The sequence below is a fragment of the Leptinotarsa decemlineata genome, unplaced genomic scaffold, assembly GCF_025532065.1.
Source record: "Leptinotarsa decemlineata unplaced genomic scaffold, Ldec_3_MD MMD2_tig00000505_RagTag_RagTag, whole genome shotgun sequence".
NCBI classification, from domain to species: Eukaryota; Metazoa; Arthropoda; class Insecta; order Coleoptera; family Chrysomelidae; genus Leptinotarsa; species Leptinotarsa decemlineata.
In genome coordinates this window covers 18,363,881-18,483,952 of record NW_027412549.1, presented here as the reverse complement: position 1 = coordinate 18,483,952, position 120,072 = coordinate 18,363,881, and the positions used below count along the sequence as shown (strand labels likewise).

The 120,072-nt window shown below is 34.5% G+C and overlaps 5 protein-coding genes across 10 annotated transcripts; 2 read left to right on the top strand and 3 right to left on the bottom strand.

Moving 5' to 3' along the window:
* The first annotated feature begins 389 nt into the window (after positions 1-389).
* On the top strand, positions 390-9,824 carry LOC111501917 (rhomboid-related protein 2). Its single transcript, XM_023155845.2, has 5 exons — positions 390-684; positions 736-947; positions 1,151-1,420; positions 4,446-4,659; positions 7,911-9,824. The coding sequence occupies exons 1-5, from the start codon at positions 628-630 to the stop codon at positions 8,220-8,222; spliced, it is 1,065 nt and encodes a 354-aa protein (XP_023011613.1). The 5' UTR covers positions 390-627; the 3' UTR covers positions 8,223-9,824.
* Positions 9,825-11,003: 1,179 nt separating this feature from the next.
* Positions 11,004-40,688, bottom strand: LOC111501896 (rhomboid-related protein 1). 3 transcript variants are annotated; one of them, XM_023155815.2, is made up of 5 exons: positions 40,301-40,688; positions 30,158-30,366; positions 25,694-25,966; positions 21,790-22,004; positions 11,004-15,017 (listed from the first exon to the last, which is right to left on the bottom strand). In XM_023155815.2, exons 1-5 carry the CDS (start codon positions 40,436-40,438, stop codon positions 14,941-14,943), a joined length of 912 nt encoding a protein of 303 aa, XP_023011583.1. In that variant the 5' UTR covers positions 40,439-40,688; the 3' UTR covers positions 11,004-14,940. The 3 variants fall into 3 exon arrangements, with proteins under 3 accessions (XP_023011583.1, XP_023011582.1, XP_023011584.1); XM_023155814.2 differs by having other exon boundaries at positions 21,794-22,004; positions 40,301-40,687; XM_023155816.2 differs by lacking the exon at positions 21,790-22,004.
* A 2,921-nt stretch (positions 40,689-43,609) lies between these two features.
* On the bottom strand, positions 43,610-69,089 carry LOC111501920 (rhomboid-related protein 1). 4 transcript variants are annotated; one of them, XM_023155850.2, is made up of 5 exons: positions 68,954-69,089; positions 60,843-61,051; positions 54,442-54,717; positions 51,563-51,773; positions 43,610-43,962 (listed from the first exon to the last, which is right to left on the bottom strand). In XM_023155850.2, the coding sequence occupies exons 2-5, from the start codon at positions 60,890-60,892 to the stop codon at positions 43,633-43,635; spliced, it is 867 nt and encodes a 288-aa protein (XP_023011618.1). In that variant the 5' UTR covers positions 60,893-61,051; positions 68,954-69,089; the 3' UTR covers positions 43,610-43,632. The 4 variants fall into 4 exon arrangements, with proteins under 4 accessions (XP_023011618.1, XP_023011616.1, XP_023011615.1 ...); XM_023155848.2 differs by lacking the exon at positions 68,954-69,089 and adding an exon at positions 66,579-66,599; XM_023155847.2 differs by lacking the exon at positions 68,954-69,089 and adding an exon at positions 66,028-66,233.
* Positions 68,380-92,019, top strand: LOC111501919 (uncharacterized). The gene is made up of 7 exons (XM_074174119.1): positions 68,380-68,606; positions 68,667-69,650; positions 77,789-77,897; positions 80,338-80,545; positions 80,887-81,027; positions 83,621-83,903; positions 91,806-92,019. The coding sequence occupies exons 2-7, from the start codon at positions 68,683-68,685 to the stop codon at positions 91,825-91,827; spliced, it is 1,731 nt and encodes a 576-aa protein (XP_074030220.1). The 5' UTR covers positions 68,380-68,606; positions 68,667-68,682; the 3' UTR covers positions 91,828-92,019.
* A 304-nt stretch (positions 92,020-92,323) lies between these two features.
* On the bottom strand, positions 92,324-114,467 carry LOC111501937 (putative fatty acyl-CoA reductase CG5065). The gene is made up of 10 exons (XM_074174120.1): positions 114,186-114,467; positions 111,227-111,384; positions 111,058-111,148; positions 108,113-108,265; positions 104,976-105,078; positions 101,014-101,206; positions 100,605-100,844; positions 96,903-97,172; positions 94,528-94,664; positions 92,324-92,615 (listed from the first exon to the last, which is right to left on the bottom strand). Exons 1-9 carry the CDS (start codon positions 114,465-114,467, stop codon positions 94,577-94,579), a joined length of 1,578 nt encoding a protein of 525 aa, XP_074030221.1. The 3' UTR covers positions 92,324-92,615; positions 94,528-94,576.
* Positions 114,468-120,072: the final 5,605 nt, after the last annotated feature.

Genomic DNA, 120,072 nt, shown 5'->3' with positions numbered 1-120,072 from the left:
ACATCTGAATTCTTATTTTTGCTCATTTGTCTGAGCAAATTATTTCTTGTTTCTAATAATTCATTTATCTTCTTTCTAATTTATAACTTTTCTTTTTCCAATTTTTACATTTCTTCTATTTTGAATTTTTCCATTTTGACCAAGCCGATGACTATTCAAGCCAATTCAATATGTTCATTTTTATCGGTTTTCACCTTCACTTTTCGCTGCACAAAATATAAATTTCCAACTAATAAGTCAGTTTAAATGACAATTTGACAATTGACATTTATCAACACAAATAAGCGTTCTAGCAGGACATGAATCCTAAACTATTTTTAACCAGTCTCACGACATACATGCGCAGTTGGCCAGTCCATAACACCAGCTTCAAACCATCCGAAATTTCTTGCTAGAACAAACCTAATAATGACATGACACACAAATTGAAAACAAACTTACCTACTGATAATTATTCCTAACTGTAAATAACTAAAATTGAAGATAACGTAACTGCTTCGAAAGTTTTGTTTTGTCTAATCAGCAACCTAAACATACCATTGTTTTGACTATAATGTAAAAAGTAATGAGTTTTCCTTACTCACTTTAAAAAGCTGCTAATTCACAGTTGAGACTGATAAACATACAATGTCTGTTCAAATTCCCCTTAAGACCAAAGATTTTTATAAAAGCATCTTCAATAAGGTAGTATAACTTTATATTGTTGACTGATAACCTTAATAATTTATTTTGAAGTATGATAGAAACAGAGATGGCTTTATTAGCATAAATGAGCTGAATGATATCATTGAAAGTCGTGAGTATGAAGAAGATATACCTCCTTATTGTGTGAAGAAAATCCTTGAGCTGCATGATCTTGATGGAGATCGAAAATTGAACTTTGAGGAATTCTATGAAATGATAAATAATCCTGATTTGCAGTATGTTTTTGGACACTACTTAAATAGGTGAGAGCTTGGTATGTTACATGCACATTTTGCTTTGTATATTGAAGGATCACACCTTGTCAATGGCTTTGTTCATGTCGACAGTTTCAATCTTTTTAAGTACGAATTGAAACTACTCTTATCATTAGACCGAAATTACTTTTATAATTCGATTGAAATGTTGATTAAACAATTGAACTAAACGTTGAATGGATATATTGCAGATATATTAGTTGGATCATCCCTCGTAAACAACACCCAACAACAAGAACTGTAACTGATGGATTATATGAAGAAGAGTATTCGTGTTACCCTCCGGCAGTTGGCATGGTTATCCTTTCTCTAGTACAAATTATATTATTCTGCATTGACGAAGCTACTGAGTACAATTCTACTAAAAGTGCATCAGGTCCTTGTGCAACTATATTTATTTATGAACCTCGTCGTAGAAGAGAAATTTGGAGATATGTTACTTACATGTTTGTTCACATCGGGTAAGTATTTTGTTTTATAATTTGAATTTTGATTTGAAAATATTCAAGGCTATGCAAATTCAAAGTTGCCAATTTATGGGTTCTATTGAATGATGCCAAAAATCGCTTCTTCATTTTCGAAAATATTAGAAATTTATTGACACTTTGCCATAACAACTTTCACCTTACTGTCAGTATGTGATTACAAATTTTTTATAAGAATGGTCATCTTCAACTTTGAAATTTTGAACACGAAATGTATTTTTTGTGGATATATTTTGATTACTCAAGTTCATATAATATTCTTAAATTGAAGTGCTTGTGTTTTGTCCTTAAAAATAGATGATAAGTTTTTTAATTAATTCCTAATGGAAGCATCCATGTCTTTATGCTGTACAGCTAATTATCAAAAACTTCTAGAGATTATGGCATTTTCTATTTTTATAAAATAATTGAAAAATTTACATATATGATATATGTACTATAACTATCAGCTAGATGTAAGGAAAAAATATTAAAAAAGGCAAAAATAAGCCAATCAATTACAATCTTATCACAGTCTTTTCAAATGATTCCAAAAAAACATTGAAAAGTTCTAAATCCACATGGTAAGTGTTTTTAAGTCTCAGAATTCTACCTATAGACTCATTCTGACCATAGTTGTTATGATGAAAGGGTACTTTGAAGATTTGTCTATTTAATAATTGATAATTTTGTGAATTAGTGTAAGATCTGATTCTAATCTTCTATGAGCCAGAGTATTCAAGTTGAGAATGTCCACTATACTTTTATAGTCATATTCACTAATATGATATCCCAGTTTATATTAGCAGAGTACCTTTAAAACTTGTTTTGAACACTTACAAGCACATCAATATCTTCATTATATGAGGGGCACCAAATTGTATTCGATAATTTATCTAAAAAATGGAACAATATATGATGTTTAAAGAAGAGAGATATTCCTCTGCAGATCTAAGAGTGAAACCTAACATTTTGGTGCTTTAAAAGTAACATTTGCAATATGGGGTTTGAATGGTATTTTTGGGTCAAGATTTATTCCTAATTTTTTGATTGAATTTGTTGTTTCCAGTTTCGATTGTTTGATGCTACATGGACTATTTATGAGATTTTTGACATGGAAAAAGGGAAATTTATGACATCTATATTTGATTGCAGTAAGGTTATATCCCACCAGCATACAAAGTTAGATAAATCGTACTATAATGATTCAGTATCAGATGAGTAATGAATAACTTTGAACATCTTCAGATCAACAGCAAACAGAAGAAATTCACTCTAAATAATAACATCATTCAAGTTATTTACAAACAGTTTGAAAAGTAATGGTCCTAGCTGAGGTCCCTGCGGTACACCAGATGGAAGTGTGATTGAGAAAGATATTAAGTTACCATATTTCACATATTGGACTCGGCAGACAAGATAATTTTCAATCTATATCAGAATGGGGTCCTGAATACCCAAAGCGTTTAGTTTATGCAATAATAGATTGTGATTAACTCAGTAGAATGCCTTTGAAAAAATCTGTGTAAATAGAATCAACCTGGTGTCCATTTTTGAAGGCATTTATTATAAAATGTTCATAAATGAGCATATTTGTACTGGTAGATCTATCACGACTGAATCCATGTTTTTGATTTATGATAGATAGATAGATAGATAATTTTTATTCATCCATGAAGCTTCACACAGTGCAGTACAGTATTGAAACTTATCAGACTAGTCAATTACATATAACATGAACAAACACATAACATAAATGCATGGTTAATAGATTTACATATCAGAATTATCGATAGGAAAATTTAAAAACTCATCTACAGAATAAAACGCATGATTATTTAAAAAGTCATGGAATGTTGCTTTGAAAACTCCAAAATTTTTTATTTCACCAATTAATTTTACGCATTGGTTATAACACTTGATACCCAAATATGTCAAAGAGTTTTATGCTAGGCCTAGACAGGAAAACGGTGAACGTATTTCACTTGCATTGCGAGTGGTATACTCATGTAGAGTATTTCCTCTCACATGACTATGTTTTTCTTTTTTGATGTTGCTGGTTATTAAATATATATACATACAAGGCAAGGTCAGAATGGACAGTCTTTTAAATATTTGGATCAAATATTTGATTATATGTCTACAATCCAATGATAGCTTTTTTGTTATTGGACTATCTAATAATTTGGGCAATTCAGATTGATTGCAAACTGCTTGATACTTTTTAATGACATTGCGTGATCCACTTTTATAAATAGGTTTCAAAAAACTGTTTTTCCAATAATATGGAAAGATGAAAGATTTCAAAGAAAAGTTGAATATCATGTGAACGAGTTTCGTTTTATGATCACATTCTAATAGTACAATAAAAATTTCAATTACAACAGATTTCTAATATTTCTCTCTGACTGAAAATTTTAATTTTTTGTGGCTAGAGTTTTTTCAATAAGTATTTTTACCTGGGTATTTATGGCCTTTTGCAACTCCCTGTAATACATGTTTTGACGTACACCTTCAACATTTCTTTCCAATCTTCAAATTATGTCAGCAAAACAATGTATCAGAATACTGGTATATTAATAATATCGAGTTTCCCCTCTAAGAGTATTTTATAAGACAGAAACCGATGCCTGAATGCACTGGACTTTTAACTTCTGATTTGTTGATTTGTTGATAAGTTCAAACCATAGAGAGCTATGATTAAAACTTGTGATTTAAAATGTGATTAATATTTAAATTTATTAGATGTTATGGCTCTTGTTTGATTGTATGTGACAATATTGTTATTTTGATATTTTTACCTTAAGTATCAATAATATATGTAAGTTTAAACTAGTTTCTTTTTCGTTTGACCACAGATTGTTTTGAATAATAATTATCAAATAATAAAAGATACAGCAAAAAATTGAATTTTGAAAAATAGACAGCTTTCTCACAATTTAACATACTCTCTATCCCCTTCCATTTATGAGATACCTATACATAGACTCAAATTTGAATAGTATTATTTTGTTTGTTTCAGGGCATTCCATTTGGTTGTCAACTTATTAGTTCAAATTTTGCTTGGAATACCATTGGAGATGGTACATCAGTGGTGGCGAGTGTTAATAGTCTATTTGGCTGGTGTACTTGCTGGTTCCTTAGGAACATCTGTTGTTGATCCTACTGTCAAACTTGCTGGAGCAAGTGGTGGAGTTTACTCATTGGTGACAGCACATGTTGCCTCCATTATAATGGTAAGCGAAACTTATACGTGTGTTTGTTTGGAAGGTTTCCGCGGTCAGCAGTCTGATAATATGAAGTCCGAGTTGAACTGCCTCTGATGTTTCATAGTAGTTCAACGTTTTGGCTTCCAAGCCATTTTCAAGAAGCTATCACTATACTCAGGTAGTGACAAGCTGTTAGGGTTTTGTGACTTATCACCGTGGTCTCAATCTGCCTACTCCCCAGGTATGACTTGCTGGTCTTTGTAAGGACCCCAATCTGGACCCCAGTAGTGGCCCCATATAGAAGGAAACACAATTAAATTCACTCCTGGTCAGCATCTTTGATGTATCGGGTCGAGATTTTATTTTTTGCTGGCATGTGACAGGAAGTAGGGCTAAGAGCTATCGTGCACCTCTGCAAGAGCTTCGATCAAAAAATATGTGACCACGATCTGACTTCATCATTGCTACGAGGAGCTCACAATAAATATCTCATATGATTGTGAACTGTTTAGGAATTGATAAAAAATAAGACAAGGTGGTGAAATAAACGTATATTTTGTAAAGTAATATTATACAATTTAGGTCAAAAACTTATGCTAGTCTATTCTGAAGATTTTTCAGAATGTTGAGTTTTTGATTTTTTTAACATTTGTTTTCAAATTTCTTTCGTCAAATTTCAAAGTATAGTAAATTCTTACCCTTGTGAACAATGAAAATAAATAATCCTAAGGAAAATTATCACAAGGGTGAGAAATGTTGATTTTTGTGCAATCATATGGCACATAAATTATGAAAATGAGGAAATTCTGTCTCTAGATGAATGATACTTTGTGAAAATGGATCTGGAGGCATATGTACATTTTCAAACTGTTTGGCTTCTGTATCACTGTATCCTTGAAATAATAATAATCTCTTTATTTACTCAGATTGATTTGTATAACCATAGGAGCAGAAGTACAAATGAAAAAGGGGAAAACGTCAATGTACAATATTGAAAAGAAATAAAACTATACGAAATAGATAATGTCACAAAGTTATAAATAAAAAAATGTGTAAAATATATATATATATATATATATATATATATATATATATATATATATATATATATATATCATACACATATATACAACGTTCACAGATGTATACCACATAAATATAATAATAAATAATTGTTTCCTATACACACATATAGTATTGGATTACAAATAAAAGTCATTAATACTGTAGCAGTTCTTTGACAGGAGAAGTTGCTTCAGTCTCGATTTAAAAATGTGTACATTTCAGAATTTCTGATATTGTCAGGAAGTGGTATTTCCACAAGTAATTCTCTGTTGACCAAAATAATTTTCCACACAGTCCTGATTTATATTCCTCGTCAATATGTAGGAGTGTCCTTCACTATGTAGGTTTTCTCAGAAATGCCGAAATTGTTATCTGCCACCCATCAATGAATCTTATTTATCCAGTCGTGTTTTTTTCCTTTTTTTGATATTACAGTTAATCTGGTGAAAAATATTTTCATTTCTTTCAGAAAATAAATTTGTTTTGATGTTCCAAAAAAGGTTTATTGAAATGTTTGACATCGACAAATTGATTTGAATTATAAATATCAAACACTCTATCCATTTTTTCTATGAATGTAGCCGTCCCTATTGCTGTTGATGGCATTTGATTGAAACTGGCATAAGTGTTCATTGCTGTAGCTACCGAATGACTGAAAACTTGAGTGGCTAATTTAACCTTCGTCCTTTGAAAGTTAGTTGAGAATGAATGAGAATCAGTAAGTTTGGGGGCTAGTTTACATTGCGTTTCCTTATCCAAGTTCTAAAGTTGCCCAAGATGACTTTTGTTCGTTTTGAATTCATCAAATTTCAAAAATCACTTTAATGAAATGAATAAAAATACTTTTGTCTAATTACTACTAGTTGATTTTATTTATACGACTGGCTTCAAGTTTGACCCCATTATCAAGTATAAAACTCTTGATCTAATTTTTGATAATTGCCTAACAGCTTCAAACAGAATACTTTTTATATCCAATATTGATGTGGATGAATTGGTAAAAAAGTATGCAGCAGTAGGCTCCAAAAACCGTTATTTGAATATACAATTGATACTTTGGTTTCGCAGAGATTTTAGTGGAAGTAATATTTTTCCTACAGATACATACCTACTAGCCAAATCAAAAAATGTGATCCAACAATTATTTTCCTTTGTGGATTTCCAGTGGAACTCCGATTGTTTTGTCATTTTATATCATTACTTGTGTGACATATTATTCGGAAAGTTCAATTTCATCAAACATAAATTTTTTCGTCAATTGGAAAAAAAAAAAATAATGCCGACACCCTGCAAAAAGCTCGACACTTGTTCATTTTGAAACTAGACAAGAATTTTTCACAAATACAAAACCACCACTTACGACTCACTCTGTAATAATATTCCATGCCTCAACTTGGCTCGCTTGGTAAACCCATCAGATTCAATCGGTTGCACTGTAGGTTGGCTGAGCATAAAATTCGAGATGGAGAATCTTGACCCAAATATGGCGGAAAGTGAACTTACTTGTGTTTACTTCTATACGGTGGTCGTGGGAAGGGGATTGTGACTTCCAGAAGCGAGGTGTGCAATGTTGTGAGATGTACATCAGCCAAACCAACAGATGAGTATCCAACAGAGCTTACGAACATGAGCTTGTTGTCCCCAAATCAGATCCATCCCTCTTCAAACATAATCGTGAAACAGGCCACACAATAAGCTTCAAACTCTGCGACTCTGAATTATTTGATTATTTTTTAACTATTGTTGCATTGATCCTTGAAATTGTAAAGAGAACATCTTGACAATGAATATACGAGGTCTGTAAATTCTTTGATTCGTTTTATTTCTATAGCAGAAAATCGCCGAGGAACACTTGTAACTTTTTTGCCTTTCACCAACAAACCAAACGTGCTATACAGCTGAAACTGTGAACATATGTTCGAGACAAGTATACCAACATTAAAAATCCCTAATCAAATTTACGTGGCTTGCAAAATTTGAACATTCATCTTAATTTTTAGACAGACCTTGTGCCATAGTTGGATATGTTATCTTTGAAGGTATTTAATATTACAACTAGGTGTTGGAAGTTTTTGAATGATATGAATAAAAGAAAACAATCAATAGGTATTGGCTATCTACTATGTGAAAGTTCAAATCAAATAATTTGGTTATTTAAATATATTCATCTGAACGAATTGAAGATATCTCATTTAGCTGTTCATGTATTTCAGAACTGGAAAGAGATGTCATATCCAATAGCCCAGATGCTTGTTTTTATCATAGTAGCTGGCACAGATATTGGAACAGCTGTTTACAACCGATACGTCCTAGATATTGATGAACATATTGGATATGCTGCTCATATTGCAGGTGCTCTAGCAGGATTACTTGTAGGAATTAATGTTTTGAGGAATCTCAGTGTGACTAGAACTGAGCGGGTTATTTGGTGGTGTTCCATAGTGACATTTAGCCTTTTGATGGGAGCTTGTTTAGTTTGGAATTTAGCTGGGAAGAGCTATTTTCCGGAGGAAATATGGAATTAGCCAGAAACCTATGTATTCAGGCAATGTGAAGGCAGCGTATTCATATTTTTATAGGATCTTTAAATAATTATAACACTTTTCTATTTTAGGCTATAAAATTTCATTGACAATTTGATTTTATAAATTCAACAAAAATATTCAGCTAGAAGTAGACTGCAGAAAGTTCATTTTTGAAGGAAACTTCAATAAGTATTCCAAGTAAAACAGAGAAAAACAAGTAATTAATACTTGTTTGAGTTAGATGAATTCAATTAACAAACTATGAAAAATTATTATTATTATAGTATCGAAGTTTTTTAATATTATGAAAGTTAATGTCGAACATTTTATACCAGGACGAGTATATCCTTTGAATTTAGTTTATTTGGCAGCGAATCTCTAAAATTTTCTCAGGAACATTCAGAAAACTTAGTATCCAAGTATATTTTCACAGTAAACCTTGAACTTTTTTCAAGTTTTATAATAAAAAACTGCAGGGGTTATATTTTGGTTGTTTTTCGGGTTTTGCTGTGGTCTTTGGTTACAATCTCAAAACACTTCGACTGCAACAGTCATCTTCAGTAACATGGTAATCTTCAAAGTACTCTTCTTGACGTATCAAATGAAAGTCAGATGAAACTGAAGATGACTATCGCAGTTGCAGTTGAAACAATTGGAGATTGTAACCAAAGACCACGGCAAAACCTGAAAACCCACCAAAACACTGACGCCAGCCGTGAAAGCCTACATTTGTATGCAGGAGTTATTCTTGTTTCACCCATCAGTAATATACTAACTCAAATTGATTACTGTAATAGCTATTCATAACCTAGATACAAATTCAACATTTTGAGAAGTCATACCCTGAGAAGCATGTCAACATGTTTTGCAGTATTTATGAAAAAGAATAATTTAGAATAGTAATAACAGTCCTAAAGAAACTTGTTATTTTCTCGTGATTAACATAATGTATTCAATTTTTCCATTTTCATTACTATGAAGGTGAATATGAAGCCATTTTTTCAAAATTCAATTTTTTTTTGTTCAACATAACATATTTTAATCACTAACAGTATTTTTATAGTTATTGATAAGAAAATATTCTATTATTTATAGTATCTGACCAGAGCTATAGTTTTGATAATATGTCTATGTTTATTTCTTCTACAGGTAATACTTCCAAATTATTAGTTTAGTGGTTGACAATTTTGTGATATATTTTTTCATATTTGTACTGTTATATCTGATAGATTTTTACATTTCTTCAAAATGATGTGAAGATATACCCATAAGTTATACTTTATATGATGTTTTATAGGGAAATAAGTAAGGAATTCCATATTCATTCACCACCACTTAAGTGCAAAATATAAAAATTTAATAGTTAATTCGAAAGTTAATATTTTTATTAGAATAGTGAAGTGACTTTCATAATGAATCTCCTGTATAAAACACATTCTCACGAAAAGTTCTGTTTTTTGTATCGAGAGGTGAAAGAAACTTTAAAGTGTATTATTTTTTTGGTTGTGGTAGGAGTTAAAATTTTTTGTCCTATATTTATAAAAGTGTGTTAATGTTTTGTATGTTGTATATTTTAAGCAAATATATATTTTTGTACTCAAATGTTTTTCAATAACTTGAATTGTTGATTGAAACATAATTTTCTTTTGACCCTCTAACGGTTAGCGTTACCCACCTTTAATCTGTTTAAAAAAATTAATTTTTCCTGTAACCAGCTATCGCACCCCTACGAACGACCCTCAGAAGTCGAAACTTGTGCGGGCTAAGGATTAACGAGGTCTTACCTTTTAACGTGTGATTCCTACCACGGGTTGGACGATAGCAAGTGAAAATCGATCGTTCAGACTGGGGCTTGAACCACCGACCAACACGGCGGTCACTTCGAGTGAGTGAACAAAGCACCCACATCTAACCGCCTGGCTACCGACCAATGAAAATTCCAACTGGAATTTTTATCAAAGTGTATCAACATCTACAGATAATTTTAGTAAAACAGTTTGGCAGATCATTAATACTGAAACTGGTAGAAAAAATAAAATCTCAAACAATCTTGAAAACCTAACTGCAGATCAAATAATATGAATTCCACTTTGGAAAATGTATCTGAAACTGAGTCAGTTAATGTACTATATATAATGAAGCGAGCGTTTTCGACAGCTGGTAGTACTGTTATCTTCTAGGCACTCCTCAAACTGAACTTGTCATCCCGCCGTCTGCCTGTTTATACGGTCAGAGCGTCTTAACTCAGGTATTTCAGGTACTTTAGGTAAATTTGCCTGTATTTGTACTGCATCAGGTAATCTTCTTTGTGTTAGATCTCTAGGAATGTGTATGGTTTTGTTTAATATATATTCATACACATTCCTAGAGAAGATCTAACACAAAGAAGAGTACCTGATGCAGTACAAATACAGGCAAATTTACCTAAAGTACCTGAAATACCTGAGTCGAGACGCTCTGACCATATAAAGAGGCAGACGACGTGATGACAAGTTCATTTTGAGGAGTGCCTAGAAGATGATAGTACTACCAATGTCGAAAGCGCTCGCAGATAATTAATAGAAGATATAAAGCTTCAAATCTTTTTTGTAGAATTTAATATTGAAATACTCAAAATAAAGGAAAATTAGTTGCATCATTCAAAAAAATATATAAATAAATAAATAAATATATATATATATATATATATATATATATATATATATATATATATATATATATATATATATATATATATATATATATATATATATAAATATAAAGAAAACTATGTTCTTCCGACCTTCAACATCAGACGATATTAGAATTATTTTGAACAAATTGAAAAAAAAACCGAAGATATAAAAGGTGTAAATATGTTTGTTATCAAAAGCTGTGCTCAATACATAACTGATCCCTTGGCGGACATAGTCAATGCATACTTCACTGAGGGTTATTTTCCACTAGAGCTGAAAATCGGAAAAGTACTTCCCATTCACAAACAAGAGGATTGCTCAGAAGCAAAAAACTTCCGACAAATTTCCATTTTACCATCTTTCTCGAAGATAATTGAATATGCCATTTACACACAACTTGTTGAATTTTTAGAAGTCAATGATATTTTGAGTCCACATCAATTTGGCTTCAGAAGGGGAACATCAACCTCTGATGCAATCAACTCTCTCACAAATTACATAAAAGATGCATTTGACAATAAAGATAATAAATTGGTGTATTCACTGATCTCTCTTCGGCGTTTAATTGTGTGAATGATAATCTCCTCTTAGACAAATTATACTGTTATGGTATTAGACGGGTGTGTCTAAAGATAATAGAATCATACTTGACTGAGAAATTTCAAGTGGTAGAATGCGGAGAATCTCGTAGTCAAAAAATAAAATTGATAAGAGGAGTTTCTCAGGGCTCCATATTAGGACCACTTCTCTTTCTTATATATATTAATGATCTACCACATTTCTTGAATTCATCAGATATTAAGACTACCATGTATGCAGATGATGCAACCTTGAGCAGAGCAGTGGACGAACTTAAAACTCCTCAACATACCCTAATTAATATCGTGGATTTTACACCAGGACAACACACATGCCCATAACGCGTCTGTGAAGCGGTATTTGGCCGATAAACGCACTCCGTACTCGCCATATTTGGCACCGTGCGACTTTTTTTGTTTCCGAAGATAAAATCTGCTTTGAAAGGAACCTGATTTGAGTCGATTGAAGCGGTGAAGCTCCTAAAGGCCCTCACTAAAGAAGACTTCCAGCACGGCTTCGATCAATGGAAAAAACCTATGAAAAGGTGGATGGGGAGTATATTGAAGGGGAGCAGTTGAATGTAGAATAATTTTTATTATAAAAGCCTTTTTCATAACCAGTCTCGTTATTTAATAGCCGGACCTCATCTTTTATGACGTCCATTACAGTACAAAGTATAAACTGATTTAATAAAATGGTTAAGGCTTTCGAAGCCGAGATTTACAGTGTCACTATTTTCCGGGTTTGAAGGCCGTGTAGTTTTTATTTAATTAGTTCGGACTTCCATTGGCTAATATAATATAAATTGATTTGAAATCCCTGAAAAAAAATGTAAAAGATTAACCGAAAATTTAAAAATATTATTTACAAAAAATGAAAAATTAAAAGCGATTCCACCAAGTTACGTCATGACGTTTCAATTGTTAGCATCCACAATCGTCTTCGGGTGATAACTGGACTTATTCCTCCAAGATGTGACCATTTATAGGTCATTCGAGTGCTTTCACCTATCCCCTCTTCCCTTTCTCCGCTTCATTGGCCTCTTAGTTTCACCGGTGTATGATTCTCCGCACTCGCAGGATATCCGGTAAATACAATTCTTGGAATCGGAGTCCGCGTTTGGTGGACTTTCGATGAAATAATTCTGAAATTTTCGTTAACAAACTATTTTTGATAAGTGAGAAATTTGATATTTTGTGAATGAGTCTTTCCTGGGCATTCGGTGTTGTTTAACGCAGGATATTTCAAATGACATACTATTTACAAGTCATAAAATTTTTACCGAGAAACTATTTTTCCAGTTCTCATTCGCTACCTGTTTCGGTACAAATGAATTTTTCCTGAATAATATTTTACTCTTATTTTACATTTTTTTCGGTATTACTGCTTGTATACGGACAGTTAGCTGATATAATGAGTTCATGTATGATGCTGACTCATTTATTCGACATGTTTCAATAATATATCGTGTTTTTAAAATGATAACATCGAAATACAGGTAAAATTCTCAATATTTGCAATCTGGCAACACTGTTCACAAATCTCATTCTGAACCCTGTTCGATTGTCCTTCGTCATAAACTGTGGATGAAAAGTTGTGGGTAACTTCACACTAATAGAAATACATATAAAGTAAGTTCGAATTATATCAAGGAGGTTACTTACAGCGCCATCGAATAGATCAAGCAATAATGTCGATATATCAAAGAGGCTACGTACAGCGTCATCTGCTCGCTAATAGATCAAGCAATAATGTCGATGCATCAAGGAGGTTACCTACAGGGCCATCTGTCCGCGAATAGATCAAGCAATAATGTCAATAATTCTGTCAAATACAGATTCAGAGCTTGAGAGTTACAAACAAACATACATACATACAGGTGAAGCTAATAAAAGCGTGTTAATTAATAATTTAAAATGCCATATTTGAGAGTCGGAAGATATTCAATTATCTACCATTTGAAATGAAAAGTATTACAGACTCAAAAACATTCCGTAAACGTGTGAAGGAACTTTTACTCACGAAAGCCTACTATAGTTTGAAAGACTATCTTGAAAACAGATTTTGGCTACCTAAACCTTTGAGGTTAAATGAACTGATTTATTTTATTTATACATGTAAATCAATTCTTAACTGCTTTATAGAATCCTGTCTATATGTAAGCGTTAGGCCCTTTACTTCCATTGATTTACTGTAACTTGACTGTAAATTGTCAATAGGAATTTTTTTCTTTTACAATACAGTATTTTCACTTGAAGGTGAATCATTTTTTGGGTGCACACGTCGAGTCAGTGCAGTTTCTAACAAGTTCACTTTACAACTCCGAAAGAATGAAGACAGACCGAAACAAAAAGTATTTTTGTTAAGGACAAAACATAAGCACTACAAGAAAATCCTCAAATCGATCTAAGAGCGGTGCCTGTGCGAAAGTAGCGATTCACCTTGGATTTGAATCGCTGGAGATTAAATCTATTTGGGAAAACGTTCTCAGGAAATTTATTCCACACTAGTACTATGTTGCTGTATTGCTGCTGTTCCAATGTTTTGACACATGACAGAATCAACGAACCTAAGCGTGCGCAGCGTTATAGAACAGTGCTTTCAAAAAATTGTTCTACAGCGCCACCTTGTGTTGCCACCGCCACCGCTGTTGGTGGAATCAAATGTGCCAACTCACATAAACACCTCCCATGAAAGTATTTATAAAAGAGAGACAAATCTCCAACCTTTTTTCGAAACAAGTGATATTTGTGTCGCCAATCTGGCGGATAGCTCTTTTCCGGATGGAATCTATAGCAACTTCAGGGTACGCTTAGGGACGGAACTCCATACATGAGAATGATACTCAAGCAACTTTGTTATTCCCCGACAGTTTTGATCGCCAGATCAGTTGGAGTTTTTGTTGATACTTGCCTAAGAAAGACCGCGTTTTGGGCATTCTGATGTTGCAGTTCCTTTGTCGGGTATCGCAAAACATTTGAACAGCTCATACGATATATGGTGTCAAATACCGATTATCAAACCAGGCCATAGAAAGGTGGTAATCTTGAAAATAACACCGAAATACATGCCATTAACTTGTAGTTGTTGTTCGAATATTTACTATCAATTTACAGGATAAGGACGTGGAGTGTCTACTTCTAATTATACTTACTTCTAAGACATGAATCAAGTTGGTGAAATAAATGTTAAATGCTATGTTGAAACTGATTTCAATTCAATAGTTATAAAGATACGTGCAGTTTCCTGAAAGGTTTTCACAGCTGCTGTGTGGTAGAACGACATCTAAAATTACAAGAACGCTTGCATATAACACCAAACCCACCCAGCAAATATGCCAAACGATTATTTCCAGTTTAGTTCTCTTCAAATTTCTCAAAATGTTCACCCCAAACAAAAGTCCAGTTACCGCACCCCCCGCGTGAGCGGCGTAACTTATATTTTCCGATGTTCCATTTAACAGATTACATACCACATCCACAATGGTTATGATGCCAAATAATAACAGATGAAATGTAGGATGGCTCATTTCTCTCCAGTTCTGGAAATAAAAAAAAATAATTGAAATGACTGCAATGATGATTCTGATTAAGTAGTTTCTGTCGGGTTCATTTGGCAGAACTGCAACTAACTTTATCGAGATTGATTATTTAATTATTTATCAACTAAGTAACAGTAAGTGTAGTGTTAGACACTGATCTTCGAAAGTTTTTCAGCTTTCTACTTCTTCATCAATAAACAATATAAATGTGAGACTTCTAAAGAAACGAAGCTGACCAACTCTCTATTAGATTAGATTGTCGGGGAGCTAGCCCATGGCCTAATTCACTGCGACCTTTTCAGATCTATTGTGATGCTCCTTAGTTGTTAGAGGTGATCTCTTTGATACGACTCCACAGCCTTGACACTGACCCCTTCATATAGCTGGCAGCCTCTGTCCTTAACTATATTTCTAGACTAGTATAGTCGCAAAGTGCGTGAACTAAGCAAACTTACGCTTTGCATTTCAATTATTATTGTGTATTGTGACACTTAACGACATCTAATGGCGAGTAGTGGTACTATGTACTATCTTTTTCAGCTACCCGTTAGGTGGCATTAAGCGTAATTAAATATTTGGAATTACCTCGTTGGTTCGAGAACGTTCTGGTTCTAGCTAGTGCATTCCGATCATCTCGACATGGCAGTCATAATTGCATATAAAAAGGCTAGCGGCGCAACTGCGAGTTAGTCTGCGTAGGAAAGGTGAAGGAAGCGAAACTGTCTATTGTGAAATAAAGTAACACCCGTCAATAAAACAATAAGTCAAGGGTTGACTTATTGTTTTTATGTGTGATTTGTTAGTATGAAAAAGAAGCGAAAAATTGACAGTGAATACAGAACGTTCCAAGAAAAATGGAACTTTCAGTATTTTGTGATTGAGTCCAGTAATAAGGCGCTATGTTAATTTGTAATGAAACCGTAGCTGTTCTCAAAGACTATAACATTAAACGACACTATGAATCGAAACATCTTCAAAGTTACTCCAAGTATACAGGAAGTGTGGGAAAGGAAAAATTTGAAGCTTGAAACTCGGACTCAAATCGCAGCAATCTTTGTGTACCAAAGCGAATACTGAACAAGAGTCTGCAACTCGCGCCAGCTTTCGTGTGGCTCTTGAAATCGGAAAACGTGGCAAACCATTCACCGATGGAGAAATGATAAAAGAATGCTTGATTGCAGTAGCCGAAGAAATATGCCCCGAAAAGGTAAATTTATTCAAAAGTGCCAGTTTGTCAGCAAACACCGTGGGTCGGAGGGTGCAAGACATCGCAGAAAATATATCATCTCAACTGTCTGACAAAAATTGACATCATGAGTGGTTTTCTATAGCATTGGATGATTTAACGGATGCGTCAGATACTGCTCAGGTGTTGATTTTTATTCGCGGAGTATATAAAAGCTATGAAGTGTATGAAGAACTTCTTGATATTGATAGTATTCACGGCACGACAACTAGGGCAGATATTTTTGAGGGAGTTGAAAATGCCATTAATAAAAAGAACCTTCGATTGAGAAATTTGAAATCTATAACAACTGATGGAGGCAAAAATATGTATGGTAAAAATAAAGGAGTGGTTGCACTTGTGTCAAAGGCTGTAGAAAATGATGGTGGTTCAAAAACATTAGTCTTACATTGTATCATTCATTAACGGTACATATCAGTTGTTAACTTCATCAGATCCACTGGGCTGAATCACCGACAATTCCGCGAGTTTATTCAACAGATTGGAGAAAATTATTTACCATATCATACTGCCGTACGCTGGCTTAGTTGTGAAAAAGTCCTTAAGCGCTTTTTTGAACTTCGAGCAGAGATCGAATTTTTTTTAAAAGAGAAGCAGCGCCCTTTTGCCGATTTAGAAAATAGTGAATAGATGTGGAAGTTAGCCTTCTATGTCGATTTCACAAATCATATGAACGAACTGAATTTGGGATTGCAAGGAGAAAATCAGCTTCTCCCTGATTTATACACCAATATCAAATCCCTCAGGCAGAAAATAATACTATTTCAATACGCATACGCATACGCAATTACGTAAAAAATGTTTCACACATTTTGAAATTTGTGAAATATTCAGTCACACTACAGAGACTGAATTTCCCGTCAATTTTGCAATCGAAACTTTGAGTGCTTTGAAGATAACATTTGATACTCGTTTTTCAGATTTTGATGTCATTGCGAATGAAATTGAGCTTTTTCAAAATCCTTTTGATTCTGACATTGAAACTCTGGCTCCGGAAGTCCAAATGGAAATTATTGATTTACGGTGCAGTGATATGCTTAAGAACAAATATCAAAATTCATCTTTGTTGGAATTTTATAAGAGTCTTCCACTGGAACGATTTAATAATTTGCATAAAATTGCTCGTGGGTTGTTTTCTGTTTTTGGTACTACTTACTTGTATGAGAAAACGTTTTCCAAGATGAAGTACACAAAGAATGTTTACAGATCTCAATCAACTGATGAGCATCTTAAATCTCTTTTGATAATTGGTACAAGTAAAATTGATCCACAACTACAAAGTATTGTTGGTGGAAAATCACAATTACATAAATCTCATTAGTGTTTTTGTTTTACTGTGATTCAGTTCAATTATTTGTTAGTTATCAATATGCTTAAACTTAGATACTTAAGTTAAATTTTCTTTGTCATCATTTCTGTCGTTAAGTTTTACCTAGCATGTAAATAAAACCGAGTAATTATCATTCTGTATTTTCTTCTTCAACTTATCACAGCATTAGTAACAACAATTAGGTAATCATTGGCTGTGGCGGGCCGGATTGATGACACTGGCGGGCCGGATTTGGCCCGCGGGCCGTAGTTTGGAGACCCCTGGGCTAGAACATCGACGTCCTCATTGCCCTTGTGACCCTCATGTCCGGGTACCCAAGCTAGAGTGGCCCTATTTTGGGTACTTAGCTTCTTGAGTGCGCTCAGACAGCTTCCCACCAGTCTTGAGAAGACTTGAAATGAGCTGAGCGCCTTAATTGCCACCTGGCTGTCAGAAAAAATGGCAATGGTTTTATTTGTGACCTTCTGCCTGTTTATTTCCCCTATACAATCGACTCTCTATACAGAATTTATCCATTAAAACTTAATGGTAGTTTGTCATATTTTATAAAAAAGTTCATATAAACGTGTGTGCTAACTTGTTTCGTTTCCGAGTATCGGGGTTTCATAGTTTTAGTGAAAAAATTGTTCTTTTATCAATAGCTCACAATTATTTTTGCCGATTTTGATTAAACTACGGATGTTTGTTATCAGTAACAAGGGGCTTCTTTTCATGAAATAAGATTACGGATAATAATTCAAGTGGCGTCACAGATTTATATTTAGGGTACGCCACTGTTTTTAGCTCTGTTTGATATCAATCAAGATAGCTAAACTTTATTGAATCAGAGTCAGTGGCGTAGAAATGGGAATTATGCATAATTTAGGTTCAAAAATATGTTTTGATATTCGCACCATTTGAACAAACTTTGAAATGCAAATCTGTTTGGATAGTAAATGAAAGACGTATTCAAGCTGCTTTTTTTTCGGAAAACAGCATAGGTGATAATGAAAAATAATTAAAACATATGCTCAAAATGAGCATCCTTGACTTGACTCCTCATCGAGTGCTGCACGCGTTGAAAAAATACTGGGATGCTAAGTATGACTTCAGAAATATGCATAATTATGAATCTCCAAGTCATTTTTATCGACAACTGGTATCGCATAAGCAACCGATTTAAGATATCTTCAAAATATTTAATACAGAGGGTTCGAGTCTGAAGATCTAGGTGACCATGGTTGAGGTCCCCCACGACCTCTCCACTAATTAGCAAAAGTATCACTCAGATATTCACGAGCGGTTACAATGAAATTAGCAGGTGCTGCATCGTACATTAACCACAAATTTCGTTTCACCAGCAAAGGTACATCCTCTAACAATTGTGGTAACGTGTCTTCTAGAAATTGAGTCGAAGTGTAAGAAAATGCGGCCCAGACGTTCACCAAAAATTACTATTCGTATCCACTTTCTACAATAGCACGCTCGTGGTATGGATACAATGAATTTGCGAAACCTTCCAAACACTTCGATGACTGACACTGAACTGTGTAGCTAATTTTCGGGTACTTGTTGAAGAATTGCCGTCAACTTCTGGAAGAATTGCTTCCTTTAATTTTGGTGTCATTATTGTCATCGGTCTACCAGTACCGTCCCGTGTAATGCTGGAATATCTCTGTTAGTATATCTTTCTTGATAGTCGACGGGCTTCTACAGTATATCCTTCTATTAGTCCATAAACCAAATGCATTTCAGCTGATTCAGAGTTGTTCATATTTACTTGATAGTATATACTAAGACAACCGTATTTGCACCCTGAAACAATTTGCCGATACTGTTGTAATTCATCCCCTGAAAAAATAATGCCGCCGCCACTGGTCGGCATAAATCAGTTGTGACGTGGCCAAGACTTGCACTTCGCGAGTATTGTAGATTTTGCGTCGCTTCGAGATACTTCCAGCGACTTCCCTATTGGCTTCGAGAATAATTCTATCGGCTTCCTAAGTCTTTCATTGGCATTTATAAACATTTGAAAATATTAGTTTGAAGTTTTAGTTGAAGTGTTTGGGTGTATTGTCAGTGTAGCAGCGAAATACAGTTTAATTGTACAGCGTAGTCAATTGTTGTCAAACCCACGGGGAAAACAGAACAAGATTACTTGTCATCTACTGTCAAAACGGAAACGAAAGACTGCTTCAAGAAACTGAGGAATGGCTCAAAATAGAATGGCCCACTGGACATTGTCCTCCGAAAAGAAGTCCCACAGGTCGTCATGTTCCTTGCAAATGTGAAGCATTCAGAGCCTTACAGTTTGTGAAGATCAAATCGTTGAGTGCAGTTTATTGAATAGGAAATTTGAATCTTATTCATAAAAATATATCCTTAGTGTAGGAGTTCACAGTCCACTCTACATTATTCATTTCAATAACATGAAATACTTACATAAACCTATTTAGGAAAACATTCATTTTTGGAAAAGTTCATAACTTCTATATGAAAGGTGATTTAATTCCTCTATGGCTTTCATGAATTAACTTTTTATGTAAAAATCGGTAATTCATTCGGTCATTTGGTACAAGAATAAACTATTTTGAACCCTAATACTGGATTGAATTCATGTTCATCGTCCCATGAACCCAGGACATGCCAAAATGACCCTTTTCAATATACAGTGCATTTCTTTAATGTCCCCCCTCCCATTTTGTTTTTTGAACGGGTCAACTAAAAAAAAAGAAATCTGGGATAATGCAATTAATGCATGAATACTTTATTTTGAAGTGAAATTGACAGATGAAACATTCAAGATTACGACTGGGCGCCATCTGGGTAAAAAAAAACAAATGGAAAGGGGGGTCTTGTGACACATCATTTTGAAGCTCCCGACGAATGCTTCACAACCCTAGAATATGAAGTCAATATCTTCACCTACTACAAAATGGCGGAACATTTAATAATTTCCTGAAGACAAACACATTAATATCAATATTTCTAGAAATATTCCTTTTTATCTGCTATATGGCAATTCCAACAACCCGATAAGGTTTGTTTTTGTTCATAAAAACGACAAAAAATGTCAGTACGACCATGAATATCATTGTTCAGTTACAATATTCTCATTTAGTTTTTGGTTTTACTAGTAGAAAGGTACCACGTCAACAATCTCTAAAATGGTCAATTCTTGTCCATTGAAAAAAAAATTGAAGCGATTTTTATTTACGGTGCGACGCATAACTTTCACGAGACCGAAAGGATTTTCAATTAACGTTTTCCGATTAGTCCTGTCTGTAGAAAATAGTTGAGGGAACTTGTATCCAAATTGACTATTTATAGGTCGTTCGAGTACTTTCACTTATCCCCTCTTTCCATTTTCCGCTTCACTGGTTCCGTGGGAGATGACCGTTTTGGCGGGAGTTGGCCATTTTTCGCTTGAAGATGGGTTTCCATATGTTCCGTATTTCTACGCTGGCTTGGCTGAATACGTTGTTGGACAACATGCATGCGGCTTCCTTGAATTATCTCCTAAACCAATGTTCCTTTCTGTGCAAGATCTCAGCTTGGGACCACTCGATGTTGTGTTGATGGGTCCAAACATGGTCTGCTATTCCTGATTTGCTGGTTTCCCCTCGCTGTGTGTGTTTCTTGTGCTCGGCAATGCGAACAACAACAGGTTTATTTTGGTTAATATAATTGTTATTTTCAGCTACTCATTTTCAATTCTTCTTTTTTAGTTATTTCAGGGATTTCAAATCATTTTATATAGTAGACAATGGAAGTCCAAACTAGTGAAATTCATCATGAAATATTGTCAATCACCTTCAAACAAAGGGGAACTGTATTTGAATATGCTGGAAACTACTGTTGACCCTCTCATCACTGAAATCGTCGAAGCGAATCCTAATGAATTCTATACGGATATTATATTCCAACAAGATGAAGCACCACCACATTACTCCAGACAAGTAGAAAACTATTTGGATACTACTTTTTCCGGTCGTTGGATTGGCCGTCGAGGTCCTACAGAATGGTCAGCCCGCTCGCCAGATTTGACACCTTTGGAATAAAAGGGGGGACATTAAAGACGCCCGAGGATGCTATCGTATACCGAAACACGTCCCAAATGGAAATTTCACATTAAAATATATTTTTTTGAATACGTTGAAACCATTCAATCTCATTGAGAAAAAATGCAAGCAAAACAGTTTTTGGTTAGTACATACTTACTAGTATGACCGCCGCTATAGGTATAGTAATAAAGGAAGTAACTCCTCCGCTAGCACCTGCCAGTGATATGTCGCGATGCACTACTGAATGTGTCATGGATCCTCCCAAAACGCCAATGAAATATGCAGGAATTATTCTCCATGTATGTATGCATTCCATTGGAAAACCCAGTAAGAGTTGAACGAATACGTTTCCAAACAGATGTCCCTCACTGGAAAATTCATTTTTCGAGTTATTCAATTCAAGAAATAACTATGGCGACTCTTCTTATAAAGACGCCATCGACTGGAATACAGAAAACTTAAACTGCGAATATCAAAATTAAATGACAGTCCCATTAATTATGAATGGACTAACCCGTTACTTGATGAAAATTATCAATACTATCCATGATAATGATTGAACAATTTCCACAACCATTCCTTGATAGAAGTGAATATTACACACTGGGCTACGTCAGGAGTGCCACAAGGAAGCCACCTAGGCCCCTTCATCAATGATATTGAAGAAATAATCGAACATTCAAAACTTTTGTTCTTTGTAGGTGATCTTGAAATCTTTATCCGTGTCATCAACAAACAAACGCTGTGAGAATGTTCAAAGGGACCTCACCTCAATTGTCAAAAGTTTATTCGAAAACTACATGTAGCTGAATGTAAATAAATGTAATGCTATGTTTTTTTATCGATCACTTTAACATATTGAGTTTGGTTATAAATAACATCGATGGTAAACTTCTCACAAGGGCAAACATTGTTCGGGACCTCGGTGTTTTTGACACCAAGGTTTATGAGAAGGTTGTCAATAGGGCGACAAAAATGCTGGGCTTTGTGTGCAGGACCACAAGAGAATTCACTTATAAAAACCCTTTATTATTATTTGGTTTGATCGATATTGGAGTATTGCTCATGTGTATGGTCACAAACATATGAGATCCGTGTTAGGACTCACACGTTAAAAGGTTAGACCTCATTAGTCCTTAGCTCGCACAAGTTTCTCAACTTCTGAGAGTTGTCGTTCGTACGGGGGCGACAGCTGATTAACGGAAAAAGAGATTTTTAAAACAGATTTTTCAACAAATAAATAACAAATTTCTAAAATACTCGTATGTATATTATAAATTGAAGATATTTCCAACTGAAAAGACACACAATATTCATACTGTAACAGAAATACTGAAACTGAGTACTCGTAGAGTTTATGCAGATTTTTCTCTATTTTCCACGAATGTTTTATATTTGTTGACTAGTTACGGTCATTCACCATTTTCAAAACTAACTAAAGTCTATCCAAATCCAAGATAGAGTAAAACAAAACAAAACCGAAGCGTGATGTTCACGTGATCGCCCAGTGTCAGATGGAAAGGGCAGCGTTCATTGGTGAATTCGCCTTCTTGGTACGAGTTCGGTACCAGCACAGGGTTGTAATCAGTCGTTGACGTGTTTGTGTGGCGTGCGTTATAGTATATTGTTTAAAATTGTTTTCCAAGATGTCCAGTACAGACACTACTGATGACACTGTGAGCTATCCAGCCAGGAAACGATCCAAAAAAAGACATTTGAGTGTTGAGCTGAAAGAAGTGATTTCAAATGTGTTTAAGAAAGAGATGGAAGAAATTGAGACATCGACTGTCAACGAAGTCGTATCGAAAGTTTCCGATAAAATTGGAGTGTATTGCGCTTCGATTTACAATGTTTTACAGGAATATAAACAAAATCATACATTTTCCAAACCGAATACCAATCAGAATCGTCAAACCATTATAAAATCAATAGATGATGCTGATAAACATGCAATCAGGAGGAAAGTGCAAGAGTAGGTACTTTTTCAGAAATGAAATACCCACGATAGACAAAGTACTAACAGAAATAAATGAAGATGTTTTATTGCCAAGTTTTAAGCGGTCAACATTCCATAAATTATTGAAACATTTGAATTTTGTATGGAAAAAACGAGGGTACAATAGTTTATTATTGGATAGAGAGAGAATTGTGTTATGGAGGATAGAGTATTTGATCAAAATTAAATATTATAGGGAACAACAGAGAATAATTTATTATTTGGATAAAACCTGGGTTAATGCAAGTGATACTACCCCTAAAGTATGGGTCGATGAAACTGTGACCTCATCTAGGAGGGCTTTTCTAGATGGACTATCCACCGGATTAACAAATCAATCAGGTAAACTTATATTTATTTCAAGACCTGCCTCAATCTCAATATATAAAAAGTAACCCTCGTATTTATTTTATTTACTTACATACCTCTTCATAATTTCAGATAAAGGAAAACGGCAATGAGAATGGGTTTGTTGCTGAAGGGCTGTGGTGTTTCGAGTCGAAGAAAACTGGAGATTATCACGAAGAAATGAACGGTGAATCTTTCGAAGAGTGGTTTTCCAAAGTTCTACCCCATCTGGAGGATAATGCTATGATTGTAATGGACAATGCACCTTATCATTCGCGACGGTTAGAGAAGATTCCGACAACGTCTTCAAAGAAGGTTGAAATCCAAAATTGGCTGCGATCAAAGAATATTAGCTTTGAAGACTCAATGCTAAGAGTACAGCTACTAAAAATTGTCAAGGAGCGCAAGCTTGAATACCAAAAATATATAGTCGATGAGATGGCAGCAGGCCAAAACAAAATTGTCCTTCGCCTGCCTCCATACCACTGCGAGCTCAATCCCATCGAGTTAATATGGGCGGATGTGAAGAATTTCGTAGCTCAGCATAACACCATGTTCAAATTTGCAGATCTCAAAGTACTTTTTGATGAGGCTTTGAAAAAAGTCACAGCGGAGAAATGGGAAAAGTGTGTTCGGCATGTGATATCGGAAGTCGAGACAAAGATGTGGAAGCTTGATAACATAATAGAGGCACAAATCGAGCCACTGATAATTCAGATTGGTGAGGATGACACTACTGATGAAGAGACAAATTCATCCAGTTGAATAATTTTGATTAATATCCCTTTTGATTTTACATAAAATAAAAATTATCAATAGAGAAATAATTACGTCTCTTTTCATATACTGCTTGAGTGCGCTGTGAAAAATCCAATGAAAAGCTTTTTATATTACACATATTATCTGCATTTTCCCCGTTAAACTGCAATACTTGTGCATTTCGCTCGTTATCATAAAAAAGTTTTCCTAAGTATGATATAGCATTTGCGATCAACAAGATGTTGGTTCTGAATACGACCCCGGCCAATTCTTGGGATTTTCAATATCATGTACGTAGTGAATGTCAATGTTTACATCCACTCTATCTTAGATTTGAATTTGCTTTAGATTACATTCAAATCTGAGTAATTTATACCTACATTGCCTATACTATCACAGATAATTTGGTACCTACATTGTCTATACCTGGGATAACCTCAATTAGTAGCAGTATATCGATAAACATAACAAAAACAGAAATTTTTGATAAAATATAGGTTTTGGGAACTGGATTATAGGTTCAGGAGAGATCTGGTATATATCGAGTAGAATGTGGTGAATGCCCTACCATATATACAGGCCAAACTGGTAGAAATTTTGATATAAGGGTACCATGAACATGTCATTTCGGATAAAAAATTATTAATGTACGAACATCTTGAAAATTCATAACATAAAATAAATAAAGATAATTTAAAAATCCTCCACACATGCGAAAAAGGGAAAATGATGAATCTGTTGGAATCTATGGAAATAAACAAGTCAAAGAAAAATCCCAATTATATTATCCTCAAGGGACGATTTGATACCCTGACGTTTTATTTTTTGATGAGCAGTTTTCAAAAAATAACGTTCTAAACTTACATAAGTATTTAGAATTTACCTGTTCTGTTACGTAGGTAAGTAAATTCACTTTATTTGATTGAATTAACAATTTCGAAAATATGTACTCACCTTGAGTGTACGAAAGAATAAGTTAGATAACGGTACATTTCATATTTCCTGCAAGGATGGAAACTCAGTGTACAATAGTAGGGGCCATGTTTTATATCGGTTTTGTATGACTTATTGACGTAGAAGAATATTATCTGAATAACCGATAATACCAACATCCGAACATTGGTTTTTTTCCATGTGAACTTCTTTTCGTAAATTCCAGTTTGTGTCAAAGTTCGTCGCAGTTCAAATCTCCCGTTTTTGTTTGGCATGGCAATGAACTTCAAAATCCTAGAACCGAAGAAGGTAACAAAATAAGTCAAAGTTTGTTTGTTTCGAAAAACTACTCAACTACCCTCTTCATTTCGATCAAACTTATATTTAAAAAATAGGAAGAGTGACTGTATATAACTTGGATAGTCGTACTCAGTGGACATTATATACACCGACTTTGAACCCTAGAATATGATTTTGGTTTACATCCCAACCTGATGAAATTTTTCAGTTCATACCTATCTAATCAAAAACAAAGTGTTATTGTGAAAGGGCATAAGTCCAGTGCATTTATTGCATCGTCGGGAGTTCCCCAGGGTTCCAACTTGGGTCCTTTGTTATTTATTTTATTCATCAACAGTCTTGTAAAAAATATCACATCATCTTGCTACTTGTTGTTTGCAGATGACATATTCAGAAGAATATCAACAGTCGAAGATTGTGTACATCTACAAAACGATATAAATAACATCGTTGAATGGTCAAAAAAGAACAAATTGTTATTCAACGTTCAAAAGTGTAATACTGTGACCTTCTCCCGAAAAAAAGTCAGTATAACATACAGCTACGAGATGGACTGTATGAAACTGAACAGAACTCGAGAAATAACAGACCTTGGTACTACTTTTGATTATGAATTATCATTTAGATCTTATATACTGAATGTAACAAGGCCTCAAAGATGTATGGGTCTGTAGTTCGCAACTCTAGGCAATTCAACAATATTACCTTCATCAAACATTTTTATATCACTCTTATCAGAAGCATTTTGGAATATGCTTCCATTATCTGGTGTCCTCAATATAACTGCCACAAGTATATCATTGAAAGAGTTCAAAACAAATTCCTAAGATATCTTCACTTCAAAGAAACAGATAACTGTGACCTTGATATTTCCAAATTAGTGCTACTTGAAAAGTACAACATACAAACTCTCGAGAAAAGAAGAGTATTTGCATACTCAATATACTTGTACAAGATGATACATGGTGAAGTGGATGATCCCTGTCTTCTATCAAAAATCAATTTCAATGTACTTGCTTATGAAACTAGATCGTTACACTCATTTTATATTGAATCGGTAAGAACAAATTATTATCAAAATGCCCCATTAATGATTAAAATAAAAACTACCTAACCGAATCCAATTGTTTAGGAATATATTACGAAATGATATCTACCTATACCGTAGGTTCTGATAAATGCCTGCCGGAAAACAACTTCTTTCCCGGATAATACCACGCTGGACAGACATTTATGCAAGATACCTCACAGAGGTTAGTCTCGCAGATGTTTTTGTTAATCCAGTAACAGGTTCATGCTGAAATTATTCGTCTAGATAACCTACAGACCGGTTTCGAGGTATTACCTGCTGGAAAAATCCAACCCAAACAACAGTGTGCCTAGGATTCAATTAATTTCAACGCGGCTAGACTCCATGTATCTGTGACTTACAATTTTCTCTATATATATATATATATATATATATATATATATATATATATATATATATATATCTACAGAATGGTTGGTTTAGGTTAGGTCGAAGTGAGTTGGTCTATTCTACCCTCCACCGCAACCCGTGAGGGTTGATTGTGGCTTTGCCAAACTGTGAAAACTTGATTCGGTCCACGGCGGGGCAGGCACAAAGTATGTGCTCTGCTGTTTCATCATTTTTCCAAACAGAGGCGACACACACTGTCTTCTGACCGTCCGAGTCTCTGTATACGACAGTGACCTGTGAGAAGGCCTGTTAGAAATCTTAGTTCATCCTCACTGTAGTCCAACAACTGGTTGGTTTCAAGCTCAGAAGGGTAAATGAACGCTTTGGAGAGAGACAATCCTGAAAGATTTCACAAGAAGTCCATAAATCTTCTTGCCATCTAGATGTTCAATGTTTGTTTGGCAAAACCAATGACAGGTTCTGGTCCGATGGAGCTACTTGCAGCACCCTCCTTTGCAAGGGAGTCAGCAGCCTCATTGCCTTCCAGGGCAGTATGGCCAGGCATCCTGACCAGAAACAATTTGTTAAGTCTTCCTATCGAGGAGAGTTTTTGTCAATTTTCGACCAATTTAGATGTTGCTCGGTAGGAGCCAAGAGCTTCCAACGCTGTTTGACTTTCCGAGAATATTTTATTGACTTGTGTATGAAGTTGGATTCTACCAATCTCTCCGCACACAATTCAGAATGGTTTTCACTATCTGCCTGAAAATTATTCAAAATTATGTCCAATGTACTCTAAACAGTAACAAAATCTGTTCTTGAACTTGAACTCAATAGTGATTGAGACATGCTACGTTAATTCACCTTTCATAAGCATAGGATGTCTGTCTCCAAAGGAAAACTTCAAGGAAGTTGAATGCTTTTTTCATTCTCTTTTAAAAATAAAAAATATGTGTAATTGCGTTACTCCAACAGGAGATTTCGTTTATTTATATTAATACTAGCTTTTACTCGCGGCTTCGCTCGCATTTATGCCATTAAATAAGTGTCAGTACAATATAAATTAATCAATATTTCAATGCTTGGCTGGGATTATCAATTTTTTAAAATTATTACCTAGCCTAACCTAATCTTACCTAACCTAACCTACTCTACTCTACTCTAACCTCGCCTTACCTAATCTAACGTATCCTAACCTAACCTATCATAACCTAACCTATCCTAACCTAACATAACCTAACCAACAAAGTAGCTGGATTTTGAGATTTTTTCGACAAACAATTTTTGTATCTTACATAAAAAATAGTTTTGTTAATGTTACTTCTAATACCTCCAAGAACATGTTTACAAAATTTCATGATGATCGGTTGAGTAGTAAAAACGCGTGAAACCGTAACAAACAATATTACATTCTCATTTATATTAGTGGGGATTCAGAAAAAATGAACAAATATTCAATAGAAAATTAGGGTTGGTGTTGACTAGGAAGAATTAGGTTTCACGCAACTGTACCTATTCATTTATTGAAATAATTTTCATACAGCATTTTATAGGAATGAAATGTCCTGGAAACTTACACGTGACTTTTGACATCTTCTCCAATACGGCTAATTGGCGAAGTATTCCTAGCAGATATAACCACCCTCTTCGCTCATTGTTCAACATCAACTCTTTTCCAGAGGGATGGTGTTTTTTACGAACAAGCGGATGGTACCGCAATGAACAGCTCATTTAAGTCAGGCGGTGGCAAACTTTTTTATGGAAAATTTCGAACAACGGGCCTTAGAGCAAGCGACCATAAAAGAAGGTTTCCTGCAAGTGGCCGTTGATGGATATCTCTTGAATACTTTTACCATCAACGCTGGGGTTCCTCAGGGATCCATATTGCCTCCAACCCTCTTTTTATTGTATATCAACGATTCATTGGAAAAAACCAAGAATTCTATGTATTGCTTTGCTGACGACAGCACACTTGTCTCGTCATTCCATTTGGATTCCAGGACATCGGCTACGAAGGCACATCTTCACCGGCAGCAGGAGGTTGCATATCTTGCAAGTGATTTCGAATTGGGGTGAAAGTAACCAGGTTCAATTCAATGCCACGAAAACCCAGACATGGGTTTTCTCCAAAAAGATAAATGTCTCCGAACCGGATATAATAATGTCAGGATAGACAATCATGACGCTGGAATTGCAAAGGCCATTTCAGAAAAGCTTGCAACACTGTTCCGAAAATCAGAAATCGGCCCACACCTCAACAAAGGAACCGCTCTTAGATAGCCTAAAGGATTTCCCTGTAGTGCTTGTGTTTGGCCCTTAAGGACGTACCAGAAAGTGCATATCAAAACTGCTTCAAGGATTGGAAAATAACGCGGGTATGAGAGTATTATATCTGAGGGGGGATTACTTTGAAGGGGACAGAGTAGAAATTGATGAATGCATAAATATTCTTCTTTATTTTTCGAACAAACCCCATATCTACAATCTAACTCCCAAGCTCACAGATTCAGCATTTCTATCATCCCAATTGTTGAAGTTAATATATTTTATGTAAATCAATGCGTTGCCAAAAACTTCTGCAGGCCTGTTCTGATAAATTCTAAGCACCGATGGAAGCTGTTATTTGAACTAAATAATAATAGTTTTCGTCAAAATGCACGTTGGTTCCGACTGGGTTTCAATAAAGAGTTAGACATCAAAAGTTTTTCAAAAATATCCAAGTGTTTGTATTAACCTAGTTGTTATATCTATTGAAAAAACTATACCTAGTTGCAGTGTTTCGAAAAGAACCTATGAACAAAGGACTATTGACCATCTCCAGGAATTCTCTGAAATCGAGTTGTTTGTCTTCGTTTGTATCAAAATATAGGCAAATGTTTTCAGATAACTCTTTGGATATTTTGGTGTTTTCTTCTCTTTCTATGAAAGCCTTGAGTTCTGATATGCTAATGAACCCATCGTTGTTAGAGTCACACTGAAAACCAAAAAACGTATTTTGAAAAACAATACTATTATCAATAAATTTTGATAATGGGTGGATATATCGAAGGAAGCTGGTGGGAAGTCATGAAGATCAATCAATAAATGCATCGAACTATTTGCAAATATCATTAGGTTGTTTCAAAAGTTTTTTCCGATTTCATGAGTCCACTTTAATCTGTAATATATCAGTGAATACGTATTCAATTCAATCGAAATCAACGCATTTCGAATCAGTTCACTTTAGTCAACGTGACAACGTGCTCGGTATTCGATGAAGTCAACGACGACCGTTTTCGCCTGGTCCTGTTTGGGAAAGATTCTAAGGTTGAGAAAGGTATCGAAGTGCTTGAAAAAATGGTAGTCGGTTGGTGAGAGGTCTGGAGAGTATGGTGACAGAGGCAAAACTTCGACGCTCAATTCATTCAATTTTCGGACAATGATTTGTAAAACGTGGCCTCCTCTGTTGACCAGTACCGGCTGCTGCTGACGCTATTTTTGATATAATTCGATGATTCTCTCACAACAGCGGCTGACCACCATAAAATAATAATGTTTTTCTTTGTGGGTTTTCGCCTTCGGCAAGTGCCTGGGTGGCTCATCGGTGTCCAACCACTGCCCATAGGTGAACACGTTAAGGTACTCTGCACACAAATTCACAAAATAACCAATGGTAGCAATAATTCTTATTGATCTTATAACTTTAAAGCCACCTCATATAGTCCAGTTCACATGTACTTTTTTTTGTAACATTTTTCAGCCCTGTCCAAAAATTACGACCAAGGTGTCATTCGATTCGTATTTTTGCCTAGAAAGTTTAAGGAAAGGTCCGAAAACGCGCTGATAAAAATTACAAAAGTTATAAACAATTGAGTGGAAAAAAAAATGGGGCTTTAGTTTTTTCTCAATATCTCGGAAAATTTCAAAAATTTTGGAAACTGTATCTCGATTATTTATAATTTTTACAGGGTCCTGAAAATAGAACCAAAAGCGGGCTTCCGCGCGCTTTTCGTCACTCTGACATAAAAACAAAAAAATTATTTAAACATATTAAATGTAAATATTAAGGAGTGAAAAAATTCATGTAATGTTGGGATACATCAATAAACAATAATCTGCAGTCAAAAAAATGTTATCCCAATTTTAACGTTAATTATAAATTTGTTAATTAATAACTTTTTCTGAATTGAAAGTTAATATAAAAATCCCTATAATTAATAAACTAAAACCCTGGCATTTTTTTCCTTTGGTGAAGTTATCCTTAATAGGCAAATAAATAGATTACCGTTGCCAAAATAAAAAAAAATTATTTTCTATATTTTTATTGACAATTGAAAACTATAATTTTATAAAAAATGCATTACAATTTTTTTTTCTAATTTTTCATTGTTTCAATGTCTCATGGCTAAAAACTAATTAATAATTTTTTTTTTATTTTTTACAGCTATTGTTAATAAATTTATTATAAAAAATACATTGTTTATAAGCAATTCGAAATTTTTTTTGCATTATGTTAATTGAAAAAAATCATGATTTTTAGAAAAAAAAATGGTTTTTAAAAAAAAGTTATTTGTTGCTAAAAAATGCGTTCGTTAATTAACAAATGCATTTGTTTCTTAAAAAAATTTCTTTGTTGCTAAAAAATGTGTTTGTTAATTAACAAATGCATTTTTGAGCAACAAAGAAATTTTTTCAAATGTGTTTGTTAAGTAACAAATGCATTTTTGAGCAAGAAAGAAATTTTTTTAAGAAACCATTTTTTTTCCTAAAAACCATGATTTTTTTCAATTAACATAATTCAAAAAAAAATTCGCATTGCTTATGAACAATGTATTTGTTTATAATAAATTTATTAACAATAGCTGTAAAAAATTTGAAAAAAAATATTAATCAGTTTTTAGCTATGAGACATTGAAACACTAAAAAAAATAAATAAATTTTGAAATGTATTTTTTATAAAATTATAATTTTCAATTGTTAATAAAAAAATAGAAAATAACAATTTTTTTATTTTGGCAACGCTAATCTATTAATAATTATAGGGATTTTTATATTGACTTTCAATTCAGAAAAAGTTGTTAATTAACAAATTTATAATTAACGTTAAAACTGGGATAAATTTTTTTTGACTGCGGATTATTGTTTATTGATGTATCCCAACATTACATGCATTTTTTCATCCCTTATATTTACATTTAATATATTTAACCCGCTTTTGGCTCTATTTTCAGGGCTCTGTAAAAATTATAAATAATCGAGATACAGTTTCGGGAGTCGGGACTTTTTTTACGCAAATTCATTGATCTTTTCAAATCTTTTTTCAAATTTTTTTAAATTTTGAATATTTTCCGAGATATTAAGAAAAAACTAAAGCCCCATTTTTTTTTCACTTAATTGTTTATAACTTTTGTAATTTTTATCGGCGCGTTTTCGGACCTTTCCTCAAACTTTCTAGGCAAAAATACGAATCGAATGACACCTTGGTCGTAATTTTTGGACAGGGCTGAAAGATGTCACCAAAAAGAGCTAAATCGAGTACACGTGAAACAGACTATCAGCCACCGTATTCACCACATTTGGCCACCTGCGGCTTTTTTCTGTTTCCAAAATTGAAGATAAAAACCGAATTGCTTAGAGAGCCCAAGCTCATACCATCAGAACTGCTTAGAGGATTGGAAAAAACGTTGGCACAAAATAGAAATCGATGAATAAATGAATATTTGTTTAGAAAAAACAAAATTCACCCTATTTTTTGAATAGACTTCGTACACTGGTTTGAGATGCACTCAATCAAAATATGTGGCAGAAACGCCTGATTATCCTAAATAGTATAATGCCTCCTAGTTCTAGTAATGATGGAAACGATCGCAAACTTTGAATTTATATGTGGAATTGTGACTCAAGAAAAGGTTAATTGATGTCAAACATAGGAATTAAATAACGTCTATCTATCAATCAATGTATGTTTCACCCTGAATTCTCGTAAAGAGTTGAATTGATGACTCTTGGAAGACAGATGGCTAAAAATAATACTGTTCTAACAGGGGTGATTGACCAAACTAAAGATTAAAAAGCCAATAGAAGCTACAATTTTAGTGTATCCTGAAGTTCATAGTACCTACCCTGACCACCAGAGAGCGACGGCAGTATGATGTCGGTATTTAATGTGGAATGTGGTATGTGGTTACCAACACAATTGGAGAGCAGTCGCTGACAACAGTGACTATCAGCCGGCCGAATCATATCGAAATCTAGATGTACGGCAAAATTGAATCGAATTAAATTAAAAGACTGCCTGGTTGTCACTGTTGTCAATGCCATTGCTCCCAGGTGTTCAGGAATGTACTATAATTTCGGGATACACTAAAATCATACTTATGAGATTCCATAGGCTTTGTGTGGTGTTCCACAAGGGTCAGATTCAGGACCCATCTTATTCTTATTATATGTCAATGAAATTGCAAATTTGAGCATATCTGGAAATTTCACTCTTCTCGCTGATTACACGACACAACAAAAACTCCAATGATTCACACAATGCAATATCTACTGATATGAAAAAAAAAATCAAGAAGTGTTGTGATGCTAATTTGCTATCCTTCAATATCACTACTTGATTCGAGGTGCTAGAAACATTTAAATAACTAGATATTAGGTACCTACGGTAGAGCAGAGATTTAAAATGTTTGAAATGATAAAAAGGATAAAATGATCTTACATTACCCCATTTCAACTCTATTATTTTATAATTCCTCTCACAAAATGTTTTTCTTTTGTCCCAAATCAACTCAAAAAAGGGATAATTGAGTTCATTAGATTGGTTGCCCTCGAGAACCTCGATTAGAATACTACTCTGTTCAAAAAGTGAATTTTCATTTTTCTCAAAAAAAATTTATTCATTCATCAATTTCCATTTTGTTCCCTTCAAAGTATATCTCTTCAGATATAATACACTTGTGCTATCGTCCTTTCTAATACTCGAAGCAGTTCTGATATAGACTTTTTGGTATGTCCTTGAACTCTCTTAGCGATTCAATTTTTATCTTCTTAATCGTCACAAAACGCCGTCCTTTTATGGGTCTTTTCAGATTTAGAAATAAGAAAAAGTCGCAGGGAGGCAAATCTGGTGAATAGGGTGGCTGAGACATGATTACGTTGTTGTATTCAGCCAAAACATCACTAACAAGTAATGACGAGTGAGCAGGTGCATTATTATGATGCAAAAGTCATAAATTATTTTTCCATAATACAGGACGTTTTCTTCGTATTGCTTCTCGCAAGCAGCGCATAACTTCAAGATAATACTCTTTATTGGCCGTACGACCATGTGGCAAGAACTCTGATCCACTATACCACGGTAATCGAAGACGTCAGCAAAACGTTTACGATTGATCAAACTTGTCATGCTTTTTATGGTTTTGACTCTCCTGGGCTCATCCATTGGAACGATTGGATATACCTATGATTTGCGGTTTGGCTATTCTTGTTCATCTTTCACTGCCTGAACCACTGTCCATGCTGTTTTCGGCGGCGAGTGCATTGGCTTGGGATATGGGGGGTTGAGCAAACCGGCCATCGGATGCCTGCTTCCACGTAGCCCCCATACGGGAATGACAGAATCACTTGTGGTTCTGTTATTTCCTAACTGAATGGCATCCCAACGATGGCTTAATCCTAAGGTGTGTGTATCTGTGCCGAGAGGATGAATGACCCTGAACCTATATCAGCTGTCTCTACGGAACCTTCGAGATACCGGGCGCCCTCTCGTCGTAGCATCGCCTTGTCACGGTAATGCGGGGCTCTGTCGTGATTGACCTTCTTTCCCTAGCTACTCGTGGGACTTTTATGGATAGAGTAAACTTAAAAATTCTTTCTGACGCTGAGTCTACAGAGGAGATGGATGTCGAGCTTACCACTACAATTGACCTTCCTGTAAACTTAGATCAGGAGCGAGTCTACAGAGGAGATGGATGTCGAGTTTACGACTCTGACAGATCTCCCTGTAAATTTAATTCAGGAGCGAGTCTACAGAGGAGATGGATGCCGAGTTTACGACTACAACTGATCTCCCTGTAAATGTAATTCAGGAGAGAGTCTATAGACGAGATGGATGCCGAGTTCACGACTCCAACTAACCTCCCTGGAAATTTAGTTCAGGACCGAGTCCACAGAGGAGATGGGTGTCGAGTTTACCACTCCAACGGACCTCCCTGTAAATTAAGTTCAGGAGCGAGTCTACAAAAGAGGTGGATGTCGAGTTTACGACTCCAACTGACCTCTCTGTAAATTCAGTTGACGAGCAAGAGCCTCTCAACACCCCAACTCCTGATCCAACAACTGAACCTAAAAAAAAGGTTTGGTGGTGCAGCCAGGAAACGACTGAGTCGTCAGGAAACGACTGAGTCGTCTCCTCAAGAGCGGGGTACTTTATAAAACCAAATTCTTGAGCGGCGTAAGCAGAATATGTCTCAGATGGGTGTACAAACCCCCCCATGAGCAGGTTAGCAAACGTATGCGCTTAAGTGATGATTCACCAAAACCAAAACCTGCAGGGTTGAATGTAATGCATCGTCAGGTGTAGCTGACTTGCAAAAACTCTCATATGGGAAGGTTGTCGTGGGTATCAAGATGGGATTCTTGCAACTTGACTATCCGAGTACCTCATTAACAGAGCATATGCTTTGTGCCTGCCCCGCTGGGGACCGAATCAGGTCTTTAGAGTTCGGCAGAGCCATACTTTTACCACCTGACCTGAAAGATCACTCACCATACAAACTAATCGGCTTCGTTGAGAAGCTGGGTTTATTTGGCCGAGTGAGAATAGGTGTGAGCCACAATAATCACTTGCGGATTGCGGTGGAGGGCGAATAGACCCACTTTGGACCTAATCTAACCTACCTATGCTTTGTCAGCAGTTATGACCCTTTCAAGCACATCTGTATCGTTGTTAACGTTACTCAACAATTCCTAAGCGATGTTTTTTTCAGTCGAAATTCAGCACTTTTGGAACTAACTTCGCTGCCACACGCCTCATGCCCAAAATTTACGAAAAAATTGCATGGCATGAGCCAACCCACACAGCACTAGATATTCATGGAATATTCCCTGTATATCATAAAGCGAACGTATATATTCCAAATATTCATAGAATATTCTTGGAATATATACATGCCTTTAGAATATTCATAGAATATGCTTGAATGAATATGGCAGGATTATTCCCGAAAGAATGTGCATAGAATGTCTATAAATGGATTATTCTCCCTTGAATATTCTAAGAATATTGTCGCTCGAATATACCATATGGTATATTCTTAGAATATATCCCCACGGTATATTTTGGAATATTCTATACAATGGAATTTTGAATTATCTTATAATAACGTATTCAAATAATTCAATATTATTAAAAACAAAAATATTTGAAGATCTTAATCGAATGCATAACCTAATGTATATAACCCTGATAGTGTTAACCAGTTTTTGAACTCAACGCAAAGATTCTGGATGAATTGCTCCAACAGCAACTGTTGGAAACGACAAAAAAATTTGAATGGGCCAATAAATGAACCAATTGCATCAATAAATTGGTTAATTCTCATCCTATTTGTCTTTTTGTATTTGAAATTATTTAATTACAAAGCGAAAAATCTTGGAAACAGAGAAATGGGGAAGTGAATAATTGGAGTAAACGTTTCTCATTGGTCAATTGAAGTGTAGCGCGCGACAGGCGAATAAGCTCTGTGAAAGCGCCTGTCCCTTAATGCATGGTACATTTGCGTTTGCGTTAAATTCGACATTTGATTCAACATGGCGGTTGACGTGGCAGGTTCGCGTGTGTAATGCATGGTGTGTTGGTGTTATTATCAAAGTATAATTCTGTCACGTTCAGTGTACCATTTATAATTTGGGGTTGTCCAATTTGCAGTACAGCGAATAGTTTGATTTTGGATCTTCAAACAGGAGAGTTGCATCTATTCAGTCTTCAAGAAAAGTAAGTAAAATGCAATAGTATCGATAGTAAAGTCATGGTGATTAACCTACTATACCTCATTTTAGGTTCGAGGAGAGTTGGTGTGTGGGATTTGTTGGTTTGACTAAGTACATGTTTGAACTAGAGTGATTTCAGTTGTGTATCTTCAATAGAGAAAAGTAAGTGAATTCACACATTCTTTTGTATCATTTGTTTTCATAATTTTTATCACTCGTTTTCAAGATAGTATCAATTTGCCCAAAAGGAAACAGAGTGGTACCTGGTACAGGCAGGTGCGCCAAGGAACTGAAAACGTAATGATTACTTTTTTACAAGACAATGCATGTTGTTCTCCAAGTCATAAAATATTGTAAATGTTCATGAGTAACCTATGCGAAAAATATCTATTTGATTTTTATTCCAGTTTTATTGTGCCACTTTCAAATAGTGATAATGAACGTTAGTGTACATTTTGTTCCAGGTATTACTATTGAAACACTGGCTAATGCATTGTTGGACAAATTCAAGGAAAACTTTTCTGGTGAGCACAGTTTGAATAACTTTAAGTAAGTGAAATTCATTGAAGAACCCATCATACCACTCATTTTAATTACTTCATTTGTGGGTTTATTTTTCTAAGTGAGAAACCTAACCTAACTTATTTCTTGATGTGATACACTTTTTCTTTTTCAATGAAATGATATATTTATTATTATTTAATTAGTGCTGATGAATTCACAGAGTTGTTTTTTTTTGGCATATTTTTTAGTATACATTTGTTTGAGAGTAGGAACATCCTAATTTGAATACATTTCTAATATTTGTAATATGACAGTATTCAGGAATATTTTATTCAGTGAATAAATATTTTGAATTAGATTTTTTATTTTTAATATTGGTTGAAACGTCAAATATTTCAGTGTATATTGTTTTTAAAATATATTTGTTTATGAATATTATGTGTTTTATTACTTGTGTGAATCTTGTATCAAAATGCAATATATACATGCCTAATAGCGGTTACTCGTCACATTCTTGGAATATTCCAAATATTCCTAGAATATTCATAAAATATATTTAAAGAATATTCTATGGTGTTTCTCTATTGTATATTCCTACAATAAACTAAGAATATCCTGAATATTTTATGAATATTCCTCGGGTTCTATTCCTGGAATATTTTTAATAGAATATACCTTAGATATTCTAAGAATATTATAAGATATTCCAAGAATATTCCCAAGGAATATTCTTAAAATATATCAAAGGTTCGCCAGGAGCACTTCCAGGGAATATTCTCCAGAAGATATATATATCCATGGCATATTCATAGCATAATACAATATCCTTAAATGTATATTCATGAAATATACCTGGAATATCTATTGCTATGTGGGAACCGATATGCTGACATCTTCAGCAACTTCTCCAATAGTGGTTTCACGATTCTCCATAATAATTTGCTTCACTTTCTCAACATTTTTATCGGTATTTGATGTGCTGGGGCGTCCAGAGTAAGTTGCGACATTCACACCTTGTCGACCTTCTGTGAAAAGCTTTGACCACTTGTAAACATTTTTAAGACTCAGAGTATTAGCACCGTATGCCACTATCAATATTTTCAAGTTTTTTGAGCACTTAATTCCATTTTTTACAGAACTTTTTATGCAAATTCTTTTCTAACTTTCATGCCTCCCACCAGCAAATAACATGCTAAACAGCTGGAACTGTGAACATATGCCAGAGTACCAACGAATTTTGAACCCGCGAAATTTCAACATTCACCTTAGTTTTTGAACAGCCCCTGTATGTTTTAAAATTTATAGGTTTTTGAGAGTGCAATACCTCATTTTTCAAATGAACTCATTCATTTTGTCTGCCTATTTGCCAGCGATTAATAATGTGTCGAACATACAAGAAAAAGGTAAAAGTCTAGTTTTGATTGGCATATCTCTGGAACCAGTGAATGATGAATAGACCGGCTTTATTAAAGATGCTTTCAAAAAACGGTATTTGTACCAATGTGCGTGTCACTCATTTTTCTTTTCCATGTCAGTTACTGTGTTTTGGCAGTCGATACGAGGTCCGGCTATTAAATAACGAGACTGGTTACGAAGCAATGCTGGAAGTCTTCTTTGGTGAGGGACTTTAGGAGCTCTGACGTTTTTTGCTTTACCGCTTCCTTCGACTCAAATCGGGTCCCTTTCAAACAGATTTTATGTTCGGAAACAAAAAAAAGTCGCACGGTACCAAATCTGGCGAGTACGGCGCGTGTTCGAGCACTGGAGTTTGTTTATTGGCCAAAATCCGCTTCATAGATAGCGCGTTATGGGCAGTTGCGTTGTCCTGGTGCAAAATCCACGAGTTGTTCTTCCACAACTCGGGCTGTTTCTTACGAACTCGTTCTCGCAGTGTTGGCAAAAGTTACAAAAAGTAAGTCTGGTTGACAGTCTAACTTTCTGGAACCCATTCAGTTATCACGTTACCGTTAATGTCGAAAAAACGATCAACATTGCCTTGAATTTTGATTTGGACATCCTTGCTCTCTCGTTCCTCACTGAAACGCTTACACCACTCAAAACACGCGCACGAGATAGATAATTGTCTCCACAGGCCTCTTACAACAATTTATAGCACTAAGTTGGAGTTTTTTAATGAGGAATTTGAGATACGTTGTTCCTGGTTTTCGTCACATATGATTTTCGGCACGAAAAAAAACACATTTTTTTTCAAACCGCTACCCAGATACCCAACGCACTAGTCGTTTTTTCCCTACATCTCTAGGGTGCCCGCAGTCACGTTATTTAATAACCGGACCTCGTATATTGTGATATGAATTAGTTTTGTGCTAAATGAATGAATAACTCCCAAATTGTTCAAAATACTTCTACTACGTGTGTTTATGAAGAAATAATAAATTTTCAAACGGTTTCAGAATACTGAAATATGTTCTTACATTTCTGAAGATGCTGCTGTAGAATTCAGTGAGTTCAGTCTTTTCTAGAATGGTCGAACTTGGGATTTGAATGAAATTTCTTGAGTTCCCAGGAAGTTCGATTGATTCTGATTCTTCCTCATTAATGGAAACCTCCATTTCTCCTACACCGTTATCACTTAAACCGGCTACGAAGGCAATGAAACTCTATTTCAAATATTTCCGTATAGGTATTTGGGAAACCCAGTCCCTCTTTTCAATTCACGAAATGCAAATTCTCTTGAATCATCAAGAAACGGCAAGCTTCTACTAACAGGCAAGTGTAATTAATGTTATTTTTAAATATACTAACACAAATGGTGTCGTTACTTCTTAAGGTCGCGACGTTCCCACTACCATTAATTTATTTTATTTACCAGCGAACGGCTTCAGTGCCAGCGATGCCACCACGAGTTCGACATATTTCGATCGTGTTCGTTTCTCTCATCTTTTTCAATGTTATCTAGGTTTTCATATGTCCTATTCAGCATCTTATTCTCTATGCTTTTAATATAATAGATTATAAGAACTTTCAAACATATTTAGAAAAAAATCATCGGTGTATGTATATATAGTTCAATTAAACGATATAGTGCATCCTACCTCCAACAGCTCCCTTTTAATAATATAGTTAGGGAGCTAACTGATTTCGTTATTATTTCTGATTACATAAGAATCACAATAACTATATAATACCTATATATACAATCGATCGCTTCAAAAACACTTCACTAACTTTCTTCGAAAGCTTCTGATAATTCCTCTTCCGTATTCTCTGTTTTACTATCACTGTCGTCATTTGAATCAATAATGAATTTATATCCACCATTAATATGGAAGTGTCCAATCTCCATATAGTCTTTTTCAACTAAAATTACTTTTTTTATCATTTTCTGCCACTCTTCTTCGGTAATATTAGATACTTCTTCTTTAACTAGCTCTATAACCTTCTTATCAAATTTTGAAAAATGATTTTTACGCCTGATACTTTGTTTCAGTTTTCCCCAAATCAACTCTATGGAACTGAAAACACAAAAATGGGGGAAGTCTCAGTATGGTGTGTCCATACTTTTCAGCAATACTCTCATGGGCATACACTTTTTCAAATGTTTTTGTCTGTAAAACTTCAAGTAGTTGGTTTTTGGAATGGTAATCTTCAAAATACAAATTGTTATCCATTAAAAACTATCTATTCATTTTTCCTCGAGTTTTTATTCGTTACTTTGATAAGCAGTCGCGAATGATAGGAAGCGTTGTCAAAAATTATTACACTATTCGCATCCAAATTTGGGATCAATGTGTTTTCAAACTATTCCTCAAAAATATTAGGTTCCATGTTCTTATGATAGTCAACATTGCAGTCCTCAAGTTTTTTCCACATAATTTCAAAGAATTCGGAATCCATCCTTTACTTCCTCCGCAATGCAGGCATGTTAGGCGTACACATTCTCGAACCATCAGTCCACCTTTTCGTAACTGTGTCTTGGGTGTCATACCAAGATTCGGCCAAATAGAAAATTTGACGTTGTTCTTGTCTATATTTAGTTATATGTTCTAAGTATTTGTTACGCAATTCCACTATTCTTCTGCTTTCCATAAGTGCTTGACGTTTGTTTATTATTTTAAATCTAAAGCCTAGTTTCTTCATCCAATTCTGAAGAGTTTTGTCACAGCAGCTCACAATTTCTTCCTTATGATTTCAAATATAGGAATCTCATTGCTTTTGTAACAGTTCAATGATTTTATTTGATGAACATTTAAAGGTTTTGGTAATCCTGTATCACACCGCGTCTTGCGTTCATAAGGTTTGTTTTTGACTATTTTACGTACAGTTGAGAAAGGAATTTCGGTCAAATCTGATGTTGCTTGTTATATTTTGTTTCCCTCGAAACCAAACTTGAGATATAGATTCTTATATACAATGAAATATACTCTCTGTTTTTCAATAATCAAATGCATCCGAATCTTGTTCACTGGTATCTCTTTTTCATCGTTCACCATCGCTATTGGAATCACTACACAGAAAAAAGTCTGCGTTGTTATCACACTCGTTATTACTATTAGTACTTGTCCAAAGACGCCACATTTTAAACAGATAACAAAAATTTTAAGTAATTATAACTGCACCAATATCGAATTTCAACACTCAAATCGTGATCAGTTCCTGAACTGAACATTGACAACACGACTGTTATAATCATCCTCGCATTCTATTCGTCGCCGTAAGATCACTTCAAATTTAATTTCAGGACTCTTCAGCCAATCATAAAACTCGGTTAGCAAAAATTATCCAATACGAACCGCCAATTCTTCAGTCCACGTGGACTAGTTGGCAGCGGCTTTATTTCTCTGGATTGTTTTTTTGTCTTTGAGGCGCCGACACCTTTAACTATGCACAATACCAGTTACGTCGACTATACCTCTTGAGTTCCTTACGTCCACAAATCCTCTTGTATTCAAAATAAGTAACAAAGGAAAAGGCACAATTGCGTATGCAGTATTTTATCCACCCTGTAGTAAATATTATTGGCGAATAGCTCTTCCTACTTTGAACTGCTTCTCCACACAGATATTAGACTCTTCCACAACCAGGAGCAGAGACTACGATGAAAACCAATTCCTTCTCATCTTCTCAACATTAAAGCACTCAACTAACTATAATAAATATTACTGGTTTTTTTCCCAACACCAAACTCTTATTTTTAACACCTCGATACGTGTTTCGGTTACCAAATGATCATCTTCAAGAGGAATGAATATTACTGAAGTTTTTTCCCCAACACCTAATCGTTATTTTTAACACCTCGACACGTGTTTCGATTTTCCTCTTTGAAGATGATCACTTGGTGATCGAAACACGTGTCGAGGTGTTAAAAATAACGATTTGGTGTTGGGAAAAAACTCCAGTAATATTAATTACTACACCAAAGGTTCCAAACAGTGCATCATAAGTTCAAGAGGAATATCAAACAGTTTGATCTTCCTCTTCGGACTTCGGATCTTCCTTTATCAAACCAATTTAGTTTTTGAAGTTACGGGGTGGACCATCCAAACCGTAACAATGTATTACCTACTTTCTTGGAGTTTTTGGCAAACGAACATCTACAAGATGCTGATATTGAAATTTTATATAATTATTATTTGCCTATAGAAGTAGTCAGTCAAATTTTAAACAAAGTGACAAATCATGTTAAAAACCATAGGATGAATTTTTGAAATTGATATTTTATAAAATATTATATTCATAGCAGAAATACGTCATATCCATCGTAAAGAATAGAATAAACGATATACTTTCATAATTGTTTATTTCTTCAATAATTATACAGATATGTGCAATTTCCTATATAATCTGAATCAGATTCACAGTTGGGTCCCATATAAACACCTAATATAACGAGAATAATCAAAATAATTGCCAGGGTCACCAAGGAAATATGCCAAATGATTATTTCAGTCTTCGTTATTTTTAAATTCTTCAGTATATTTACTCCAAATAACAAACCTACCAAAGCTCCTCCTAAATGGGAGGCATAACTTGTTTCCATATCCCCGACTACTAGAATTTTATAAACTATATCCAGAGCGGTTATGATTCCAAAGAGCAGTAGATGGACTGTGGGATGACTCATTTCTTTCCAGTTCTGAAAAAATATGAGAATTTCAACCAAGCAAGTAGGATATATTCTTTTTTGGGAAAGAAAGTTTTTGGCTTTCTACTACCCCAAAAACTTTCTTTCCCAAAAATTAATCACTCCTAAAAAATATAACCCCTTTAATTCAGATATATTCTATCTTTGAATTTACAAATTTTCAATAACTAACTTGTTCATAAGAACATAATAATGATAGTGATCTCTATTAATCCCAAGAAACAAGAAACAGGGGTAAATTTCAAAATAGTGATTTGATGTAGGTCCTACAAGGACGGTTGAATGGAACAAAAATTGCCATTTCAGGAATGAATAATGGTATTTTCAGATCGATAAAATCACCAACCGTTTATGAGATATTTGGAAAAAACTGAAAATGACAGATTTTATTTGTTTTGCTCTACCCCAAAAATATCAGAAAATGGCAAGGAAACTTTTTGTTTCATTTCATGTTTCTGATAATCTGGTTCAACCCATTCTTCAATGCAACGTTTCGTTCATTGAAATCCATCATCATATTATTTTTTTAAATACGGACCTGTACATTTTTTTATACATTTTGGTAATCATTGTAATTACAAACTCATTGATATATTACAACATATATGTTACATTAGTCCTTAGCTCGCACATGTTTATCAACTTCTGAGAGTTGTTTTTCTTATGGAAACACTTTTTTCCCGAAAACACTTCATGAATATTCTATCATTTTTTTATTGAGAGTTTGAATTTTCGAATGTTACTGAAATCCAAAAAGAGTTCTCCCGTCGGTGATGTTGTTCATTGAGATCCTAAATATTTATATTCACTGAAATCCAAATAGATTTCTGGGGTTGTCTTGTAAAAGGAAACCAATAATCTTTGTATCAATACAAAGCCACTCATAATTTCCAAATATTTTCTAGCTACCCGAATATATCTGTTCAGAAATTGAGAATATTAACAAGAATTAACTAATACAAAACAGTATCAAAAAAGTCATATATGATATTCAGGAGAAATATGATAAGCGATAATTTCTTTTTTTGAAGTAAGCCATGAAATACACACATCGGAAAAGTCTAGGGATATTTTTATAACATACTAAATATCATAAAAATAAATGCATGAGGTCGTTTAATTTCGATTAAATTGGTACACTCGACCACCCTGTAGATTTCTATGGATTGAACAAAGCCTGCAAAAACGGTAACTAATCTTTTATCAAGTTTTTTACAAACTGTAGGTTTTCGGCTAAAATGAATAATCTGAAAGTGTTGAGTTTGTACATTCTATGCAGTTCTTGCTCAGCAATTAAACTGGAAATATTGTGCTTTAATATGGAACGCCATCACTTACCATTGGCTGAGATGAATAGAGCTGTAGGGCTTCTTCAAGGTGGCATGCGACAAAATGATGTAGCTCTTCGTTTGGGGGTCTCCCAAAGTGTTATCAGTCGATTGTGGCGGCGTTTCCGTGAAACTGGCAGTCCAGCCGAACAACATTCAGGGCGAGGACGTGCTACAACTGCAGTTCAAGACCGATTTTTGGTCTTTACCGCAAGAAAACAACCGACAATCACAGCACCTGAGTTAGTTAACGTGTTGCAGCAGACGCACCAGGTAACCATTGGTCGTGATACTGTCAGAAATCGACTGCATGAAGCAGATCTCCACAACAGAAGGCCACTTAGATGTCCACCTTTGTCGAGAGGCAATCGCGGTAGAAGATTAGAGTGGTGTCAAGAACATCAAAACTGGGATGCAAATGATTGGGCCACAGTTTTGTTTACAGACGAATCCTGATTTGGATTTCATCCAGATTCTCGTCGAGTAAGACTGTGGAGACGACCTGGAAATAATGAACGTTTGAGACACGTCCAGGAAGTCCACACATACAGAGGTGGTACAGTAATGCTATGGGGCGGAATCATGATCGGCGGCAGAACCGATCTCGTTTTTCCAGATCGCTCCCTCACCAAATCGCTCACCAGCACAATCACCGGACCTGAATCCCATCGAGCATGTGTGGGACATGCTTCAACGAAGAATTACTCCGCATATGGGGAACATTCACACAACGTTTCAATTGAGAGAGCTTTTAATCGCTGAATGGGCAAATGTACCTCAACAAGACATTGACAATCTCATTTTGTGGATGCACAATAGATGTAGGGCCGTAATAAACCAGCGTGGAGGCTATACTTTGTACTGATTCCAATTTTTTTTGTATTATGATTTTTTTTCGGGGTGCCAAAGAAGAGCCATATTTTTTTTTAGTTTTGCTTAAATGCGCACTCAGTATTTTTGACCATTTAATAATTTTTGTTGTAAGTTACATTCGTTTAATAATCATCCGTCAACTTTTTTTTCCCTAAAGCGATCTAAAAAAAATGATTGCCATTTTTAAAAGTATCCCTAGACTTTTCCGATCTGTGTACATGAATGTGAATATCAAGTTAATTGTTAAACACAAAATAAAACGGTTATTCAATTTGGTGAGCGATTCTGAGGGAAAAACGTGAATTTTTCCAATGACGAAAAAGTGGATATGCTTTTTGTTTATTCGAGATGTTTGAGAAGTTACCAAATCTCTGGCAATGTATCAGGAATGGTATCCTGAACGACGACAACCTAATCATAGATATTTTCAACGTATCGAAAATAGTTTACGAAATTATGGATCCTTTGAAAAACCCTCCAAAAGAAAATGTACGATTATTGAATGTGGTGGCATTGAAGTCGGCGTTTCAGGTGAGTTCAAAGAAGATTCACAATAATGATAAAGTGACATTCAGTTGATTTAGGATTTGTGGAATAAGAACAAGGAAGTATCCCTGAGGGAGAGTACTCATAATTCGGCCATATCCACTACGTCTGTACGGAAAATTTTAAAGAAAAATAAATTCAAGCCTTATCGAGTCAGTAAAGTCCATGTTTGCGTTTGACGGACTTCAACAGAAGGAAAGGTTTTTTGTAGATGGCTCATTAGAAAATTTCGCCAAAATAGTGAAATTAAAAAAAATATTGTGATGTGATGAAAGTAGATTTACCAATAGCAAGTTTGTGTCGTCCGCATATGTTATTACTTGAACTGTCGTCATTTCATGAAAATAACTCATCAAATCATTTGCATATATCAGGAATAGTAAAGGTCCAAGAATTGAACGCTGAGGTACCCCATGTTTGATATTTGCCAAATTGCTAACTTTATCTCCAATCTTGACGCTCTGAACTCTGTTTTCTAAATAAGACTTCATCAAATTCAAGGCAACACCCCTCACACCATATCTTTGCAATTTCCGTAGTAGCATGCTTTTGAAAAGTCTATGAACAAACCGCAAATACTTAATTTGCCATCGAGTGCATTTATTATATGGTCGTTAAATTGGTAAAGTGCTGTCTCTGTGCTTTTACTTTTAGTAAATCCGTGTTGATTTGGGGAAAGAAGTTTATTATTTGCGAAAAAAGACAATAACTGATTTTTGATATTCAACTCAAAAACCTTGGAGATACTTGAGAGTAGACTAATTGGCCTGTAATTTTCGTACAGGTTTTTGTCTCCTCTTTTATGCACAGGAGAGACAATTGCCATTTTCAAGATTTCAGGAAATACTCCATGTTCAGTGGAAAGGTTTATAATATGTTTTATAGGACAACACAATTCAAAAACAGATTTTTTGAGAAGATTGTTTGATATTTCATCATGGCTACTTGAGTTGGAATTTTTCAAGCTTCTAATCAACTCAATAACATCATACTCTGTTAGAGGATGATAAAAAATTGATTTGGGACAAACCTGTATGTTATCAACTATATAATTGAGGTTTGTATTTTGTTGGACCACATATTTGGAAAATTGTATATTGAAATTATTTGCAATTTCGCTGTCTGGGAGTCGAATACCATTCTGGTGAATTTTAACTTCATTTGATGGGTTCTCCCCTTTAATTTTGTGTATCATTTGCCACATAGATTTCGATTTATTTTTTGAAGCATTTATGTGCTCATCTACATATCGTTTGTGAGTAGACTTCAATTTCTCTCTGTAAGTCTGTGTTATTTTTTTGCTCATTTCTGTGTAGTTTTCATTTACTTTAGCACATTCCGAATAAAATATCATTTGGTTTTTTAATTGTTGGAGTTCTGGTGAAAGAAAGTTGATATTTTTAGATTTTTCTCCCTGGATTTTTGATACATATCACTGGAAAAACTAATTCAAAATAGTATTGAAGAGTAGTATTAAAACACTCGTTTGGGCATGTTTCTATGAAAATGTCATCCCACGATTCATTTTTTATTAATGTTCTGAAAGTTTGAATGTTTTCTTCTGAAAAAACTCTATGATATGATAATAGGAGAATATGAATATGTTCCACATGACGGAGCTCCACCACATCGCAGGAGAATGTGCAGAAATGTCCTCAATACAACTATGCCAGGAAGATGGATAGGAAATGGTCCTGTTTGAGGTGATTGACAATATTTCATGACGAATTTCATTAATTCCGACTTCCATTGTCTGATACTATATAAAATGATTTGAAAACCCTGAAAGAACTAAAAAAGACGAATTAAAAATGAATAGCTGAAAATAACAATTATATCAAGCAAAAAACCCTAAAATGAAATTACAGTGAGATGAAATACAAGTAAAAAATAGAAAAATTAGACAAAAAAAATTAAAATTAAGGGATGTCAAGTCACGTTAGTTCACGACGTTTCGATTGTTAGTATCTACAATCGTCTTTGGGTGATGACTGGACTAATTCCTCCGGGAGATGACTATTTATGGGTCATTCGAGTACTTACACTTTTCTCTTTCCGCATCTCCGGTTTAGCGGAGATTTCCCTCACTGTGTGTGTACAGAGGAATACTGAAAAAGATGCTTTCCTGAAACACATCAACAGCGTAAGACCTTCCATCACTTTCACAAGTGCCATTCTTAGACGTATTGATGAAGAGGACCGACACTAAGTGGGAAACATCTGTATACCGAAAACTCACTAACACGAGACAGTATCTGAACCACGAATCCAACCACCATCAATTGACTAAAAGAAGAATAATCAAGATTCTATCAGACCGTGCTTTTGGGCTCTGTAATACGAAGGAAGGTCTCGAGAAGCCACTAGATGTCATCAAGAATGCTCTTCAATGGAATGGCTACTCCAAAGTGATGGTGAAATAGATTTTGGCTAAGAGACAGCAGGAGCCTCTCAAGGAAAAGAAGCCGTCACAACCAGTGCTTGCACTTCCCTACATCAGTGGATTGTCGGAAAGGATAAGAAAGGATTGGGTCCAAGTACAACATCAAAACCTGCCTCAGATCCGGAAACACTATCCGTAGCAGCCTTACGAAAACCAGGCCACCAAACGCGGACTGCGATTCCAAGAATTGCATTCACCGGAACCCTGTGAGTGCGGAAAATCTTATATTGGTGAAACTAAGAGGTCATTGAATGTTCGCATTGCCGAGCACAAGAAACAGATACGGCGAGGAAATACCAGCAAATCAGGTAGAGCAGAGCATGTTTGGACCCATCAACATTACATCGAGTGGTACCAAGCTGAGATCAAGCACAGGAAAGAACATTAGTTCAGGAGGATATTCAAAAAAGCCGCACACGTGTTGTCCAACAATGTATTCAGCCAAGCTAGCGTAGAGATACGCAACATATGGAAACCTATAATCAAGCGAAAAATGGTCAACCGCAGCCAAACGGTCATCTCCCACTGAACCGGTGAAGCGGAAAAAGAAAAGCGGAGATAAGTGAAAGTACTCGAATGACCCATAAATAGTCATCTCTCGGAGGAATTAGTCCAGTCATCAACCGATGACGATTGTGAGGCTCCATAAAATATGTTTAATCATCTGAAAATGGAATTTTTAACAGGTGATGATCGACTGTATTGCCAAACATGCGCCAAACTAACTGACTGTTATAAGGAAACTATAGCTAAGGCACCAGTCAATCCAATAATAACACTGATGATCTTCAAACAAGACTCAACCTCTGACGAAAGCACCAAACTATTTCGAAGGTTCGAAATAAATGAACACTTCAGTCTAGTAAACCACTATTATAATATTCATGCAGTCATTGTTCACTGTGGTTCTGGCGTTGAATTTGGTCAAAGACGAAACGGACTGGTTTAAGTTTGACGATAGTCGTGTCATAAACTGTTCTAGCAGATCAAGATCTTCAGATGATGTGGTGCTGCAGGTTTCTCCGGGTTTTTCTGCAGCTGAAAAAGCAAATGCGCCACTGGAATCAATGAAGTCGCCTCGGCGCGCCAATTAATTTTTATTGTTGTTTTATGACTTCACAAATAAAGTATAGATCCATAACAAATTTTAAAAATATTGAGGAATTGAAAGATTCAATCATGAGTTATCACTCCACAGATGTTAGAGAACTGCCACAAGCACACTATATCTAGACCAAGTATTTGTTTAAGAAATGATGGTTGATAATTTGAACATTTAATGCGATATCGCGTGAGACGGTGACTTAAAAAATAGTAGAAAATGAACATCATAACGGAATGCCTTAAGTTATATTTTCGTTACATTCTCTTTCGCAAATGTTTCTTTCTCATTGCGGTGTATTACGATACTTTTAATTATGTGCTTGCAACCATATTCAGAAATTTTATTTCTCATTGTTCAAATATGGAATTTTGATGGAGTGTTTAAAAAAAAAACGTCGAGAAATATATATGTTGTTATATGTCAATGCATTTGTAATTACAATGACTACCGAAATGTATAAAATGTGTTAGAAAAAATATATTGATGATGGATTTCAATGAACGAAACGTCGCATTGAAAAATATGTTGAACCATATTATGAAAATTATCGAATAAAGCAGAAAGTTCCTTTGTCATTTTTTGATTTTATTGAAAATGGTGGTAGCAGAGCCAAATCTGCCATTTTCAATTTCACCCGAAGACGATTGTAGATACCAACAATCGAAACGTCGTGAACTAACGTGACTTGGAATCTCTACACTTTTTTATTTTTTTATCATTTTCTTTTTTCATTCCTTTAATTTTTTTATTCAATTATTATATTTTTACTTGTAGGTTATTTCACTATCATTTCATTTCAGGTTTAATGTTGCTTAATATAATTGTTATTTTCAACTATTCTTTTTTAATTATTATTTTTTACTTGTTTCAGGGATTTCAAATCATTTTATATAGTAGACAATGGAAGTCCGAACTAGTGAAATTCATCACGAAACATTGTCAATCACCTTCAAACAAACTGCCATTTTCAGTTTTTGCGAATATCTCAGAAAAGGTTGGTGATTTTGTCGAATTGAGAATATCTTGCATACCAAAAATGCAACTTTTGTACCATTTAATCGACGAAACTTGGTTTGACACCCATGATGTTGTCAAATATGGCTCTTCCTTCCTTTGGAATATTCCCACATTTATATAATGAAGATGAAGAAATAGAAAGCCAAAACCTTTCATTCCTAAAAGTCAGTCTCTCCCTTCCAATTCAAATCGGAAAATTGAATTTGGAAAAAACATTATATGACATACAGGCAAGCCACAAAAAATGTGTACCGCCATCTCAAATTCCGACATACTCACTAATATGACTGCTGCAATGGGGATTGTAAGAAATGCAGATATTCCTGCACTAGCTCCAATTGCTCCAACTTCTCTATTTATCACCGCATGAGTCAGGGATCCTCCCAGAACACCCAAGAAATATATGGGAAAGACTCTCCACTTATGTATTACTTCAATTGGTATACCCAAGAGAAGTTGAAGGAATATATTCCCATACAAATGCATCTCACTGAAAGATTTAATATAGGTTAATTGAACCGAATGTGCGAGAGTTATGGTTATGAAGCATGCCGTTCAGATGACGATACATCCAGTCAGCAACTTTGCTATGATCAAACCAATTCTGTATCTCTTACGATTTACGAGACTTATCATCGTTCTGTATAACAAATAATAATTATAGTCTATCCATTCCCAATTGGAACGGCAAAAAAATAAGATTACAGTCATAAACATTTCTTGCCTGTGGCTCCTAGTCGCCCAGATAGTTAGTTAACGTGCTATCAAACGTAGATGAGGAATAAAGGATCGGCTAGCTGGACTGACTGAATACTAATTTTTTGTCCGTTTCACAATATTTCCTTATCAGTGCCGTGTGTTCGTAGGGTTAGGTGAGGTAGTGAGTGGTTTTGTAAATCGATTTTTGAAAACTTTTTCTAGCGATCAATTACCCTAACACCAAACTGGTATTTTTGCACTCGACGCGCGTTTCGCTAACAAGGTTACCATCTTCAGGCGAAGCAAATTGTTACTGAATCTGAAGACAAGGGTTAGCTGTTTATATATATAAAGTTTTTTGGTCCGATGTGGACTTTGTTTGTTAAATGATGAATATCCTAATTGATTTTTCGGTAATTAACTAGTGGTACCACTATCTGCAAATTAATTCGTCAATAATAGATTAAAAAGCGGACGAATTAATTTGCAGGTAGTGGTTCCACTAGTTAATTACCGGAAAATCAATTAGGATAATCATCATTCAACAAACAAAGTCCACATCTGACCAAAAAACTTTAGGTATATGAACAGCTAACCCTTGTCTTTAGATTCAGTATCAATTTGGTTATTCTGAAGATGTTAACCTTTTTAGCGAAACGCGCGTCGAGTGCAAAAATATCAGTTTGGTGTTAGGGTAATTGATCTCTAGAAAAAGTTTTGAACTTTCACACCAAAGGTTCCAATCTCATCGTTTAAACCGATTTTTGTGAAAATCTTGTGTTTTTGGGTACTTCCATCAATATGGCTTTCTGGAGACCTTTTGAAACAAATGATAACATTACGTGTGAGGAATCTGTGTCAATCGACAGGGATCCGGAATTTGAAAATAAGGACTTGCATGTTCAAGTTCAGCGAGTAATTTTAAATATTTATGAATGCTTGAAGAAGAAAAACTGTCACATTTCACAGAATTGTAAATAGAATATGCGAGTTAACGAAACTATCTTGTTCAACAGTTCTTCGAGTCATTAAAATAGGGGATGTCATTGACCATGCAATGAAACGAAAACAAAGGAATAAAAAATTCGCAAATGTTGATGGTGCTACAAAAGATGTGATTCGGCGGACAATTTATGGTATATACCAAAAAAATGAAGTCCCAACCTTGGAAATGATTTGGTATAAATTAGTCGACTATCCCGATTACAATTGCAAATCTTTAGAAACTCTACGAGGTGTCTTATTGTCTTGTGGTTTCAAATATGAAAAATTGAACAATCGGATGGCCATAATGGAATCGACACGCATTGTTCAACTCCGACAAGAATATTTGAGGCGAATGAAAAGCTACCGAGAATCCAGCAGACATATAATCTACCTCGACGAAACTTGGTTTGACACCCATGATGTCAAATATGGCTGGGTAGACGAAACCAAGTATTGTGTTTTGAACACACCTTCTTCAAGGCGAAAACGTGTTATAATTTTGCATGCCGGGAATGAAAGTGGTTTCGTACCTAACGCTTTGCTTCTGTCGGCCAAAAATATAAAAGATTCGTCTACTGCTTACCACGAAGATATGACTGCGGCTTTATTCGAAAGCTGGTTCAGTGAGCAGCTTCTCCCAAATATTCCAACACCAAACAATAATACAAAAAAAGCAGATATTGTTGACCAGAAAACAACGTAATTTCAAAAAAGAGTGTATTATTGATTCGATGTTTGAAACACATGGTCATATACTCCCACGTTTGCCTCCATACTATTGTGTGTTCAATCCAGTTGAAATGTTTTGGCCAAATGAATGAAAGCTTGCGGAAATATAATCAGTCATCGACTTTGAATGCTGTAGTGCTTGACAATTTAAGGCAAGTGGTGAATGAAGTAGGTAATAGTGATGTGTGGAAGAACTGTGTGGCCCACGTTATAAAAGAAGAGAACAAATATTATGTGCAAAGTTCCATAAATCCGATAGTTATTCAACCCGATGATGATTCCACCTCATCCGAATATAGCAAAGAAGAATTTTGATTTTTTTAGCAATTTTGTTGGCCTCTATTAATTTGTAAATATATTTTTGACGTGAATTCGGTGTGATTATTTGTGTTTTCATTGTATTTTAAAGTTTTCGATTCGGAAAATAAACTACCTTAAATTTCGAAGTTTTTCATAATTACCCATGGTGGAAAAATTCAGTTGAGATAACTTTTTCATGGGGTGATCAATTGCTATGATTGTAAAAATAAGAAACTGAAAAACCACCACTTTAAAATAATATGCCGACGCCTATGTCGAGGCGAGAATTCCTTCTCTGTGCTGTTCCAATTGGTATTGGAAATACTATACAATAACTCGTAAATTTATAATCCCTAAGTTCCAAAAATAAAAGGGTAAAAAATGAAGTACAGTAAACAAAAGAAAGATGTAAATTTTATAGACCCCCCTTTTTATGTACTCACCTTGAATGAACAAAGCAATAAGTCAAGTAACGATACATTTCAAATTTTCGGCAAGGTAAAAAAGCAAAATAGCAATAATAAGGACCCTCTCTATCCTCAGACTTATAGGCCTCATTGATGTAAAATAAACATATCTGGAGAACAGATAATATCAAAATGCGAACGGTACTCTTCTGGAATTTGAAACTCGCTTCATATTGGCCAGTAGTTGTAAGTGTCCTTTGTAGAGTGAGTGCTTTCTTTCGATTTGGTATTACTACAATAAACTTACATATTCTGAAAAGAAAACTCAAATGAAAGTACAAACAATTCATGAACATCGTTCAAGTTCTAAAATATAAATGTATTAGGTTATTTCAAAAGTTTTTTCCGATTTTATGAGTCTACTTTGAACTGTAATATCTCAGTGAATACTCATTCAGTCCAATTGATCAGCCCGATCTTTGGTAGATGTAATAAAAATAATAATATCCGTGTTAGGAATCACACGTTAAAAGGTAAGACCTCGTTAGTCCTTAGCTCGCACAAGTTCTCAACTTCTGAGAGTTGTCGTTCGTATGGGGGCGATAGCTGATTAACGGAAAAACAGATTTTAAACAGATTTTATGCATAAAAATACATTTATACATAAAAGGAAAAGAGTTAGCCAACGGCTATCTTCCACCCCTCCTAAAAATTATACAGTGAGTATAAGAAAATAATTATAAACACACTTATTTACTATCACAACAATAATAGAGAAGAGAAAAAAATAATACATCATATAGTTGCTAATAAGACTTAATATTCTTAACATTATTTTGGTCAATTTAACAATTTCATTGCACTACCATACATTGAATTTTCAATTTTTCAAATTAACACTGAGCAGTAAGCATCTGTGATTTTATTTCTTTCTTAAATTGATAAATATTATGATTTAAAAGGGGTAAAATTCCATTCAGATAAGAAGGGGCCATATAAGAAAAACATCCTTGAAATTTGGAAGTACGGTGCCTAGGTATGTTGAATGAGTTAATTCTCAAATTGACCATATGTATGTCAGAATGCCTGCTTAATAAACTATATAAATAACTAGTTGTTTTAGTTTGAAGCAACTTAAACAAAAACATTTTCATCAAATATTGGACTCTGTACCTCTCATTCAGCTCCTTCATTTTTAACAAAAATGGGGTGACATGTTCACCATATGGTATATAGCATACGAATCGCATGCAAGCATTTTGTATACGTTGTAACTTCTGTTTGTTATATTGCGGCAAAAAATTGTAATACACCGAACAACAATACTCCCATCTCAACTTCGAATTTAATCAAGGATACCATCTACTATAATAGTGGTAAATTGTTCAATCATTTACCATAAGAAATGAGATCTGCAAATTTAAGCAACATTCATTTCAAAAAGGCGGTGAAGAACCTACTTGTTGATAGACCCTATTATAGTTTGGAAGAGTATTTTAGCGAATCCTTTTAACAATATATTAGCAATTTATTCTTTGTACTATCACTTTATACATGGTGGATTTTATCTATACATTTTTAGAACTTTTTTTTTGACATTTATACATTTTTGGAACTTTTTTATATCTACATTTATACTTTTTTAGTACTTTTTTTTATATTAACATTGTATTTCTTGGACTTTGTCAATAAGATGCAAATCTTCGGACAATAAAGTATATTTTGATTTGATTTGATTTACTCGATATGGGGGTAAATAAGAATTTTAACTAACCTGAGTTTCATTTCTTCTGATAACTGATAATTGAATTTATATAGCGATTTGAGTTTGAAGAATGATACATGTTCATGGAAAGACAAAGAGCTATCTATGGTTACGCCAAGATTTTTAGCACTGTCTACCCAGTCAATGTCTGCATTATCGAGAGTGAGTCTAAAGTTACACTGAGTTTCTACAATTTGTCTTTGAGACCCTATGCATAAGGCCAAAGTTTTATTTGGATTGATTTTAAGTCCATGATTCTCCGAGTATAGGAATTTTTTGTGCAAATCTGTGTTTATATTAGCCACGCAACTTTCTGTATCGGTGTTATGAGAAGACAAATATAACTGTATATCATCTGCGTATAGATGTACTTGACAATATGATAAGAAAGTGAGGTAATCAAAAATAAACAGTGAAAACATCAAGGGTCCTAATATACTTCCCTGCGGTACACCTGAGATTGTTTCTTTTAGGGATGACCATGAATAATCATCTAGTTTGACCCTCTGTGATCGGCCTGTGAGACAGCTGGTCATCGATTTAAGAGAAATGTCATCGAATCATATGAACTTGAGCTTGCTGATGACTAAATCGAAATTAACTAAATCGAAAGCTTTACTTTGATTAAGCAGTACTGAAATGGTGACTTTTTATTGATCTCTGAATCTCGCAAGATCGTCGATTACTTTCAAGAGGGCAGTCTGTGTTCCGTGTTCTTTTGCGGAACCCAGACTGCTCGTACGGGAGTATTCGATTTTCTTCAAAAAAAGCTCTTATTTGACGGGAAACATTTTCCTAGAATATTTTAGAGAATGAGGGCAGAATGCTGATAGGGCGTAGGTCATTGAACGTGGTAGGTGCATTCTTTTTCGGAATTGGAATTATATTAGCAACCTTCCAAACATCTGGAAAAATACCCTGTCTGAAGGACTCGTTGAAAATATGTTTAACTTCATCAATACAGTGTGGTATCACTAAAGAAATCATCTTGATATTTATATCGTCAATACCTAAAGCATTACATTTTATTTCCTTGACAGCAGTCAAAATATCATCATCACATATATAGGTGAGGGAAAAGTTCATAGGAGCGTTCAATTTATTATTATTGTAGAATGAAAGAGTGTCATTATTTACTATTGAATTTCCAGCCACGTTTAAAAAATAGTCATTGATTTCTTCAGGTCTACGTACTTCAATTGGCAGGCTATTGGTTTGCGAGGATGATTTTGTAGTAACATCCCAATCTGCAAGATTTCTCCATGTCATTTTTGAATTGTTTTTAATTTTGTTCAAAATGCTGTTTTTTACGTTTTACTGCGTCATTGACGTAGTTGCGTAAAGTTACATAGTACTGTCTAGCGGCTGCTGTCTTTTCTTTAAGATATTTGGCATGAGCTCTATCACGGGTTTTTCATCATCAATTTGATATTATAAGTTATTTACGGGGATGCTTTATGTTTTCTGTTTACAGTGCAAATTGGAGCACGTTTGTCGAAAAGCATAATGATGCATTCGTTAAGAAAATTTAGTTTGGAATTAATATCTGGCATAGTTAGCAGCATCTTGAGAAAAAAGTTCATGATTGAAATCTTCGCCTTCGAAATTAATATCGCAAAATACCATTAGATGATCAGTTATACCATTCATATCAAGTGTATTAGAATTTCTTACCATTACTTCCTTACTAATGCAAATTATATCAATCAGAGATTCAGAAGTTGTTGTTATACGAGCAGAATGTTCTACAATTTGAAACAAGAAACTAGGGCAGTGAATAGTTGAGTGTCGCGAGAGTCACAGTTTAACAAATTAATATTAATATCACCAACTAGCACCACAATAGATGTTTCCAAATACACTCGTTCCAGTACATTAGCTAACTCCTGCATACAGTCCTCTACATTTGTTCCTGGTAGGCGATAAACAACTCCACAGGCTACTTTTTGGTTGTTTATATTGATTATAATCCATAGCTGCTCTAGACCATTTGCCGAAATAGAAGAGTAATATAATTTGTATTTATACAGCGATTTGATGAAAAAACATATTCCACCACCTCTACCACCACCACCTCTTCTTTTTTGTTAGAGTTCTCTTGTTGCTTGAGTATTTCTATGGCTTCTAAATGTATTCTTGTTGGCACACAGCATTGAAAGGCGCCAAAACGAAACCATGTCACCCAAATCGCGCGGAAATAACGCGCGAACCCGCCATTACAGAAAGTGCGCCAAAAATCAGCATTATAAATGGCCTGGCAGATATGAGAGCTTCAGTTTCAGTTGATATGTCAACTGAACGTTTCAATTGTCGCAGTTGCAGTTGAAACGTTTTTAGATAACCAAAGAAGACCACGGCAAAACCCGGAAACCAACAAAAACATTGACGCCAGCCGTGAAAGCCTACAGTCCCAAAACGAATAGACTTTTTAATTGATATGAATATATCATATAAACTGAATCAGAGGTCTGGTGAAAATATTTCTGGAGAAATCGACAAAAGCAATAGCTTTCCATAATGGTGAGATATAGGGAATGCAATCAAAACATAGTTTGTTTGTGCCACCGTTATTCCCAATCCTCAAGCAGTTCTTATACGCACTTTTTAGTATGCCCTTATGCTCTCTCTGCGATTCGATGTTTGTCTCCCCAATCGTCGCAAAACGCCATCCTTTTATGGGTCTCTTCAATCTTGGGAAAAAAGCAGGGGGTCAAATCTGGTGAATACAGTGGCTGAGGCATGATTACGGTGTTGTTTCTGGACAAAAAAATCACCAAGTAGGGGTCTTTTATAATCATCTATATCTTGGGACAGCCCCCCTTTCTACTCTGAAGTTATTATAACCACACAATGTCTTCACAATGTGTTCACTTGCGAACTCGTTGTGGGTCCTTTCTTGAAGTGTGAAGGAAAGTCCTTTCTTGAAGTGTAAAGGTAAAGTTCTCATCGTCTTTTAACTTCACTTTTCAGCGTAATAGCGATATTTGACTCAATAGTAACTCTATCGATAATGAGGAATTGTTCTCCTTTTTAAGTTATATGCAGTTGTTCTGGTATATTTCTGGGCTCGCCCACTTTCGATATGGAATATGAAATTCCACTGAGCAGTACTCTTTGACATATGCACTATACTTGGAGACCAAAGAGGTCGAACTCCTTGGTGAGCCAGATTAGACCAATTTCAACACATCATCTTCATTCCGGCTTCCTCTTTTCTGATAGATCTGGTCCCTCTTGATATAGTCTTTCAGATGTAACACGTATCGGTTGTCCATTTTTTATGGTCGATGCTGGCAACTCCGCTGCAACTTACGAATATCCCTGCAGGTGGTGGATTCATTGACCTTATATTTTGAGGCCTTAGCTATTTCCAATAGCTTTCTATACGACTCTCAAAATGTATAGCTGGTTTGTATGCGCATGTTGATTTTCTGCTTCAACGTTGACTCGGTTATTTTCCTCAACTGCATTTTAATCTTTTCGGCAGCACTTTTCGCTTCCACGAGTCCAAGCGGGGATATCAATAAGGCATGCGTCATTAGGTATGGAGCTAAGCTTACAAACTTGCTGCATTTCAGTGTTCCTCAAACCGTTGGCGACGACCTGTACCCCAATCTACAATTTCCGTTGGGGCTTAGGGATAGTCCAAACAGATTAGTCTCTGGATATCTGCTCCGTACTTCTGCAGGATTTCATGTGGTTGTAGGTATAGGATTCCGAGTTGGCTGTGGTATACTGCATTCTTTTGTTCTTCTCCTCTTTTCGCTTCCTCTCTTTCATTGTATTTTCTTGTGCCTCTTTTTTACGTTATCATTCTTTTATTTCCTTCTGTGTTTCAACCTGTTGTTTGTTTTCGATTTATTGCTCATTTATCAGACCCACAACCACATAGAAATTCTTTATTCATTTCCGCTGTTCCTCTTGACATTTTTCTCTCTGCGCTCATCCAATTTATTTTCCTATCACCGTTCTTGTTCTTCTATTTCCACTTTCATTTCTTGTACTTTTCTCCTGTTTTTTTTTCATTCTTTGGTCCTACTCCTCTTTTCGCTTTCTCTCTTTCATTGTGTTTTCTTGCGCCTCTTTTTTGCGTTCTTATTCTTCCATTTTCTTCCATGTTTCAACCAGATGATTGTTTTCGATTTAGTGCTCATTCATAAGACCCACAACCACATTCAAATTCTCCAAAACACGACTGTATATACATTTGTTTCAGCTCCCAGACACATGAATATCAGTAACGAAATATATAGTTGAAGAGTAGCAGACATAAAATAACCAACAACTTAAATTCGATTTGCGGTAAAAAACTATTTGTGTTTTTACAGCGACAATAATCTGTTTTTTATAGAATTCAAGCGATCCAGAAAGATTGGAACGTGACTATATTACCTTTACTGTTGCTTATAAGAAGATATTTAGAATCGCATCTGCTCATGAAAAGACATTTATAATTATTCCCTTGTAGAATTTTTTCTACAAGTTTGGATATGATACACATTTGGCATAATGCTCCGTTTGGGAGTTGAGCGAACAAACGTTAAAAATGCTGTTTTCACTAGAAAACTTGAGGAAAACTTAGGAAGTGGGATTGACGAAAACTTGGAAATACTTTCGAGACTGGTTTTCTATTAGTACTCTAAATAAAATAACATATTCAAAAATAACTAACCTTCTCGTTAATCTTTCAAAAGTATTTTTGAACAATGGGCTATTTACCATTTCCACAAATTCTGTGAAATCGATCTGTTCATTTTTGTTCGTATCAAACTGATAATAGATCCTTTCAGCCAACTCTTCACTTATATCAATATTGTCTTGAGTCTCTATGAACTCCTTCAGCTCGGATATACTTATAACTCCATCTTTGTTACGGTCGCACTGAAAATCATAATTTCATAAATATAATGATAATAATTTGTAGTTTCACAATTATATTAAAATGTTCATCTTTTGATATCAGTAGTTAAGAGAGTCATCATCACCATGATCGGCCCAATACCACTAAATATTGAAGCAGTGCTGTCTACTCGATTATGAGTGCAATGTTTTTCGGCTTTGGAATCAAATAAACAAATAAAGCGCTTCCTATCGTTAAATTTGAATTAAACAAAGTTGTGTGACTATCATCGACATTTTTCATTCGTTTGAAAGACCTATCGATGCCATTTTGTGTGTTAAGTAACATCGTTCAAATATCCGCCACGTGCTCTTATCCAGATGGAGCGCATCCAAAATATCCAGTTTTCCATGACGGTCCTGTGGCACACAGCGGTCCTGTGGCACACAGCGGTCCTGTGGCTTATTCGCATACACCTGCGACTTAGGAAAACCCCACGGAGTAACTAACGGAGTAAAATCGCAAGATATCGGTGGCCAGTTCACAATACCTCCACGTGAGATGGCCATACCCTCGAATCGATCGTACAAAATATCCACACAGCTTATGCCACATTTGGCATGAGCTGTGTGGCACGTAGCGCCGTCATATTGAAACCACATGTCATTGCGGACAGCCCAAAATCCACACCTAACAGTGACTCTTGGATCTCATGTGTATCGGTTCGTTTCAAATTCGACAATTTTATTTGTTCACGTACCCATTCTTCCAGAAATCGACCTCATTGCTGAAGATGCGAACACACGCCATCGTCTATGATCGCTTACCTTCAGTTCCTGGATATTACTGGAGTTTTTTCCTAACATCAAACCGTGTGTAGACCCACAGCACTCAGGCCACATGTGACCCATTGTACCCCGAGGATTTGTCCTCCTAGGTCATCGTCCATCCTGCCCTCTCCAGGAAGGTGGACAGGTCACTAGGGTACATCTTTATATTTGCAGGTATAGGCCAAGATTCGCCAAACACACACTCTCTTTGGCAACCTTGAGGTGTCTCAGGGTGGCCTCCGCGAAAGTTTTGGAAGGTGCAGCGACATTACTGTCGTTGCGCGTCTTCTTCAACCTTTTTGGGGTTCCCTTCGTGGAGGTGCACAAGTGAGGGAGCTTTCCTGCAGAGGCAGCCGGTTCCTTCCCTTTATTCAAGGCAGAGCTCTTGGCGCCCGCTTCTGGAAGTGTCCTTGCTGTTGGAGGTGGAGGGGGGAGGAGGAAGGCGTAGTTATAGTTGCTGCCACTCCTGCCTCCTTCGCTCTCTGTCTCCTTTTGGCCTCGGCGTCGCAAATGCGTTCACGCCTTGGCCTTTGTATTACATCACGAGATGATCTGTTATGTCCAGCCTCATTCCAAGCGGTAGATTGGGCCACCGTCTCAGATTGAGGTGAGCACTTCTATCCAGGCTCGGGATTGGTTTTTGTTTTTGTGTTTGTTTCATTCATGTGTGTTCCCACGAGTAGCAAGGGAAGAATTGGTCACCTCTGGTAGTGCCCAGCATTACCAGAGGTAGCCTGATTACAATGAGGTTTCGCCCAAGGGGATCATTCGTAACCGCATATCACCCCGCGGCCATTCAGCTGTCAGAACGATTCTTTGCACCTTAGCTTGGATAGGCTGGTCTACGGTGGCATGTTTCGCAAAGGCTTTTGTGGAGTTTTAGTTCCCCTCACGCTACTTATATCTGCCACTGACCAGGAGTCTGTCGACCCCGACCATAAGGCCACATTGGCTTCCCAGACAGGACCTCCAGTCCCCTGGTCGTTTCCCTATCCACCACCTGGGGACGCGCCCGATAGGTAGCCCAACTGACGGGAACACCAAACCGTTATTTTAACACCTCGACACGTGTTTCGATCACCAAGTGAAAATCTTCAAGAGGGAAAAAACTCCAGTAATATTCATTACTACACCAAAGGTTCCAAACAATGCATCGCAAGTACAGTTCCTGCGTTAATTGAATTTTGTACGGGTGCAGGCCCAAACCACGACGCAAAATTCATCAAGTTTTGGTCTGCGAAAGGCTGAGTTCTTGTGAGCGACGCGAAATCGACTGCCTCGGATTCTCCTACACACTCTCACAGATAGCAGCGATGTTTTCTGCATATTTTGCGTTTCGTCGACGTACGGTTGATGGTAGATCGTTTACTAAACCAGTGGGCTCAAGTTTATCCACCACATTGTGAATAGTCCTCTCGCTAGGACGATTATGGCAACCGTAAAATAGGCAAAAGCGCGCGGTACGTTGCCCGAACAGAACATCCATTCTGATAAAACAATTTTATTATTTGCACGTGTTGTTGAAGGCTTAATCCTTGCATGGTGATTTGGCAGAACCGACTTAATGAATGACAACTAATTTGACAGATGTAGCTTCAACCAGATGGCAGATCAACTGTCAAAGCTCGGAAGTCCCTGTTGGGAGAATCCATGCTTCCAGCTTCGTACTCTCGATTCTGAGTAATCCCACATTCCTATTCTGACACTCACTTGAAGTGAATTAATGTAGAATTCAAAATTTTTAAACTAACTCGAGCGTTCATGTACATTATGGAGACAATCCCATGCATTATAGTGATATCAAATTCAAAGCGATGAGGTTTGTGGTAAAAAAACCGCAAAACAGATATGCGATCATGCAGCAATTGTTATTACTGATGTATAATTCAAAATAATCCATCGTTGCGGTACTTCCATGTTATCGAAAAATATGTTTTATGCTGAATGGAAGACTCCTCCGGTCAATAACCGACATTAACTGAAGGACTAATTGGCTTAGCTGTAGGAAAATCAATCCAGATTTTTCCCTTGCCCTCCGAAAATTATTACAATGTAGTTTAGCATTTTGCGTCCTCTCTCGGTGCATGTTCATCATTCGAAACACAAGGAACTCCTGTTATCGCAAGATCAACACTTTCTGATTCATTACATATTTTTACTGCAAAATCGTTGATCAGTTGGGAACCTGTAGGTGAGGGTTAATTATTTGCGAAAGTGCGAAAGACAAGCTCGGAAAATCTGGAATAATTTTAATACAGTTATATCAATTATTCCTTCGTATTCAAAATACACACTTCAATGTGAGATTTTCACTTAAAAGTTTACAAAAACGCGACACCTGTTTCGCTATACGATATAATCTTTGGGATCACAATACTGTTTGTACAAATTCTGTTTCGTGCTTTCATAGTAGTTTGAATCATTATGACTATTGATAACTGCCAAATTTCTACACAATAAATTAATTACCTAAACTATTTACTTATCTAGTAAGTATCTCATAAGACTGGAGAAACAGGAATACAATTCGAATCTATTTATTCATTTAGCAATAATCCCGAATTTTTACATCTATTGATTTCTAAACATTCCAAATGGTTGAGTTTTGAACTTTTTTCTCCCTAATGCAATACGTCATCATCGTGATTGAACTCGTGCGCCTCTATTAAAAGATGATTCGCAAATGTTGAATTGGCCTTTCTATTCAAAAAACTACTTCGATGGTCTTTCATTCTTTTGCGAAAAGTTCTTCCGGTTTGTCCGATATAAATTTTGAACAAGAACCACAAACAAGTCAATTCTTATACTCCCGATCTGAAAGTGCAAATCAAATTTTGCGAAATATCGACTGATTAGAAAAACTATTTTTTGTCTATAAATAATCAGTAAAAAGACTCCTGCATTAAAATTGTTAGATCGATGACAACATATACCGAATAAAGATAAATTTTGGCAAGAAAAGTAATTCTAATTCATCGAAGATTTCATTTATTGCTTTGACGCCAGATTCTGAAGGGATAGATGAAATAAAAATCTGAAGAGATGTATGTTACAATCCGGTCCTCTTCTTGTTTAACATTGATCAGTTGATACCTATACTTAATATTCATTTACCATAAATATGTAGAAAATACCACCAAAGTTAGTATTATTTAAAATTTCCTGTTCATGACATGACTTTTTACATTTGATGGATCAAATTCTCATCCATTCGTTCTCCATCTCTCTTTCCTGCTTTTCTCCCTTTATATTTCTTTAAGTTTCACTGTAAAATATTTCGTAATAATATAAGTTACCTGTTGCTGTTTGGATGGAAGAGCAATTTCTGCCTTAATTTACCTATCATGTTGAATTCTGCCATTTGTTAGGTTAGGTTAGTATCTCTTGTACTGAGTAGCCTTTCTATAAACGCGTTTGTTATCATTATTATCAAACGAGAAAATGATAGAAGAATGGTAATGACCTGAAGCTATTCCAATAATAGAGTTAACCTGATTATCAGCAAGTCTACAAATATGGTGTAGTTGTCAACAGTTAGGGGCTCAACAAACTTACTTCATAAAATATGACGTCATCATTTATGTTACACCTTATACCTATACTTGAAAATAGTCCAAAGCACAATCCAAAACACATATTTCAATATAAGTAGATGAAAATAGAGAGAAATTGGTTCAAAATACGAAAAAAGTCATATATCTCTGGGAAAACTAATTGGCTTGTAACATAACACCAGAAAAACTTCTCAGCATTAATCAACTATCTATCGCTCTGAATGAAATTCATACTTATAAACGTGAAAGTCACTTTGACACTCGCTCATCTTTGTTTCTCCGTACTGGTGTGTCCTAGGAAGCTGAAATTTTATTTATAGGTGCTTCTTAAGTTTTAGATGCGCACTAAGTAAGGTTTTTCAAATATTCCAACTGGGAAGTCCCCCGTGGGAGTAAAAGGGGCGCGTTTACATATGGAAATTATCTATTCATCACTGTTTCTCCGTACCGCTATATTTTCGGAGGGTGAAATTTTGTATGTAGGCTTGTCCATAAAACAAATTTATCTTTTCATCACTGTTTCTTCATGCCCTTAAATTTCTGGTGTGTGAATTTATATTTAGTATCAGCATTGCACCCGTGCGGAGCCGAGGCGGGTTGCTAGTAGGGAAAATCTATAACTAACATACTCACACATTCGAATATACTTTTGTAATAACACTTAAGGTCTTCATTATTTATAATTGTGGAACATCTCACTGTGTTTGATAATGTAGCACTTCTTGAGATTCCAGCAGAATCTACTTCGTTGTCGTTAAATCGAACAGAAGACGTCATTTCGAGGAGAACTGCGACTACACTATCATTATAGTTCAACTCTATAAAACATTATCTCCTTCATCCGCAATGTTTCCTCTGATAAATCCAAATCCTTCCTTCGGTTTTGATGTTCGTGTTTTACTGAATACGTGATTCATCCAGTAAAAGAAAGTATTGCAAATATTTAGTGGCGTGAATGATTTCAAATTAAACAATGCATTTTTTTTCAGGTGAAGCATACAAATATAATAATTCGAATAAGCATCGTGTCACCTTCTAAAATGGTAATTCCCAGAATTTTATATTCGCCTGTTTTCCTCCCATTTATAAAGCGTAATTCATACACAGGGGGTAACAAAAAAGGTAGGTCATAAATTGAAACACATATTCTGTGGTCAAAAAGAAACCGATTGAATATAACTAACCTTCATGCAAATATACGCACACAAAAAATGTGCAGTCCTTGGAAAGTACACAATGAAAATCGATTTTTTTCAATATTTCATGAACTGTTTAACATTTTGTAATGAAAATGGATCCATGAATTTCTTATCGTGAGAGCACCGTTTTGTGGAATTGGCCGCGGTGGTAGTGCGTCCGACTCACGATCGGAAGCTCGTGTGTTCGATTCCCGCCTCGACCAGATATTCTTCTCGAGAGAATTTATCTGGTTGAAGCTGGAATGATTCTGCAACCGTGTTAGGAATCACACGTTAAAAGGTAATACCTCGTTAGTCCCCTTAGCTCGCACAAGTTTCTCAAACTTCTGAGAGTTGTCGTTCGTATGGGGGCTGCAGCTGATTAACGGAAAGACAGATTTTAAGACAGATTTTAAACAGAGAGATACTTTCATACATACATACATATATGCATACATGCAAACATACATATTTTAACATATATACATACGAGTACATACATACACGCAGGCACGTGAGTGTTTATTATGTTGGGTTTTTGTGCTTTGAGTTATTCAATTGCGAATTTGTAACGTTTTTATTGTGTTCCTTAAAGGCATGAGAAACTGCTGAATAGGTAAAAGTAAAAGAAATTACAACCACTCACGGAAAACATAAGGGACCACATGAAAACAGCTGACAAGACAAACCTTTGTGCTTGTTTTACCATCTGGCTTAGTTTCAATGTGTCCGGTAGATGTCGTATAAAGACGATGTCTAAATATGTATTTGATATTGGATGAAATTCCCATAATAGCCCATTCAAGGTATGTAATTGTTGTTGAAATAAAGTGTAACGTATAACTCATCAGCTTAGCCAAAGCACATTATTTGAACAATATTCTACGAAAACATAAAAGTCGACTTATATAATGACTAGTGAGTCGAAAGGCATTATTCAGTGAACCATTTTGATAACTAATCAACATAAACTGTGTCTGTACAGAATTTACATTCAAAGATAGGAAACTAGCAGAGAAATAAAAAATATATACAAAATCGATAAATCAATTAGCAACAACTGTAAATACTTTTGCCGAAGGTTAAATGTTGAAAAAGCAGTTATTTCGGCTCAGAAATTTCCTATTCAGTTCATCATAACTGAATATTGAATGTCTATTTCACAATAATGTTGGTTGGAGAAATCAAACTGATTTGCTTTCATGAATACATACATAACATGAGGCAATCAGCAAACACGTTTCTTTTCGCAAAACAACTGTTTGAAAAATCTATTTGAAATCTTTAAAATATGTTTTTTCGTTAACCAGCTGTCGCACCTCTACGAACGACAACCCTCAGAAGCGACCAAGACGGCGGTCGATTTGAGTGAGTGAACAAAGCACTCACGTCAAACCGACTGGCTACCGTCCGACCAATGACATGGAATAATCGACTCTGAATACTGTGTAGCTACGATCCGATCGAATCGAATGTAAATGAGAAAATACATTGATTTTAATCGTTAGTTGTAAGTTGATAATCAACGAAAATAGTGTATACATATTCAGCACATCTCATGTGAATCTGACATGAATATCTAAGAAAAGGCTTAGATTTGGTATGTGAAGTAGACAATTTATTTAAATCACCGTTTTATCCAAAACGCTAACGCGTTTCTATTGGTTGAAGCAATCCATCGAAAATTTTCTGTTGAATGGGGAACGTGCATATGTCTCAGTTTCTTGAAGTACGGAACGCACTCTCATTAACAGTTATCTATTGTCGAACACGATATATCAACCTCATAAAACACGGAACATAATATGATGAAATCACAGAAGTGAAATGTCCTAATTTTCCATCAGAAATGAAACGAAATTGTAAATACCTATTACAACAATATGAGCGTAGAAGACAAGGGGATTACCCGATTTCTTGATTTTCAGTAGTTTGATGGAAATGCGTTGTGTTGAAGAGTCGTGTCATATATTTAATCATAATAATGTTGGTTATCCATTTATTTAATAGTGAAGAAAGAACGCAGAAATACGAGTGAGTACTCTTGTGGAAGTTTAATTTTATTTTGCTTCCTAATTCTAACCTTCATTGTAGACACTGATTGAATGCGATGGAATTTAATAAATACGTCATAAAAGGTAAATATTCGGAAACAACGTATTGGTCAAAATCGGAACTTATAGATGATAAAAATTGTGAACTTCTTGGCTTTCGAGATTGTTTACCTGTACTTTGTGGAAATATGAATGAAAGTAAGAATTCCTCCGGTATTAAAAAGACTCTGAAAATTGAAGTAAACTCAGATACAGGAGAGAAATATATAAATTTGAATGGAAAGAAAATAAAAATAATACCAGAGTCAGAACTTCCAAACAAATTACCTAAGAACGCTCAAGTTCGAAAGATAGCATCACTTAATTCTATCACAGAAAAGCCACCTATTAAAGTAAAAGTTTTGAAGGCAGTTCCACTAAAAAACTCCACTGCACAGTACGTAAGCAATGGTAACACCTCTAGTAATGAAGGTAAACAAATGATAGAGATATCTAAAATAAACCTCTTATCACAGAAAACATTGATAAGGGAAAGTGCGTCCACAAATGTGAAAACCCTTAGTGGTAATGTGACGATCAAAGCAAACACAGCTGATCAAAATTCAGATATGTTAAAAAGTGTCAGAAAACCAGTTATAAATACTTTCAAAATTGATTCAAAGAATAAATCAAGTGGAAGTGGCCAAAATGTAATAGCTTTAGACTTGACAAAGTATTCATTGAACCAAGGTCGAAAAATCGAGAGTTCTACACAGACTGATAAGAATATTGTGGATGCTTGTGTTCAAACAGATGATGAGATACTATTCACTGATTTTGATATACTTGAAATAATGAAGGATCTACCATATTTGGAACCAATTCCAAAAGCTCATGATAATTTAGATAACACACTTATATCATCAAAAAATTTACATGAATTAAATGGCCAATCTCACGATTCAAATAATGTTAACAATTTGAAAGCAAAGAACTTTTTTAATGAATTGAGGACAGCTCTACAGCCAGATGATAGAGGAAACATGTAAGTAAACCCGTCATTATATTGTTTATATTCTGTCAGTATTTATTTATATTTATTTCAAGTCAAGAAAATTACCATATTGAAAAAAAATCTTATTTAATTTTAATTCTTTTTTTTGTGTTAACGTCAGTTACTAATGGTCACCCATGGACACCCATAGGACATGTAACATATAAGAATTGATTCACCTTCAATTAGATGAATTCTTGCTAGAAAAATATCTGCATACATCAATAAAATTATTATCTGCATATCACAAATCTAATTTTTCACAGTAAAATTTATTTTCAGAGAAAGAAATTGTATCTAATCTTATAAGAAACAATTTTTTAAAGTTTCTAAAGCTACAATAATACAAATTGAGAGAAATTAACATTTCTCACCATCTTGTGCAATTAATTCAAGGAGAAACTAATTTCATATGTTTATTTGAGTAATAAATGAATGATGTTATTGATTGATTCTTTGAAAACCATGATCTCTCTCTATATGTGATATCTGGGATTCCCAGTATTACGGAGAATGTGTTTAAAAACCCACTGATTACAATTCTGTATGTAGGTACTTGTTCATTTACAAAATCCTGAGAAAATCTTGATTCACTCTAAATTTTCATTGCAGTGAATTATACAGGGTATTTTTTTGTATCTTGTAAATCACTCTCATGTTAAAATGACATTATGTGATGCATTTTTAATGTTACATTGAATTAACATTTTTGTAAATCCTTAAATGACATTTGAGATGTGTTGTTTATTGATGACAATTAATTAATTCATTGAACTCACAATTTTTAGATTACTACGGCAAAGCAGAAATTGGGGTTATGATTATGATCAGTATTTATGTATCTTCATCTCTTTCTTTAACATAATTTGAGAAATGATGTATCATTGGAAGCGTCTTAATTGTCCGTTTGTAATTATATGTGACTTCATATTAAATTGAATATGGCGCTGTGTAGAGGACATATGAGCACATATTTATATATTGTTGTTGCTCATAGATTTTTTACATGCACCCGATAAGTAAGAAAAATTTCTAAAATCACCCCTCAGATTTGAAGCAAACATATTTTCACTCCAAACCTGCAAAAATACATATAAAATAATTGAATAATAATTTGTTTCACAAGAATGAATTATTAGGTAGGCTTCAAGAATCATGATCGCTTGAGGAATTGGCAAACATAAACGTGCGTAAGTTTGGTATTTCACTTTAAAAAAATAAATCCAAATGAACAAAAAAAACAAGCTTCTGCAAATACTTAGTCATGAGATTATGACTTCACAATAATTTTAATAAAAAGTAAATTGAAAAACTAAAACTTAACAACCTAAAAAATCGTGATCCATAAAGTATGAAACAAAAAAATATTCTCCTCTCAAATTGTTATGTAGAAACGATTCAATATTTATCATCTAATATATAAAAATGGATGTTTGTTGGTTGGTTGGTAAGTGATAAACTTCTACATCGCTCAACCGATCGTGATGAAACTTGACATGTATAAGTAATTTTTCATAGAGAAGGTTTTTAGGCTATCAAATTTTCTGTAACTCGCCACTAGATGGCGCTGTAGAACAATTTTTTGAAAGCACTGTTATATAACTCCTAAGTTCGTTGATTCTGATTCTGTCAAAACAGCAGCGATACGGCAACATAGTACTAATTAGTACTATAACTACCAAATTCTAAGCGGGCGAAGTCGCGGGCAACAACTAGTCTATTATATAAAGAACCCTTGAATGTGTAATAAATATTTTAAAATATATTACCTGTAAGTTTTTTATTCAGTAGATGATAAATATTGAATAGTTTGTACATATCAATTTCAGATAGACTATTTTCTTGTTCCAAACATTTCAAAGTGATTTTTCAGTAGTCGAGTTTAAATGTTTTGAACTTACTTTTTATTCAGTATAATTGTGTCTAATCGCATTAGACGAAATACACACCTTCTAATTGTATTATATCATATAGGTATGCATTAATTTGTCTCATCTACTTTCAGTGTAACAAATGTTTGTACACATGAATATCATTTTCCACACCCCCCAGAGTTATGAACCCTCGAAAGATTTTTCATCATCATTTTATGGAAACGTACCCAATTGTCATAGGATTCCCAAATAATAAACTGGGATTTTCATATAATGAACGGGGATTCCCATATAATGAACGGGGATTCCCATATATTAAACAGGGATTCCCATTATATTTAACAGGGATTCCCATATATTAAACAGGGATGGGCATAAATAACATCGTGCTTCTATGTTGATTAAATACACAAATAATGTGTACACTATAAATATGTAGAAGAAGGTAACTTTCAAAGAAAGGAGCTAAACATTGCAAGAAAGCATTTCAGTATGTGGTTAATACAGATTTTGTATCCATTACAAATTTGTTTGTAACATGAAATTGCAAGTGAAATATGCTGTTATTTAATTTTATGGTATGTAAAAAAGAAATTGATCAAAGTAATTGAAACAAGAATAAATATTGTTGATGTTAATGCCAATTCAGATAGAAAAGTGACGTGAGTGAGAGTTAAAAAACTCATATTAGTTTACTCTTGGAGGAGTCTACAAATGGAAAGTTTAAGTGTTCAGAATGATTTTGTAATAACATGAAGACTCGAATACATTATGATAAATTTAATGATTGTTTTGATGTTTATGCATAAAATTACTTTTATTTAAACGAATGTAAGGCTTCTTTCCTCTGTAAAAATTTTGACCTATTACCTTTATCAGTACATAAATCATCTTTCGAAGATTTAAATAAAATAATCTAATAAATAATAAATGTTTTTTTTCGATTCCTTACTAAATGTAATATTTTGTATATTGGTCATTCAAATTCAAGATAATCATCTGAACCTCCATGATGTGCGGTGTATGTTCAAAACACACTCTACGTTTTTCATCAAGTACAGAATTACTAGGCATATTTATTGAAGGCAAACTAACTCATACATCATACATTTAGAACAACTTGAATATCGATGCTCTCAAAACTGACTACTATAGAACTGTTTATCCATTCCTTAAATATAGTACACTAGTATGGGGTGGTAGTTCACATTTACAATGCATTTATATAATGCAAAAACGAATTTTGAAATCCATGTGCAATATAGAGACTCACGTAGAGGCATTTTCAAAAAAAAACAAAATGCTCATAGTATATGGGATTTACATATAAAGTCTGTAAAAGCCAAATAGAATAAATTCATTATTTCGGTTACTATACATATTTAAAAAAAATCCCGAAACACGTCAAATGTAAATTATAATTTGACATTCTTCAACGTAAAAATGCCACCCCTACCTTCAACCCCCTCCGAATGATGGGTACAACCCCAATTTTTTAAATAGGAAGTATAGGCTTGTGATATATAGTTTGAAAGGTCTCTTCATTCTCTATTTAAAATTTTTTATCGCTTTCAAGTTCACTGGAACAATTAAGATAAAATAAATTAAAATTATGTGGTTACCGAAATTTGATAAAATACACTCAAAAACTAAAATGTAATGCAAAACGTAATGAAATGTAGAATACGAAAAAGAACCATGGATGTTAACGAAATAGATGTTCAAAATGTTCACCGCGAACGTCTTGGCAATATCCTAATGTCATATGAAACCGTCTTCTAACATTATTTAATATATCAGGCGTGACCGACGTAATCGCCAGCGTTATTCGTTCTTTTAAGTAATTCAAATCTGAAGGTTTAGTTTTGTACACATTGCTCTTTACATATCCCCATAAAAATAAATCTTATGATGTAAGATCAGGTGATCGCGCTGGCCATTCAATTGATTCTCGCCTCCATATAAACCGATTGGGAAATATTGTGTCGAGGTATTGCCGGACATTAACTTGGTAATGTGGTGGTGCTGCTGAAACCATATCGTATTCACTGGAACTTGAGGGTTTCCTGGATCAGGATATAAATTTGGTAAACTTGGAATGACATCATTTTGAAGTAATGCCAAATAATTTTCGCCATTCAAGTTGCCCTCAATGAAAAAGGGACCAATGATATGGTTTCCTACAATCCCTGCCCTAACATTAACCTTTTGAGGGTATTGCATGTGTTCTTCTCTCATCCAGTGAGGATTTTCTGTTGACCAGTAGCGACAATTTTGCCGATTAGCATAACCTTTAAGAGACAAAGTACACTCATCAGAAAATATAACGTCTTCTAGTTGGATGATATTGTTATCCAATATGTCCATCATTTCCTCACAAAAATGAGTTCTTCTATCAAAATCGTCTTCCATGAGCTACTGATTAGGTATCATTTTATAGGGATGCATTTTATTTTCTTTTAAAATGTTTACTATCGATGTATGTCTAACATTGAATGTAGTGGATGCCTGTCTACTCGATGTATGTGGGTTTTCCTCAAACTCAAGCATCACATCTAATTTGAGTTCGTCACTCATTTCATTGGCTGCTTTTTTTTATCTGCCCCACATGACCAAACTCGCGAAACTGTTTCTCTATTTTGCTTATTGTCCCTCGAGATATGGGCGGTAAATTAGGAAATTTACCATGAAATAGGCGAGCTATTTCCTGTTGTGTTCGGGTTTCATCTCCATAACCAACCATTTGTAAAACAGTTCCTTAATGCATTTCCGTTAACCTAACCATTTGTCAGACTTGAAGTTAACGAACTTTAAACTTAAATTAAAATACTGACAACTAATGTTGTAACATACAAAACAAGTTGACAAGGCGTTTTAAACTAACATTGCCACGGAAATTATTTACAGTTTTTTAAATGATACCATCTAAAAAGAACATTGCTATGGTCTTTGCTTACTTTATTCTTATTGTCAATACCCCAACATGAAATAAGTTTTGAGTATATTGCAATAAGTTTTGAGTGTATTTTATCGAATTTCGGTAACCACATGATTTTAATTTATTTTATCTTAATTGTTGCAATAAACTTGTAAGCGATAACATTTTTTGATGAAAAACAGTGTTTTTGATCAGCTCGTTAATATTGTAACTTACTCACTAGAAAAAATTTTCAATAAATGTCTTCAATTTCAATGTGTGTTCATGTATACGTACCTCAATTAGTTTAGGTTGGATCAGTTGATATTGATGAATGATATTGTTCTTATGAAGCCCAGTTTAGATGAAGCAGGCCTCCTAAATATTTACTACGCAATGGTTCACTCTCGGCTTAGTTTAAATATCTTGGCTTGGGGAAGAGCAAGAGACTTAAATAGAGTTTTCGTGGCTCAGAAAAGCATCCTGAGACTCATATTCAATTTGAATTTCAGAGATAGTTGACGACCTATTTTTATAGAAAAAAAGATTTTAACCCTCATATCCATTTATATTTTTAAATGTGCTATGTTCGCAAGACATAACTTATCGGTTTTTGCGACAAATGGATCTGAACACGAACATAATACACGTCATAGAGCTTTTTGGAGAATTCCACAACACAGAACCTCATTATATGAGAACTCCCCACGGTACAATATAATCACTTGTTTTAATAAATTACCAAATCAGCTGAAACAAATTACCAATGATAAGATATTTCACCACAAAATTAAAATCTTTTTACTTAGAAAGTGCTATTATAGTTACCAAGAGTTTATGAACGATAATTCAATTGACATAGATCTTACATGACTTTTACTTTTTCAATGGTTAACAATATTGATTGTTTATTTTTATTTTTATACACAGACACTCAAATTCATTTTATTTTTGTTGAATTGTACTCTTTGACCTGAGCTTTGCAACTGTATAAATTGTGAGCTTCAATAAAGTCTATCTATAGCTTTTCAGCATTTGAAATGAATTATATTGGTAAATCGAAAAGAGGGTCCCTTGAGACTTTACCAGTCTTTGGTCAGAAAATCTTAAAGTATCCTACAATGTGTATGTTTGTTTTACATATTGATCTTTATTACCTAATATATGTCATGAGAAGAACCAGAAGTTATAATACTGTGAATGTGTGAAACCATGTTAGCTGGTAAATAATTTCTCAATTCACTTCATCTTTTTAAAACTCTTATCCAGTCAAATAATCTAGATGGTTATTTGTTTGCATTTAATTACGAGGTCTGTTGAAAAAAATTTGTTAATTTTCATTTTTCCCAAAAAATATTTATTTATTCATCAATTTCTATTTTGTCCCCTTCAAAGTAGTCCCCCTCAAAGTAGTCCCCCTCAGATACAATACTGTTACGTTTTGCCCCGTGGGTTGACCAATAATTGACTACACTGAATAATCAAACTTAACTTTATTTCACAAACACTTCAACTAAACTTCAACTATTATTTGAATGTCTACCGCCTTACTAGATCTCTTCGCGTACCGCACTGTAACGTCCACTTGACCGTCTCGATGTCCTCGTGGCTAGCCTTAATCAAATGTCGTAGAAATTTCGCCCAAAGTTCTGACAAAATCGCGAGCATTATTCTTGCTGCTTCTAGGGTGGCGGGGAATCATCGTACACTCTCGCGCTCTTAGCCATGTCACACCTGGTTTATGGCTACCAGCGGCGGCCGGCGTTATTTTTTTTCGGGCATGATTTACAACACTACCCCCTTCCCTGAGGTTGTCCGCTCCAACAACATTCCAAGAAGGGACATCACGCGCCATGTAAAGACTCTGCCTCTCTATGTGGACAACTTTAGGCTTGTTTCTTGGTGACAATTGGATTCTGTACACCAGATCGTTTATCTTTTTGGTTACCAAGTAAGGTCCGTACCATGATCTCTGCAACTTGGGACACAAACCTTTCCGACGTTGGGGTTGGTAGAGCCACACCGCTTCACCCTCCTTGAAGCTTATTGGGAGCCCCTTTTTGTTAAATCTTATCTTCATCCTGTCGCTGGAGCGCTGTAATTTAGGCCTGGCAAATTCGTGTACAATTTCCAGTCTCTCCTTCAGGTCATTCACATACAGGTACCTCTTGAGATTCATCGAAAGGACTGCCATACAATACATCTATCGGAAGCTTCAGTTCCCTACCAGTCAACAACATGGATGGTGTATAACCTGTGTATAACCTGTATAACCTGTCGTCTGTTGCCAACAGAAAAAGAGGAACCAATTTATCCCAATCTTTTTGATTTTCGGAGACAAACATCGAGAGGTAGTTATTGATAATGCGATAACGATAAAGTTGCGGCCCTGATCCAAGTGTAGTTCTTGGGGTACTCCGTGTCTAGCTGTTACGCTCTGAAACAGGGCTTCTGCCACCGTTTTAGCCTCTTTGTTGGGTAAAGCTACTACTTCAAGCGATTTGGAAAAGTAGTCCATCACAACCGTAAGGTACTTGTTACCAGATGTGGTAATAGGGAGTGGTCCCAGAATGTCCACTGCCTTATCTTCGGACCCTTTCTCGAAGAGCTCAGGTCACAGCGCTTACACCACTCTTTCACGTCTCGACGGCAATTCACTTTTTCAACATTTTCATCGGATGTTAATGTAATGGGGCGTCCAGGGCGAGCGTCGTCATTCACATCTCAATCTTTTGTTAAAAAATTGTACTACTTGTAAACATTTTTCGGGCTCGGAGTACAATCACTGTATGCCACTGTATGCACTCAACTCCATTTTTTACACAAAATTTGATGCAAATTTTTTGATCGATTTTTTTCAATAGCTGAAAATCGCCGAACATACAAAACACTTCTAATATTCATTCCTCTCACCAACAAACTGAACATGCTGAACAGCTGAAACTGTAACATAAGTTCGAGACGAGTGTACCAACATAAAAAAATAAAATTTCGCTAATCGGATGTACGTAGCCCGTGAAATTTGAACATTCACATTTTTTTACAGACCTATCGTATATTACCTAATGTATTGACCAATTCCAATTCTTGATGAAAATCCATAACTTATTGAAGTAATACTTTATTGTGAGCGAAACATGTGTTGCAGTTTTGTAAACTGTCTAGTGGAAACCTCACAATAATGAATCATCAACCGATAAAAACTTCTAGAGAACATTGCACTATGTGTATTCATGAAGGCTTAACGTGGAACAAATTGATTCAATGATGATTTCGCACTGAAAAAGTGATCTTATGTGATTTCCTAATGTAACAGTAATCTATATCGATGATTTCAGGCCCATTCATTTGGGTGTGTTGAGGAACGATCTAACTGTGGTGAAGAGAAGTTGGTTTATTTTGAAAATCTTGAACCAATCTGTGGACCTCCCTAATAGTAATGATTATGTGAGTATCGTTTACTGATTTATTAAGTTCAATATTTTTAATTATATATTTTATTTTATATATATTATTTTAATTATACGAGGGTTGCCTTTTATATTTCGGGATTAGAGAACAAAAACAAATATTAATCATCGAAAAGCACTTTATTGTTTTTCAAAATATTCCCCATGAAGATCTATACACTTTTGCATGCGTTTGAACCAATTGTCGAAGCACTTTTGCTACTCTGATTGAAGTATCTCCAAAACATGCATTCTGAATGCAGCAACCGCTTCTTCGTATCGAAAAACGTTGACCTCTCAGTTTGTTTTTTACGTGTCGGAATAAAAAGAAGTCATTTGGTGCCAAGTCTTAGGGCCGTTGCTAGATATTCTGTATACCAATGAGCTAGCAAATGCTATTGATTTCAACACTGTGCAGTTTGCAGATGGCAAAAGCGTGTTTGAAGCACTGAATACATTGGAAGATTGGTTCACACATAATCACTTAAAGTTGAATATAAACAAAACACAAGTAATAAAGTTTTCCCAACAATCAAATGCACGTGAATACTCAGATGGTAGATCAACAATATCAGCTTGTAAAAGCACAAAGTTCTTGGGAATTGAGCTTGATATTATATTGGACTGGAAATCTCACCTAACCTCAATAATACAAAATATTGCAAAATACTGCTATGCTCTAAGAGTGCTAACAAGATCAATAGATATAAATGCTGCTATGTGTGTCTACTACGCACAAGTTCACTCGAGGATCAAGTACGGTTTAATATTCTGCGGTGCTTCGACAGATGTCCCCAAGATATTTAAAATGCAAAAGCGATGCCTTAGAATTATATTTAACCATAAACAAACTGATAGTTGTAAACCCTTATTTATAAAAAATAAAATACTAAGGAAAACACCAAACTTTTTGAGAACTCTAAAAAGACATGCATAACCTCTACAAGAAATAAGTCAGACATGACCTGTAATACTCCAAACTTCTCATTTATTCAAAAAAACGTACCGCATACTCTAATAACAATTTACAATAAACTTCGATAAAACAACATTAAAAATAAAATTAAAAGCATTTTTACTTGAGAAAGCATACTATGCAACTGACGAGTATTTAAATGATACTATTATTATTTGAGCTATTTGACTGCTTCTACTACAATTATGGACTCTTTAGAGCCTATATCTACATGTATTAATATTTTTAATGTATGCATATATTTTTGTGCAGTTTATGTACTGTACATCTTTCCTTCCTCTTTTAACCTAATATTATTGTGATATATGTTTATATTTATACTGACATGTTCTATGCCCTCAGGGGTACTGTATTTTTATCCTGAACAAATAAATTTTTATCTATCTATCTATACGGCGGATGACTCATCAAATGGATGTTTTGGGTGCTCAAAAATGCAGATGTTCAAGCCAATGTGTGAGAGCTCGCATTGTCGTGGTGAAGAGTGATCCGTCTTCGGCAGTTGGTTTTCCTAATTTTTTGAAAGACAACTGGCAAATAAATGGTAGTGTACCACTCAGAATTGACTGTTCTGCGTTGTTCTAGTAGTACAGTTGCGACATGTCCAGTTTTTCTGAAAAAACAGGCGACCATTTGCTTGTAAGTGTTTCGTGCGCGAACAACTTTTGTTGGATTTGGCTCATCTTGAAACACCCATACAGTCGACTTTCGGGCTCATACGCGTAAATCCACGATTCATCACCTGTCACGATGTCATAGACGTGTTTCGAAGCACCGCGATTGTATTTTTTGAGCATTTCCTTTGACCAATCGACACGAACCTTTTTTTGAGCAATTGACAAATTGTGTGGGATCCAACCCAATCAAATTTTTTTGGCAATCAAATGTTTATGCAATATTGAATATATGCTGGTCCCACTAATGCCTAAGGTTGTCTTAATCTCACAATAGATCACATGACGATCTTGCAATATCAGTTTGCCCACGGCATCAATGGTTTTCGGAACAACAACTGATTTTGGGCGATAGTGAACGACCACGATTGAATTCACCATACCATCGATGAACACTGGTCCTTGATGGAGCTTCATCGCCAAAAATGGAATTAAGTTCATCTATGCACTGTTGTTGAATTAATCCACGTCGAAAGTTGTAAAAAATAATCGCACGAAAATGTTCACATTTTAATTCCATTTATAGGCGGAGATGAATCTTTTAAGTTACTGTAAACAACACAAATAGCGCGCGTACATCGAAACATTCTGAGTACGTATAAGCTCAAAAATGTCTACCTTTATGATAGAGCTGTCAGTTGCCAGATTGCAACACTAGGGTTGCCAAATCCTGAAACATAAAAGGCAACCCTCGTACCTTCCTTGTTTGTGTTCAAAGGAATCAGTTTTCTCAGGTATCCTTAAAAAGGTTTCCATCACGTTCTATATAAATGATGTTTGTTTTTCAGACCGCCTTACAACTTGCCATCATGAACGATTCATCCGAAGATATAATTGCATTTTTATTGTCAAAACAAGCAAGTTTGAGTGTTACCGATAGTGAAGGTAATAATGTTCTGCATCTGGCCATAGAGTATCAAAGAACAGACGCACTGAAAACTTTATTGGATCATGCATATAAGGTTAAATTCAATTTGGATCAGCACAATCATGAAGGTGAGCCATACTAAAAAACGATTTTAAATTCATGCCTTCTGGAGATCTGTTTGAACTCATTTATTCCCATAAACATTTCTTCAATTAAACTTACTAATGGGGTTCTGAATCAATTTCAATTAAATCTACTTGTCGATTTACATTAACAAAATTTTTTGACAATTTTTCTTTCATTCATCAGTGCTCAAAATCAAAACTTGTCGCTGTTAATCATTTTCAATTTTTACTGAAATCATTTCAAAGTAACTTCAAATGATGTTGAATCTTCAGATTTTGGAAAAATTTGTGTATTTTTTGTTTGAAGAAAACTACTAAATATTCAACTATTTTTTTTTTCTCAGGATTAACTTCACTGATGATTTGCTGTTTGAATGGCCAAGATCAATGTGCAAAATTGCTTTTGGAATACAAAGCCGATATAAATGTTAGGGATCAAATATCTGGCCGGACAGCCCTGTTTCATGCAGCTGAATGCCACGATTGTAAGTATTAAGTTATTTGTTGAAAGTCATTTTTTGTGAGGGAAGACAGAATTTTTTATCGATTTTATTGAAGGGTTTTTCGCCTTCCACAATCAGAAAAATGTAAAAATTGTATCGGAGAACTTTATACAGATGTAGAACTGGCAAATTCTTTAGTTCAACCTGATAACTTACCACGTAGATTCAAAGTATTTTTTATGACGGAAAATGTTCAGTTACTTTCATGGTCATTGAGAAATTGTCTCCTTTCCCGAGTAGTGATTTTTTCATGTAATGTTGAAATTTTATATGACAAGTTAAACTTCAGTTTTCTCCATAAATCGTTGGATATTTTGCCTATTACTGAAAGCACAATATTATTTTTTTCCAACAGTTTTTTGAACATTCATTGTGAGTTATATTTCTACTATTATTGAAAGATTGTTGAATGTAATAATATAAATACTTGACTATACTAATCATGTGTTCAGGTGAACACCTTATTATTAATTTTTATTTTTTCTTATAACAATATAGTAAAAGTATTTTTGCATCTTTCAGAAATTAGTAACACTGTCATACTTTACCTCTTTTTTTTTGTTATTATTTCTAACAAATTCCATTAACAAATGTAACGAACTAAACTATTATTTTATTGATGAAATATATCTGAGTTCAAAGTTCAACAATGGCATCATAATTCCACATAAAACTTTTTCCCACTATCACATATCAAGTGTATGACCTTGACACATGCAGTGCATGACCAAACTCTGGGAATCACTTACGTTTTGGTTTTTACAGAATGCATTAAATTCACATCTGAAGATGGCATTGATTTGTGTTCACTATAAAATTTTATTTTTCACCTCTTTACTCAAGATAAATAAATATAGTTTAAAAAACTAAAAAAACACGCTTTTAAAGAACATCGAACTACAAAGTTGAAATAATTTTTTTTTAAATAAGCTTAAAACAATAACGAAGCGAAGGGCTTTTCATATACAAAAAATATTGCACAAAGCGCCCACGCTTTTTTTCACAATAATACTAATATTTTTCATTCGTTATTGTTTTAGGCTAATTTTAAAAAAAATGTTTAACTTTTTAGTTCGATGTTTTTTAAAAGCGTGTTTTTTTAGTTTTTTAAACTATATTTTTCATTTTTTAGGTTCGTATGCTATAAAAGCGTGTTTTTTAGTCTTTTTAAACTATATTTATTTTATATAAACTTTGGGATCAATCAGCCGTATATTGTTTAGAAAAATGGCCATTGATATTTTCCGATTCCGGAGAGGGAGCCTGAAAATCAGCTACCAAGCCCAAGGCAGCAGGCGCGCAAAGGGGGGTTACAAATAAGGCAGCTGGCGCGCTTGTTTATAAAAAAAATACTTTTTTCAAATGAAGAAATACATGTAAAGTGAGTTCGAATTATATCAAGGAGGTTGCGTACAACGCCATCTGCCCGCGAATAGATCAAGCAATGTCGATAATTCTGTCAAATACAGATCTCTAGCTCGAGAGTTGCAAGCAAACATAAATACATAAAGGTGAAGCTAATAAAAGCTTGTTAATTAATTAAAAAGGGTGTGCTACGAGGGTTACCTTTTGGATTTTCACAAAAGTACAATAATAATTTGTTGCACAAGCTGTTATTTTTGAAAATAATTTCTTTGCGTTTGTGTTAAAACCAAATCTCAGAAGTTGAAATCTCAAAAACAAAACGATTTTAAACAGCTTCTTGAGGTAATGAAATTAGCTGTATATGCATTTTTTACATAGAGAAATCAGGAGCAAATAATAATTGTTTGATGTGCTCTATGGAAGCTGTGTTTTTGTAATTAAGAATGTAGTGAAAATTTAGGTTGTATTTCAATTTTGTCCAAGATTTTTGTCACACAAATTGTTGTACACCATTCAATGTTGAGCGTTCTTTGAATCGCTGAAGATATGGTAGTAATATATACGTTGAAGCCGAAAAAACGCGATTGTTTTCTGTGAAATGCTTCATGAACGGAAGCTTTTGTGGGATTATGTTCATCATGAAACACCCAAACAGTGGATTGTTGTTTTTTCACCTGTAAATATGTTGTATATGGATTTTGCAGTTCTTAAAAATTGAATTTGAAGAGCACTCAATTGCACCAATTCACAACACAAGCCTTTTTGACAAAATAGTCTAGGCTTTCGCGGCCGAGGCTTCCAGTGTCACTATTTTTCGGGTTCGCAGGCCGTGGATTTTTGGAATTTCTTCCTGACGTTTCGCTGGTGCCAGTGGCTAGCTTCTTCAGGGGTTTATACATCCTGGATTACCTGGAGTTATCGAATAGTAATCCAGGATGTATAAACCTTGCAGTTTGTATCTGAAATAAAAATTGGTTCATGATCTTCAGAACTTTGTGAAGTTTCTCTTGAACCTAATTGCTTTCTTTTTCAGAAGTTTCCCCACATATTTAGTATAAAGTTGGAGACGTAGAAGGCCAAAACGCTTCTATCGAAAAACTGAACTCTCTCAAAGATATTCCCATTTCAGTTTGAGAATGAACACGTTTCTAAACAAACAATTGTTTTGTATTATTTGTTGATAATACTCAAGATTCAATTTTTTTTCTAGCGGAAATGGTTCAGCTTTTGCTGCGACATCATGCCGACACAAAATTGAAAAATTTTTTCGGAACAAGTCCCCACGATGCGATGTATGAAATTGATGACATTCCTGATCAAATAAAATCGATGATACTGAGTAAAAACAACAAGAGGAAAGTTTTCGACGACCCCCGACCTTTGAAAATACGAAAAGAAGAAACCATCAATTCGAAAACCAACTTGAGGACCTACGCCAAATTGCAGAAAATTGGGCAAACGGAATTAGGCAAAAAATTACTCACTTCGGTGAAGTAAGTTTTTTGAATTAATTTTCGCTTGGCCTTTAGACTTTCTATCGTAAACTCTGCTTTTCGGGTAGCGCCCAGACATTGATATTCAGCAGAATAACTGTCCATTTGAGATAAACGTCCCAAGAAGGGGAACAGATGGCAGTGAGCGAAAAAATAAATCAATTATTCTGTAATACTCTGTTCTGGGTGCAGGCAAAATGAATTTTTGTACATAATAATCTGGTTACAGTTAATAACAGAAGGCTATTCGGTATCTATCGAGCTTTCGGCAATGTACAAGGGTGATTCAATATTATTCTAACGTTGGAGACCATTTCGTACTTACTATCGTGAAAATGAATGAAAAAAATTGAATTTATATGAAAACAAGTGAACATAAATGGTCTCTAATGTTAGAATTAAATTAAATCACCCACAGAGTTGTCCTGAAGAGGACATATGAGAGAACTGACCAATACTTGATGGAAATCCATCACAACATATTCAAAAAACACACGTCAATGTGAGACACGTGTTTTTTGTTATACGATAGAAACTTTGCTATCGTCCAACCCATGTTAGGAATCACACGTTAAAAGGTAATACCTCGTTAATCCCTATCTCGCACAAGTTTCGACTTCTGAGGGTTGTCGTTCGTAGGGTGCGACAGCTAGTTAACGGAAAAATAGATTTTAAACAGAACAGACACAATACTGTTAATACAAATTTTGTTTTGTTCTTTTATAGTAATTTGAATCATTATGATTATCATTACCTGCCAAACTCCTACATGATAAAATCATTAAATAAACTATTTACCTATCTAGGAACAACTCATAAGACTGGAGAATAATGAATAACAATTTTTACCTTAACGATCATTTTACCTAATTACTTATTGCTGTCCTAATTTTCTCCTTGCAAATTGAATTCAAAAGAAGAAACTATTCAAATATATTTTATCATTGAACAACAATCTCGAATTTTAACATGTATTGATTTCTAAACATTCTAAAAGGTTGGACTTTGAACTTTCCTCTTCCAATTGCAATACTTCATAATCGTGATTGAACTCGTGTTTCTCTGTCAAAAAAAGATTTGCAAATGTTTAATTCAAAAAACTACTTCTATGTTCTTTCATTCTTTTGGAAAAAGTCCTTCCAGTTTATCCGATATAAAATTTTGGATAAGAACCACAAGTCAACTTGTATACTGTTGGTCTATCTGACACTGAAGTATCATTTTTATTGTTTTTGATGAAATTACTCAAATTATTAATCTGCATCCAAATTTTTGCCTTAAAAAAAACTAGTGGTATTAATAGTAGGATCACCGAAGTAATTTAGAGTTACATAATGTTTAGTATCATTCTTTGAATCTGGTTGGACCTAGTTCAGAACTTGTTTCTGTTCAGGTACACATTTGGCAAGTAGTGACATTCATAATGATTCAAATTATCATAAATGCACGACACAGAATTTGTATGAACAGCATTGTAACGCTCAAAAATGGAAATCTCACATTGAAGTGTGTTCTTTGAATATGCACTGAAGAAGACAATAAATATTGACGAAAGCTCGACAGATACTGAATGGTTCTACTGAATAGCCCTCTGTTATTAACTGTACCCTCAAGGAAGAGAAACATAAAAAAACAGCTAGGAATCTTTTATGATGGTGTGCTTTATATTGAATTGAAATAGTTTCCGGCACTGACCCTTGTAGTAAACATAATGTATATGAAGGTATGAAGCAAATTTATTTAATTGTAAAGTTATATATATATATATATATATATATATATATATATATATATATATATATATATATATATATATATATATATATATATTTATATTTATAGGTTTAATTTTGATATCAAGATTTCATAGAAATGTAATTACAGAAAATTTGCCCTCCGACATATAAAGAACACAAATTTGTTTTATCACATATTGTAGTTCAACTCGATGAGTAAAAAAAATTTCTAACTTGATCACGCAAAGAAATAGTGTGTTTTCCAAAAGGCATGTAATTCAGGAGTATTAGACGCAGACGAGACCCATCTGCTGCTTGAATTGTAGCTATCTAAATGTTGTGTGGAATTTTTTTAATTCAATGTGAAAATTTCGATTTTTTTTTCTGTGTATCCGTAACTATCGAATCTACAGTGAATTGAGCTATTAGTTGTTTAATTGATAATGAAATTCTCCACAAAAAACGCCTCTTGATTTTTTCTTTGAATTCATTATACCTCGCATTCGGCATTCATATCAAAATTTAGTGAAAATTGAAATATCCCAGTAGCCCTCACAGCTAATATAAAATGAGTCATTGCTTTTATAGTTCATCATTAAATAAAAAAAATGCTCTTTTTCACAGAAGTCACCGTTTTCTAAATATGTAACCGGAATTTACTTTAAGAGATATATATATTTTTTTCCGTTATTTTATATTAACATTTGTTTACAAAAAGGTTTTGAAGCTTTATTCACTTCTACTTATTATATGCGAGCGCTTTCGATAGCAGGTTGTGCTATCATCTTCACGGCTCTACTCAAATTGAACGTTTTATCTTCTTGTTTGTTCTTTTATTCGGTTAGAACGCCTTAGTTCAGGTATTTGTCCTCTACTGTCATCTAGATGTCTCTTTAAATTTGCTTGTATTTGGGTTACATCAGGTAATATCCTTTGTGATGGAGTTTCTCCAGTTTCATTGTTTCTAGAAATCTGTATTGTATTGTGTAGTTTATTTAGTGTTAGGTCTTGTTTTTTTATTTGTATTTGTTCCTTGATAAGTGAATCATGACTTTTAAATTTATGGATATTTAGGTTTTCCCAGATGTCCATATGGTTATGTATTGACTTGTTTTACGAGTTTGATGTTTTCTGGTGGAGGACAGAGTTTTGTATGGCGTGTGTTGCGAGATTTGATTTATATGTTATTGGGTTTATGTATGCTTTTTTGTGCTCGTCGTACCTTTGGACCAAACCAAGAAAAAACTGATACAAAAGCCGTCTAGAAGTAAAATGCATACAGAAACATTTGCTATAGATGTAACTCACTAAACAAAACCAAATTCAAATTTGCATTACGCTCTCTCAGAAATTAATTATAAATGAAAATGAACATTAACTTCCTCAGTTCTTGAAGCGTCATATCCTCATCATTCATTTAATATTCATTTCAATTCTCGGATATCAATAAATTTATTTCGTTACTGTTATTTTTTATCTGAGAGTTAGTTTTACTTTGATCAAGTAAGTAAGATGTAATTATGTCTGTATTCATATAATTTATTATGTTGAACCCAGTTGGATGTTGCCCATTAATGAATGAAATTAAATTATATCATGAATTGAGAGCCAAACTTTTTGAAAACAGTATTTTCAAGATCAAAATAAGTAGAAGATACTTAAGGGATTTTATGATGAACAAAAAAGTTTCTTCACAAATGTTTTATGTTTATTCTTTACTCCTTTCGGAAGTCTCCAACTGAAGATTTGATATGATTACTCTAGTAGTGCAGCCCAATGTATTCTAGTATTTACTATATATTATATATTAAAATTTTGTTTTGACAAAGAGGTGCGCACTTATAACTTTTTCCTATCACCAAACCATTATAGCCAATATCTCAAAAATAAAAAAAGACGTAAAACATTTGTGCCGTACAGTATTGATACGTTTTTAATACGTTTACAAAATATAGTTTGGATAGTGATATGTAGTGTAGCGTTGATGATGTGATATAATGAACGATACTTCGCATGGCAAAATGGTTCATAGCAGATTATAACAAACCGTTTTTGAGATGGCAATAATGAGATCGGCTAAAAACGGCCTGTATTTATGTTAATATATTCATATATAATCGCATGTCTTTTTATGTTGTATATCAATATTATATATTAAATTCCGATTATTTTTGAAAAGGGTGACATCTACAAAAAAAAATCAGGATCTCTTTTGTAGTAGCCATGATAACTACCGAGCTACTTCAGTTTTTATGTAACATATTTATTCCTTGGAAGTATGAGACATCGAGTCAAATCAGTGTATGTTACATGCTATATTCCTCTATGTGTAAAAGTAGACTTGGTGTTCCTTTTAAATCATACAACTCGATAGTTCCGGAGCATCTCGCTACAACTGGGAAAACACTATTCTTAGATATATCCTAGAAATAATCAATTACTTAAAAAAACTTAATCTAACAGGTTGATATATTGACAAACAGTACAATAATGTTTTTCTGCCTAATTTAAACTGATGAGATAAATAATCTTGACCCCTTAATTTTCCACCCATTTTTTATTTGATTTTTGTTTATCCAATTTATAAAAAGAACATAACTTTTTGAAATACATCCTTTGTCACTGTTCATACTTTTCATGATTCAATGTACCACTTGCAAGCGCGTCAAAGCTTCTACCAATCTAGCAACTTTTATAATAGGTATCAACATTTTTCTCGATCTCATTTCTCTTCTTGAAAGCATTTTGGTCAAAATAAACTCTTCTGATTTGCTAAATCGAATGTATCATGTCTTTTATGAAACGAAATTCAAGAGTTCTTTTTGTTTGACCAACATACTTTTCATCACAATATCCACAACTAAGTTTATAAATTCTACACCGATTAATTTCGTTTTTCTATATTTCAAGTTCCTTAATACTTGCTAAAAGTTTTGAAAGCTAGGTGTTCAGTTTTTCAAATGTCTGAACATGATCACACGTGTATCATAATCCATATGAAATATCTACAATCTTTGATTTCCTGAATCTACAATTTGTTCATTTCTCTGATAATATTTTTCTTTGTTTAATGCGATTTTGAGGTTTAATTGTTTTCCTTTCAATAAATAGAACAGCAGAGATAGGTTCCTTGTCAGAAGATTGATTCTTATCAACAGTTACCTCACGATAATTTTAATTCAAATAATCAACATACGGTTTGATAATCATGATACATAATCTTTCAAAAATTTGAAACATTAAACGTTCAATTTCAAGGTAAAGTGGCCACTCTAAAGATGAACGTCTGCTAGTGAACTTGATCTTCCAATAGTCGCACAAAATTTCATGACACTGGTAGTCGTGCTAATCTGTAAGACCGGGATTAAACAATTTATCAGTCTAATTTCAAAAGCAACAGTTTTATGTGATTAATCACTTGCTAGCATAATATTAGTTTTATAATTTTGGAATGTAAACCTTCAATTACAAAGAATTGAAATATTGAGAATGTAATGAAAAAAACTTACAGAAAGAACATTTTCAGAACTGAATTTTTGAATAGCTTCGTTTTGCATATTTTCATTCGCCTATTTTTCATCTAATGTCAATATGCATATTTGTATTCAGATAAATTATTGTAATATTTATCTTAGATACTTTCTAGGTTCAATTTTTTATGATAAAATTCTCCAGAATGTCTTGTTTAAAACAAAAAATACCTCTTCACTTAAATTATCTGTTGAGGGAAAAATATATGCACCAATAATCACCCCCAGTCTCACAGACCCTGTTTTGGTTGTAATAACTAGAATATAAGCACACCACTGGTGAAACTAACTCTGAAATATTGTGAGGAATTCTCAGGAAGGTACTAATCGCGAGAGCTTACTTTAGGTTTCCATAAAATCATACAGTGCCAACCCGGTCTGACTGACTACTGGAAGGTTATTGAAGGAAATTCAATTACAAAAAATAATTATTGTGTATATAATTTGGTGTAGAATCAACAGACATATCAACACATCAATTATATCTTGAATGATATTTCAGAAAATTTAGATTTCTTTCAATTCTTGCAAAATTGCTATGGAATAAATTGGCCAGGAATAGAAAAAAACTGATTATGATTATATTTTTATTTCCTTAATATAAAAATTCAATAACGTATAACCTAAAATAGTAAAAGAATTTACAGTAACATAATTTATAACTACACAAACTCATTAGAAGTTCTAAATCCGTATACAATAGTACAGCTACCAGACTGAGTCATGGTCGGTGGGAGGAATCGTATCTGCGTAAAGTTCGGGTTGGTGTATGACAAAGTTTTAGGAGAAAAGGAATGGAAGTCTTTGTTTGCAATTTTACGTAGTACGGATTAAGGGGTAAACAATGAATGGTTATTGAAATGCCGTTTTGGTTCTTGTAGATATATAAAAAACAGTCACCGACCATGACTTAGTCCGGCAGCTGTACATAAATATGATCAGTGCACATTCAAAATTGCATATTGCATTGAAACTGAAACAACTGAATGCAACTTGTATCTCACTGCTAGTCAATATGTTGATTAGGAAATGTAGATTTAGGAAGAGTCTTCTTAAATAATTGACTTGTGATTTGTAATAAAGGTAAATAGCTTTCGAAACTTCAAGTATAAGTCGATCCAAATTCCAAACTACTTAAAAAGTCAAACTAAAAAAGCTCATAAATTTAGTTTTTATATAACTTTTTGAAAGGCCAGTGTTACTCAACATTCTTTGAAGAACGGCCATAACATCAAGGATTTAGAGAGCTTTAAAAAAGCAAACTGTTACAATGAGAAATATAAATAGTGGCATGGGTCCAGCCTCCCAAAGAGGTAAACACTCTATACACTTTTTTTTCATTCAGTCGTCTAATTTTTTGAAAATACACCGGCCTTTTTGTTGTAATTTTCTGCAAAAACTTTTTAACTTTCATACTTGCATGTATTTAATTCTTGTGTATGGAATATTTTGAAATTATTGTAATATATTTACCCAAATGAATTTAACACAAATTATTATATTACTAAACATATATTTACTGCCATTTGAATGAATAATTGTAAAAAAATAGTTATTGTGAATGTTTATTTGTAGTCTTGAATAACTAAATCGACTTTATTGAATTTATATTTGAAAACTCTAGCCTAAAAGATGCATATTTCAAATTTTTAACTTAGTATTGAAAACACTAAAAAAAAGAACACATTTTCATTCATGTTTTTTCAACCCTTTTTAAAATGAAATCTCGAACATGATTCTGGAGAAATGTTAACGTAGCGTTGAAAACACTACCGGACTATTTCTGAAGACTTGTACATATAACAAGAATGTAAGAAACATATAGGTCTTTGCAATACACACTCTCAATAATGATTCTAAAAGTAGTGTTTTAGGATACGTTTAGTTTTTAGGGCAAGTTATAATTTAGCTGAACTGAGTTCAATAATAAATACTCTTGAATATCTATTGAACTGAGATCAGTTGAAGCATTGTAACGCTACGAATAATTTTTGAATCATATTAGTTTTGTTGTAACATGACTTGTTGTAACATGACTTGGTGTAAATTTTGATTGAAAGATAAATATAAAAAAGGTATTAAACTATTAATTTTGTTTGTTGGACTGTTAAACAGCTTTTCAGTAATGTTTTTGAAAATAATTGTGGCGATTATATAAACATTTGTTTTTGTAAATATTTTTTGATAACAGAATATTTTTCAAGAAGTTATCAACTACACCATTTTTGCAGTAATTAATGTTGAACTTGGTTTGTGATTGGAATGCCGGTTTGAAAACTTAGTTATTTATAACGTAGATTTCTCATTGAATATTTTATTCTCCAAACGTATCCCCAAAATTATTTTTTGTATGATTGTAATATCATAAAACTATAACTAGAGACTTAATAATTTTTATATTGATCAGGCAGGAGTTCTTATATACCAGCCAAAATATTTTTGTGTAATTCATATAATTGAAATTTTTAGGGTTTTCATTTTTGGTAATATTTATAAACGTTTGTCTGTTCTGTAGATATCACTGATAAAATGTTGAATGGGGTTTAAAATCGAACAAGTTTTAACAAATTATTGATGATTTCTTGAATAATCATTTTTGAACCATCAACTTTTAGTAATTATTTTCAATTTTTCAGGGACATCAGAGATTCATTGTAAAATATAAAAGACATTTTAGCTAATTTTCCATAGTTGTACATAATGAGTAATTTGAATTGTTTATACAATTTGGACCTGTAAATTTAGTACACCTCTTTGGTTATTTATTACAACTAAGTATTAAATATTATTTGTTAAATTTTATTTTAGCTCCAACATATTCTGATTTTTACAAATAAATGTTACTGATGAGTTTGTGTTTTCTTTCATAAAATTTTGTTTCCAGAATGATTATATTCAAATGCTGTAGTTTTTAACAATGAAAAAATATTTTTAGGTCCTACAAGAGTAACTTGTACAAATATTTTATCTTTTCCGTTTTGTTTTCTCTTCACAAAATTATTTCGTTATTCAAAAAACTTTATTGCGAGATTTTCACTAATAGTTTTACAAAAATATATATATATATATATATATATATATATATATATATATATATATATATATATATATATATATATATACGTATATATAGAAGAGTAGTTTTTTTGGAGATTCGATCTGGTTAGAATAAATATTACTCTTTTTAGCTGCCCGAGCTTTCGCTAATGTTTATTAGCTTTATCGAGGGCTGTAATATAAAAAGGACATAATAAATATATATAAAATATAATAACGGATAAAACAGCATACCTGGGCTATGTGAGGATATTTAATTTGGAAATTAGCGAAAGCTCGGGCAGCTAAAAAGAGTAATATTTATTCTAATCAGACCGAATATATATATATATCTTTTGGGGCTCCTGGATGATGAACCACTTTCAGCGATCTTGTGTTTCCAATTGGGTCTGCAAATAACATTTAGGAAATTAACAGTGATGAGATAATCATGTAATTCATAAGCTTAGAGATGAAGTCATTGAAAAAGTTAACAGAAGATAACAATATTCTTCAGTTAATGACTGAAAAATATTTTTTTCCAGATCTCTTTTAATTTTTGATAAGAATAATTTATAGCAGTTTAAATTCATATGTGCGATCATTTAATTATAATGATAGTAATAATAATAATAGGTCTTTGTTTTCATAAAGACCTACCTATATCAGATATATACATAGAGTATCTCCAACAGGTGTTTCCAAACTTTTCCGTTTGATAACGGCCATCTTGTTGAAGCTACATCTGTCAAATTAGTTGTCATTTATTCAGTATGTTTTGCCATATCATCATGGACGTATATAACATTAAACAAAACGTGCCAATAACAAAAATTGGTGTTCTCCTATGGATATCTGCCGCACGTACCTACAAAATCGTAGGTCTCATGAGAGAACGTTTTGGTATTTTTACTAAAAGTTGGACATATCATATGCACCTCCGGAATATTTTTATTATTCCGACTCCCACTCCTGTGTATGTGTTTGTGGAGTTGCTTCCGGACCTTGTCTGCAGGTGGTACATATAATACTAAATCAACTGCAGGCATAGCTTATGTCTGGTTAGAATTTTTTTTCAGGAATATTCATACGGTTCACCCTGTCTGAAATGACATCCCAGCAATGACAAACAAGGAGCTAGTACTCCGAATCCGGTCTGTCGGCGCCGTCCTTTCATGAGTCTCGCCAATCTTGGAGACAGGAAAAAGTCACAGAGGGACAAAATCTGGTGAACACCGTGGCGAAGGCATGATTACGGTGTTGTTTTTGACCAGACGAATGAGCAGGTGCATTATCGTGATGCAAGAGCCATTAATTGTTTTTCCACGATACCGAACGTTTTCTTTATATTGCTTCTCGCAAGCGGCACATTAATTCAAGATAATACTCCTTATTGACCATACTACCACGTAACAAGAACTCCTGATGTACTACGGCACGGTAACCGAAGAAAACTGTCAGCCAAACCTTGGCCTTTTATTGAACTTGGCGTGTTTTTTGGTTTTGACTCCCCTGGGCTCTTCTATTGGGACGATTGGACTTCGGTTTTGATATCATATCCATATACGCATGATTCGTCACCAGTTATGACACTTCAATGCCAATCTGGACCGCTGTTGACGTCATTCAACAATACTTGAGCGATGCTAATGCGACGATTTTTTTGGTAAAAAAATAAGCAATTCTGACATAAACCTCGCTGCCTCATGATTTAACGATTCTCCATAACAATTTTCTTCACTTTCTTAACGTTTTCATCGGTTGTTGATGTGCTGGGGCGTCCAGGGCGAACGTCGTCATTCACACCTTCTCGATCATCTGTGAAAAGCTTGTACCACTTGTAAACATGTTTCTGACTCAGAATACATCGCCGTATGCTACTGTCCACACTTCAAGTGTTTTTAAGCACTCAAGCCAATTTTTTTAAACAAAATTTTATGCGAATTCTTTTATCCATTTTTTCCGATAGCAGAAAATCACCGAACAAGCAAAACACTTCTAACTTTTATGCCTCTCACCAACGAACTGAACATGCTAAACAGCTGAAACTAAACATATGCCCGAGACAAGTGTAGCAACATAAAAAAAATCGCTAATCGAATCTGCGTAGCCCGCGAAATTTGGGCATTCACCTTATTTTTTCAACAATCTACGTGAAAGCACTGAATAAGTAGAATTCTGTTGGTACATAGAAGAAAATATTGTATGATGCTACACATGTTGCGGTTTTGTTAATTGTGAAAATCTACAACTCCTACTCACAATAAAGTGCTACTTGAAAAACTAGAAATATTTAATGCTTGGTACGATTTTTTCACTTACCAGTATCAGAAATATATAGTAACATATATAAAAGCATGGATTTCCAAATTCATATTATTTTTGAAAAGCAGTATGAAATCAGTCTCGTGATGGTGTACAGCGAAATAGTTTGAACTATTTTCTGAAACCAAAATAACCTGAAAAAATATTATCTTCTTGAAATAATGAATATTGAGTTACACTCAGCTACAGTAACACTCCTACAGTATCACTGTAGCAGTCTGTGGTTATAGAAATTCAGAGGTTCAATTTGATATCATCTTATGACAGGGACTAGAACCTAACTCTACTGGGATAATTCAGATGAATGTATAAATCAAATGAAACTCTCCAATTCTATGAACAGATACAAGACACGGAATTAAAAACGAATTGCCACACATCACAGATTCACATAACCTCAATAATCATCCAATTCAAACTCCAAGTTGAATACAAACAATGTATGTATATCATGAGACATTTTTTATTCAAATCGAAATATTATTTTGAATAGTAGTAATTTCATTGAAATCGAAAAGAATACGCGACATACAATTAATGCATCTAACCCCCTCAATTGAGTCGGGTAACTTAGGCGCTGGCTCTGCGGTCTCATGTTGAGGCATGATAGAATTCAACAATGGAATATTATTGTGGAAAGATGGGAATTCAATCATTTACGTAATCTGTTCATATATTCAACCATTGTGTCTTCAATAATGTATATTTTGTTGGTGGATCTTTGTGATATACAGACGTGTATTCACTCCGTAAATACTTGACAGCAATCTAGCCCCCTAATCCCAAAGTCAAATTTTTTGTTCGAAGTCAAACTCCACGTTCAAGATGAACGTCCTTCAAGATCAAACCTCAGGCGTCCTTTGAGGTCAAAACTTAAGGTCACATATCTGAGACAGACTAGAATATCAAGGCAAACAGCCATGTTCAAGATTATATGACCTTGCACATAGCTCAAGGTCGTGTGACGTCAGTCAAGGTCTATACTAATAATGACGTCACAGTGATGGGGAGGCCCAGAACCGGCTGTAATTTCCTACTACTTACTAGTTCAGTAGTAAGTGCTTTCCAACAAAAATTCTCATTGGAATTTTTCGCTATTCGGGTAATAAAATTGATTGAATTTGATAGTCGATATTTTGTTCTTATATCGATTCATTCACCTAAGACTATTTCAGGAAATAGTCTCGTGATTTTATCATGCAGCAACATGCTATCATGGTATTGCTGACTAGCAAAGTTCTCGTAAAAATTGGAAATTCATCCATAAAATTTTGAGGCATACCACTAGAACCGGAAAATTTTCACAGATTTATGTCCATTTTTAAAATAAAAACTTATTTTTGAGAAATACAATTCGAGCAAACAGCAATTAATGAAAAAACTCATTATACTGATGGTTTGATTATGCTAGTTACTGTCATGGTATTGCTAAATAACAAAGTTTACTAAAAAAATTAATGTAATGGATAAAATTTTTAAGTGAATTGAAGGGGTTATATTTTTAGGAGTGATTAATTTTTGGGAAAGAAAGTTTTTGGCTTTCTACTACTCCATTTTGATACAAAAAAAAATATTCCTCTTGGCTGGGATTAAATCAAATAGGTGAATGAATGTCATTACGATGTCATCGATGACATAAGCAGATCAAGCTTATTCCGTGACATTCAAAAATCGTAATTTATGAATGAATTGTGTGTATTTTCTATAATGTTAATTTGTCCAATTTGGTACTGAAGAGCCTTGGGGCGAGTGTCTTAAGGCGAAACATCGGTGTATACCAGTGAGGGTGACAGTGTTCCATGTAAGTGCAATTTATTACCATTCATTAAAAGTAGAACTCATATGAATGATATCTGATTCCACAACGGATGTTTGAAATACAAACTGAGTAGAGAAAAGTATCTTCTGTATAATTCAGTGTTCATATAGAAGTATTTGTTTCGAAAGAATTTTTTTTCATTCGTGTAATTCAATGTTTATATGAAAGTAGCTGTTTCAGGAGGACTTTCTCTCAGTTTGTGTCTGAAAGTTACTTCTTTGCATGATCTACACTTCCATGTATAGAGTTACTTATTTTCGAATTGATTACTTCCTTCCTTTCTGTGGAAGATTCCCTCATCCTTTTTTGTATCAAGATAGAGTAGTAGAAAGCCAAAAACTTTCTTTTCCAAAAATGTTTAAGTCTTGTGTCATTACTTTCGAAGAAACTGTTATTCAACAACGCAAATAGTTATTTTTTCAACACCGATAAAAATACACACATATTACACATCAATAACTAACGAGATAAAAATGTATATATCTTTCTTCGCTAATTCGATACCGGGGAAGTATTGCTTGTTCTGAATTTCCAATAAGTAAAGAAATCTTACCTGTACAATTTCGCCCGAGCTTGTGCAAGACTACTAATATCATCCTTGAGGACATACTGTCGGACTCCTATCATGAAATTTTTGATATACTGGTCCCAACTGAATCCGTTACTCTCGCTTATATTTATTTCGAATTCCCCTCCATCTTTGGCAGTATCGATCGCATTTTGAAGGGTTTGCATCGTCGATACTTCAAAGTTCCATTGATTCGTGGAGAAAAAACTACCCGCCTGCAATGCTTCGTGAAATTTGCGACTTATCTTCAACATTCTGCAAATTCAAAAGAAATATTTAAGTATGGTTGATATTTGTTGAGGATTTAATTTTGAATGCATTGTTCAAAAAAGAAGCAATTTATCTAAAATAACATTTCAAGAATCGAAAATTTTAAAACATTTCTTAAAGTTTTGCTAATTGTTTTGAATTTTATTTCATTCCCAAAATCATAACATATATATATATATATATATATATATATATATATATATATATATATATATATATATATATATATATATATATATATATTCCTGAAATTGAGATGCTTAGGTACAGTCACTGATATCGCTGTGATCTAACTTCTAATGAAAATAAATTTTGTTACGCCGTTGGTCTCACTACCGCGGAGAACTGCCACTGAGCGCGGTGCTGTACCGTGACGTCACACCTTCTCCGCGAAACAAGTAAAAAGTTTCTCGAACAGACGAAGATCGCGTAAGAACTAGGTCGTGAAAATACTAGAATACGAATGATATATCTACTGATGACAGTAGGCTGTCTTACCACGTGATTCGCCTGAGTTGCCATATAAGTTCACAAAAAGTAAAATTCACTAAGTTTAAAGTTGTAACCTAAAAGAATTCCGAATTTTTACTCGGAATTTGACAAAACTCTGAGTTTAAAATCGAAATTTATGAAATTTCGTTTTCAAAGTTAGAAAGTGGAATTCGAATGAAATTAGAAGTTTGAGAAATAAAATATGCACAAAAATTTTAATTTTCGATCATTGATATTAAGAGTAACTAGGTATAGATTAAAATTTATCTCTATTTACTGAATACAAAATGTCATTTCTGAAACTACCAATTCAATAATTTTGTAGCATTTATTGTAAATAATATTCAATGTATGATCAAAAAAATTCAATAAAAAAATTGGTATCACTGATTATTAACATTCACCTTTCCAACTCTACAGCTCAAACACTGTTGATCGTAGAGTGTTTGCTTGACGAAAATTGTTTTGAAGCAAATTTAATTTCCTACAAAAAAAAGTCAAAACCGAAAAATCGAGTTGAAGCTGAAAAAAATGTTCTGTGTTATTTATATGGGAAATCAAATTTTTTAATGAGCTCAGCCTTTGAGTGACTTAAAAATATTCCAATTGAATTTTTTTTTTCTATAAATTGTCAGATTTTTACTTAGCACCGAAAACAAAAAAATCGACAAAAAATGAAACACCCTGTGTTTACGCAGATATTTTTATTAAGTACTTTTCTCGGTTATTCACATTTTGTCTTCAATCGAGGACCACCTGCCCGGTACTGACGATGCCCATTAGGCTGAAACAGCGGTCTACCGGTGGCCCTTCAATCGAAATCAGTGTGAGAATAATCAGAATAGTACTTATCTATTTATCATTTGACTTGCATGAAATTATTTTCCATATATTTATATATGGAAAATGCATATATATATATATATATATATATATTATATATATATATATATATATATATATATATACATATATACATATATATATATTATATGTATATATATATATATATATATATATATATATATATATATATATATATATATATATATATATATATGCAGTTTTATCTTCTTGTTTGTTCTTTTAAACGGTTAGGAATCACACGTTAAAAGGTAAGACCTCGTTAATCCTTAGCTCGCACAAGTTTCGACTTCTGAGGGTTGTCGTTCGTAGGGGTGCGACAGCTGGTTAACGGAAAAAACAGATTAGTGCAGGTATTTGTCCTCTTCTTCTATCCGGGTGTCCCTTTAAATTTGTCTGTACTTGGGTTACACCAGGTAATATCCTTTGTATTGGTGTTTCTTTAGGTTCATTGTTTCTAGGAATGTGTATTGTATTCATAGTATATCGAATGTTAGGTCTTGTTGTGTTTTGATTTGTATTTGTTTCTCGATAAGTGAATTATGATTTTTGAATTTATGGATGTTTAAGTATTCCCAGATGTCCTTTCGGTTTCCTTTATTGACTTGTTTTATGAGTTTAATGTTTTCTCGCAACACACGCCATACAAAAAAAAACATAACTTTCCTCCACCAGAAAGTACAGTACAAACAAGTACAGTTTTTTCAGCTCAACAATTCAAAATGAAGTTCTTCGAAATCGGAGAAAAAATGCAAATTCTAGGGAGGTTTTTATCATCTCTTACATTCCTGTACATAACCATCTGAGGATTTCAACATGCAATATGTGAATTTAATGGGAGAAAAACCAAGCAGTCATCAGGATGAAAATTAGTTATGAAGGATATCATTGTTGACACTTTTTAGAATGTTTTGTTTTCCAAATTGATAATTTTAGAATAGAAAAGAATAGACATTTATTTATACTGAACAATAAACAGAATGGTTTCCACTTACATGATGTACAGTTTTTTCAAAAGTTCCTTACATATAGTATTCATTGAATACCATTGATACAGTTAAAATCTATATAAAATATTACAATATGAAACAGTAAATAATAAAATGGCCGTAAAAAGATTCAGGCACATTTGAGCGTTCGGAGAAGTTGTCCCTTTGTAATACTGAATATATCCAGTTCACAGTTTCTCGCCATTGTTCGAAACATTGTTAAAGAGGAGACAACTTGTTTGAGATACGAAATAGATTGTCTCTTCTTCTCAGTCTTATGTCAGGTACAATAAAATAGAGAATTTCAGATACTTTCAGTTTTCAGAATGTTAAAAACAAAAATTACTTCCAAGGACTCACGGCGGTCTTTCAATAGTTGCATGTTAAATTCTTGTAATTGGCTAGAATATGATATAAATAAAGGCCAAACATTGTGTTTTATGAAAAAGAGTGTTCTTAATAATCGTTTCTGGACTTTTTCTATAGTTTCAGAATATAAAAAGGTCTTTGGATTCCAAATGACATAACCGTATTCCACCTTAGAACGAACAATGGAGTTAAAGAGTAAAAAACAAGTATCGTGATCTTAGATCACGGCTAGATCTTAAGATGAAGCTCATTTTTCTATAACATACCAAGTATTCAATGTGCCCAGAGAAACTGAACACACCAGTAAAAATGATCCCGAGATCTTTCATCTCATTGATTCTCTGTAAATTGGTATGATTAATGAAATAGTCCTTGATAGTAGGTGACTTCTTTCGTGTGAAACTCATTATTTTGCATTTAGCTTCGTTGAGAGATAGGTCAGATACTGAAAAGTAAGCAGATAGATTATTGAGATCATCTTGAAGCATATCAGAATCTTTTTCGCTTTCAATTCTTCTAAACAGCTTGAGATAATCGGCATATAGGAGAAATTGAGAATGCCCGATATACCGAGAAATGTCATTAACAAATAACACTAAAAGGAGAGGTCCCAAAATCGATCCCTGCGGAACTCCCGAAGTAGCGGTGAATTTGAAGGAAGATACGTTGTTAAACTGTACGAACTGTATTTGGTTGTACTCACATTGGTTTCTGTCCAGTGGTATATAAATAGATATCCAAAATAGCAGATGGAATGAAATGAAACAAAGTAGCGTAGAATATATGCATCGTTCTGTTGGTTCTATAGGTAAATCCTGGGTACCAAGTCACATACTTGCTGGGGTACTCGATAGAATATTTTTCAGTGAATTTTTTCATCTCGATCCAGGTTAATGGATTCGTTCGCCCACTTGTGCAGTTGTAAACTCTCATCGTATTCGACCTTGAAGAATATGTAAAAAGAAATTGCGAATACTTATAAAAATATAAGATGATGAACTAGAATGATCTAGAACTCTATTCTTGAAGGTGTTCGGAATTCTGAATGACTGCATATAGAAAATTTAGTAGGTAATTGATAGAAATATTTATTTTGCCATATTTCAGATTACCTCATTGCAACGGTATGCCAAGCTGCAGTTATGAGGGTATTAACAACTATATCGACAGGTATTACATCTATTTTATATTTCTCCTCACAAATTATGGATTTGATTGTACCTCTTCCACATTCCATGAATATCCCTGTAATACCACTCACGCTGTCTACCCACCCAGGGTACGGTTCTTTCCAGGCTGCTGTTACTGAAAAAGAAATGCGGAGACCGTCAGTAAAGTTTCAATTTCACTCACTATCATTTTGCGATAAACTAAATGTATCCTATGTTTCAGTTACCATCATTTTTTTATTAACTCTGATTTTCTTGTTCACTTTATACTAAAAGTTTAAATACTACCGATTTTGTGTGGAAAAAATAAGAAAATGTCTTGTACTATACAGGGTGTAACTGAATAAGTGTAAAACATTCAAGGAGGTATATGATGGAATCGGCCGATACTTGATGAAAATCCATAACTAACGTATTCCAAAAACACTTTATTGTGAGATTTTCACTAAATTGTACTGGTACAGATACGTAGATGATATCTTAGTATGTTTTACTGGTACAGATAGGCAATTAGGCAAATTCATTGAATATGCCAATTCCATCCACCCGTCAATAAAATTCACCACTGAGAGGGAGGTAAATAATTCAATAAATTACCTGGACTTAACCATTACGAAAAATAACAATAAACATGAGTTTGCAATTTTCCACAAACCATCGTACACGGACATTATCATACATAATTCCTCCACACACCCGTACCAGCATAAAGTTGCTGCATTCAATAGTATGCTTCACAGATTATTGAATATTCCACTGTCTGATAGGGATTTCCAGAAAGAGCTGAATTTGATCAAACAAATCGCGATTAATAACGGTTATAAGGTCGATATTGTAAGCTCCATTCTTTCCAAAAAACGACAAAAGCAAGCCATGGATCTGGTCTAACCATATTCAAGATGCGATAACGTTAGTTATAAGACATTGACATATGTGGGGGAACCAAACAGGAATATTGCCCGTTTTTTGAAGAAAGAAGGCGTAAACGTAGCTTATAGAACGAATAATAACCTAAGTAAATTTATTAAAAACAATAAGGACAAAACTTTGGTGTCGGATAGATCAGGAGTATATAAGCTGACTTGTGGCTCTTGTCCAAAACTGTATATTGGCCAAACAGGAAGAACATTTTTCCAACGAATTAAAGAACATAGGAGTAGTTTTGTAAATAGAAAGACCAATTCCACATTTGCAAACCATCTTTTAGCAGAAGGACATGAGTTCAATCATGAGTACGAGGTGTTACATTTAGAAGAGAAGAGTTTGAAACTTAATCTTCTAGAATGTTTAGAAATCAATAGATTCAGGAATTCGGGTAATTTACTGAATGATCAATTAGAACTCAATAACTCTCCGTTACTGAATATATTTTTTCAAATGTGAAAATGGAACATAAGTGCAGGTAATTTAATTCGTTAGAAACTCAGGTAAAATATCAGCTACTGAAAATTCAGGTACTTCGTTTACAGGTATTTTGATTTCAGGTACTCCATAAACTATATATATATATATATATATATATATATATATATATATATATATATATTTAGTATTGAATGTGTAGAATTAGTTGAAAGACACGCCAGATGAAGCCATTGTATGGCGAAACACGTGTTGCGTTTTTGTAAAACAATTTAGTGAAAATCTCACAATAAAGTGTTTTTGGAATACGTTATTCAAGGAGGTGATTCCTCATCAAAAAAAGATAGGATCCTTCATATAAACTTCATTGGAACATCCCTTGTTAAGGTACAGCCCCTTAAAGGTGGTACATTAAATTTGTATAACAATTTTTTTCACAAGCACTGAAAAAGTTACAATATTGAAATTAACCTGACGTTTTATACTACCAAAAAGACACTAAGCCAGTAATTTATATGGTTTACCCCATGATTATATGGTTACCCCCATGGTTGTAAGGGGTGGAAAACGCAACCCCTAAAATTTATTTTCAATCTAACTTTTTGCCTTATTATTTGTTTACCATTTAAAAATTCATTTCCGGTAGCCTGTTTCATTCTAAACAAAAAATGTCTCTTGGGTTTTTTGCCCAAAATAAACTAGTTCGCAGCAAAAAATTATTTTACGAACAACTACAGAGATACATCGTCATGAATGCGAACTGGATTTATTGTTATTTTGTAGTTAGTACCTGCATTACACGGTTGAAGGGTAATGAACACACAACATGTAGAAATCATAGTAAATGTTCAATATGACTACCTTCAGACATGTGAATGATGTGAATTTTTTTTTTCAAAAAATATTTATTTCTTTATCAATTTCTATTTTGTCCTCTTCAAAGTAGTTCCCTTGGATATAATTCACTTGTGCCAGAGGTTTTTCAAATCCTCTAAGCAGTTCTAATATGCTCTTTTTGGTATGTCCTTGAGCTTTCTCAGAGATTCGGTTTTTATCTCCTCAATCGTCGCAAAACCGTGTTAGGAATCACACGTTAAAAGGTAAGACCTCGTTAGTCCTTAGCTCGCACAAGTTTCTCAACTTCTGAGAGTTGTTGTTCGTATGGGGGCGACAGCTGATTAACGGAAAAACAGATTTTAAAACAGATTTTTAAAACACCGTCGTTTCATCATGGGAATGGGAAAAAGTCGCAGGTTGACAAATCTGGTGAGTACGGTGGATGAGGCCAAAAAAATTACGAGCAAGCAAAACCTTGACATTTGAGCGAACTTGGCGTGGTTTATTTGGTCTTGGCTCTCCTGGGCTCTTCCATTGGGACGGTTGTACTTTGGTTTTGATGGCATAACCGTATAACCATGATTCGTCACCAGTTATGACCCTTTCAAGCAAATCTGGATCGCCGTTGACGTCATTTTATAATTCCTGAGCGATGCTCTTGCGACGGTTTTTTGGTCAAAATTCAGCAATTCTGGAACGAACTTCACTGCCACACTCTACATATCCAAAATTCACGAAAAAATTACATAGCATGAGCTAACTCATATGCCGACATCCTCATTCGACGATTCTCCATAACACTTTTCTTCACTTCCTCAACATTTTCATCGGTTTTGGATGTCCTGGGGCATCTAAGGCGAGTTTCGCCATTCATATCTTCTCAACCTTCTGTGAAAAGCTTGTACCACTCAGAGTACAATCACCGTATGCCACTCAGAGTACAATCACCGTATACCACTGTCAACATTTGAAGTGTTTTGAGCACTTAATTTCATTTTTCGCATAAAATTCAATGCAGACACATCTAATTTTTATACCTCTCAGCAACAAACCAAACATGCTAAACAGCCGAAATAGTGAACATATGTTCAAGACAGGTGTATCAACATAAAAAATGAAAACATCGCAAATCGAATGTACGTAGCCCGCAAAATTTGAACATTTACTTCATCTTTTGAACAGTACACTACATATTCAACTAACATATTATTGTAAATCATGCCCAAAAGAAAATAACGCCGGTCGGCACTGGTAACCATAAACCAAACGTAACGTAGCTAAGAGCGCGCGAATGCACGATGATTCCCCGCCACTCGAGAAGCAGCGAGAATAATGCTACCGACTACTATCGATTACGATATTTATATGCTAGCTTCGAGCATATCGACACAGTCAAGTGGAAGCTACAGTGCGGGACGCGAAGTGATCTAGTAAGACGATAGACGTTCAAATAATAAATTTTTAGTTGAAGTGTTTGTTGTATTTAAAGTGAAATGATGTTAAGTTTAATAATTCAGTGTAGTCAATTATTGGTGAACCCACGGGAAAAAACGTAACAATATTTTCCATATTTAATATGTTTTGATTTAAAATTATGACAATAAATTTTATAAATGAGATCCCTCTTTTAGGTAGCGAAATATCTCAGTTTGCTGAACCTGTAAAACCCCTAATTTTTCATAAATTTAGTTTTTTTGGATACTTACTAATTGATGGCCGAACTATAGCAGATGGAATGGTATCAGAACTCTTTTGAACAATTTGTTCTGCCATAGCTTTCGTCAAAGTGTATGTGTTAGGATGTTTTCCCTGAAAATTAACAAAACAAACAAAGTTTATACAAATTAGTGTTACACTTAGATGAAAAAAAGGTTGAATTATGATGGAGGTATATTGGCGTTATATTATCTCGGACCATAATGCAGATGACATCAACTGTTTTTTAAATTAGTTGAACTCGAGCGAACCAATGATTAAATTCTCGTTAGAGAAGGAAGTGCATAACCAATTTTAATTTTTTTGAAGTGACACTCACATTTAGAAGAGATAGATAACAAAGTCGGGCAGCATCATCTAGTAATCGCTCACGCGAGAAAACTCTTTTTCGAAACGTAAGCCGTTTTGAAAAAGCTGAATATCAAAGTTTCATTTTTTCAATCATTCATTCCATTCGAAGACAAAATTCATAAATACGACAAGTTGTTGACTAATTGGACTCTTCAAAGGTTCTATACGCAGATGACTTGAAACTCTATCACAGTATAATATGTTCTTATGATTGCGAACGTTTCACCCTGAATTTGAATTGTATTCCTGAGACAATTTAAAAAAAAAAGAAAATATAAATTTTTTGCGTTGTTGAAGTGTACCCTTTTTACTCGGAAAAGTTGTGGGAATCAGGTTTTTTCATGAAAAGTACCAAAAGTTCACTGTGAAAAAAGTTAGGACAATTTGAAATAAATAATGACAGCGTACGCAGCGTCCTCTAGATGTTACATGAAAATCAATATGAAGTTCAGTTTTCTCACGTCAAAAAAATCTGGCACCAAATTTCGTGCAAATAACTCATTTTTTGCAAAAGCTATTTTTAAAAACAAGCAAAAAAAATCAATTTCAACACTCTGTATCTCCGAAAGTAAGCATTTCCGGACACAAGTTTATATAGACTTTTTTTTTAAGGAATACGTCACTTGAATATTTGAACTTACTTATGTTACACCCTGTATAGTGTCGGAATAATAATCTATTTCTCAACATATCCAAATGCAATGTAATGTCATACTCACTGAAAACGAATCTGACATTACACAATTACGTCATAAACAATCAAGTTCTGGAGCGTCCTGACGCACTGATCTAGATCGATTCATCCCTCTTGCCAGATTATACAAATTAAAAGACATTTCTTAGCTAACTGACAGTTCTGTTTTTCATTTATTTTTTTATATAGATTCACAAATTATGTTATTAGTAATTAGATTTGTAATGTACCCTTTTTTGTAATAAGATATATTATTTTTTAGTTATATTTTAGTTAGTTTTATAGCATATCTAGTAGAATTCTGGTAAGGCATACCTATGTCCTGAGTGAAGTTACTTCAATTTTCAGAGGAATAATCCCTTCATTTTGTTTTAGTAGTTTATCCATAGTTTTCTCATGGTTATAATTATATATTTCTTTCTCTTTTATATAAGGTAAATAACGTTCAGTAAATAATATTGAAACTATTCTTTTATTTATATTTTGTATAGGTTAAACTTCAGTATTAATTTTGTTCATTGTCAATCCGATTATTCCGCCAACTTTACTCATCAATAAAGTTGGTTTGTGAAAACTCTGCTAATATTATTTCATTCCCTCAAACCCCTAAAAGACCACGCATTTAAGCCGTGGCCGAATCCAGTCTCTGGAGATATAATTGGTGGCATTACCAAGCCATTTTTCTACGAAGATTAGAAGGTAGGAAAAAATCAGCTGTTGACCAAGTTGCCTAGTAATTCTCAATCCTTGTGATCAGGATGGATTTCCAACTTTTTCTGGCAGCAACTCTCACACTACCAAACTAAATTAAAAAATAAATGCATTTGGCTGAACCATTCCATATACAGGGGGGTTTATTTCTCTGGTGCGCGTAAACTGAGATGATTATTATATATTCATTAGTAGTACTTATATAGGGATCGCCAATTCAGACCCGACGGTCATTTATTAGATTTTTTCTATTTTGTAATTGAGTTCATCCTGTAGAATAGTGTATGAAATGAATAAATATATGAACATTATGCAGTAACATTTCGAGGTGAACTTTTCGAATTGCCCTATATTACAATAAGGCAGATTCTTGATTGAACTAGATTCATTTATTTTTGAGATTGTGGAAGGTTGAAAACCTAGAAAATAGGTTTCGATTGTAGAACACATTCACAAACTCCACAAAAATTGAATGTTTGAGCCGGCATTCTTATTAATCATATTGTTAGACCATTCTTCATTGAAGTTAATGTCAATGGAGACATATACTTACATCTATTACAAGACTGTGTAGATTCTATAATTACACAAATTTTAAATAATGATGACAATTTATTAGAAAATTAAATAACTTTCCAGCAGGATGGTGCACCTCCACATGGTCTGGTGAGATAGTTTTTGGACGAACGTTTTCCAATGCGTTGGATCGGCAGAAGGTGTCCAGTGAAGTGGCCAGCTAGATAACCTTATCTCAAACCGATGGACTTATTTCTGTGAGGACACCTGAAGTCGAAAGTGTACTCTACTAAGCTCACAAATCTAGAAGACCTGTGACAAAGAATTGTTCGGGAATGCCGATTGCTGACTTCGGACATCTTGAATAATGTACGGCACGCTTTCGAGAGTAGACTGTATTATTGTATGGAACTAGGTGGAGGTCATTTTGAAGAATTTATCCGTGGATTTTGTTTCCACTGATATTATTTGTTGTTAATTTTCTCATTGAAATTACAAAGGTAATAGAGGAACAAAAGACCTTTCAAATGATGTATCACTCGACCCCCATGCCATTGAAAAAAATAGGGGGGGTAGTTGCTGAAGTTTCGGGTATAATTTTCATATTAGAATTAGTCTCACTAAAAATGAAAATTTACGTGTTCTCTGAAATTTTCGATTACATGTCCGTTTCTGACTTACAGGGGATGTCAATTTTTCGTTGAAACGCCCTGTATAATAAGGAGGGGGAAAGGGGATGCTTTTTTCCCAGATTTGTGCGTGCTCTATTAAAAATTTTTCTCAAAATCGAAAATCTTCGTACCCGCCACTGAATAGATGGGTCAAGAAAGAAAATAAAATATATTCTATACTCACCAAAACTTTCTTCAGCAATATATCGATTGCTCCTTTTGGGAGAATATCAATACAATTTATTAGAGAATCAGGATTGTAAGGGAATTCGTAAACGAATTCTTCGATGTTCTCTTTATCTGCGTTACTAAATGCGGTTGAAACATATACGAAGCTCTGAAAAAGAATTGAAGCAAATAGAAATTGAAGATAACTTTGAGAATTCAGAATGATTTTCCTATGGTATACAGTAGATATAATTAGCCATAATGACTGTTAGGTTGTTTCAAAAAAGTTTTGTCCATTTCAATATCATGTGTTTCTGTAGCTCCATATCTCCATAAATATTTATTTTCCTGTGTCGTGGTGTATACTGATCGAAAGAGAATTTTGTACTCTATACATTGATGCCCTCACCCTCAACGACTGATGGAGATCCTTCTCTACAGAGGCGTAAAGTTTAAGATCATCCATATAAAACAAATGGGTGACCTTGTGCCTCCGGTTTCCGGAGGTGCCACAGTCATGCCCTCCAGTATTTCTGAGCGCAACGGATAATGGCAATAGTGAGATGCAGAAGAGAAGTGGACTGAGGGAATCGCCCAGAAATACACCCCTTCTGAAAGTCACACACACTGTTTGGACTCAGAGTGTTGTTCAAGGCATACCACTATTTGGTTGGGTACCGAAAGGTATCTTAGTAAATGCAAGATGAGCTCATGCGATGTTGTATCAAATGCCTTGCGGTAATCAATCCAGACCATAGAGAGTTTATGCTCATACTATATCTTGTGTTACACATCTATCGATGAGCTGGTTCTCTTTACATCCAGCGACTCCTCTCTTCGACCCTATCTGCTCATATATCCGTTCGAACAATTGGTCAACTGCGGTGAGTATTCGTGTGTATAAGATGCAAGTAAACCACTCATACCACGAATTTAAGCATGTTATCGGTCTGTAATTCTTAGGAATCGACAGATATCCGCTTTTGGGGATGAGAACGGTCCTCCCCTCGACAAACCAATTCGGAATCGGGTGCTCTCCGTCCAGCCATGAGTTAAAAACTCTGGCCAGATGGCGGTGGATGCTTGGTAGTTTTTTCCACCAATATGTGTTTAGCCCATTTGGGTCTGGAGCAGCAAAGTTCTTGGAACCCACAAGGGCTCTTCGGACGTCATCCGGGATTATCTGGTTGCGCAGTTCATTGAGCTCAGGCTGTCGAAGCTCACTGATAAAGCTTTAAATTGCGCTAGGGCTGGAGTGTCAAAGTTGAGTGGCTGCGGGTGTTCATAGATGTCTTTCCAGAAAGATACCACCTGATCAGCGGTCGGCGGATTATCCACAACACGTGGAGGCTCCTGGAATAAGCGAGAAGGTTTCTCACGAAAGGTTTTCCGCGATACTTCTCGCTCGCCTCACTAGTGACTTCTTAGCAGCCACTAGCATTCGTATTCCATCAAGGCAGTGCTGTTTGTTGGTCAGCAGTACGGTTCAACTTAAAGTGTGATGGATACGTCGTAGTTTGACGTCTATTCGCCGCACTGTAGGTGTAAAATGCCTGTTGGCCGCCCTGTGATCCATAACACATTGGATACAAGACGCCCATTGTCTCGCCGACGTGATCTGAGCCTCCGTCTTGTATACAAGCCGTTCAATTTCCGAACTACCAGGCCAGGATTTCGTCCTTCTGATTCAGAAAGCGATACACGGCGGTGTTGATTAGCCAGATGTTAACCTCTTCTGTTAGAACACTTTGAACCTCCGCTCCGCATCCAAACAACTCAGTTCTTGTGGCTTCAGGGGCCTTATTCTGTAGAGCGCCCTGCGTGTTCTGATTGTCTCCATTGTTGGCATGTTGCGAGTCTCTTCTCCAGCTGTGCAACGGGTGGTAGAACTGTCTACCGCTTCGTTAGCAGGCTGGAAAGGAGCTATAAATCCTTACCGCCGAAGATAGGATACGTAATCCCTAGGACTTTGGGCGCAAAAGGCGACATGCTTCGGATTTCGCGGGCTCACTACTTTCGTGACAATGCACAAGGTCTTAGTTCAAAGCTTCCGTTATCATTGTCAGGGTTGTCATCGGTAGGCAAATCATCGTTATGTATCCAATCACCTTGCCTCTGACCCCTCCGAGCGGGTCTATTGTGGGGGCCTCTTTCTTGATTCTCAGGAGCCAAGTTTTGGGTCTACCAGGTTATTAGCCCTGTAGACCCACGGCTGGCTCCGGAGGGAGAATAGTGTTCTTTCTCCCTGGTGTTCAAAGCCGGTCCGGCTTTGCGCCAGTTGCTCGGGTAACTGGTGGCGCAACTCACCAAAGGCCTCAGGTGTTGGTGGTCATCCCTGCTTATTTATTATTATTATTACATAATTTCAACATCACTTGAAATATTCTTCAATACAAAAATAAATTAAACAATATGATATATAGCGGTGAATTGACGCAGTGGTCGTGCGCCCGACTCACGATTGGAAGATCGTGAGTTCGATACCAACCTCGACCAGATATTTTTCTCGAAAGAATTTATCTAGTTGAAGTTGGGATGATTCTGCAACGTCACAAGGCTGGCGGACTGCGAATAGTCATGATGTTCCCTAAGTGGCTCGGGGAGTTATTAACATTGCCTACCCAGGACACGAGGCTAATGCCCAATGTAGTCGATGTCGATGATACAAAAAAAAAAAGAAATATTCTTGTACGTATTGTTGAAGTGAATTTATGTCAACAATGTAATTTTACTATCAATTCTCTCCTTAACAAAAAAATCTCAGAAATCTACTTCAGTTAATGAGGAAAATCATTTATTTTGTAAACTTATTTTTGGATAATTTGAGTACTTACTTAGTAATTTTATGTTTTTCTTTGCTAGTTTTCAAACTTATTAAAAAATAAATTGTTTTCAGTAGTTACTTTAACTATTGATTCACTGAACGAGATATACAATAAAAAATTATTGAAATTTTCTCACCTTGAGCTGTTGCATTTTTGCGCAGACTTCTAATACTCTTCTTGTGCCTAAAGAATTATAAATTATGGCATTTTTCAAGTCTTCGTTGAATCTGTGGAAGGTTATTGTATAATAATGGGATATTCAAAATATATTTACATTAATTAGATTGATAATCTGAACAACTTACTTTACAGTTGCTGCTGAATGAAAAACTATATTCGTTTGCTCTAGTATTAGAGAGAGTTCCGTTGTGCCCATTCCTAAGTTTTGTAAAGAAATATCTCCCGATACAGGTTTTAATTTTTTCAAAGCGTCCGGATTATGTTCTCTCACTTTATTGAAAACCTAAAAAATATATGAGGCTCTCATACAGTACATTTCTTTAATGTCCCCCCCTTTTATTTTTTGAATGGGTTAACTCAAAAAATTAAAATTTGTGGAAATGAAATGAATGCATGAATACTTTATTTTGAAGATGAAACTTTCAAGATGGGGACTGGGCGCTATCTGAGGAAAAAAAATTGAGTAGAAAGGGGGGTCTTGTGACACATCATTTTGAAGCTCCTGACGAATACTTCACAACCCTAGAATATGAAGCCAATATCTTCACCTACTACAAAATGGCGGAACATTTAATAATTTCTTGAAGACAAACACATTAATATAGATATTTCTAGAAATATTCCTTTTTGTCTGCCATATGGTAATTCCAACAACCCGATAAGGTTTGTTGATTTTTTTTTGTTTATAAAAACGACAAAAAAATTTCAGTACGACAGTGAACATCATTATTCAGTTAGAATATTCTCATTTAGTTTTCGGTTTTACTAGTAGAAAGGTATCCCGTCAAAAATCTCTAAAATAGTCAATTTTCATCCATTGAAAGAAAAAATTGAAGCGATTTTTATTTACGGTGCGACGCGTAACTTTTACGAGACCGAAAGGATTTTCAATGAACGTTTTCCGAATCGTCCTATTTGTAGAAAATATTTGAGGTGTATCCAAATTCACAACTACCGGTAGCGTATATAACAAAAAGCCCCCAGGTCATTGGTCCAATCCAGAAGAACAGCAAGTGCAAATAATTGATGAGATGGTAGAAAATCTTGAACAGTCTACTTATTCTGTCGCGAATTTTTGTGAGGTGTCTCCTTTTACTGTGTGGAGACTTTTGGAGAGAAATAGGTAACATCCATACAAAATGAAAACGTTTCTGTTTAAAAATATGTTTTTCCGTTAATCAGCTGTCGCCCCCATACGAACGACAACTCTCAGAAGTTGAGAAACTTGTGCGAGCTAAGAACTAACGAGGTCTTACCTTTTAACGAGTGATTCCTAACACGGTTGCAGAATCATCCCAGCTTCAACCAGATAAATTCTCTCGAGAAAAATATCTGGTCGAGGAAGGAATCGAACCCACGGTCTTCCGATCGTGAGTCGGGCGCACTACCACCGTGGCCAATTCCACAACGTTACACCAATTAATTGAAGATTACCCTGATCGAAGAACATAATTCTGCGAAATCATGACGGAAACCATTGCAAGGCATCCTACCTATCTCCACAATATTTGTTTTAGTGAAGAATGTATATTTTATTTAAACGGCAATGTTCACAGACAAAATTGCCGTTATCGAAGTGACATCATCCCTCACGTTTTCCAGGAAACACATTCCCAATATCCAGAAAAAATTAAGGTTTGAGCAGGAATATTGACCCTCTCATCACTGAAATCGTCGAAGCGAATCCTAATGAATTCGATATGGATATTGTATTCCAACAAGATGGAACACCACCACATTACTCCAGACAAGTAAGAAACTATTAGTCCTAGTCCTACAGAATAGCCAGCCCGCTCGCCAGATTTAACACCTTTGGACTTTTTTTATGGGGCTATTTGAAACAAAAGTTGTACGAAAGTGAACCTGCTTCAATATTGGATATACGGCAAAGAATAACAAATATTTGTAGAGATAATGACGTCCCTGTGTTCGAAAATGTTCGGCGTGAAATATCGGATCGGCTGTTCATAAGCCAAGAAGTTCAAGGCAACCATTTTGAGCATCTTCTGAACTGACCTCAAGCTTATTACCTCATATTATGTAGTTAAATGTCAATGTTTCAGACAATTATTAAAAGTTCCGCCATTTTGTAGTAGTTGAAAACATTTACATTATATTCTAGGGTTGTGAAGCATTTGTCAGGAGCTTCAAAAAGATGTGTCACAAGACCCCCCTTTCCATTTTTTTCCCAGATGACGCCACCAGTCCTAAATTCACACCATCCAGAAATGGGCCTCATCGTTGAAGATGATTTTTCGATGAAAATCCGGATCATTTGCCAACTGCTCCAGAGCCCATTTAGCCATTACACGTCGATGTGTATGGTCGTTTACCTTCAGTTCCTGGGTCAGTTGAAAATTTTGTACGGGTGGGGGCCCAAGTTACGATGCAAAATTCGCTAAGTTGTGGTCTGCGAAAGGCCTAGTTCTTGTGAGAGACGCAAAATCGACTGCCTTGGATTGTCCTGTACACTCTCACAGACAGCGGCGATGTTTTCAGATCTTAAGTTCCGTCAACGTAAGGGTGTTGGTCGATCGTTTATTGAATCAGTGGATTCGAATCTATTCACCACATTGCAAATAGTCCTTATGGTAGGATGATTATGGCGACCGCAAAAGGGGCGAAGCGCGCGGTACGTTGCCCTAACAGAACACCCATTTTCTTATTTGCACGTGTTGTTGAATGCTATAGCCGTCCAAGGTGATTTGGCAAAACTGACTGAACAAACGACAACTAATTCGTTAGATGTAGCTTAAATAAGATTGCCGTTATCAATTCCCAATGTTCGGAAGTTCCTGTTTGATGACTACAGTATGACAACGATTTTAGTGTTTTTTTCATGTATTGCCATACAATGGCTTCTTTGGGCATGTTTTTACTGCAAGTCACTTATACGCACAGTCATACTGTACTGAAGAAGCCAGTGTATGATGAAACACGTGTAGCGATTTTGTAAAACTTTTTAGTGTAAACCTCATAGTATAGTGTGTTTTGAATACATTAAATAAGAAAAAAAGCAGATGTTTGAAAATGACACTTAGAGGATTAAAGGATTTTAGGAAATATTTATTTCCTTTTACTTACAGGATTGTTCCACAATTCTCTCAGTCTCTCCTGGACGGCTAATCCCTTTTTTGGTCTCATCAGTAAATAAATCTGATTCAGATCCGAACATGTTCTAAGAAGTTTTTCTATCAACGCCTTTCCAACGAATCCTGTTCCCCCTGTGACGAAAATATTCGAATTTCTGTAGAAATCTCCAATGTTATTGGTTGTTGTATCTAGTTCGCAGTTATTATTGAAGTCGTTATTTTTTTCATATACCCAATTTCGGTTATTCAAAATATATACGCTGTTGGACGTCATGGTGAATCTTGAAAGTAATAAATTCGTAAGTATTTAAAAACCAACTAGCGGATCAAGTGGAGAGTAATCACCTCTAATCAGGTGCTCAAAAAATATTAATTTTGTTATCCAAAACTTCAAACTACTCTTTCAATCTTTCGTAAATATCGTCAATGGTAATGGTTTGAGTCATGAATATGTTTAAATTGAGTTTTTGGTGAATGAACAAAACAAAAGAGTCTATGGGAACCAGCCAAGTACCACTGTTGAGATCCATACCAAATCAAAATAGCCATGTCTGGTGTTGGATTATGTCTGATTGCAGTGGAATCTGCAGATAGATAGAAAGCGATTTCTTGTGTTGAAGCTAAGTTTTCAGTGAATGTCAGCGTTTTGAATATTCTGTCGACTCCAGAGATGGCGTTTTGGTAAGCCATCATGCTCATTTCATAAAGAGAATATTGATAAATCTCATCATACAGGGTGTATCAACGATAAGTGGGTGGACGATAACTACTTTCCCATTAGATATATAAAAAAAATGTTACGGGAAAGAGTTGTAGAGACTAATGGAAGCTATATTTCAACAATTAGTACTGATATATGTTTTTCGGATTCAATAAAATTTCTGGGCACATATTTAGATGCAAATTTGACGTGGAATACACGCATGTTAAATATTGTCCTTTGAGAAAGTACGGCCAATGCCCGCAGAGTTTTTATTAGTCAAAAAAGACTAATCCGTCTGATCTTTGGCTCAGATTACCGAATGACGTATAGGAATCATTTTAAAAAGTTTAAATTACTGTAAAATTAAACTGTAACATATCTCAAATTCAACATCAAGAGCTTCTCAAAAAATTCTGACTTTCGTGACTACGCTACGAGGCATGGTGACTTATGTAGAAGTACAAAGCACCATACGTCACTTTACGAAAGCAGTCCTAAGTATAATGGAATACGATTTTTCAATCATCTCCTAAGTGATATCACAAACGAAAAAATATTGGGAAAATGTGGCTCGTTGTCGTTATTTTCTATATGCACTTTCGAATCACAGTGGGACTACTTACAACGGACATTACACAGCATATTGCAGACACCGTTATGATGGCACGTGGCATAAATACAACGATTCACACGTGTCCCCAATTTCGGCAAAATTGCTTGTGAGTGATTTTGGCATATGTCCTCTTTCATGAACAGGAGAGAACGAAGCAGCACCTTTGAGGTGATTTATTGTCTCTTCTTTCTTTCTTTCATAAACTTGATTCTCTGAATTGATTTGTATTTTATGATTGTGTTTAAATAAAGTCCATGACTCGTCTCATAAATTCAAAACAAGATTGAAAAAATATTTAGTGGAATCCAGCTTTTATGCCACAAGTGAATATTTTGCGAATTCGCATAATCTTTTGATTTGTTGATTGCTTGTTTGTATGGACGATATTTTTTAAAGTAATATGGTTATTTGTTTATCGTATGTATATATGTGTACCAATATATGTCTGTGTATATACATTTTATGACTTGTCCTATATCATGTGTATGATCTTGAAGGATGAATACATTTTATTTTGATTATTATTATTATTATTATTATGCAGGGTGACCAATAAATGTCTGACAGACCAAACTTATGTTTCTTTTTTTCGAGTCATTTCCACTCGATTGAATTTCTTAGGCAGACTGCTTCTTGAAAATATAGAGTTGTTTGTTATACCGGGTAGAAGTTATAATGAAATTTATATCAAAAAATGGGTTTAATCGATACCTACTCTGTCAAATGAAATGAGAAATTTTTCAACCAAATATCCTAGAGGATAGTGTATTTTTATTGCGTCTTCATAAATTTATACAGGGGTAAACAAAACTCGGGATCACTTTTTTTCAGTGTTTTCAAATGAAGCACCCTATACATGGGCCATCCCAGAATATTCCACTCTATGAGCTTTCAGAAAATGTAGAAATTGACACTTTATTTCTATCGAAAATGTATGTAATTCTTGAGGAAAGTATGAAAAAGTCATCAATTATGTATACCTACAATTTCTCTTCGGACTTCCATTATTGTTTTTCTTGTGATAGAGGAAAAAAATTCGTTGAATCAATCTATCAGTTCATCAAATTTGTTGGAGGATGTACCGATTGACACAAAGCATAGGTCATATAACCATTATGATGGCGCGCCAACCCACAACCAAAATCGGGTAAGGAGGTTTTTGAATAGGTGGCTTAGAAATAAATGGATTGAAAGAAATGGACCCATTTACTGACCAGCACGATCCCGAGACCTCACGCTCCTAGATCTCTATTTATGGGGATATGTTAAAGGGGAGGTCTATCGAAAGAAACAAACGACACCAGTCATATCAAATCACCTTCGCTTGGAACATTTGAATGTTATAGGAATTGTCAATCTATTTTTTTTTCTTCGAAATGATTTTTTTAACCGAAGAAATGATAAATATGATCAGAGAAGTATCTATTACAAAATCAACTTCAGTTGAAGTTCGAAGGGAAATTGTGGATAACTTACATTTATGCATAGCTCGAAATGAAAGAAAATTCGAATATCTTTTGTGAATTTGTGATACTTGTTTTGTCCAGCACTGAATAAAAAAACATTATTACTTCTATTTATTGACTTTTTCATATGTTTCCCAAGAATCAGACACATTTTCTGCGAAAAAAAGTAGTCAATCCCGACATTTTCTGAAAGCGTAAAGTGTGGACTATTCTGGGACTGGGTGTTCCATTTGAGAAACCTGAGAAAAAAGAGATCCCGAGTTTTGTTCCTTGAGGACATTTGGTTGAAAAATTTCCTCAATCTATTTGATCGCATAGGAGATAATATTTGAGGTTGAATAAGATCATTTTTTGACATAAATTTTGGTATAACTTCTGAACCACCTGGTATAAACCTAAACAACCTTATTGTAAATTAATTTAAGACAAGTAGATGAGGCAAATTGTAAAATTAATTGAAAATACTCAAGACGTAGGTACCTAGGACAGGTATGTATAGTATAACTAAGGATAGCTTTGTGAGATGATCCCTTGGTGATCGAAACACGAGTCGAGGTGTTGAAATAACGGTTTGGTGTTGGGAAAAAACTCCAGTAATATGGCTGTATATCTTTCATTGGTCTCTACAACTTTTTTCCGAAACAGTCATTGATACTCCCTGTTCATTTAGAAGTTTTTCTGACCAAAAAGCCACTTATGAGATAGACTAAAAGTCATTTTCGAACCGACTCTGATTAAATCTAGTTGCAGTGCAATTCGCAGAGAGACAGAAAGTGAATTATCATTCAGTGATTGACATAGGAGCTTGGCGAGATCCCTTATTCATCTAAAATATAGACTTGGAGTTTTCTGTAGATGGGATTCTCCGTATTGATATGTTCTACCTTGTACTAATGAAAAACAGTTACTACGTCATACGGACCATAATGAATATAAATACTATGCAGATGACTAAATCATTCTAGTCCAGGGAAAACTTGAAAATATAACGAGAAAAGGATACTGTTTGTAACAGGATGAATCATGAACCTAGACTCAATATTCTATATTCAATGAAATTGTATTTGTTATTACCCTTCTTTGTAAGGTCAAAATCTTGAAACTATGCTTCAAGATTTTAACCTTACAATTCCTGAAAAGCGCCACGAGTTTATTTATTCCATATCAAAATTTAATTTATTTCAGTCTCAATATTTCCTGAAGTATTGATCGTTTTTATTTATAAAAAAATTTCTACAAATAAGTTATCATAATCTGCATTCAAATCGTGATATTCATACAGAGTATTCCAAATTTCACTGTTGGTAACTTTAGGAAAATAGAAAAAAATTATATAAGCAAACTATTTTCTACCTCTGTATGAAAGAAAAAATAATCAAACATTACATTTTCCAGTTTCAACGACCACTTTTCTGAAAGTACTTCGAATTTGTACAAAAAAAGCACATAACTTTTCTCAAGAAGCCAAAAAAGAAAAAATGGGTTTTAAAACTTGAATGTTCTTGGGCGTTACACAGATTATTTTTCACAAAAAAATTAAAGTATTTGAAAATTTCGCTCAGCTGCATTTCATCTCGAGTCTAATAGGCCAAAATTTATTACTATTTTTACCAAAAACTATAACAAACATGCACAAAATAAATAATTAGACTCACCAGGAATTATCACTCGAATTTATTAAACGATTGATTAACTGTGAATGTGGAAATATCAATTCGGCATAGTTCAAGAATAGCAAGATACCTATTGGTATTAGATACAACTGCATACATGCAGTTAGAAGATTGCATATCCGAAGAAGAGAAAGCAGGAACGTCAAGAAAGTCCCATATAATGGCAAAGAAGCCGTATCAGTTACCGTATGAATGTAGGTAATCGGAAGTGTACATTTGATAGAGAGTAGGTGATTTCTAGAAAGCAGTACTGGCTTCCTTAGAACTGCATTTTATGATAACGTTCTCAGTGAAATCTCAAATGATTTCAGATTTATATAGCAACAAAATTTGTGTAATTGATAATTTGTTTATTTTATGAGACACTATGAAATTTTCTAGTTAATAATTGTCACCACTTGTCCCTTCTACTCAACAAATCGTTTTTTATAAATCCAAATCTTCTCTTCAACTGGTTGAGCATTATTAAATTGAAAATATCACATTCCTCTTTTTTGTGCAATAAGGACATTTTTTGTTTTCAGGTGGGACAATTACTAGTGAGCTTTCCCTTTTTTGATTTACTTAATTGTAGGTTTACTTGAAAGAACTTCTTAAAGGTGTCACATAACAATCAGCATTAGCTATGGTTGAATCTGATGAGTTTAGTGAGTTTACAATGTCATTTTTCTTTGAAGTCTCTAAGTATGCTCGATGATTTTTTGACGAGATTCGAAACTTGGAGATTTTGAAGGTGAGCATCACATTTCAAAGACTGTATCGTGAAAACTAGATCATTTACCCAATTAGCCATGTACATATACAGTAACAATTATTATTATTTTGTCTAATAATGTATCGACTCATTTCCAGATTTTCAATGACTAGATTTTAGTCATCCAGGCACATTGCCATACCAGAAACAGAAAGTTTCCCCTTTGGAACATTTTTAGAGTTTTATCATGGATTCTTCACAGAGAAAGGCTTTTTTAATTCAATCTCTGACTTAGCGTTTTTCTGATTTTTGCAACAAAAATCTGGGATTTTCAATTGACAGTTTTCAAAACCGTTTAGCTATACAAAAGCATTCTCCGGCGTCATAATACAATATTGTGACGCCAAAGGATGCTATTGTATAGCGAAACACGTGTTTCACGGTTTTGTAGACTTTCAAATGGAAATCTCATATTATAGCAGGGGAGCCCACGATGCAAAATGGGGATTTACTCAAGCGTCGAGACCTATGAGGTTGCACCGCTTAGATGATAAGAAGAAAAAAATTTTATATAATATATACCTTTTCATCGGTGGGGGAAGCTGCTATAGATTATTAAATATGTAAAAAAACTATTGCATGGACATACTCGAGCGCGTCAGATATTGATACCATCAATGTCCTATGTATTTTTAATAATGTTGGTATGTTAATCTGATCGTTTGCATGA

Bases quoted from the DNA above. Each gene is read 5' to 3' on its own strand.
- LOC111501917 (XM_023155845.2), top strand. From the start codon at position 628: ATGTCTGTTCAAATTCCCCTTAAGACCAAAGATTTTTATAAAAGCATC. The intron at 948-1,150 runs GTGAGAGCTTGG...GATATATTGCAG, and splicing joins TTTGGACACTACTTAAATAG to ATATATTAGTTGGATCATCC. The intron at 1,421-4,445 runs GTAAGTATTTTG...TGTTTGTTTCAG, and splicing joins TACATGTTTGTTCACATCGG to GGCATTCCATTTGGTTGTCA.
- LOC111501896 (XM_023155814.2), bottom strand. From the start codon at position 40,438: ATGGAGGTTTCCATTAATGAGGAAGAATCAGAATCAATCGAACTTCCT. The intron at 25,967-30,157 runs GTATAGTTTTTT...CTTCGGTTCTAG, and splicing joins TTTCGAAACACTGCAACTAG to GATTTTGAAGTTCATTGCCA. The intron at 15,018-21,793 runs GTAAGTATGTAC...TTTTATTTCCAG, and splicing joins CTATAGCGGCGGTCATACTA to AACTGGAGAGAAATGAGCCA.
- LOC111501920 (XM_023155847.2), bottom strand. From the start codon at position 66,171: ATGACGTCTTCTGTTCGATTTAACGACAACGAAGTAGATTCTGCTGGA. The intron at 54,718-60,842 runs GTTAGTTATTTT...TTTTCTTTTCAG, and splicing joins TTTGAAAGATTAACGAGAAG to AATATGTAAGTTTATTGTAG. The intron at 51,774-54,441 runs GTGAGTACATAA...TAAATCTTTCAG, and splicing joins TATTGCTTTGTTCATTCAAG to TGAGATGCATTTGTATGGGA.
- LOC111501919 (XM_074174119.1), top strand. From the start codon at position 68,683: ATGGAATTTAATAAATACGTCATAAAAGGTAAATATTCGGAAACAACG. The intron at 77,898-80,337 runs GTGAGTATCGTT...TTTGTTTTTCAG, and splicing joins TCCCTAATAGTAATGATTAT to ACCGCCTTACAACTTGCCAT. The intron at 80,546-80,886 runs GTGAGCCATACT...TTTTTTTCTCAG, and splicing joins GGATCAGCACAATCATGAAG to GATTAACTTCACTGATGATT.
- LOC111501937 (XM_074174120.1), bottom strand. From the start codon at position 114,467: ATGACGTCCAACAGCGTATATATTTTGAATAACCGAAATTGGGTATAT. The intron at 108,266-111,057 runs GTGAGAAAATTT...ATTCTTTTTCAG, and splicing joins CAAAAATGCAACAGCTCAAG to AGCTTCGTATATGTTTCAAC. The intron at 105,079-108,112 runs GTGAGTATAGAA...GTTAATTTTCAG, and splicing joins TATTGCTGAAGAAAGTTTTG to GGAAAACATCCTAACACATA.